General features: G+C 49.4%; 5 protein-coding genes across 9 annotated transcripts in view; 3 read left to right on the forward strand and 2 right to left on the reverse strand.

Annotated features, from left to right (window-relative positions):
- Positions 1 to 16,515: 16,515 nt before the first annotated feature.
- TAL1 (TAL bHLH transcription factor 1, erythroid differentiation factor) lies at positions 16,516 to 28,293 on the reverse strand. The gene is made up of 6 exons (XM_064516179.1): positions 28,275 to 28,293; positions 26,456 to 26,580; positions 24,977 to 25,126; positions 23,334 to 23,762; positions 22,781 to 22,872; positions 16,516 to 17,996 (listed from the first exon to the last, which is right to left on the reverse strand). Coding segments are annotated over exons 3-6 (942 nt in total). The 5' UTR covers positions 24,979 to 25,126; positions 26,456 to 26,580; positions 28,275 to 28,293; the 3' UTR covers positions 16,516 to 17,577.
- Positions 28,294 to 30,481: 2,188 nt separating this feature from the next.
- On the reverse strand, positions 30,482 to 52,234 carry STIL (STIL centriolar assembly protein). Of its 3 annotated transcripts, none has more exons than XM_026104587.2 (16): positions 51,369 to 52,234; positions 49,033 to 49,140; positions 47,113 to 47,228; positions 46,784 to 46,971; positions 45,513 to 45,760; positions 44,633 to 44,716; positions 44,426 to 44,512; positions 42,609 to 42,756; positions 41,328 to 41,437; positions 40,401 to 40,515; positions 38,471 to 39,535; positions 36,971 to 37,136; positions 35,937 to 36,162; positions 33,836 to 34,028; positions 32,978 to 33,231; positions 30,482 to 32,013 (listed from the first exon to the last, which is right to left on the reverse strand). In XM_026104587.2, exons 1-16 carry the CDS (start codon positions 51,422 to 51,424, stop codon positions 31,185 to 31,187), a joined length of 3,993 nt encoding a protein of 1,330 aa, XP_025960372.2. In that variant the 5' UTR covers positions 51,425 to 52,234; the 3' UTR covers positions 30,482 to 31,184. The 3 variants fall into 3 exon arrangements, with proteins under 3 accessions (XP_025960372.2, XP_025960382.2, XP_064372250.1); XM_026104597.2 differs by lacking the exon at positions 51,369 to 52,234 and adding an exon at positions 50,413 to 50,536; XM_064516180.1 differs by lacking the exons at positions 47,113 to 47,228; positions 49,033 to 49,140; positions 51,369 to 52,234 and adding an exon at positions 46,401 to 46,470 and having other exon boundaries at positions 46,784 to 46,915.
- A 189-nt stretch (positions 52,235 to 52,423) lies between these two features.
- Positions 52,424 to 68,112, forward strand: CMPK1 (cytidine/uridine monophosphate kinase 1). Its single transcript, XM_026104485.2, has 6 exons — positions 52,424 to 52,696; positions 61,999 to 62,145; positions 63,044 to 63,196; positions 64,397 to 64,473; positions 64,559 to 64,655; positions 65,739 to 68,112. Exons 1-6 carry the CDS (start codon positions 52,622 to 52,624, stop codon positions 65,778 to 65,780), a joined length of 591 nt encoding a protein of 196 aa, XP_025960270.2. The 5' UTR covers positions 52,424 to 52,621; the 3' UTR covers positions 65,781 to 68,112.
- A 39,196-nt stretch (positions 68,113 to 107,308) lies between these two features.
- Positions 107,309 to 108,514, forward strand: FOXE3 (forkhead box E3). The gene has a single exon (XM_026104475.2). The coding sequence runs from the start codon at positions 107,309 to 107,311 to the stop codon at positions 108,512 to 108,514; it is 1,206 nt and encodes a 401-aa protein (XP_025960260.2).
- Positions 108,515 to 125,919: 17,405 nt separating this feature from the next.
- FOXD2 (forkhead box D2) overlaps positions 125,920 to 140,353 on the forward strand; it is a 25,265-nt gene continuing 10,831 nt past the window's right edge. For all 3 annotated transcript variants that reach the window (XM_064516181.1, XM_064516182.1, XM_064516183.1), the window contains exon 1: positions 125,920 to 127,861. In XM_064516181.1, coding sequence (XP_064372251.1) covers positions 126,390 to 127,709 — 1,320 coding nt within the window. In that variant the 5' untranslated portion in view covers positions 125,920 to 126,389 and the 3' untranslated portion in view covers positions 127,710 to 127,861. The remainder of the gene's footprint in view (positions 127,862 to 140,353) is intronic.

Raw genomic sequence — 140,353 nt, forward strand, 5'->3', positions numbered from 1 at the left:
ATTCAAGCCACCAAACGCAGAGCACCCAGTCCCGCCACCACCCTTGGAAAACAAAACAACACAAAACAGTGCCTGAGACACCAAGAAAAACCCATATCTACCCCAGGACATCTCTGCCAGGCTCCCCCCAGCGCCAGGGGACCCTGGAGATGCCTGGCTGACTTTCAAAGAGCAGGGATATCCCCAGCAGCCCGCCCGCCAGCCACGTTTCTTGGGGCATGTGGTGGGGACGTGATGGGCCAGACCAGAGATGAACGCAGGGCTGCCAAGACGTACAGTAATAATTTGCCCTCCGATCCATGATTTTATAAATCTCACCATGGCAATGTGCAGCCTAGGACCAGCAGAGAAGAGAAGCTGCAAGTTCCCACTGCAGTGCCCTGAGAAATCTCACTGTCCCTCACATTTTGGCCTTCAGCTTCATGCAGCCATGGTGAGACAAAGCCTTGCAGGCCCATTTTACAGGTGAGGGAAACTGAGGCACAGAAAGGGGAAAGTCACCCCTGCAGTTGGGCAATTAGTCAAAGTGCAACTGGAGCCAAATTCAGTTCAGTTCTCTCCCAAGGACTCATAGAAGCAGCTGCCCATATAGCAGGTCTTGTACAAAACCAGGTCTTAATATCTCAGCATTTATGTTGATGTGCTCCAAAAAATGGCATTTTTTTCCTAAGAAATGTCTTTTTTAGCTAAAATTAGCATTTGCTCAAATGCATTTCTGAATCTAAAAGGTGTTTTGGGGTGATACGGCTCAAAACACAGATGCTGGTTCCTTTTAGAAAAGCTTTGTGGAGCTCTGTGTTTTTATGGAGGTTGTTTTTCGTTCTCCTTCACTTCCTTCCTTCCTTCCTTTTTCCTTCCTTCCTTCCCTCCTTCATCCTCTCCATCTCCTCCCCCTGCCTCAGAAAGAGTTATAAAAAATAAAGAAGGAAAAGAGATAAGAACAAGCCTGAAGAGCCCCTAAAGAAGAGATTATTTTTTCCTTAAAAATAATCTATGTTTAAACCACTGCTCAAAACAATTTTTGTTTGTTTCTTTTGACATTTTCCATAAAAAATAAATCTTCCCCCTACTTGCCCCAGAATTCCCACACTTTGCATAGATACTGACTTTCAAACCTTCCCACACCGCACGCCAGCGCTGCGGTTCAGCCAGGAGATTCGCTCCCTTCCTGCGCACACATGGGGCAAAGAAAGAAACTAGTCTCTGCGTTTTATTACACATTTTACCAGACAATTGACGAGTCCCCCAGGGCAGATGCTAATTAGACACGTTTCTCTACAAAAGGCCTTTTTCCTCTGGAGCAGGCCTGGAATAACCCGCTGGAGGAAAGCCTTGGGAAGCCCTGCCGGCTGCAGATCGCCCGGGCAAGCCCGGTCGGGCGGCGCGGGGCAAGGGCGCACTCAAGGTGGCCATGGTCCTCGCTGCGGGAGCGCTGGGTGGGCCCTTTCGCAGCCTGGACTCCTCCGTGGGGTTAGCCAGGACTGCGCTTGGCAGGACACTCCTGCCATGCAATGTGTTAGTTATTTCAGAGGTGGGTTATTTAATTACAGACTAACCCGACCGCCATCGTTGCTGCCTGCAGGCACTGTCCGTTTTTTGCAAGGACAGCAAGGATCGTCCCCTGCCCCACACCAGCCCTGTCCTCTTGCCACCCGAAATGGCAGTGCCAGGGCTGTGCCCACATTTGCCCGTTGCTGGATCACCAAAACCATCCCAGCCTGGCACCCCGGGGCTCGCGTTGGGGCTGTGCCCATCACGGCTGGTCCCTGAGCCCTGGTGACATCCCCCCATGGGAGCAGCACCCAGCGGGACAGGGGACACCCAGCACACGTGCCAGGGCCTCTCTCCCATGGTGCACGATGCACAGGAGATGATGCTCCAAAAACAGGGGCTGCCCTCACGCCCTGGGGTGTCCCTGGGCCAAGGAGGTGTTTCTCCATGTGTCCATCCAGTCTGCACCATGCGCCTAAACCAAAGCCCCAGACACAGAGCGGTGACACGTGGAGATGCAATTTCAGGCAGATCCAAGGAGAGGAGAAAACAGAGGCGACCGCCTTTCAGATATGGCAATTTAGACTGGGTTTGAGGGCAGGCTGTTTTTCTAAAGCATGAAATCTTCCCAAAATCACTCTGGGAACAGACTCTGAGAGCTGGGATCCTGGAAGAGGGGCCAAGTGGTGCTCAGATCTATCACGGTAGAGCGAGGTACTGGCTTGCTGCTGGAGGAATTTGTTTCCAGTGCTATGTTAAAAAGAAAAAAAAATCACAAAAAAACTCTGAACTCCTTAATGAATCACTAGAGGGGCATTTTGTTAAACACAGCAATCAGTCAGACCATGTAGAAGCTGGCCAATATGCCACTGCAGATGCTCGGACCTTGTAAAACCTGGCTGACACCCCACCGCAGATGCTCGGAGGGTGGCACGACGCCCAGCAGCCGTTGTGTGCAGAGACATGCTGCCCAGCCCCGTGCTCCCCGTGGCATCAGTGAGGGTGGCCCCGCAGTGGGTTTCATCCTGGCCGCATGGGACATACTGGTGCTGCGTGGCCGGGGAGCAGGGTCACAAAGCCCCCGGACCGTGGCCAGCGCAGGGGCTTGTGTCTGGGACTGAGCTCCGACCCAAGGGCTGTGCTACTCAGTTCATTTTTCCTTGGGATCTGCTCAATAGCATCACTGTGGCCTGTGTGTATCTCCTGGGACACTCTGGCTACTTTTCTCACACTTCCTAGTTTTTAGGAGGCTCCCTCTTCTCTAGATAGGTGCTTATTCATACATAACTGGCAGATTTTGTCCCTCTTTGAGCTCTCTGCTCCTCTGTCTGCCTGGGTGAAACAGGCCAATGGATTTAACAGCTATTAACAGGGCTGACAGCACTTTCACATCAGCCACAGGCCTTACAGCCTTAAAAAAATGAGGCTAAGAAACCAACCACCTGATCTGTCCCATCTTGCCCTGGGCTGGGCAGGAATCAAACCAAATGTGTGCAAGTGACCGTAAAAACCCTGAAAGGAGAGAATTAAATCCTCCTGCCTCTGGTTTGGCCTTATGGCTGTGGGAAGAGCCGGCATTAATTAGTCACCTTTGGCTTTCTGGTCCGCTCGGAGGGCAGACTGCACTCCTAACGATTGCCGAGCACAAGGGAGGGTGCCTTGGCGCTGCTGGAGCGGCAGATAGACAGGAGCCCAGTACGCGAGGCGCAGAAAGGGAGAAGAGGGCTGAATTCTATCTGGATATTCCCTTCTGCCCAGCGCTATCAAACGCAATGAATAATTTACTATCCGATCATCTCTAATCTTTGTCCCGTAAAATCAGTAGCAAGCTGGGAGGGTTTTTGAAGCCTCCAGCTGCATTCGCTGATAAGACATGAGGCAGGAAAGATTGGAAGCCCATAAAAATGATAATCTCAGGCTTCAGTGTAACTTGGTGGAAGGGTTTTCTCCTGTCCTTTCATTAAGGATGGATTTCATGATCTTCCTTAAATAATAACAAGCCTTCTCATGAGGAATCTCCCGTCCAAAAACTGATTGCATCATCATTAGGAAATAGGAGGCCGATCAGCCGGAAAATAGTAGCTGGACCACAGGTTAGTGCAAGGGCCAAGTCCCTGCAGAGCAAACAGCATCTGTCATTACAGGATCAGAGGAAACTGGGTGATCAGAGGTAATTTCTGAATGCAGAGTGAAGCAGTAGGCATCAGGGCCACTATCCTGAGGTGAACCACCCTCCAACCCTTGCTGGCACTGGGCTAATTTGTCCCTCCTGTGAAAGATATTTGCCTGCTGAAGAAGGAAGGACTGGATCCTATGCTCTCCTCCCAGGGCCTGCCAGAGCCTTCACAATCCCTTTAAACTTTTTCCCAGTTATAATTCCCATCATGCCAGGTGGGAGTGAGGCCTGGCTGTGCTGGGGTGATGTCCCTGCCCCACACCAGGGCTATGCAGCCCAGGTTTAATCACAGGGCTCTTGGACCTTCCTGAAAGCCAACCACATTGCATCTGTTCGTGATCTGAAACCATGCTGCCCTCTCGCCCATGGGGAGGAAGGTGAGGGGGATCCCCCATTTTGGGGGGTCTCAGATGGTCGGGGCCAGGCTGGGTAATATCCAGCAACAGAGATGAAGAAGTAACAAGGCAGGGCTTTGTGGGGTGACTGTCCCCCAGCAGATGCCCTGGGGCCATGCCCTGCCCCATCCTAAACAGCATGGATGTCTTTTCCCTGGCTTGCAGGAGGGAAGCTTGCAGGTTGAGGAGATAGGCAGGGGTAAACCCCTTCCGTGGCCCATGCAGCCCAAAACTCATATGGAGACCTCCTAGAAGAGCTGGGGTAAAACCACCATGCCAAGCACCTGGCCAAAATCCTAAACGTGAACCCAGTCACCAAGCAAAGCCCTGTCTTCATAGTCCTGCACCTCCCTCGTATGAAGCGGAACATCACATTTCATTCAGTCTGGCTAGGTACAGATGGATCCCGATGGATACAGAAGATGGATGAACAGAGAGATCCCTGTTGCTGGTACACATCCTTTTGTGAGTGTGGCCATTATCTGGGAGAAGAATGGAAAGGGGAAAAAACCCCACCAGCTCATCGACCATTTACACATGAATCTCAACCAAGATGACCAAGAGGAGAGGGAAAGAGTTGACTGGATTAGTGGGGGGAATGGTTTCAGGAAATAATTATCCCAGATGCCAGAATAGGAGAAAATTAGAAGTGTAAACTATAATCAGATGTTAAGTTGCTTTTCTTCTGCTAATTGAAGTAATGTTTTCCCCACTATCCACCACTCTACCCCTTTCAGATGCAAATCCCTATCAAACATGGACTTACAATTACAAATTCATAGGCATCTTTCCCAGGAGCAGAAATTGCTTTGCCCTGTAACCTCTAAGATGAGGTCTTAATAGGAATTCACGAGCAGTCGCTGGTAAAGCTTCATTAGCCGGAGAGAATAGACAAGGGCAAGTTGCAGTGCTCCCTAACCACTCTAGGGAAAAATTAATTTAAATTACTTTGTAAAGTAACAAGGCCAGATAATGTGTTTCCTTCTTGGATTATTGTTTTCCAACACCCTAATGCGCTCGTAGATTAGGTTGCTTTGCCTGTCTTGATGGTGGTCCATACTGACTATGTTGCGATTTATGGAGAGCAGCATCCTTTGGAGAGAGAAATGCAGCCCCTTTGGCTAGAGTTGGATGCAGACAAGGTGAAGGAACATCTGTTCCTCATCATGTTTGGCTGGGGACATCTGCATTGCCTGGAGTCTGCTAGGGGCACTGAGGCAGGTAGCAACCATCTCCAGTAAAACTTCAACTGCCAAAAGGGAGGCCTTTCTACTGAAGATGACACTTCAGCTTTTCCCTGGTTGAAAACTGGTCCAATCCGGTGGAAAGAGTCTTGCTGTTTTGCTTCCTGGAGGCCAGATCCTGAGAGGTGCCGAGCTCTGGCTCCAAGGGCCGGACCAGCATGGGAGACCTCCACCAGAAACCCCAGCCCCCAGCACAGGTACTGGCCCCAGGCTGCTTCCTGAGCTACCACCAGCTAAAAACTAAAATGCACTGAAATGTGCTAAAAACTAAGCCTGCATCTCTGTGGCAGGCTGTGATTTCTAATCCCCTCTGAGACATTTGAAAGCCCTTGTCCCCCCCAAAAATTGACCTGTCTTCCACCAGCACCAGGCAGGCCTTTCGCCTGGAAGCTCTTTGTGCTGCAGGGCATGGGCTGGCTTCAAACCCTTCTTGCTGGGGTTGTAATTTTTTGTGTCTTTATGGAAATCTACAGTGACATGGAGTGCCAAGCAAAGTGACGTGGGAAGATCCAGCGATAAGCAGCTTGGCAGAGGGGAGCTGCTGGCTGTAATTCTTCGGAGCGCTCTGCTCTTTCAGCGGGACTTTGGTGGGCTGCTCTGCAGCCCAGGCGCAGCCAGAGCACCGCATTATTAACCTGAGAACTGTCGTGCAGAATAGGCCTGTCTGGCTAAATCGTCAGGGGACGCGGGGATAATTCAATAAAGAGACAAAGAGTTCAAAGGGCCTTTCGGCAACTGGAGAGCGACAAACGGGACTGATCATCTGAGCTGATTAAATAGGTTCACAACTGACCCAGGAGTCCTAGGAGACCAAACTGAAGCCTGGAAGATTTATGAGGAGCTACCTGAATTGGAGAGAGAATATATTTCTTTTATTCCTGGCTTCTGAACGGGTTCACTGTTGTTTTCAAAGCAGAGAGAGTGGGCTAGAGAGATACGCATTAAGATAGAGGGATAGATAGGTAGGTAGGTAGATAGAAAGATGGATGGACAGACTCACAACCTGTCTGATTATTTTTCTGTCTCCAGATACTCAGGGGAAGATAGCGGAGCCCTGTGGCACCAAGATCCATCTTCTGTGATTCTCTCATCCAAAACCACAAGGCTTAGAAATGGGATTATAACCCCCAAGTATGAGATTTTATGTTCTGCTCTCTCCTGTCAACCCAGCTCCTGCACTCACTTGTCGCTTTAATTTCTTTTATCCCAATCAGTAGCCCCTTTTCCTCCAAGCCCTGCCAAATTCTCGGCTCGGGCTGTGCTCCCTGGTGACGAGCCCTGTGTTTCGACAGCTCTGTGCATGATAAAGTCACCCTTGAATCCTGCCTGGTTTTGCTGTCAGGACCCAGCTGAACGGGTTCATAATGCTCCTGGAAAGCAGCAGGACTCAGTTCCCCGTGGGAAGGACACCCCTGTGTCCCCATGGGGCAGGCAAGAGCCAGATTTTGGTGTAACCCCAGCAAGGCCCTCTCCCTCCCCCCGGATGCCAGCGCTCAGCATCGCCTGAGGAAGACCTCCCGGGCAGGTGGTTTCTCCAGACCCCACAGCCTTTCAGGAGCGGTAGGAGGCCCTTGGCAGAGCTGAGGAGCACCCCGAAAGCAGGAAATTGGCCTGAGCATCCTTGAAATGCGGGATGCGAGCTGCCAGAGCACTGCCAGCTGGCACCGGCCCTATCCCTTTCCCTGATAGTCAGCAGAAGAAACACATCTTCAGATGGCATCTTGCTCCTCCTCCTTTCCAGCATCTGAGCTTTCGGATGGCATTCGAAGGGGAAAAATAACAGGGCCATCAGAAGCAAGCAAAACACATCTAATAACCTCCACTTCTTTTCAACGAGCTCCAGTTGTTGCTTTACAAGTGTACTCCAGCCCCAGCAAGTGCCAGACAAAAGCTCCCCTCTCCTCCTCCGTGTCTGTTAAACAGCCTTATTATTTCCGCAGCCCGCATCTGCTGGGTGGCAGGCGCGATTACCATAACACAGGGGCAGGATTTGGCCTGGCTGCTCCACTGTCGCTATTGCAACAGGCAAGAGCATTTGGCTGGTTGGAAAATAAAGCAAAAAAAAAATCAAGCAAAAAAAATCAAATGTGTGAAGTCACTTTTCTGGCTGCGGCCCAAACAAACAGATGTAGGTAAGAGAGGAGATGGGAAAAATCATGTCATCTTCTGCTTTGCCCAACCATGAAGGGGCTCCTGTTGTCAGGGAAGGAGGCGGGAGGGACACAGAAAGGCCGGAGGGATTTCATGCTAACCCAAGGTGCTGGGAGCGGTTCTCAGTGTACGGCGGAGCAGAGGGAGCTTTTGGGGGACCCCGGCCTGTGCCCGAAGGCTCGGAGGTTCCTCGCCCCAGAGAGGCTGCCGCAGCCGAGCTGAGCGCCGTGAGACGGGGGCAGCGCGTCAGGGCTCCCACGGGAGGGACGGGGAGAAAAGGGCTGAATAAAGCGGAGCAATGCCTTTGTGCTGCCGTGGCTGGGAACAGGCCTGCCCTTTAAACCGGCGCGTGAATAGATTTCAAGGACAGAAGTCGAAGACCCCTGAGAGATGCCTTTGCCTGGGATCGAAGGGAAGAGGCTGTTTCCAGGACTGGGAGAGCTATTAATTAGAAACAAGTAAACAGCGGGGCATGGTCACAGCCACCAGTGCTCCCACTTGGAAATGGGAGCCCTTGCAGGGTCTTCTCACGCCGAGATCTCCTGGGGTCTCCCTGCGAGACCCCACAGCCCGACCGGCCTGCCTGAGCAAGAGCAACCGCCCAAGACCTCTCCTATGTCTTTAAACCCCCCAAATATCAAATTCTGCAGGAAATAGCCAATAGGCTGGTTATACCATAATGACTGTCTGTCCATGGTAACCTCATGAGGCATTGGAGGGAAGATGAGCTTGGGTGGAGAGGAGAGGAGAGGAAAAAACCTTTAAAATATTTTATTTGGAAAATGTCAAGAAAACATTGAACCGTGTTAATAAATTTAATTTCCTTACACACAGACATCCCACACACTTTTTAACATACAGGTTTCGAGCAGCTCCTGCGGGAGGCAGGAGACGGGCGAGTTTGGACGGCGTGGAGGATGCGCGCCGGGTGCGCGGGCTGCGTGTGCAGCGCAGGGTCTGCACGCCATTGCCCTCTCCTGGGAAGAGGCAGGAATATGTAGCAGCGTTGCAAAGCCTGCATCGCCAGCCGGGTGTTCCACCCGCGGTGGCGGCGGTGTTTCTGGCGCAGGTAGAGGCATCCTGCCCGCGGCAGGGACAGGGAGCGCCGAGGGCCTGCCAGGGAGCCCGGCAAAGCCCCGGCGGCCTCGCCAGCCCGGCTGTGCTGCGATCGCAGGAAGCGCTTGTTCTGTGGTTACCTTTGATCTAAGAGTTATCTGCAAAAAGGGGTTCCCTGAGACCTGTTCAAAGGACCTGCTCGTCAAAAGCCGGCTGCGCTGGAAGCGAGAGCAGCCGCATTGGCTCGGATCTGCCTTACCGCGGCCGGAGCGAGCGCAGTGCAGGGCAAGGCTGTGGCGCCGGGGCACAGCGCGGGGCCCGCAAGCTCCCGCTGCAGGGCAGACCCGGGCACGTGGGGTGGAGTGGAGATGCCTCCATCGCTGGCGCAGCGTCACAGGCGCGTGCGGGACTGTATCCCGGCCCCGGTGCCTGCAAGCAGCAGATAGCTGGGTTGGGGCAGAACCGCGGGAGGGTGGCTCCACTCCGCAGGGACAGGACAGGCGGCTCGTCCACCCCGACGGTCTGGCAGAGATACGAGCAACGGGCGGCTCGGGCACGCTGGGGACGCTCAGCCATTGCTGCCGGATGGGAAAGCATCCAGGAAGAGCAGCCAGTACCTGTCCAAATGGTTCTGTGTCACCCAGCCTGGAAGGGCAGGGGAAAAACCAGCTCGGAGCTGGCTGGGACGTTGCAGAGAGCAGAGCAGGAGGGATTTCTGCACATAGAACCAAAAGCAAAACCAGCCAGCTGTTTCATATGGCTGCTGTTGGGGTTGGCAGGTCTCCCTCTCCCTGGTGCCGTGGCTCGTGCTGCAGTGGGCAGCCCCCCGGGACAGCTGTGACCCAGCGGCGAGCCCCGGGAGTGGGGCCATCACGGTGCAGGGCGTCTCACACCGGGGGGCTGCGGCTGCGATGGGTGTCCCAGATCGGGGCCTGGTTGCTGCTGCACGGCTGGAGCTGCTGTACAGCGCCTTGCACAGTGCAAACCACATCCCCAGAGGGGCTCCAGCTGCCAACATAACAGACCCCTTGGTGCGGCGCGTCCATTGCAGCAGGGTATTTTGCAGCAGAATGGCTCAGATCCACAAGCCTTGCTGAGTCCTATGCATGTCCCATGATGATCAGTGAACCCATGTCTTACAGAGGAGCCATAGCCACAGCTCGTTTCTGGCCCGTCACTCGCAGGCTGGGGACACCATGGTGCCAATTCGCCATGAACAGAGCCCTCCCAACCCTGAGCGGCAGCTTCCCATCCACAACATCTGTGTCAGCAAGCTGCTAACCTGCTCCAGCCGTCCCCAGGGGCAACCCGGTGCGGCTTTTCTCCCTCCTCCCAGCTCCTGTTCCAGCACTGTTCCCAGAGATGGAGACAGGGCTGGTGCTCGGAGAAGCGGTGCGCTGCTGCTGGATGGCTACGAGGTGCATGATCGGGAGGGCATGGGAATGTTTTATTTCGGCTCCAGCAGCACGCGGGGGGATATATTTCCGGCATCGCGTGAGTGAAATGCTCTGGAGCCGGGCTATCTGCTTTGCAGCATCTCTTGGTTCATGTGCTCTTCCGACATGCAGGGGGACCTTGCCACCGATTTTGGTGGCTTTGGACAACCCCAGGGGAGCAACGTGCTCTTTGTGGGCTCTCTGGCTGCAAGACTGTGCTGCGAGGGGCAGCAGATGGCAAAAGCAGGGCTCGGGGCACACGCTGGCCATGCGGCCCCATGAACACCTCCGTGACGTCCGAGGGGGTTTTGGCTAGTGCCCGGCCCTGGGAGCGCTGCAGACGGCGCAGGGAGAGCCCCTGGAGAGCCGCAGTCCGTCTGGCCGGTTTCCTGTCTCCGGAGCGGGGTGAGCAGGGCACACAGGCAGTGGCAGTGTGCAGCCCCGGGAGCCAGCTCCGAACGCGCAGCCTGCTAATCGCACGCGGTGCGGCCAAAGGGGTGCGGGCAGGTCCGACGCCGCGCCACCCTTGCTGCCCCACAACCTGGGCCTCAGCAGTGGGGCTGTGGGAGCCACCCATGCCGCTGGGACCCGGCCGCTCTTAGCCTCGCCGCACCTTGCCAGGGTGGTGCTGTCGGACATCCCGGGACAGCAACTGTGCCGTGGTCCCTTGGGATGCCCACGGGCATGGCGGGTGCTTCGTAGGGCTGCAGGCAATTCAGCTGGAGGAGTAATCGCTCCCCCAAAAGGGTTCCCAAAAGTAAAAAAAAACACGAAGCAAAAAACACGGAGCAGAGCGCGAGCAGCGCCTAGCAAATTCCTGCCTCCGCCACAGTTTTCCCTGCAGCCTCGGGCAAGCGCCTGGGCCTCTCCGAGCTGCTCCACAGCCACCTCCTCCCATCGTTCCCGCGGCAGCCAAGCAGCACCATGCCAATAGAAATCCCGCTTTCGTTTTCCAGCAGGCGCAAACCAAGGATCGCCGTTTTTTTCTGGCGTCTTTCTGCCAAGAGCGCTTCGCCGCCGGGGCCGCTCCCACCCTCCGCAGCCCCACTCGCCGCTGGCCAGGCACCGCTCCGGCCCCGGAGCAGCAGCCCTGGGCAGATCAAAGCGCCAGGGCAGGTTTAACTGCACTCCAGACGCTCCCTCCCATTTCCTGCTGGATTCCCGTCTCGCTGCCTTTCCCCGCATCAGCAAAACAGAGTGTAAAAATAGAGGCCGGGCTTCACCAAAACACAATAGTAAATTGTTCCCCGGAAAGGTCACCGGGGCGTCTTAGAATAGCTCCGAGCGCCGGGAAAAATAAATACCTCCGAGGGGAGACGGGTTTGCAAATGCCTGCCGGCGGCAGCCCGCCCCCCGCGTTCGCGTGACGGTTTCCGTGCCCGCTGCGAAACCCGGCTTTGCCCGGGGTCCCCCATCCTAAGCCCTCAGCCCCTCTCGTCTTCGAGCATCTCCCCGTCCCCCCGGGCTCTCTGCAGCCCTGGCTGGAGCTGCTGCCCTGCAAACATCCCCGTTGCTGCGCAGCCTCGGGGAAAAACAAGACTCAGGAAGAAAAGTTCTCCTTTTTCTCTTCCAAACTTCTCCTTTTTCACCCTTTGCCTCTGTGTGCCCATGCGCGGGGCAAGGACGGACGGGACCCGGCTCGGTGCACGGCCGGGGCTCATCTGCTGCCGCACCTGAGCCCATCTCCCCCGGGCCCTGCGCCGGCTGCCGCCTCTCTCCGGCAGTGGGAATATCGCGCAGGGCCCATAACTTGCCGGCCACAGGGGAGAGAAACATATTGAATAGCTCCAGCGAGCAATAAATTACTCGCTCCCCTCGTTGATGGGCCGTCACGATGAAGAGGTGAAGCTTTCTCATCGTTTGCGCGGGTGGGAATGTTTGGGTCCTGTGTGCTCAATGGTGTATTTTAATTAAATAATGTGGGAATCCCCATAAAAAAGCAGGTCCTTGCTCTTTTTTTTTCCTTTCTCAGGCACGGAGTGTCAGTTCAGACTGCCCTATAACATGATTTTTTCCAGAAACGCTGTGATTAAAACCAGATAATGAGGCTTGAAAATAAAAACTGCCCAAATTTGGGTGACTTTGTGTTTCTTGTTTCATTGTCTCCGAGTTACATGTCCCTCCCACCTTCTCTCTATTTTTTTTTTAAATTCATTTTTATCTAAATGCCACTTCCCCTCCTATCTCACTGCCTGATTTCGTCCATACCACAACCACCCAGCGAAAACATGATACTCTGGGAGAATTTCACAAAATGATGGGCTCTGCGGCAGGATATGACTGTTTTCCTTTCTGCAATGTTAAGGGGGATTTTCTGTAACACAGACCTTAAATTCTGTCCCTGTGCTGCTAGAAATGTCAGAAATGTCGGCAAACGGCATAGCTTTCAATGCACTTGCTGCAGGTTTTTGAGGAAACTCTTATTTGCCAGAAAATTTCCCGCAGTGTGAGAGAGGCCAAAATCCCCGTTGCCTTCAAGAATGGCGTGTGCAATCGGTTCGGTTCATCCAGCCCCGAAGCCGGGGCGAGATGAGCCCCAGGCTCACTGGCGGGTCCCTTCCTACCCGGAGAGGTGCCCGAGGGCAGCACTACCCGTGAAACCCAGCGTACGGCCACCCACCCCCTCTGCACTGGTTATTCCTGTGCGGTTAAGACTGGGACCCTAAGGTCCTGTTTTCCTGCTTTCCCCTGTGTTTTGTGTAAACGTCTGAAAAAAGACATTTTTTTTTTCCATATATTTGAATCCACAGAGTTCAAATAGATGGATGCAGTTTGTGGGAGAACACCAGGCGTTTTAGGAAACTATTTGGAGGCTTGCTGAAAAACGAATTGCATTTTCCGCCTGAAGACAAGAGTGGGAAGGGCTTTTAAAAATTACATAAGAAAAAAAAAGGCAGGGATGTTTGTTGGCTCGTGTGTCGGTGCCAAGCATCTGGGAGACCCCCCGCTGCAGAGAGGACCCCGGGCGCTCTGCTCCAGCCCCGTCGCCTGGGCCGGGGCGTTCAAGCCGTGGGTCAGGCTGGAAGGTCTCCTCCAGCGTCGGCTGCTTGGCCACCGTGGGGCCACCAGGAGCGGCTCTGGGGCCGCGTCCGAGGAGCACGTCCCAGCGCAGGAAGGTCTCCCTGCCAGCCCAGCCCCCTTCCCGTCCCCAGCAGCTCCTGCTCCCTCCCAGCCCAGCTGTTCTGCAACGCCTGGCCCTTGTCATTAAAAATACATGTGCAGGGAGTGATTTTAAACCCTCACCTTGACAGTTTGCTTCCTGAGCCAAACAGCGTGCTGCTGGCAAAGCCAACGTGACCGCGGAGGCCGTTTTCGTGTTAAGGAAGAAATGAGCGGAGGGGGGAGGTGGGAAGGGGAGTTTTCCTGGCGATGAAAGGGAGGGAGGGAGCCGGCAGGGAGGTGGGAAGGGGAGATAAACGGCCGGCGGGCTATCAGCGCCTTCCGGGAGGACGGCAGGACGGCGGGACGGGGGCTGAGCTGGCTGCGCGGCGGCGATCGGCCAACCTCGTGCAAACACGGCCCCGCGGACGCTGCTCGCAGGCCACCACGCTGTCCCCCCGCCCAGGCTGCGGGGGCTCGGGGCTCCGCGGCACTGTGTCCGGAGGCTCCATGTGCCCCCCGTGAAAGACCACATTTCACCCAGGAACGCTAGAAGCAAACGCGGGCTGCAGGGCTGACTGCCGATGGGTGGGTTGGTTTTGCAGGGCACAAGCTTTTTTGGGGGGAAGGTTTTAAAAATGTGAGGGATGCCCTCAAAGAGCTGGTTTAAAGAGCGAGTGCCTTAGAAAATCATCAAAATCAAGCCGAGAGTAAAGCTGTAGTGCAGTGCCGTCGGCCTGCCCCGCGCAGTGGGTAGGACCCAGGCCGGTATCAGCAGGGCTGTGCTGGGGCTACACACGCACACACCAACCCACATTTCCAATCCACCTCTTAGCCTGAAACATGCTCTGACTGCATGCTCAAGCAGTTTTTAAGGTGCTTGTCCACATAGCTGCAATGAGGACCTCTTTTTTAAAAAAGGCGTTATTGTCATTGCCTACTAAGTTGAGGCTGAGCGCAGCCTGGAGGCAGCATCTCCCCCCAGACCCGTCTGCCGGGGACGGCAGCACCGTCCGCCCGCGCGGACGCAGCGGAGGCCGAGGCGAGCGGGGCCTCCTCCGCCGTGGAGAGCGACGCCGGTTTGCAGCGCTGCCACGCAGCGGGAGGATTGCTTCACCGCGCTCCTTCCTTCCTGCCTCCTCGCGCTCCCTTCCTCCCGCTTCTTCTCTAAAATCCGAGCTGGGGGTAGAAAGCGCTGGACAAACGCTGCCGCCGGCCCCAGCCGGAGGCAGGACGGGGGCTGGCAGCAGTTTCATGCTCCCAGCTCTTTGCCGGCACCGGGGCCGGGTCCGCACGGAGGGCACAAGCGCTGATGGAGGCGACACGGGCACGAGCCCTGGCGCAGGCACCCTGCCACCCCCGGGGAGCGCGGCAACAAACGACAAAAACCTGTGATATCCACTAGATTTTTTTTTCTTCACTTAAAAAACAAACCAACCTTCCCACTCTGAGCTCTTGGGATTACTAAACCACCCCGCAAGCTTTTTGCTAGCTGCCTCGTGACTTTTGATGGCCAGATACAGGCCATCCTAGGGCTTCTGCCCCGCAAAGCACAGAAACGAGAGACCGAACTGCGGAGCAACGGGATGGGAGTGTGGAAGAAAGCAAGTGGAGGCTGCTTTGTAAAACTTTATTTAGAAATATCCTTGATATATTCATTATATATATATATTTATATATACACACACATTACAACAAATGTGTTTTCTAAATAGCACATCCACAGTGGGTCGAGAATCAGGGTACCAGGTTCGGTTACTTCATTTCTGCAGAAAAAATGCAGAAATCCAAGGGGAGGGTGGGAGAGAGAGGGACCGGGCTGAAAAAAGTCGTAAGAAGAGAATTCAATCACACGGTACGACATTGACCGAAAGTGCTGTTTCGAACAGAAACGGGGTGATGCTCCACACACCGAGACATAAAACAGGCAGGAGGAAAGATGGACAGAGGAAATGTACCATTCAAATCACAACTAAAGTACAACTATACATACCCCAGCGAGGCCTGCGGTGTGTCCTGCTAGGAGGCTACAAGCAGGGATGTGTGTGCGTGTGGGTGTTTGTGTGCGTGTTGGAAAGGTTGTACCATTTTGCTAACTTTTCAGCTACCAAAAAGAAAAAAAAAAGTAGGGAGTGAGGAATTTCTGAGCATCGGTGATTTTCCTTGCAATGGTTTCCCCATAAAGGGCTTAAAACCGAGAATACGGCTTTATTTGTGTGACAGCATCTCTCTCCCTCCCCAGGAGGACTGGCGCTTGCAAGCGGCCTCCGAGGGGACCCTCGCCAGGGGCAGCTCGGGGCTGTGCCCCACGAAACCCCTCTGCCTGCCAAAACCCCTCTGCCCTCCTCTCCTACCCCTCAGACCCAGACGAGCCCGTAACGAGCAGCCCAAAACGTGGGACCGGTAGCAGCCGCTCTCCTTCCTCAGCATCGCTCCGTCACCAGCCACCTCTGCCCTTGCCCAGCCCCACCAGGTAACCCCCCCTTATTAAAAGTCTCCGTGCACAAGCAGTCGTGACCTGGGAAGGATTTTTCCTCCTTTCCCCCAATTTAAGATCAGTGAAGCTTCCAGTTTCTGAGGATATGAGGGGGCAGCTGGAAACCCTTGTTAATGCTGGGATCCCTTCCCAGGCAGCACCTTGCACTCAGTGCGCCCTGCCGACAAAAGCCAGCCTCACACGTATTATTTACAAAGAGGAGAGAAGAGTTAAAAACAAGGGACAGAAATAACTAAACTCCGAAGTGAGACTGGATCTAGCTTGCAAATAGCAGGGCCTGAATTCTCGTGCACACACACGCACACACACACACACAAATCCTCCGCGTTTCCTTGTACCTCGGCATCTCTGAAAAGGAGTTAGCATGATGGAAAGCGTCCTCGCTCCGAGTACTTTTCCCTTACAAAGAATGGTTGGTTTTTTTTTTTTTTACTGTGACATGGTGGAGATTTCTTTGCCTTGAAATCTCTCCAGAGGGAATGGATGGGCCTGGGGCAATTGCTCTGTCAGTCCTTAGGCAACGAGGGCAGGATGCCGGTACCGCGCCTGGGACAGGCACAGGTGAAGTCCTCAGCTCACGTCAGTCAGCATCGTACTTGCAGCCAGTGGAACAGCACCAGTTTCTAGGGGTGGTGAAACTGCCTCCTGTCTTTGAGTTGTTTTGCTTCTCAAATGCCTTTCCGGAGGGCAGCAGCGGGTCAGAGGATTATTCCTCTTTTAGCATGATCGGGTTGATCACGGCCATCGATTTTGAAGCTATCTAAATTCTGGGGAACGGAGGGTAATCCCATCAGTGCTATTAGCATTTCACCCCAAGATTGCGAGAGGCTGTGGCCTCCTACCAGCCTCGGGCAGACAAGGATCCTCCTAACGCCTTATTTTGAATCCAGGGCCCGAAATCCAGCCTGTGAGAATTGGCAGAGGTGAACTATCACCATTTTCACACAATAAAACCAAAAGATCCAAAGCATACCATTAAAACCCTTTTATAACCCTATGTACACACACATCATTGTTACACCATTGATTTTGTCTTTTGTTGCTTTTTTAATTAAAAAAAAATAGTCCCCAGGTTCAAGGGAAGCTTCACTAGCAATTCTTTTCCTTATCAATTGTGAAATTCATCTTCCTTGAAAGAAGCTCTGGCCCTACAGAAGCCACGGGGAAAACTCTAGGTGACCGCTACAGGCCTCGGACCTCACCCGCCGCGTGTTATCAGCGCAATGATCAGGGACTCAGAGGGCGGTGGAGAGCAGAAAACACCTATGTACCTTTTCGTTCAGTGGATACTGCATGACGGTATTAAACAGAAGTAATCCCACGTCATAAATACAACACCCCAAACAATCCAAAGTTAGGTTTAAGAAAAAGTGAAGGAAAAGAAAAAAAGAAGAGAAAAAGAAAAGTCTTAATCCTTTTAATAGTTCTTTTGCTGAGGGCATTTTCCACCTCTTTAAAAAGGTACAGTCAAAAGCTCTCGGACAACATGAACATGTTGCCACAGCTTCTGCTCAGACAAGTTGCATATACTTCTTTGCCACAGGCTGGAGAAATGCTGTAGCACTGTCACATTTCAGCAGTCTCCAGTGCCACGTGCTGCTGGAAAGCATCGGTGGCCTCAGTTGGCAGTGAAAGAGGAGTTTCATGTTTCATGTCTCAGCTGGGTGACTATTCTGTTTAAAAAGTGACAATTGTCAAATGGTCTGAAAACCCTCTAAATGCTGGAGAGGTGTCAGCCAGGTTTCATTCCCCTCCTCAGAGTCATATTATGAGCAATATGTACAATGAAGATGACTTCAATGCTTTTCTTCTTTGTACGATCACGTACCTAAATGTCGAACATCAATCTGTTTTGGTCTTGTTCTCAGCCAACTCGCTGTCCTCTCAGTCCTGGGGCTGCGAGAACTCCAAGCCCGAGTCCCCGGGGCCTTCTGTAAATGCAGAGTCAGAAATTCCAAGTGTACAAATTCCAGTATCCACATACGTAGGTCTTCCTCCCCACTTTGTGCTTTAGGAGCAGTTTGGAAGGTCATCATCGCTGCGCATTGCCTTCTACAGGAAGAATGGAGTGATGCAGACTCCGTGTGTGCTTTGAATCTAGTGTTTCATGTTCTTCCGTGAAGCTGTCTGGGCTTGCTGCTCCATCTAAAGAACTTCCACAGCTAGAGTTAGGAGACAACATGTCCTGCAGGAGGTCTTCCTGGACTATCCCAGAGTCTTTGTTCACCTTGCCCCTTTGGTTTCCCTCTTCCTCCTGGTCGTTGAGCAGCTTGGCCAGGAAGTTGATATATTTCATAGCCAGGCGTAAAATCTCGTTCTTGCTCAGTTTCTTGTCGGGTGGGTGAGTTGGGATGAGCTTGCGAAGCTCTGCAAAGGCTCCGTTGACATTCTGCTGTCTCCACCTCTCCCGGCTATTGGTAAAAATGCGCCGAACCACTTTTGTGTGAGGACCTGTAATTGCAATGGTGCAGAATTAGGAGCAGTACTGAACAGGCCATTTATTACTGCACTGAACAGGTCACAGTTTCCCAAATTAACTGATTCATTTCAGTCACATAATTCATCACCAAGGCAGTGAAATAGGAGTTTACAGCTAACTGGAAGCTAACCTAAGGAGCTGAGATATCCATAGTTTCTGTTCAATCCAATGGGAGTGAAAAATTGGCTTCTGTCTTTACAGATCTCTGTTGAGAAGCTTAAATTTAGCCTTCCAAGAAGGAAGGCTTAGGCCATGATGCAAGAGCTAAAGCATAGGTAAAACCAGACGGACCCACACGGCACGCCTATTCTCTTTTTGGAGTGTCAGAATAACTCCTATTGTCATGAGCAAGACATTGTCTCTGTGCTAGGAGAGGGGGCATCTACCCATGAGCACTGTCGTATGGGAGCAGCAAGGCTGTAAATCACTATCAGGACTGCAGATCCGAAGGTCCATGGAAACCAGTCTATATAAGGATATCCTATCATAAGATGCTTTTCTTTTTACTGCGTCCTTTCCACCCTTGCCTCCATGAGGCTCTAAAAGTGGAAGGACACAGTAATTTCATGAAACTGTAGAAGACCAACCATGACAGAACCCACTGTAATATGAGAAGCATCACATACAATGAAAGACATCACAAAGTACGAAGCAAAGACATTCAAGTAACACATCAATGAATACACTAAAGGATAGGCTGGGATGTTCCCACTTGCACACGATCTCTCCCCTGCCACCCAGCCTCTGAAACACTTGCTCAACTACTCCATCCTGGGGGAAATAAGTCCCTGACTGTGCTCAGTTGTTTAAGCCGACAGCTGTTCCATCACCCAGTGGATCTAGCAAATGGGGCAGGGGGGAAGGGGCATTCAGCCGTGATTATTTTTATATTGCAAGATTCTTGGCTGTTTTGACTGCAGCAGAGCAGCTGAACAGATGTGATTTTTGAAACATCCTAGTAGGGCTGTCTCTTGACAGATCGCACCTGGCACGCCTGAGAAAAGGGAGCCTAACTTCACAGCTGACTGAACACCCGTCACACCTTCTCCCCTTCAGGGGAGACTGAACCCCTTAGTCCATCACACAAAATGCCCACTCTGCAGAGCATCTGCACAGGGACACACTTCCATGCAACCACGGTGACTACTGCAGCAGAACAAAGCTACCGGTTTCTGCAACCTGAAAGCAGCCAAACAGGTAGGGCATGCAGAGATGTCACCGCAGCATCTCCCACAGCCATGGTGCTTGTTTGCATTGGGAATCTTCCCTACCCACTCACCTAGGGGTGAAAAAAATCTGGGCAAAGAAATGAAACAGCCAAAGAAGTGGAAAATGGGGAGGGCTGAGATCCCCCCAGGTCCCTGCCCTGCAGGACAGGACCTCAGGGCACAGGTTGCATCCACCTGACCCTAAGAGAGGATCCTGCTTACTGCTCAGAGGAGAGGAAAAAGCCCATGTGTCTGTCAAGGCACTGGGGGAAAACACGTCCTTCCCAACCTCAAATGCTGTGATAAGTTCAGCCCTGCATGTGACAACGAGAACTGCCATAAAACGAAATAAATGAAAAATAGAAGCTGACAACTTTCCTTTTCTCTCCCTCCTTTCTTAGGAGGTGTTTAATGGCTAAGGGCTTCCTGGTCCCCTGGCACCCGAGGGCTTTGCAAGCATCTCCTCAGGTGTGCTCAGGTGGAGAAGAGCCACAGCCCAGACCACACAGGGCCCCCCAGGATAAGCCAGCGGGTATCAGAATGAGAAACTCATCTCAGACCTCTCAGATCCAGGTCTAATGCTCTAATAATGCCAACTTTCCACCCTCAGAGAGCATGTAATTGCCCTTTGAAAGAACGAACATGCACGGGCTCAGGGAAAGGGAAAGTTTCTCGCTCTGAATTTGTACAACTCGCTGTGCCCCAGGGCAAGGCAACGGGACTAACGGGGCTTCAGCTGCAGCAGGTTGCCTGGCAGGTTTCCCTTAGAAAACACGCTACAATCTGCTACAACGATGCAATACTTTCAACACTTAAACACTCCTTTCAGCTAAAAGAGAAGTCAGCCTTGAATCTAGAGGGAGATGTAGTTCAAATCCTTTTACCCATTTTTTGAAAGGGTATGAGAAAAAACTCAAGATATTGATAGTTTTCCAAAAATCTCAGGAGACTGATCCAGTCTTCACAGGCACAAACTATGCACTTCATTCGTTGGGAGTTAATGACTAAAAGGCATTCATAAATTTTGAAATCAGAAGAAAGACCTGTCTCTTTTTATCTGGGGGAACCTATAATATAAACTCTGGTACATAACACAAACTCTGACACTACTAAAATTTTTGTTTCCTGCATCAAAGTCAGTAACTGAACTAAAATATGTCTTTTAGACAGCGATGAGAGTCTGACCAAAATATTTCAAGCAATGGAGAAATTCAAAATGCTTCAAAGCTTATCTGTGTTATAACAGAAGACATTTTTTCCTCATAATGAAACTTGTTTCATAATTAATCCAAGCAATTGGCTGAAAAATTTTGCCTGGATTTTGTTCTGGCTGATTGATGCCTTTTTAAATTGTAAATAAAGATCCAAGGAAAACTAGCAAAAGGTTACCTTCCAAAGTTAATGAATATTTCTGCAGACACTTCTGTATATTATTGTGACTTAATTTATATCTATATTGTAAACTTATTCAGTAGAGCAAGCTTTTCCAAAAACAGATAAACAGTTGCCCAAATCATCACTCTTTTCCCTAAGGAGGGGTTTTCAGCCTGACTTCAGGGCTCGTTCTCGCTTTGGTGGAGGAGTTGCAGCATTTTTCCTCCTCTAGCCCCTTTGCCCAAAGGCTCCAGCACTATTTCTCCGGATGCAATGGAGCAGGAGGAGCAGGGGAGCAGCACAGGCAGCCGGTGCGAACAGGGTCCCCGGCGTGCAGCAGGAGCTGCTGTGATGCTGCTGGTGACATGCTGCCTGCTGAGAAACCACTGAGAGGTTTCCAGCCCACCAACAGACCCTTGAGTTATTGCTCTTTTCTTGGGTGCCCCCCACGGGGGCAGGCTGTCCCCATCCCCTGCTGCACCGAGCCCAGACGTGGGGAGCACCATCTCCTCTCTGCTGGGAGAGCACCAAACACGCTGCAAGACTCCCCCGCCTTCCTGCGTCTCCTGAGCACTACCCCGAGCACTAACTCTGCCTAGCCCCGAGCAGACCCGCAGGAGCTGAGGGGCTCCAGCGCACTGAGTTCGCTGCTCAGCAGCTCATGATCAGAGCAGACTGCGTAGATGCCTCGGCGCGGGACGCGCATCCCTGCAAATTGCTCTTTTTCAGGAGGCATCACCTATTCTCTCCCAAAATTTTCTGCCCGTTCTTGTGAATTCACATGACACAGGATCTACAGGATTGGGCCCAATCTATACACCTGATCTGTTACCTGGACAGCACATATCCAGCCATCTGCCTGACAGTTTGGTTACACATCACCTCTGTAAACCTTAACACCTAATTTAACAGCAGGTGAGTCTAAAGCTTTACTCGGACACCACGGTTTGGTAGACACCGCTGTGTTCTGGTTTCACAGCTTGAACTGTGATGTGGATCCAAACCGAGATAAGAAGACCTTACTGTACTATGTGTTGTACTTTCACACGGTGAGAGACAACCCCTGCCCCACGGTCTAAATAGACCAGACAGACAAAAGAAAGTGGGGACAGAAAGACTGATATACACAGAAAACGCAACGAGCTCATAATTTCATATTATATTATTTTAAAATGATGTGGATTATGATTTGATTTGACTTTAGATTTACTAGGTAGAAGGAAAGGGACAGCAAGGTAAAAGAGGGAATTGTTTGGCTCTTGGTGTGTGAAATACACCACTTAAAATTGCTAAAGGGAAAATGTTTCAATGGATCTTATTCGTATGGGCTGCTAAGGCTGCAAATAAATGTGTCAGTCTTCCACGTGCAAATTGTTCTTGCAGATCCCCATTTGCACGTGCAGCGCTTCCTCCTGCACGGAGACTCCTGCAGACTGAGCCGACTGCTTGGGAAAGGTAGCGGGATCCTATCCTGCCTTTTTACTGCCTTCTTTTATTTAAAATCATCTTTCCAGCCTGACAGGGATCTCCGGGGATCCCTAGCCCGGGCTCTCTGCTTGAACACCAAACTTGCCAGCGTCAGCTCCTGCTGCCGGGCTCTGGCACAAGACCGGCGCCCGCACAGGCTATTTCTGCTCGGCAGCTGCAGCACAGCGTTGATTATACCGAATCAAGCTTCAGACGAGCTAGCAAAGGTACCAGTCACAATCCAGCTTTGACCCTGCAGAGCTTAGCACAGCCTTATTCTTCTGCTTCGAGGCAATTTAAAGGCAGTTTGGATCTTGCCGCACAAGCCTGCGGTCTGCGTTATGGACGCCTCTTGGCTGAGAGGCTTTGCAAACACAGCATGTCGCTACAATGGCCCTGATTCAGCCTTTGCCCTTCGACAAAGACTTAAATTTAGTGGCTCCTTTAGGTTTAAACTCGAAGTAGTTTGCAGAGGAGAGATACAGCTACCCGTGCGCTGACCCGCTTTGCTCGGCGAGAGCAGATGCCGCAGCGCGGTGCCGGCCGGCGGCTCGGACGGGGCCGGGCTCTGCCACCCCGGAGCGGGGCGAGCTGCCGCCCCCCCGCCGGGACCCTCTGCTCCCGTTAGGAGCGGGGCTTCAGCCCCAGCGCGGCGCACCCCCCCCCCCCCGCCCCCAGCCCGGCGCGGCGCGGCAGGCAGCTCTCACCGTCGGTGATCTCCATCTCGTAGGGCGAGGGTCTCCTCTTGACGCGGTTGCCGCCGTACATGGAGAAGGAGTCCGGCTCCCCGAAGAAGCCGCTGCGGGCGAGAGGCGCGGGGCGGTGAGGGCGCGCCCGGCTCCGCGCCCGCGGGCGGCTCTGCCCGCCGACGAGGCCCCTCCGCGGCGCCTCCCCCGCCCCCGGCGCTCCCTCGCGGGTTAATGCGCGGACGCGGAGCTGAGAGCGCGCCCGGGGGCATCAAGCAGCTCCTGACGGCACCGCACTTACCCACAGCCCCTTTTCGCTCCTGCGCTACGTTTCGGTAGGGGATCGCGACGTAAGTGTTTAATATCCGCTCTACCTGCGGGTAATTCTTTCCTCCAGAAAGGAGAGCTGCTCGTTTGGCTTTGGGGCTTTTTTTGTTTGTTTTCCCTTCTTCTTTCGCCGGGCTAGAGGCATGCACCCCCGCGACCACCGAGACACGCAGGGCCCCGCGCAGGGAAAGGGCCCCCGCCCCGCCGAGCGCCCCGGACAGCGGCAGCCCGGCCCGAGCGCACGGACCTGTTGATGGTGGCCAGCGGCTGGCCCAGGTTGTAGAGCATGGCCCGGCCGGGGGGCTGCAGCGGCAGCGCGGGGGGGCTCAGCTGCACCATGCGGGCCTCGCAGGCGGCCTCGGCGGCGCGGCACGGCTCGGCGCCCGGCGCTCTCTGCATCGCCTCCGCCGGCGCCTCGCGGCCTTTTATGTCCAGGGAGCCCCCCCGGCGCACCAGCTCGATGACGGGCACGGCGGCGGCGGGGGGCCCGGGGGAGGGCCGGCCCGCCTCCTTGGCCGCCCCGTTGAGCAGCAGCTGGGGGTCTCCCGGCGCCTCCATCCCCCCGCGGCTGCTCTCCGGCTCGCTCGTGCTTTCCGCTTCCGACTCGTGCCGCCGGGGGGGCCGGGCATCGCGGGGGTCACTGGGGGGCGGCGGGGCGGGCGGCCTGTCCATCGTCCTGCGGAGAGAGGCGGCGGTGAGGGGCGGCCGAGCGCCGCCGCGGCGGGGGGAACCGCGCCGTGCCCCGCGCCGTCGGGGGCCGCGCCCGCGCCCCCGGGCCCCGCGGAGCCGGCAGGCGCCGTGACGTCACGGAACGCCAGGACCCCGCCGAGTTGTGACGTCACGGGACGCCCGCACCCCGCCGAGCCGTGACGTCACGGGACGCCCGCACCCCGCGGCCGGGCCGGGCCCGCGGAGCCGCTATGTGCGGGGCGCTGCGCTCACCGATGCCGCTCACGCAGCCGCCGCCGCCGCCGCGCCCGTCTGGGAAACGCGCACCCAGGGCGTGAAATTAGGCGGGCGCGTTACGACGGGGCGGGAGAAGGCTCGGCGCCGCGGTGGGGGGCAGCGCCGCCCGCTCGGAGCCTCCCGCTTTGTTCGGCGCCCGAGCAGAGCCCGCGGCTCCCCCCGGCTCCCCCCGCTGCGGCCCGGCCTGCGGGGACACGGCCGCCGGGAGCAGCCCGGCGCCGGCCACCCGCCCCCGGCACGCAGCCTCGGCTGGGCCCGCAGCACCGCCTCGCCTCCTATTTTTAGTGTTTCATTTATGCTTTTTTATTATTATTTGCCTTTTTCAAACAGCAAAATATACGTCAAGCCACTCTTTTGGGGGAGAGGGGGTTAAAACAATATATAGCTAAGTAAATCCCCCCCATGCATTACCTAATGCAGGAAGAAGGAAGAGGCCAGGCGCTTTGCACGGAGCAGCCTTTCATACGCGAGCGCACATGATTATTGTCTCCAGCGTCCCCCGCTCCCTTCTCAATCATAACGATTATTATCGGGACAAGGCACCTACCGCTGAAGGGACGGAGCGATATCGCGACTATTTCCACGTAATTTCTCCCGCCACCCCCCTCGTTCGGGTTTTTCCTATAAATAACGGGTTTCGCGGACCAGAAAGTTGGGACATTTCGGGTCTCATTCCTAACCTTCCTGCTGGTTTCGGTTAGGTAATTATTTTTCCCTCATTTCTGCCGGGCTGATCGAACCCGATCGTTGAACTGCGAGAGAAAACCAATTTTTTTCCATATCTCTCCATCTCTCGTGGAGGAAAAAAAAAAACAGGTCCAAAGCACGAGCTTTCTGCCTTCGCTCCAGCCCCCTCCCCGCCAGCCCGTCTAGAAAGCAGATCTAATTGACTATTCCGATATTGTATAGGAAGAGATTACTCACATGTGTCATATTTAAGTAGGGACACCGCAAGTCTCTCCTGTTTCAACAAAAGCGCTCTCAGTGTCAGGCTGAATTTACTCCTCCCACCTCGAGGTACTTACGACTTTACAGAGAGGAAGGACACCCGCATCGGGATAAAACTGCTAAATCCTGGGAGGAAGAGAAAAGGGGGGGGGGGGGGCAGGAGAGGGTGGATCTCTTGGGCCCGGGTTGCTGAACATCAGCGGCGAGCGGGGTGCGGGGGAGACGGGCGGGGAGGCCGCGGCGGCCGGAGCAGCCCCGAGCGCCGCCACACGCGTGGGCAGCGCGGGGGCAGACGGGGCCCCCCCGGGCCTCCGCTCCGGTTCGTCCCGTTACCCCGCCGTAGCGCGCCGCGGTGTAAAAAATTAAATTAAATTAAAAAATAAATAAATAAAATAAAAACCGCCCCGATCTTTAGGCCAATTTTTTTTTGGACATTTTCCTCGCCCGGTTGCCCCGGGGGAAATCCCCGCCGCGGCTGGCCATGGGGCTGCTTCGTGCCGAGCCGTTCTCGAGGAGCAGCGGCATTTCTCCCCCGCCGTGGAGCTGGGCAGAAAAATTAACGGTGCCGGGGGGGGGACCGGTGCCGGGCAGCGGCAGCGCCCGCGGCCGCCGAGGCCCCGCCAGCCCCCAACGCGGCTCCGCGGCGCTTTCGCTGCGCCCGCCGCCGGCCCCGGCCCTTCTCCTCGGCGGATCGACGGGGAGGGGAGCGCAGCCTCCCCCCGCCAAACGAAATCGCCAAAGGGGTGTTTTCCCCCTGCGTAAAAAACCGAAAAGATCCCCGTGGCGTCGCCTCCCGCCTTCGTTGTGTTTCATAACGAATAAAAAATAATAATAAAAGCGAAGAAGCGCCGTCTTTTTGCGTTCGTTCGGGGTTAATTGCGTTGAGAAAATGGGGGAGCATTAACTCCCCGCCCCGCTTGTTTCAGCTCTGCAAACGCCTTTTGTTTTCTAACCGCGGATCGGCAGGAAATTTCCACCCTAGAAACGCACCTCTCGTTCCGCGCCCTTTGTAGGGAAATCGCCCCAAACCGGAGCGGGGGGAGAGAGCGGTATCGGGGGGAGACCCCGCCTGGCAGAGCTAAACGGGCCCGGCCGGGCCCCCACGGGAAGGGCCGGGGCCAGCCGGGCCCGGCGGGCGCTTCGTCGCGGCTCCCCCGCGGCCGGGCCGAGCCCTGCTACCTCCAGCGCCGGGGGGGGCTAGGGGGGGCCCACCCCCACTTTCCCCAACGGGAAAGGTGTATTTGCCTCCTCACCCACCCCCATCAAAAAAGGGGGGGAAAAAAAAAGAAGGAAAAAAAAAGCAATCGCGGGGAAGACTTCGGATTCCCCCCCTAAATTTTACGTGGTGCAGAAGACCCCCGCACACCCCTCTCTGCCCCCCAAAATCCCCGAAAACGCCGCCCCCCCGCACCCCCAACCCCAGCCCGCCGCAGGGCCGGATTCCGCTCGACTCACCATTTGCTTTTCATTGGGAAAAGTGAGTGGAGCCATTTTGTGGCCTACGCATCACGGCTATATTTGTAGTAAGTGTTGGGTGGCTTCAGCTGGGTAGGCTCTAATTCCACATCACGTCCAGTTTCCTATTTAGTATGGAGAGCGGAACACTACTGCAATGTGGCCGAGAGAGATAAAACCCCAGCAGTGGCCCGCCTGCCCTGATAAGCTTCTAAACCCATTATTTATGAAATGATTCATTATTATTTGGCAATTTTATCGAAGGAAAGCGGAAAATTATTGCAGGGATATGCATAGGAATAACTCCGGAATGCATGCCTTCTAGCTTTTTATGTGTGTGTGCTTAGATGCTCTTAAAAAGACACTGCAAAAAAAAAAAAAAAAAAAAAAAGAGTAATAAAAAATTGCACTGTGGCTGCCCACATCTGAATAGCGATTCTTTATTTTAGTCCTCTTGGAGGTTATTATGCCCCTGCATTTTTTTTGATTAAATATGGAACACCTACTCCGTTCTTAATTAAATTTAATGAGCCAAAATAAATTGCTGGAGATGCTGAGAGAGAGGGAAGGGGTGTGGGCTGCTTTGGGACGAGAGGAGGTAAACAAAGCACAATCGAGAGGCGATGTTTTGGGAAGAGGGAGCCCCCTCCCCGGGCTCCCCCCCCCCACACACACGTGTGCTCGCTGTGGGGCTGCGCTGGGGCGAGCGCTGTGCCCGGGTCCCCCTGCCCGGCCGCGGAGGCGGCGGTGCCCGGGTGAGACGGGGCGGCCGTCGGGGGGCGGCCGCGAGGGGGCTGAGCCCCCGCCCTCGGGGAACCGGGTCGGGACGCGAGCGAGGGGCAGAGCCGCGTCGGGCCTGGAGGAGACGGGCCCAGGCAAAGGGGGCGAGGAAGGGCGCAAGGAGCCGCCCCGCAGCGCGGCCCGACCCGGCCCGGCGGCCTCGACGGGCGGAGGCTCCGCGTGGGGCCGCGGCAGGGCGCCCCGTCGGGCCGGGGCTCGGCGACGGGAGGCTCCTGCGCCTGGGGCGAGGGGAGAGACGGGGAGGGCGGCGGTGCCGCGGGGTGCGGGGGCACCTGCCGCTTGCGAGGCGGCCGGACGCTTCCAAACTCCCCGATGCTGCCGGGAGAGGAAGGGGCAGCGCCCGGGCTCTGCGCGGGCCCCCGGGCTCGGTGCCCGCTCTCCGCCAAAGATAAATCGGTCCAAAAGAGAGGGGCGGGGAGCGAAGGGGCGATTTTCGATCGCTTGGGGAAACATCCCGCCGGGGCAGCGAGACGTCAACGAAATTACTGAAGGAGACGGACGGGGAGGACAGGCCGGGGGCCGAGCACGTCGAGGGAAGCCCCTGGGTCCCCGCTGCGGGTCCGGGGGGCTGCGGCAGCCCCCGGGCCGGTGCGAGGGGAGCGGGCGCCTGCGCCCCGCTCCGGGCCGGGGGTCGCGTCCCTCTGCCCCCCCTCGCAGCGGGCGCCGGGCTGCGACCCTGTTTGTGGCCGGGGAGGGGGGACCGGATCGCACCTGCCGGGCGGCTCGGGGGAGGCGGCCGTGCCCGGGGCGCTGGGGTCGCTATTGTGTGCGCCGCCACCTGCGTGCGCTGCTGCGGGGGGAAATGCCGGAGCTGTTATTCTTCCTTTCACTCCTTCCCCTGACCCTCCCGCTCCGGCCGCGGCCGTGGGAGAGGCTCCCCAGCCCTCCCCGCTCGGCAGCCTCCCGACGGCGGCGGCGTGCGTGCGCCGGCGGGGCCGCGCGGGCCGGTCACGACGCGCCGGGGCCCGCCGTGCCTGCAGCCAGGAAACCCGAGCATTTTCGCCTCGGCCCCTCTCACCAACAGGAAGTGTCAAAGATAGAACAGCCGGCGCTGCGCCGGGGAGATTAGGAAGCCGAGCATCTTCTGCGCGCAGATAGCCGCGGCCGTGCCCGCCCCGCCGGCCCCCAGCGCGGCCCGGCCCCGCGGGTGGCGGCGAGTCCCGGGGAGGGCCCGGCCGCTCCGCCACCCTCCGCCGGGCAGGGCTGCCCCGCCGCCGACCCGGCCGGCCCCGGCCGGCTCCTCTCCGGCCAACGCGGGCGGGCGCGCCGCCTCCCAGCGCTTTCGCAAGCCCCAGGAGTAGCGCGCAGCGCCAAGGCGATACAGAGAAGCTCCAAACGGGCCCAAGACTTTTCAAGCAAGCCCTACAAATGTATTTTTTTCCTTTTGTTACAACGACAGCTAAAAAACCCCCAGGGAAACAAAACACCCCCTCCCAAAGCCTTATGGAGCTGCTCCCTCCACACATTCGCGTCTGGGTTTTGCCCCATTACCAGTGAGGCTCAGGTGGGCTCAGATTCTGTTTTCAATCCCTCCCATTTCTCTGAAAAAGGCAGCATCACACAGTCATCACTGAAGACAGCATAAATTATCTTACATGTATTTCGACTCCAGGCTGCAGTAAATGCTTTAGAGGAGAGAGAAGAAGAGAAGGAAAAAAAGCTAGACATTAAGTTACTGAAAACTGCACTATAGAAAGAAAAGTAGTTTTAGGGAGGATTGTGTTGTTGTTGTTCAGTAAATTAGTGTTTCACTTGCTCAGAGTTGACCATCCAGGATCATATAATTTGCGTAACTTAATATAACACCACACCCTTGTCCTGAGCTGTGTGCAAGTATTAAGGCTTTTGTTTCAAATTGTGTTTCTAGCCTTCAAGCATTTGAAGAAAGTCTTCAAAATATTAACCAATACAACTGTCATCTTCCTGTGTTTCCAGAGATTTTACAATAGGAAACAAAGAACAAAACCCTAAAACAATAGCTCAGAGGTACGAATTGCCTCATTCATCTCAGTGGAATGTTCAAAAACATTAACTGTTTTCTGACTACTTCAGCAGAAATAGCCTGCTTATGCAAGCAATAGCAAGCTTATGCCAGATCCATTAGAGATTTAGGGATTGAGAAAGGTTCTTTTTTTCCTCTCAGTGTGTGAAAAAAGTAGCACCTTTCCTGAAAGGAAACAAATATTCTTATTGATGGAACAGTCTGCTGTGGGAGGAAAAAGTTCTGACACAGCATGACAGCTTGAAGCGAGCTGCTGCCTTCCCCTCTCTGCTCTAAAATAACCAGCTGTTTATTTCACTCCTGATTCTTAATCCACAAAGTCTCACTGGGTGGTATATGCTGGAAAACACTCTTGCTTCATTGTAATAAATTAATTAGTAATTAGTATCCACTTAAACCATGAACTAGGCACTGACACTGCAATCCTTTGGACTTGAGCTGGAAAGGCCTGGGACTGTAACACGGGGCATTGTAATCTCTAGTCTAATACCCTCCGAGCAGGAGAGATGAGGTCAGCACCTTAGGCTGAACTTCTGTTGAGACAATGTCATCATTAAAATGCAAGCTGTGTTCAAACTGAAGTTAAGCTCAAACAGAGCATGTTGATGCACTATAGTCAGTGAGGAAACTAATGGCTCTACTATCTTTAAATTCTGTCTTTCCTAGTAATGAATGGTAGGCGTTGGAATAAATTGCAACTTCCAATGCCAATTTCTAGTCTCCAAGACCAAGAGGTCAGAACTAAAATATGTTGTCACACCACAGCAATACTTGCTGAGCTGCGTTGTCAGACAGTACTATCAAAAGCACGTAGAACTGTCAAAACCAGCACTGGAGGAGGTCAGTTTTCCATTACCAGCAGCATATAAAGTAACCTACATAGCATTATAATCTCAAAAATTTCTACTACACCTAAAAATTGAGCAAAAGTCAGTTTTAGCAGAAGTGGAATATTTAAACGATGCATAATTTAACAAATTGAGAAATATTACTATTACAGAATTATGAAAAAAGCCATTTCAGTAGCATACTATAGAGCTTTGATGACAGACTAATTTGTATGTTAATGCAGAACAAAGCAAATCAATTATTTTGCTTACCTCGCCACCCAACACCAGAACTCGAGAAGTTTGGCACCAGGTGACACGTTCTCACACTTCTAGCTAGCCATTCTAAACAATGACTAGGAAGTGGCAAGTGTCTTAAATAAAGGCTACATCAAATAACTAAAGTTATTTTTTAATGAAATCTTTGACCTTTATGATCAATATGTACTTTTTAAATAAATAGAAAACATTCATTCAAGAAAAAATTGCAAAAGTTATAAAAGTGCTAATTTTTCAAATTTCCTTACAAGATTTTTATGATATATACAGAATCTGTTACATGTGCCATCTTGTCCAAAACCAAAAAAATTTATGCAAAACAAGGCCATGGTTATATTTCCCTTCCCACCCCACACAAACCCCCACACATACTGTAATCCAATCTGAGCAAACTTCTAGAAATTAGTGCTTTAACTCTGTTACCTCCTGCTCTGCCACACATACTATCTATGGCTCACAGCTGGCATAAGCAAGTAAAAGTCAGTGTTTAACAAAAGTCAACAGAAGAGCATTTAAGTATCATTATTAAAAGTACATTAGAGCACATTTTCTGCTCAAGTTATTCCAAGTTGATTCACCTTTCAAATACTTAAACATGTTCAATTGTAAACAAAAGTGCACACATACTTCAATGCTGGCCAGCATCAACTAAAGCATTTAGTGGTAGCTGTCTCAGAAGTAGACCGAAAAGCTCAGCTTTGCAAGTTTTATTTGTTGCTACGAGTGACCTTTCAAAAAATAACTTAATCCTTGGTTTCCTGCAGTCTAAACAGGAATCCCTCTTACATTTGAAAGAGTGGTTACAAGTCTTAGGGGATGGTCAGAACAACTTTGGCAACTGCCTGAGTTGTTTCACATCAAGAATGGTGCCCACAGAATTTATGCTGTCTGAATGGTTTAATGTTTCAAGGGGTGGTGCATGTAGTTTTCCAGGGAAGACCTGAGTATCTCCTACATCTTTCCTGCCAGGTTGTTCAGTGAATTCGACCTTCCCAGGCAGCAATTTGGTTTTCAATTTTAAGTCCTTTAAAATCTGAATTGAGTTTTCATTTGATTTATCTGCTCTGGGAGGAAAAATTTCATTTGTAATGTTTCTAAATACAGGGCTGTTTAATTCTGGTAGAGAAGCATTATGAGTCACCTCTCTGCTGTGACTTTTTAGATGAACGGGAAGTCTTTCATCTGTTCTTTTGGAAAGTCCAGTCCAGCAGTTGTAGCCTTCCAACACACAGGTAAAGTTTTTGTCCAATGTGTTTTCACTCTTGACAGTGCAGGTATTGCTGCCTTGAACCTGAAGATCCTCTTCATCCTCACTACTGTCATTGCCCTGTATCAGTCCGTATCGCTTCATGTACTTCTTTGTTGCAAAAGACATATTGTTTGGTGAAATTAAGCTAAGACCCACCATGCTCTTGTCCATATTTGTATGCAAGACATCTTGGAAAGAAAAATCTGCAGGAGGATTTTGGCCTGAGTGACTGAGAGAAAGTCGAGATAGCTGATTTTCACTGAGATACTTGAGTGCTATAGCATTTGCTTCCATGCTCAGATCAGCTACATTAGGAGTTAAACCACACATGCTGACATTGGCAAATGACATATAATTTAGTCCAGGAACCACTGCTTCAGGATTTATGCATGCTAAGATGCTGGAAAAAAAAAAAAAAGGATCAAAAAAGTCAGTTTAGCACTATAGTGAAAGTATTATCCATTTCACAATCTAATTTAATGATTTCACTTTGCTATGTTGATTTCTCCTTCTTTCCAAAGGATATAGCTCAGACTGCTCAGTGCTCAGATCATACGTTCAGCATATACTAAAAAGCAGCCTCTAGCAAGTCACAACTCCAGTATCCAAACTCTGTTCTAGAGAACTAATGATATTTCCTTCTGATTCAATACTGACCACAACCCTAGTATCAAGAACCACCAGCCTCTGGCAGGTTTTAGAGCTTTTTTTTTTTTTTTTTTTTTTTTAAAAAAAAAAAAAAAAAAAAAAACAGGTTCAAGCTGTTGGTCTGTTCTACTCAGCAAACATTAACATTAGATGCCTTTGACCTTAAGACTCATTTACATGATACCATCCAACCCAACATTTATAACTAGATAAAAGATACAAGCCCAGTAACTGAGACCAAGATCATCATCCTTCTCCACCGCATGCTAATTCCACAATTTTCTACAGGGAACTGTGGAAACAATATCTGTTTCCAGAATCCCAAAAAGTTCTAGTTTTCGAAGGCATCCTTCAAATAAGAAAAATATCCATTCATACTCATTTGCTATCCTCATTTCTCATACACATTAGGTATTTAGTTCAAAGGCTGAAAGGACAAGCTCTGGTATATTGATGCCATCTAGTACATGCTCTACACTACAGTTAGTGAAGCCAAACTGCTGGTGCTCCTAGAGCTACCTGTGTTGTATTTAAACAAATCGAGTTTGCTAGCAGAACTCTCTGAAAGACATAACATGAGCTAGCATTTCAAATTTGTGCAGGAAATGCAGAGCTACCAAACATATATCCCCCTTGTTAGTAAACACAGCCTCTTGAAAAATCAACCTTGATCTTCGGTTGTATCTAGAAATTACTACTCAAAAGCAGTATTCTACCTGGCATTCTCCACTTTGTGAGTATTTATCTTCATTTCATTGGGTGATTCAATTGAGACTCCAAGATTCCGCAATTGCTTGAGTGTAGCACTAATCACACCCTCTTTATCCACCACATCCGTGTCAGACTTTGAGTCCCTTTCTCTTGCATCATCAATATCCTGATACTTAGGACCACCAGCATTAACAAACTCTGCTTTCACAGACAAACGATCTTGTTCTTCAGAGGACTTCAAGAGGTGGTTTACTTGGCCCTAGAGAAAAGGAGAGCAGGGGAAAAAAAGTCATGGACAAAAACATCAGGACATGCAGGAGTTATGTTAATCCAGAATCCTGTTTTATTCTTATAAAACCTACAATACAGCTAAATAGGTTAGTGTACTTTCACAGACAAGCCAAATTTGGATTGAATTCATATATATTTATGTACACTCAAGCACTGTAGTGAAATATTGAAATACCCTGCATTTCAAGCTTTCTGTAAGAGTTTGCTCTCAATTTAAAAATACGGCAAGCTGCTATTCAAGATAAAAGCATCTAAAATGTTGGGTACTACCATTTTAAAGGGCATTAGTTGGGCAAAATTATCCGGTGTGCTTAGTATTATCTCTAAATTACAGAATTATCTGCTAGGCAATAGACAAAACTCCATGTATGCACAGAGGAATAAAGTACACAATAACCATCTAAACCTTAAAAAGAGCCAAAAACTTAGCTCGAAGTACTTTTCTGTAGAGCGCAAAGTACACTTTTGAAAAATACATGCTGTTTTGAGTCATGCCAATACCACATCATAACTTCAGTATTGCTGTTGTGACTGTTGCATTCAGCTCAGAATACCAAATTTAAATGAATTACCAGTAAGTCCTGGTAAAGCTTCTGATCCTCTGATGGATGCTGGGGTAGCAAGGAGACAGGCAGCTCTGGGTTTTGCTCACTTGTTACCACTATATGGTTGCTCGCTCCCTCTGTTGGCTCCTTCTGTAAAGGCATGCTAATGCTTTCTTCTAACAATGAATTCCGGACAAGTGCTTGGGAAACATCCATATTTCTGGAAGAGAACATTGAGATAGCCAAGATATTTCCCTGAAATAGAATGCAAGAGGTATCACTATAGGTACTGTATCTTTTTATGCGGACCAGAGGAGGAGAAAAAAATAAGCCTTCAGAATAAGTTCTAACATTTCTTGGTTTGTCTTCTGCTTGATACTTTGAAAGAAGAAAATGACTGCAGAAAGGAGCCAAAGTGTTTTGAAAATATACAAAAGCCTGATTAGATTTTCAAAATATGATTTGAAAATAGTGTTGGCTTCTGTGCTGAATGAAGCTCTATGAGTTAATATTTTAAGACTAACCCCAGATGTTCAATAACTATTAATCTGCTTTAAAGTTTTCAGCATTTTTATTGACACTTAAAAACCTTTAGGAGTAATGTATTTTTCCATATGTTCTGAACCATGACTTACATTAATTCAAAAGTCATTTTTTACATGTGTTATCACTGCAGCATTTAAAGACACTAGCCAACTTCTCAAAGGCACTGTCACAAATATGCACATACATGATGCACACCGAGTACTGAGAACAAAGTCCAAGTTGAAATATTTCTCTAACAGATATGAAAGAGGAAATAAATCTGGAAGTCGAAGTTTTCACACAAAAATGGTAAATATTCCTGAGTTATAATGATGCTCTGCAATCCTTTTAGCTAGCTAGTATACCTATATTGTACGGTATATTGTATTCACTCGTGAGCTCAGACATGTCAAAAATATTAATATAGCAAAGAGATCCTTAGGTGTCCCTTCTTCCTCTTCCTGTCCCTCCTCAAAAGACAAGTGGAAGATAACGGAATTTCAGAACCTAAGTGATCAATTGCCTGTGTTCAAAGTGATAAGACTTAAATCGTGTGCCATACTAGATAGTCAAAGCAGGTTATCAACTGATAACCTACTTTTACTGCTACCCCAGCAATTACTCATCATTCCCAAAAATGCCCTCCTTAAAGAAATCTGAGTGGTACTCTACATTCTTACTATAAGATACTCAAAGACATTTTACACATGCATAAATTCAAGCTGAAAAAGAATCTTAAGATGGCATCTCTCTAAAATGAGATTGATTCAAATCAGTCTTTTGAAAATAACACTTATGGTTGCTGTATATATTTGCAGATAATACTGTAATCAAGGACTATGAATATTTAAGTGATAGCTTAATCATTAGCATCTTTCCCAAGATGATTACTTTAGAAACTTAAATTAACTGGAAGGGTATTCTCCCCGCTTTGGCTTTTTATATTCATAAAAAATATTAGCTCATTAAGCTCCAAATTGTTGAGCTATTCCCTGTGTAAAAATAACATCCTTATACAGAATTTAAAATATTTTTAAAATCACTTTTCAGATTAGATTGATTGCTGTGACATGAAGAATCTGTGTTTAAAAATAAGGAAGATAAAATCAACTAAGTTGGCACCTGCATTCAATATACAGATTCAAAGTGATTAGGTATGAAATGTACAGAAGTTCCAGGGATAGATATATAATCTTAAACCCTCACCTAAACCCCTCACAATTGAAAGGGTTCTGAACAGAGCCAGAGAAAAGTCACTGTATGAAAACAACTGACTACAGTAATGTCCTCTTTCTCCTCAGGATTTAAGGTAAGAAAGGGAATGCTGTCAGCATGGTATGTGCTTTCCCAAGGTAAAGGCTTTTGTCACCAACTGCTGCTGATTCAGTAGGTGAGCTAAGTGTGCATGACTGATGAAAACTCTGAAGGCAACTGTGTTCTGGTGAACTGTACAATTTGAGGCATAATTGAAAAAATTAAGGGAAAGAACACAATAACTGAAGTCAGGTGACCATTCATAATTCCTTAAAAATATGAAAAGGTAATTACTTAAGAAAGGCAGTTTAGCTTATTATATGAACACAACATATTTCTGGTTACTTACTGGAGTGTATTCTGATGAGTTCCTTCTTCAACAAGATGAATACTGTCTACAAAACTGGGCATGTCTACAACCTTTAAAGAAGAAGCAATACTTGTATTACTTGCATCTTGCTCAGCATTAATTGAAATGTTTATATCTTCCTTAGAAATTTCTGCATCTTTTTTTTTTCCTTGTGGTATGGGCTCTTCTTTTTTTTCAGAGGGTGTACTCCAAAATAAGCTAGCACCTAGAAGAGAGGAATTAGCGATTTACTATTTAGGAAAGTCATTATCGTCTCAGATACTTTGGCTTCCTCAAACTAGAGGAATCATTTCCTCACAATCAGTCTATTTTTGACCATTTTAAAAGTGATTTAAGGTTTAGAACAGCCAAGAGTTGCCAAAACAACATTCAAGTGCTAGTTTCTTCCAAAGCATGCATTTAGAAAATAACTGACTTAATTGAAGTATTTTATACTTGCATTTGGCCTTGATCCAGTTTGAAGAGAAAAATTCCTCTAGATTAACCATGTTTTCCAAAGGGTTAACAGAACCTGATACATCAATATGTAACCAGTCACCGCTGCATAACTTTCTAAAATTAAGGAGAATTCAGTCTGCCCCTCCCCCAAATAAATACATCATTATTTACAGAAAACGCATTATCAATAACACATTTAATAGAATATCAGATAGGATGGAAACTACCATTTTTGAAAATATTGTATTAATTACAAAAATAATTTGGGCTTTTTCCTTCAAATAAGTCACAATTTAAAAAACAAAACCTTCCTGAAGCTATTAGGAAAAAACTCTTCCAGCAACAGCAGTCACTGCCATTGCAGCCCAAAAGTCAAAAGCAGCTCCAGTCTAAACTTACAAACACTAGCTAAAAAACTTCTGAGACATTCCAGTTGTTTTTGGCACCTAGACACATGTTTGTGTTAAGCGTTTCTGCAAAACATTTCTTCCACATACAAAAAAACCCAACCAAACAAAAATACCCCAGCAACACCCAGAAAGTGATGCAAGTCTATTCTTAAAGAATGGTATTACCTGTGCTCACAGCAATGCTCACACTTTTTCTCGTGTGCAAACCCGGTGAGGACTGTGTTTCCATAGTAACAAATTCCACTCGCTTCTCAGGCTGCAGAGCATTGCTAGCTGTAGCTGCTTCAGAGGAACAAGCCTGATGAGCCTGAGCTTCCAATAAGCGTTGGATCTGTAACAGTCATCAGAATGGTATAATTTGTACAGTAAAATATAGTAAAGTATAATAGGCAACACTGAATTAAATTTGCCTCCTTTAAGATCTGGATTCAAATCCAGACTGCAATGCCACAGACGTCTGATAACATTCCAGTTCAGTAGTGCATGCAGCATGAATCAAAATATCAATTTTCATGTTGGCAAAGCTAGCAAATAAAAGGTTTTATGCATACTGGCAGAGGTGCACAAAGACAACTCTAAGCCTATTTGCACTACACTTGCTGAAAGTATTTTTTTCCACATACAAGGCCTATTGCTCACTTAAGAGACAAGCATTTTGTATGCCAACTGTCCTTACTCCGCGCTAGATCAACTTGGTTTTAATTAAAAAATTGAGGACTTAAAAATGATAGAATTATTTTGCCCAGGCAATCTTTACTCTGTCTGTATCTACCCTGTTCACCAATTAATTCACAATATTTCTCCACAGCACTGTAACAGTAAAGACTTACTGCATTTACACAATGAAGAGGAGGGGTTTCCCCCCCTCACTCACAACCCATGTTTTGAGAGCTTGATTTTACATACAGGAAATCTATTTATAGCATATTTCAGTTGCAATGTTCTAGTTTAAAGCAGGAAAAACGTACTTCAGGCAGTTGCACCAACTTTCCTATTCCTATCAGTCGTCACTGGCAACAAGGTTTAAATTCTGGATTTCAGCCCCAAATCATATCCTGTGAAATACAGGGCCAGCAGTGTAAAAGGTTACTATTTTGAATGAACTTAATCTGGTATTCAAATAGAACCTACTGGGACAACCAGAAACCAGTTTTCTAGCCCAGCAATAAATACCTGACAAATATTGAATACTCTGTCTTCAGCAGACTAGCAAGTTTTCTTAGAAATAGCCTTAAAAGCCCAGGAAGCTGCAGGCTTGAAGGTGGGCAAAGCAGCATGCGAGTACACACTGTGCCTTACCCATATACTTGCAATAATTCCAAAGCTTATGGCCCAAGTAATAAAGTTGGTTTTAGACAGAAATATAATCAACTTAGTTTACAGAATAGTCTGCTAAAATGGAAATAATCATGTTATAGAATTATAGCAAAAAATGCAAAAAACTAATTATCAAAGAGTCAAGTCATTTTCATTTGTTTTAAGGGACAATTATCAGAGTTAACCAGGACCCCCCAGACTGGTCCTGGTCTCGCAGGCTCTCTTGTCCCCAGAAGAATAGCTAACAGTTAGTTTTCTTAATTCCTCTATGAGGGGAGAGAGGGGAAGAATTTCAAAGCATATTTAATCACTAGGAGGGCAGAGGAGAAAGCAGCCATTTCAACAAACCTGAGCTTGAAGCAATTTTAGTTGTCTATCTTGTTCTGTAAGAACCCGGTAAGCATCTGGAGATAATCCCATCATTCCATTATCTGATGCTGTTTTAGAAGCAGGCATGTGTGTGCATGGTGAGTGTGCTGCACAAAACCGCAGGCTACAGGGGCTTGCACTTGAAGGAAGCCTTACTCCAGGCGATAAGCTATTATCAAGAGAACAGTTCCCTATTTTCCCATGATATCTCAAGCTTATAGGGCTACTTGTGGTATATCCTGTATTGCAGCAAATATTTGGACAAATGATATTTTGATGGAACGCTGCACATGGATTCCCTTGAGCCATCTCCGATTGGATTTCTGCTCCTTGTTTGGGGCTCATTTTTCCCATTTGTTGCCATGAATTTATTGGATTATATTGGACAGGACCAAGAAACTGACAATTGCATGCACTGGCTGGACAGCAGGATGGCACCTGAACAGGCACCTGCAGTTCTGATGGTCTTCTGCAGTTCTGTGATGAAAAAGCAGAGCTGTGGAAGAATGGTTGTGTAACAGAAGGAAGCTGCTTGGAACTGGATACTGAGGTTCTTTTAACAGGACACTCTTCCTGCTGTGCGACTCCATCAGGATTTAAGGCAAGTCTTTCTGATAGCCTCTTGGGATGATACACAGATGTATCTGGGGAAGGCCCGCTACAGGGGGTTGAAGGAGAAGAGGAAGAAGATCCAGAACTTTTTCTTGTTTGAGGACCAACTTTCCTACAGTGAGATTGTTGCTGTAGTTGAGCTTGCTTTCCCCTGGAAGCCTTTGAAGTTGGAATTTTCTGATTTGAGTGATTTGGTAGTTGCCTCAAAGAGGAATCTCCTGTATTAGCAGCAAAGTTTTGTTTGTCATCAGAGCACTGAGCAGGGTAATATGTAGATCCCAAAGAACATTTTTTTTTGATAGACTGATGTGGCACTGAGGGTAGACTTTTAGCATTTGAAGTGCCCACAGTTTTAGGCAACTGTCCTGATTCAATGAAGCTCCCATCCAAAACAAGGGAGAGTTCAGGAACTGAAGGAAAGATCCTAGTAACCTAGAGGGATGATGACAGAAGCAAGTTTTAAACCACTTGAATTCTGCCTTTCTGCTCTTCATATGCAGAATTTCCTAGCGTCTGTCAAATAAAATGTTTTCATTTAAAAATCAACAAAACTGCCCAATACCAGCTCTGAACTCATAACACATGGAATAATTTTCTAAAAGTTGGAGAAACCAGAACCATAAAAAAATCGCTGTAAGACCTCTAGGATCATCCTTAGAAGGCAAAATGACTTTCACACGAATAACAGCCATGCATACCCAACTAATGCTCTGCCCTCTGTTGTCCAGGAGGGTATTTCAGAGCATGGATTTTTCCCCTTCAGAAAGGGAACTACTTGCTCCTTGTTACTACTGTTTACCCAAATAGATAGCTGCACCTGCTAAGTCTCCAGTCAGTGTAGGTCTAGGAGGCTATGACAACTGGGGATTATCAAATATGCTTTGTTGCAGATAATTTTTTATGTTTAGATACACTCCAGTAAAACAGAGGCTAAACTAAAGGATGTTTTTTCTACCCAGAAACATGCAAGGGTGTTTCTGCCTCTTTCTTTGCCAAAGACACTGCAGCTTTTCTTTGTAACTGGTAGCAAGAGTCCCATGATAGAACCTACTATCTCTGTTCTCAAACATTAGCACATGTAAGAGTAAGATGTCTATATTGCTGGCTCAAAAGCAGGTTGACTAAGCAGGAGTTAGGATTTTGGGGTCCATTTCTTCAGTTTTGTTTTCTACCTGCTAACACTAACTTTTTACTTCTCAAATTTTATATTCTCCTACCTCCTTACACCTAGATAGCAAAATTTTTTCATCACATCTTAAGATCTGAGAAGCCTAGAGGAATTATTTACTTAAGTTACCTGTTGACTCACTGGATGAGGACTTGGAATTGGTCTGGGGGATAAATCCTCATCTTCTACACCAGAGTCATGATCACTTGCTGACAACTTACTGGGTGAAGAGCCTTGGGGAGGACTAAAAAGCAATACAAGTCAAAACAAAAACCTTTGCATGTCAGATTTGACAGCTGTAATATGAACCTTCACATTTTCTATCACAAAGTCTACAGTGTAGTAGCAGAACCATTTTTTGAAGAAGCAGTTATACATCTCTTTCATAGTTAGCCAGGGAGTGTCATATGGCAAACAGCTCTAAAGCCAAATAGTGAAAATTGAAATGCTCTTTTTAGGCAAAAAGATACTAACCTTACCTGCCAGCCTCCAAACATATACACCCTTCAAATATCAGTCTAACACTGAAGCACTGATTTATGTTACAAAGATAGAGAGTGCTAAGGTAAACATTGAGATACTGCTTAAAGGAGAATAGAGGCCATCTTATAGGCATATGCGCAAACTTGGTGGATAAGGCAGTTTCCAAAAAAACCCTTAGGTTTCAATCTACACCGGTCTCAGCTCTGAAAAAATCAAAGGAAAAGTGATTTTTAACCAACTTAAGCAGACTGCAATTAGAGATTTGCTTCAAAGGAAGGATCTCCCAGAAAGCTTCATGGAGTGAACTTAAGCTCCATCAGCAAAGTCTTCTTAGAAACATGCACTGCAGGAATTACAACCACCAAAAAAGAGTAGAACCCCTAGTAGTTTCTCTAGAAATTTGGTCAGCTTGATAATCTTAGTTGAAGAACATTAACTCTAGCAATAAACAAAAGCCCGTTCACAGATTTTCATGTCAGAGAAGATCACTGTAGTTGCAGCTAACCTGACACAGTGCACAGCAGAGGCCAAATACTTAATTTTTGGTGTATAAATGATATCAGAAAGATTTACCTTCTAATAGGCAGTTTCTTGCAGATCCTACTGAAGAACTCAGTTTCTGCATTTTGTTTCTCTGCACTCAACTCAAACTGGATAGGACTCTTGTCTGAAGGTTCAACATTCTGAAATGAAATTCTCTGTTTATGAAGCATGCAATATTCAGTTTTTGACTACTGAGCTACTACTCACAGAGGAATAGTTTTAAGAAAGCTTATATTTGATTTGTTGCCTGTCCTCTGCTTTCAATTCTCAATTCTTTCACCACTACATGGAGGCAGGCAACTTCCCTTCCTGCTTCACACTGCTCCCCCTGCTACCCCGTAAAGTTGTTGGCCTAATTATAACCATAAGCAGATGCTTCCTTGCTGTAACTGCTTAGTTACCTCTTCCACAAACCTTCACCATTATAGGAAATAGCAACTGTTCTACTTTACTGCTGCACACACCACAGCTGGGAAGGATTTGGAGACTATAGAAGCTCACCTCTGTTATTAAGAACCCTGTGATTCTCAGGAAGCTAAGCTGCACCTAGGTTACCTGGAGAAGGCAGTCCTGAACAGGATAAGGTGTTTCGGAAGGGAACATGAAGCAGAACAGCACAGGACACTACTCTAGCTGCTTCTCTACCAGAACACAGGAGCATATATTGAACAGACTATCAATTCAAATTCAGGTTCTGCCCAAGCTAGGAAGACATTGAAACAAACAGACATTCCCTAGAATTTCTCAAATGTTATGTGTCCTTCTCCGGCTCAGTATCAATGAAATGCTTTCAGAGAGTTACTTTGTGCAAAGATAAAATTGATCTTGCTTTGTTACAGTAGCACAGCAAGAGATCTGCAGATTAATAACCACCCAATTCCCTTTTGCATTCAGTTTCCAGGAAAGCACAACTACCTAGCTTTGCTCTCCAGAAATAGCCAGTAAGCACACAGTACAGCAGACTCACAAATACTATAAGAAATTAGAAGAATCAAATTTCTGCTGAGAAAACCAGAAGGTCACTAACAAAGAGTACTATCAAAGTTGGACACAGCACACTGCATTTTAAGAGACAAATTCTTAATGCTATTAGGAAAATAAGCAGTTGTAGACTTTGGATGTCATCCCTCAATTAGAGACAAACCCCGAATTTACAGTAATTGTTGCAAAAACCCTAGCTTTGTAGAGCTACATCATGTTCAAACACTGTAGTTTTGTTTGGGTCACACTAATGTAACTTCTTCTGTAAATACTTAAAATTTGAATTTTAATGTAAGCTATCACAATGCAGTAGGAAACCAAGCCACTTACTTTGAAGAGATGTACTGTTTCATTGCAAGTTAAGAGCTGAAACCCTAGTTCAGTCTGTCCGCTGCACGGAACGCACTCATAAAACTCTGGTTCCTTGTGTATCAATGAATAAAGCACAACAAGAAAACTCCCAGATTCTGAAAAAACCCTAAAATTAAAGAAAACAAAACCCACATATTTTTAAAAAATCTTTTTAAACCACCAGAAGGTGGTCCTTAGTTTCTGGATATATCAGGCACAACTATCACATAGTATAGCAAACTGGTGAGTCACCATTTGCATTTTGAATTGTACTGAGCTATAGAAAGAGCAGTTGACTCTGACTGCAGCCATATATAAGAATTAATGCAAAGTAGTGAAATAATGAGAACGATTTTTCTAGATCCTTTAGGATCACTTAGTACTTTCAATTCATTCCTGGAAGACTTCAATGATAGTATAGATAGACAAAAGCATCCATTTTTCTAGCAGATTGCCTAAAAATGATATTGTGATTTGACAATTCAACAGAAGTCATATCTTAAAGACACTTAGTGTTTCAGTTATCCTTATGTATTCGATGTTCTTCAATTTTAAAAGAAAACAAAAAGAAACATTTAGGAGAATTATACTGAAGTGTTCTCTATAGGTACAGAATAATGAGTAAAGGCACTCAATATTTAAAACAAGAAAAGATCAAGGACAATGAAAACAGCAACATGGATTTCCAGGAAAAGGTACTACTACTTTCAGAACAATTTTTCTTTTTATAGCACTTGTAATGCGCTTGTTTGTTAAGAATTCTATCTGTGATAGAGAAAGCAGTAAGAACAAGATGCTTGAAAAGCACATTCACATACAGCTTAAACTATTCTTACAATGTAAGATTAAAAATTTATGACACAGATTAAAGAGTCTGCACAGAGGTTAATTCTGTTTGCATGGTTCACTGAATCAGTCTAATCCACTTCCAAGATGGCATCAGTGAAAGTTAATGAGAGTCAAGCATCTAACTTGCCTATCTCAATCATATAATCTAATTGGGCCCTTATCTGCATTTTAGGGTAGTTAAATTCTTCAGGAAAAAAAATCTGTTCAGTAATTACAAACATGCCTTCAAATGTAGCTAACATTTATTTTATAATTTAAAAGCAAGCATGGTTGACCAGAAAAAATTTTAATATATCAGCATATGTGAAAATTTATCTGAAAAACAGTTTTAAACCACAGTTAAACACCAACTCCCTTACAGATTCCATACAAATAGAACCTTACAAGTGCTACAGGTGAAAAGATATAGAAAATGAAGAATTATTTACTAATATAACAAAGGTAAAATCACAAACTATATAAATATAATACTTAGCAAGTATTAACAAGACAACATTAGCTGCAAACCAATATACTTCATTGGTTAGATACCAACCAGGGAGAAAACCTCTGTCAAAGAAAGCACTCATGAGAAAAGTTCAAACCCCAAACCAATGCCCCCTCCCCTGCCTTCCCCCCCCATATAAACTGAGGTTTCCTGCTTGCTGATTCTTCTCATCAGAGTCACAGTATTTTAGTTTAAATACTAATACTACTCTCTTCAGTCTTTAGAACATTAGCACAGCTTTCTAACACTTTGTAGTTTTAGTTTGCAGAAAATTAGTGAGGGGGAGACGAAGACAGAAAGCACAATTAAAACAGATAATCCTATTTCCTGTATAACATGGGAATCACAGAATTCCCCCAAATATCCTTGAACAGAGCCAGTGTTGCATCAGGCATGTGCATGAGTTTGTGGGGGATACATTTAAGCAGTCAGTAGTTTGTTTTGTAGATCAGTCACTTGCCTTTCCTGAATTGAAGAGCTGAATAAATACCGCAAGCAACACGCCCAGACTTCAGGACTACAGATATGAGTAACTCCGCTCAGCCAACTAAAAGAAGAAATATCCAATTAGAGGGAGTTGCATTACCAAGCTTCCACTATGTACGCACTCAAATACAGCTCAAATCAATAGGTGCATTAAGCTAAAACTGCACAAACAGCCACTTACACTCCAACTAATGGTAGAGCATAAGCCTTGGGATCAGACTCAAGCAGCAAAAGTAGTTTTCGTGTCTGGTCCATAGTAAGGTAGCTGAAACAAAGCAGAAATTGTTTGGGTTTTTTGTAGTTTAGTATTTCAGAGATCAAACAGCTTTTTAGAAAAAACTGCAGGACAAATGCATTTTTAGAAAATACTGCAAGAAAAAAGTTTGTAAAAAATAAAATTCAGACCATTCCTCCATACTTACAGGAACTCTTCTGCTTTTCCGCAATTCCCTACATGTCAAAGCATTGTTATGTACATTTACTTAATACTCTGGTAGTCCCAATGAATCCAGAATTGAAGTAATGTTAAATTTGAAGAGTAACTTTCAGAAAGGGATTCACAAGGCCCATCTCCAAACAATGTTGTAGTTGAATGCTTAAAATTATTTAACTGATCTATACCTCAGTTCATTGTATTGGTAATCAGTTAGAATCAGGATTCTCCAACACCATCTTATAAGCATGATTAACACAGTAAGTTGTTTTTATTAGCATTCACCTGATTTTCATTTTAGGGACAGCACTGATGTTATTTAAAAAGCTGGATGCTTTTCAAAGTTATTTTGTTAGCTAGAAGTGTCTCAATGCCCCCCACCTGTCCCACATAGGAAGGTCCTTCTACTGATGTCAAAAGCAAGAGCTTCCGCTGAACAGTTCAAGATTTTTGCTCTATTCCATTTCCTGTTTATGTATTGATTTTTTCTAGGTATTAGAAATTATGCTCTTTTAATTTCAGTTTATTAACAAGCAAAGCACTAGTTGAGATCTCTACCTCTCTGGCTTTAAGAAATGCAATCAACTGGCACACAACTTTGATAATTTTAGCATCAACCTTTACTTACCCACATTTATAAGTCCCTTGAATTTGTGCAATATTCATAGGACTATTCAAGTTTCTTGCTAGGGCTGTGGGAATAATTGGGACAGACTTCATAGGGGTGTATTCCAAGATATTTGCTGCAGTAATAGAAGCCCAGTGAAAATTAAAATTTAGATTATCCAGGTTTTCTGTGAAAACAATGTGAGCTCTAACGGTGAGCAGTTTAGAAAGATCCAGTGAGTCTTTACTGCACAGACTGTGCTGCAGACCCTAAAAGTTGGGGAGGAAGAAAAAAAAAAAAAAAACAGTTAAACAGACTTGGCTTCATATCAGTACCACAACACAATTTGTATTACAGTGGAAACTTAAATCATCCATCATAGCTAGTATTGCAATAGGCACTGTATTAAAAAAATTAATCCACATCTCAAAAGTTGATAGCTATGCTGAATATAATGAGTAATAATGTAAAATATATCCAAAACTATTAAACTTTGCATATGTTAGCACTGCTTTATATTTGAAAATGTGAGGTTACTTAAATGGAAACTAATAAAGTAACAGGCAACTAGAAGGTTCAACGTGATGTGTTAAAACGTACCTGCGTTCAATAAATTTGTGTCTTAATGTGGGTGTATCATCATGAGAAAGCTTAGATGGCAAGTAAGACTCAATTTGTATTATAAAAATGCACACAACAATAACTACAGGTAAATGTTTACAGCAGTGGAAGCTGTATTTACTAGACTGTACATCTACAGAGTACAGAAGAGATATACACTTCAGCTATAGCTACTAGCCTACATGGATAAACATTTTCTTGCAAGTCGCTTGCCTAGCAATACTTTTTAGCAACTATTGTGCAAACACTGCAACTCCTTCATGATGCATTCAAAAGAAGAAAAAGTACCTTTTTCTTCTTTAAGTTTGTTGCTACCACAGTTGTGTTGTTCATTTTGGTGGTCAGACCAGCTGGAAAACTATGGTGAGAGAGCAAGGTCTTATCAAGAGTGTGATCCTTAAATATGTGAAAGTTACGGATTTTAATAGTTTCCAATAAGATCTTTCACAACAACCAAACAGCTCATTTCACGCAACTGGGTAAACAGTCTTCCTTTAGCCAACACCTCAAATCTACTACCTGAATTTGTTTTAAATTGATGTGTGTACATGTGTGTGTGCGGGGGGGGGGAGGGGGTGGTGGAGTGGCCACGGGGAATCAAACCCTGTGCACTGTCCAATCTCCTATCTGTAAGACAGTTTATTTAAGGGACCAGAAGTTGCCAGGCTTACCTTAAAAGCCAAACTGATATCTTCAGCACTATGCACTATAACATCATCTGAAGAAGGTCCCCAAGAATTAACTGTACATGGAATCAAAAAGTCTCCAGGAAGAGAAGCAGTTGGAATTTTGCCTGATCCACTAGCAACTTCTCGACCAGGATCAAAACGGTCTATTGTTACCGTTATGCCTTCCCCATCTGGAAAGAAAAAAATCATACCAAAATTCCTGTCTGACCAAACATAAAACATATTAGATAAAGACTAGTAACTCAGTCTACTTGATAAAGGCTTGCTAACCACCCAGTATTGTTTGTCTGCCTGATTTTTTGAAAAGTTACCTTCATCTACTGCAAGAGTCCCAAGCAAAAAACAGGAAAATAACTGCTTTTCACTCTGCTTAGCATGACGATAGGCAAGACGCAGGGTCTTCTCCATTACAGATAATTTTGGGTTTCTAAGAAGAGATAATGAGCAAGTTTAACACCCAAATTATTTACATTGTTTTTCTTTTTTTTACCAAAAAGTGTTTTATATATTGCAAGAACTTCCAGGCCTTTTATTGTCTTATAAAAATAAAATATACAGAAACAGTCCAAAGTGCTTCACAGCAGAAAGGGAAAAATTAACAACACTGTATAAAACTTCAATGGAATTTTATCTGGTGTCCCATGTATGTCCTTAATCATGCATTTTTAAGAAAAATGTATTTTAACTGGAGTGGCTACACAGAATGCACCGCATTCCAACAAGAACATTTTGGGTTGACTAGCTGAGCAAAGGGGAAATAATTCTTTCTATGAAGAATAAATAAGAAGAAGAGAGAAGAGCTTTTTCAGCTAAAGGGCAACATCATTACAAGAACAAATAGAGATTAACAACTAAGAATTATTTCAATATAAGCAGGAAGAAGTTGGAAACACTAAGATCAAAACATACAACATTTAAATAGTCTCCTAAATTAAAACAACAGAATGGTCAAAAAAAGCTTAACTAATTTTGACATGGAGTTTTTTTGTTTTAGCACAGTATCTAGTAGAGATGCTTAAAAGAGCAACGACTGGGCTCAATAACACATGAATGTACACCTGGAGAAAAATAGGTAATTTTTGGTAACATTTTTAAGTTAGTAAAAAATTAGTAGCTATGTTTGGAATCTAGTGCAGTTAATATACTGAGTTTATTTTAGGTTGATGTAGCTTATTGATTTTGGCTTTTAGAGAGGTCAAAGTTGAAAGAGTGAAGCTACTGGCCTATGTGAATACTGCAATGATGATTTAAATCCTGCCTGGTCAAGATTAACCAAGTGAAGTGCCTTCATAAAAATAAAAATTAATGATGACTATATTAGAACTGTCAGAGAGGATTATCAGGAAACATCCTCTAAGAAAGAACAAACTCAAATCACCAAGGCCTGAAAATTACATAACTGATCAGCAACAATGCCCATAGACTTTCACGCTGTGCCTTACTGTCAAAACTTGGGGGGTGGGTGGAAGAGGAATTCAGCACCAAGGGCTTAATTTCCATTCAAAGAACATTATGTGGCAAGGACATGCAGAGGCCCTTCAACTTTTATGTAAAATCTAAAGGCTACCCACCTCTCAGTCAGTACTGTCCATTGCTACAGTGATCAAATGTTTTATGTTCTTCCTCTACGCACAAGAATATTCACAGATGTGCTTTAATACCTATAGTAAGAATTTTACAACATCTATATATAAATTATCCCTAAGTAATAAGGATCAGTTTTTACTCTCCATTTGTTTTATAAGTCAGGGTTGGTATTCCTTGCCCTAGAAATTCACAAGTGCTTCAGATTTGCATCTAGATTCATTCCAAATAAAAGAAATGAGAACATTCAGTACTTAATCCAGATGTCTGAATCAAATAAAATATTTGAAGTTTTACTTGAAGCATGCTATTTGTATTCAATTGTCATAAACATTCTTGCTCGTAGACATAGAAAAGAAGGCTAAAGCAAACAAGTATTCATTCACTTTCATACCTTTCCATTTGGGAAGGGAACTGAAAGAAATTGTAAGTTACTTTGGCATGAGGCACCTCAAACCCAATTGTCTGTGATACACCACCAAAAGTGCAACCCTCAGATATTTCCAATTATAAGTCCTATATACTTATGAACACTTTGGCTGTTTCTTTTCCCTTTATGTCCCATACAAAAGATTCAAAAGAGAAAAATAAACTATGAATCAAAATTCTTGATTTAACCATTAGTTGCCTTAAAAAGTTATCTATACCTGTAATAGCTGATATGTGAACCAATGACATCTCCCATAGGGACTGGGTCCCAAAGTGCACACTTTGACAAAGGAAAACTGAAAGGGACCATCCTTCCTGGAACAAATCTGGGGAGAAGACAGTAAAGAGAAGAAAGGAAAATTGATTTAGCCTAACACCTTCATATAGTGTTCATCAAAACAGGCAAAGGAGTAAGCCAATAATAAAAACAAACAGGCTACATAAGGGTTTTTTCTATGTTTGTTTTTTTTAAGGCCCAAACAATGAAGCAGAAACTTGGCCCTATGAAGTTGTCAAGGATATGAAACACAAAGTCAGTATGGAACATTAATTTTCTACTGGACAGTTCCTTCACACAATTCTAGAAGACATATAGGCCAAAATACAAGCTTGCAAGATACTGCGCATGAAATGAAGCTGTTCTAAGTACATCTGAGGAAAGGATAATAACAGGATATGTCATTGGAAACCTCCATGGTACAGAGAAAAAGAAAATCTTGATTCAGCAAGCATAACACTAGGTCAGCTGCCAAACACCCTAGCAGTTCTACTCAGTATTAAGGTCAGTGTTCACTCCATTAAAGTTTTGAAGACTTTTAAAATAAAACATTGCTTTAAAGTCAAATAATGTAATGCACAAGTTGTGATCACACCTCAAACTGGTCTGAATAAATTAATCTGTAGTCACAAACTGATTTACACAAGCAGGATTTCACTTTAAAAGCTGTATTAACTTTAAAATACTGAACACTTGGCCAATATCCCACTACTGTTTAACAACGAGAACTTCCTTTGTAGGCATTTGAAGCTTCAAACTTTGCCAAGGTGTTTTCTTGGCATTTCCCCGAGTTCTCAGGAAAGGGCTTTCTCTGCATTCACGACTGCCCTGTAGGCAACTCACATATGTCTCGTATGTCTCCCAGGATAGTTAACAGATTCCCGCTAAAGGACAAATGCTCATCAAAACAGGTGCCCGATTTAGGCTTATGACAAGGGAAGTTTCTCCGGCTTTATGAGTGTTAAACAGGTTTATAAAGCCGCGCCGCTTCCACGAGATTTTCGCAAAGACACATCAGAAACAGTCAGGACCCAACAACGCGCGCTGCGCTCGCGGACAGGCGCGGAGCGCGAACCGAAGGGCTGGTCGCGATGCACCCTCGCCAGCAGCAGCACGGCGGCCCCTTCGCGGGCGGTTTCCGCCGCTGCGAGCCGCGGAGCGCGGGCTCCGTGCGGGGCGGCCCCTCCCCCACCGCGGCGTCGCAGGGGCCTGTCAGCGTGCCCCGAGGGAGGGGGCAAGCGCCAGGGACACCCCGTCCCGCAAGGCCTGACGACGGCCGCGCTCCCGGAGAGGAGGCACCGGGCACCGAACACCAGCTCACCTGCCGCTGCCGCCGCCGCCGCCGCCGCTCGGACGGCGGCTCAGCCCAGCCCGTCCCGCCCCACTCCGCTCCAGCGCCTTCCTCAGCCGAGCACTGACCCCGCGCCCCGCGCCGCCAACTCCTCCCAGCCAATGGGAAGGCGCAACTAGCAGCGTTCCCGCCTCCACCGCCCGCTTGCGCCCAATTGAAGCGCGGCGGCGACCCGCCCGCTCCACCAATCAAACTGCACCCCGGGGAACCAACCGCCAGCGCGCGCGCGCAGGGGATTTAAAAACGCAGCGTTCTTCTAAACGGTCAGCGGGAGGGCGGGGAGCGCGCAGGCGCAGAGCCGCGGCGTGGTTGCCATGGCAGCGCGGCGTGCCGCCGCCATGCCGGGCGCCGGCGGCGGGGCGGGAGCCGCCACCCGCGGCACTGCTGCCGGGCGCGGGCGGGGCGAAGCGGCAGGGGGAGGCTTCCCCTCACTCACGCCTTTGCTGGAGGCCACGGGGAGGGAGCTCATCCAGGCCACGCTCGCTCGCCTGCGCGGCGGGCTGCCCCAGCTCTCACGGCTCTGTGAAGCTCTCGTCAAACTACCGCAGTCCCAGCAGCTCTCGCCAAACCTTGGCGTGGGCCAGAGCTGCCCCACCTGTGCGGTCCTGCTGTGTTCGTTAGGCCCAGGTGCCCCTAGGGCCTCGCTGTTTCCAACCCAGCTATCCCTGTGCCCGAACGGTCCCGCAAAGCTGATACTTTGCCACACAAAACATATGGGTGGCTCAGCTGTGGTGAGCACCAGGATGTTTGCGCAGCCTGGGTAAACTTTACCCAGGTGCTTCCTTGTAGCTGCACCTGAGGCACGGTTGCTGCTGCTCCTACAGCAGGTTGCGGGGTGCTGGTTGGGACAGCAGTTCCTGCACGGAGGTGGTTTCCATGGCAGCAAGAAGGACGGCTGCTTTGCCCAAATCTCAGAAACCACGTACCGCTCCAGGCGAGTATCCGAGTATCCGCAGTGTTTCTCTCTTGCAGGAAAGGCCATGAAACCCAGGTCAGCTGGATCCACACCCCAACGTATGAAGTTCAACCAGAGTAAACAAGCCAATAAAAAGATGTAAATGTACAGTCCACACTCTGCCTTTCTGAGGTACCTGTGACTGATTAAATTTTAATCTAAAGTGGATTATTTAGCAACGTCAGCCACAGTAGTGCTTCGGGATCCATACACAACCCAGCATACAGCAGCAGGCACGTGGCCGTCCTGAAGAGAGAACGGTTTCCCCCTTACTGAACTTGCTGCTGTGCTTCAACCAGTGAAAGCTGCGGTTCATGCCGTACAGGCAGGGTATAGCTGTTGGCGAAGAGCAGATGTGGCACGGATAAGACTGACACTGGACAAGTGGTGCATGTGCATGGACCTGAACAGCAGTTTGATCATAGCCACACACTTGTTTTGTGCCCAACGGTCCAATTCCGTGTTTCTAATCATCGAAATCCTCATCTGAAGCTCCAGAAAAGAAGTCGGACTTTTAATCTGCTGTCATCTGCTCCAATCCACTTCCGCATGATCTCAGCCTCCAGCCTCACTCACCGCCTCTGCCCTCAGTCCGCTCTGCAGCTCCTATCGCCCAGCTGCGCTGGGACGGGCGCTGCCGACACCCTGTAGTGATCCAAGGCTGAGGGAGAAACCAGAGAGCCGCTCGGCTGGGGCGCTGCGCCCTTCAGATATGACGGGGTGAATCACACGGGGAACCGCGTAACGCACGTAAAAGTTAAGAGCAGTCCATTGACATCAGAGCGGGAGAGCAGAGCAGGACGGAGCAGTGCCAGCGCGCTGCTGCGCCCGCTGCGGTGCCGCTGCCTCCCGGTGCGCGGTGGCACTGCTCCGCCCTGCTCTGCTCTCCCGCTCTGATGTCAACGCGGCGCGTTGCACTGGAACAACAGCGCGGCGCGGAACCGGCGCCCGCCCGCGGGCCGGCGGCCCCGCCCCCCGCGGCCCCGCACGTGCCGCCGCCCCGCCCCGCCCGGCGCGCGGCGGAGCGAGAGTGTCGCGCGCCGCCGGGACCCGGAAGCACTTTCCCTGCGCGCGGACACCTCAGCAGCCGGTGCGCGGCTGCTCCGCCTCAGCCTCCGCCTCCGCCAGGGCCCCGGCGCCTGCCGCTGCCTCCCGGCCGCCCGCTGCCTCGCGCCCGCCGCCGCCGCGGTCCTGCTGCTGCTCCGCCGCCGCCTCCTGCTCCTCATGAAGCCCGTGGTCGTCTTCGTCCTCGGCGGGCCCGGCGCGGGCAAGGGGACGCAGTGCGCCCGCATCGTGGAGGTGAGGCGGCGGGGGGCGGCGCGGGGCATGCTGGGGCTTGTAGGCGCCCCGCGCGGGGGCCCGTCACGCGGCGGCTCTGAGCCCCCCTGAGCGGGGCGGGAGGAGGGGCCCCGCTCTGGGCAGGCTGAGCCGTCGGGCGGGCCGGCCGGTGCCCCGTGGTTCTGCCTGTCCTGCCGCTGCTTCCCCCAGCGCCCCGGATCCCCCGCCCGCGGGTCTGTGCGCGCTGCCACGGCGGCTCAGGCAGCGGGACACCCGCTCTGTGGCTCGGGCGTTGCAACAGAGCGGCCCTTAGCGGTAACGGTGAGGGAGCAGTGATTGCGGCGGTGTGCGGAGGGAGGGGAAGGCTGCGTCTTCTGGGAAGGCACTGAGTACTTGGAGGACAGTGAACGAGAGGCTGCTGTCGTGGGGCCTGTCTTGCGGTCTGCTCCCTGCGGGTGGCTCCTGCACGTGTGCACAGCCACGCAAGGGCGGCGGAACTGCCAGGTTGCACCCGCACGGGTTGGACTGTGGATTCTGTGGTCTGGGAGAGGATGCGAGCTCCTGTGTCCTAGCTGAGGATACACGGCTTGAACGATCATAGTATCAAGGTCGATTTCTTCTGCAGCCTGTCTCCTAAACATAAGAATCGATACAACAGACGTTGCCAGGAGTTGGTTTTCTGACCCAGTGTTACCCCTGTAAGTTGTGAAAATAAAATGTTAAAAAACAAACTAAAGTTTTGTTCTGTAATAGAATATACTAGAGGCCAAAATATAGTTTGACCTTATGAGATTAATCTCATCGTTTCTCTTCGGAGAGTCTAAAACAGATCATAGAGGGTAAGAAGAACTTCTGCTAGATTTTTCACATTTTCAGGTTTCCAGATACATTTTTATAGTATTTTGAGACAGAGCAAATACCTGAGAAAGAAGGTCAAATACATAGGTAGTGTAGAATACTTCTTAAAAAAAAAAAAGTCATATTTGCATTGTATCCTGTTGGATAATTGCAGAAATAATTAAGGCTGAATGCTTCCCAACGCGTGTGTGTTGGATTTGAAACTTTTTTTGTTTCTTTTCTTTTTTTTTTTCCCCTGAGCAGATGTGTATACTTTTCTCATTGAAAGCCTTGAAGGATCGAGGTTTATCCATGCCTCCACTTAGAGAAATGACTAAGAACTATAACAACACCCATGTTCCTGAAACTATAGATGGAAAAAAACCCGCAAGTCCTAGCGCAGGCACGTTCTGCATGTTCTGTTCTGGTGATGCCCTGGCGGTGCCACTGCAGTTTCTCCACGCTGCCATTACATCCCTGTCCCCACTATTGTACAACTTGGTTATGTAAATTTGGTCCAGACTGAAAAATGCCTTTATGACTCTGGCTCTGGAGGATTTTAACCTCAAATTATATACTCTCATTCAAACCACCTTATTCTTTAATTTAAATTGTGGGATGAAAGCTTCATAGCTGTCATAAAGCCATTTTGTTAAGGTCAAGTTGTGTCTGGTACGTAGCAAACAAATGAGTTTAAACTGTAGGGAAATTTTGTAGGTGTTCATTAAAGGCTTTCTCCAAACCATTGATGTAGCCTCAGGGCTAATATAATTGATAGCCTAATATAATTGGTTAAAGACTGCTTTCTTAGGAAGGATTCAAATGAGTCATTGCTACTTAAATTGTATTTGCAGCTAAAAATGAAGATTAAAAAAAAAAGTTAACTTTGCATGTAGTGTATTTATTTTATTTTGAAGCCTGGAAAGGGAAATCCAAGTAACAAATATAAGTTTGCTTTAATTTTGCTCTTCCTGTTCACTGTACATGAAGAAGTTCTCGAAGTCCCATGTTATGAGCTGACAGCAGCAAGCCTGTGGGACTACCAACCGTAGTGGTGAGCTTTTCTGCCCTCTTGGACTCTGCTTAGCAGATGCCGTCTAAGCTTGGAGAGAGAGGGTTGGAGGAAGTTGAAGAGAAAGTTGGTCTGATTGCAGCCTGGTGGAAAACATTTTCTCTAAGGGCGTGAACAGGGAAGCGTGGATGAAATGTAACTGAGGTTCTGGAGAGCAACACCTATGGTTTTTTTTTCCAAGCACACATCCTCAGCCTAGCCTCTTAAAAGCCCCCCAGAGAGCCCTAATGCATGCAATTGAATATCCTTTATGCAATCAGTGCTGCCTTTAGGTTGAAAGTGTGTTTTTGTTTGGATTTTAACCCCCCCCCCCATTGGCAGCTTGCCAGAGAGAAGGGTGAAGAAAAGGGGCTGTAGTTGAGTAATAATAAACCCCATTCATCCTCGTTGTAAATGGACTGATTTATATCAGTTTATGCTGGGAGTGAATCTGACCTGATATCTTGCTGTAAATCTTAAGTTTGTGCTCAACAAAATAAGTCAGTGCGAGCTATAAATACCTCTTGGTTACTGTACATATTAGAGATTTGGGACAGAGCACATCATGTTGCCTTTGCTCAGATGAGATCTTGTATGATTTTAGCTTAAAATGGTTTTGCTTAAAAACAAGGGTAACTGTAAGTGGTTTGTGGAATAAAGGAGGCATTATATGCTACCTTGGAACAGTTTTGCAAAGAAGTAATATAATTGTTTTTCTGACTACTTTTTAAATATCCAGAAAAGGGAGATGGCTAGGTGAAATAATGTATTTGCTAAGTACTAGCCCAAATCATATGAGCTTAATGTGTGTGTGCTGGAATTCTTAATTATGCAGAAGGCATGTGTTCATGCCACATTTGGACCAAAATGGAGGAGTGATTTGAGGGAACAAGATGTAATAAGCAGCAGAAATGGATATTGACACAGTATACAAAAGAGAGCAACAGGTAAGTTCTTTATTATCATAGATAAGGTTCGAAGAGACACTTGAACCAGACAAGTTTCCTCTGATACGAAGTGAAGATTTCTGCGTATGTTCCATAAACTCATGGAATTATCATCGGAATATGAATTTGGCATAATGGCTTTTCTGTGCTGATTCATCCTATTTAGAAAGAGATGAAAGTAGAATTCCTTCTGTAGTTCTCATTCTCACCATTTCAGTTCTCCAAATCACCAACTCTCCTGAAACCTTCTGCAATCGGATTATGTGGAGTTTGACATCATCTGAAACTGTTGCGTAGCTTGCTGTGTGAGCCAAAATATTTGAGCAGGTAGTTGGATGATGTCATCTGAATGCGGATTCTTGCAGTAACCTTCATGCTTTCCATGGTCCTACACCTATGTGTAGGACAAAGTGAATATGTTTTACTGCTCTTTGGTGAACTTAATTTTTTCCTTGAGTTTGCCATAGCTACTTTGTAAGTAAACTATATTCTCCCTCAAATCTGTACAAAGTATGCTTTCGTTAACTTCAATTTGAAATCTTAAGAACCTTTGCCTGAAATACAAAGCTCTTCAGAAAAAAGAATAACAACTAAATTATTTATCTTTATCCCAAACAAGATTTCAGGTGTGAGGCTTTTTTTGACAAGGTTATTCTGTAAGAATTTTGGTCATGAAAGATGTCGCTGTCTCTGTGTACCCAAGATGTAATTAATTTCCACCACAGCGCTCTGCTGTATATTTGTGTTGAAATTTAAACTAATCCCACAAGGTAGGATGCTGAGCCTTCTCCTTTTGCAAGAACATAAATCAGTATCCTAATGAAAGAGGAGTTAAGTTACATTGGGATAAATGGTAAGGAGATTTCCTAGAGTAAAGAAAACTAAGCAAAGAAGAACTCATTGTATCGAACACTTGTTTGAAAGTAGCAGTCATGTTAGGTTTTGCTGTCACTTGTTCATTGTCTGCTGAAAGACTCTGTGAGAAACAGAGTTAACTTTCTTGGGGAAAAAGTAAGTTTTTTATTAAACTGAACTTCTGCAATCTTTTCCAAGAACATCAAGTATCAGCAGTATGTTTAGCCTTAATTTCTCATAATTGTTTCATAAATTGAACTTAAAGCTGTTTTGAAACATGGTGAGTGTTTGTGGGTGTTCTTTAAGATTTATCCGTATATGCTTCCATTTTATAGCACACAGGCTTGCTTACTAGGCTTTAATTTTGGACTCTCCCAAATCTATTGGGTGACTTTCATTAACCTCAGTGTTCCTGAAACACTAGGGTGCTCTTTTTGCCTCCCTGACTACTATTACTGGGATTTCTTTTGTGTGGTTTGTTTTGTTAATGTTTTTTTGCAGAGGCAAGAACGTATTTCAAATGAAGAAAATGTTTTCTTTTTTTTTTCTTTGAATAAGCAGAAAGAAGGTCTATTATTACATTACAGCCTATAGCCCAAAGTTATTCTGCATTATAATTGCTAGTAAAAAGCTTTCTGTTTTGGTTTTTTTTTTTAAATATTGGTGCTACAGGCTGTACATCATTTTAATTTGTTCTTGATTGGTATATCTTGGAACTTGTAGCAAATTTCAGTTGTTTATTAAGGTTGCCCAACATATGACAAGTCAGAACTGGGGCAATAAAAGCCTATTGTATTTGTCTAAATCTTAAGCCCTTTGACTTTCATTTTCTGATTAACTATGATAAGCCAAGATAGGAGTCGAGGTCAAAGTAATAACTTGTTTCTCTTCCTTTTTCTTGGCTTCTGCTCACCGAAATAAATAAGTTTTAAACTGCATGTGTCGTGGATTGATGTATTGCTGGACCACAGGGGATTGAATCAGAAATAAACCTTTTGCCAAACAAAAACTGGCTATGTAAGGAGCTGCAGCAGCAGCTGCTTCACACCATTGAATTTCTCAGTGCAGTAAGAGAGGCTCAATAGGGTTGGCTCTGCCTTATTTGGGTATTGCACAACTATGACTCCTATTTTCATTTGTAGTCTTTATTAATCTACTTTATTTATGGTATTTATTCAAAGCAAAGCATTTCTGTCTGAGGTGCGGAAGTTGCAAATCGTGGCTGACAGAAGATAGATAGAAGTGGCTATGGTATAGAGTGAAGAGAGACATTCCAGGATGCTGCAGTCTCAGGTTTTGATTTGGAGATGTGGAGCATACGGATTACATTTCCCATTTTGCTGTGCTGGGTGGGAACTGATTTAACTGGCCGCTGTGTGAAGAATATGCAAGCTATGGTCTACCCTGCTTCATGGGGTACTGTTAAGTGCTGTTCTAAATAACATCTCTGTCATGGGATTGGTATAAACTTAAGCTTACCTTTCCACTCCACTATGGTTTTCGAAATCAAAGGAAAAAGATGTTTACAGTTGTGCTGAAAACAGCTGATTTTTCTTTTTCATGTGTAATTAGTTTTTGTAACAGACTGGGATTGTGGTTCTCCAGACAGAAACGGTCTTGGAAATAACAAGATTTACCTGTATAGTAGCAACTTACTAGTTTAATCTTTTTTTCCTTTTTATAGAAGAGCATTCCAGTCAGCTAGCATAGTGGAAAACACTCTCTGAGATATGTTTTAGAATAGGTATTTTTTTCCTCACAGGATCTAAAAATCTCTCCAGATCTTAGGCAATTTGGCATCCAAGTATCTTGAATTAAAAAGTCTATTTCGAGTGTTCCCTTCAACTGTCAGCAGGCATTATGAATCTATTATTTATATGCATCCTTAGAGAATTGGAGAAACTACTTTTTTGTTATCTGGAAGTCAGTCCTGCTCCCTTTGTGGTTTCAGAGGAGAAAAATTGGACAGTAGTTGCAATAAGTCACGTTCTGGGGATTGCATCAAGATGTGCTTGACTTTTTTGGAAAGTCGTGTTGACACAGTGCAAAATTCAGGAAGATGAGAGAGTATTTTGCCATGGTTATTGTTCAATAACATCACAATCTCTTTTACCAGCTCTTGGGGATGTTAAGATTTTGTCCACTCCAGGGCACTTGCTGAGGGTTTATCTCACCTAAGATGAAAGAAAACTATAAGGGCCCTCTACACATGGCTTGATTAAAACTGGCAAGAATAGGATGAGTACTGCATCTCCAAAGCCTTCTGTTTATAGACTAGGAGTCAAGCCTCTCTCCTTCGCCTATTTGCGGTGTTTAAACTGGCATGTTGTCGTTGCCTCTTATACTCATTAAACAGATATTTTGCCATCAAGCTCTCAAGGAGCAGTTTGTCTTTTCTTATAGCGTGGTTAATCCATTCTGAAAGTTACTCTAGAATACAATTTACTGTTATTTAAAACAACTCTATTTATACAACAGCACTTTAAAACGCTTCTATCTATTGCTTTCCTGCTCAGCCATTCAAAACTATTTTAGTTTGCTGTTGCAAAGGACAGAATTCCAAAGATTGTCTGACGCAATTTCTTTTTCATGCATGAAAAGGAAAATGCCAAGGAAAATTAAATGGTTTGGTAATCCTCTAAAACCGAAGGGATTATGTTTTCTTCCTATTTTCTCCTTTGTAGAAATTTAATGTTAAAAATATCATTCTTTAACTCCAGCAAGAAGAACTACGTGTTAATGTAGGGTTCAGCAGAATAAAGTTTCTTGCTTATAAAAAAGATTTACTCTGGTTTATGGCTCCTGTAGTTCATAGCTGAATATTTGGATTTGCAATTAAATAGGCATATCAAAATGCAATGCACACTTAAGCATAAGTACAGTGAGCTTGTAGAGGATGTCTGTAGAGTTTTTCTCTTCACAGTTATTTAGAGCAAAATCGTGCTTGCTTTTTTTTTTCCTTCAGCTGTGTACAGTTTTGGAGATTTAGGTAATTATATCCTTTCTTAAATTATGACTATGGCAGAACTAACTTTTCAGGCTTCTGTGGGTGGAATTGGAAAGTCACTGAAATGTTTTTAAACTCACTTAGTGGGTTGTGTAGTAATTCTGTTGTACTTACTCCCGTAGCCAAGTTTCTAAATCCCAAGCTCACAGCCACAGAAAGTATTTAGTCCCATTATTATGGTGCTCAGACTCCTTTTTTGAAATTTTTTGGGCTATTGCTGCAGCCAAGCTGATAACCCTGAAGTCTTTTGCTGCTGCTGTTGTTTTGTATTAAAACTTTGGCAATTACATATATGTATACTGTCTTGTATTCTTGGATGTATAGCTAGCTTAGTTAATCACCGATGAGATGTCTTTATTGCCTGTTTGCAGACTGTATTTGGTCAAGGAGCATGGTACTTTTGGATAGTTTTCTCATAGCATTAAATGAGCTGAGAAAATGATTTGTGCTCTGAAATTTCTATTTTAACAATGCATTTCTCTGTGGTATAAGTGTATTTTTTTTTTGCTCTGGGTATCTTTGTCATAGTTAAATGCCTGAGGGAAAAAAATGAAGTGTAATAATACTTTTGCTGATATTTCATATTAACAAAACTTTCAACTTTTTTTAGATATAGTTTGAGGTCAAAGAGGAAAAGAGTAACTGGTGTTTTGACTGTATACTGATATCAAATTGATATACTCAGATCTGTTCTCACTGCTCTGTTTCTCCTCACTGTACATTATATGATGTTGCACGGGACCAGCATAGGTCTTTACCTCCATCTGCCACGTCATCACTGTGAGATGATATTAGCCAGTCTCTGAGCATCCCCCAAGAGCTATCCTCTAATTCTGAGTTACGGTTTACGTATGTATCTGAACTACATACTGTGGGGAAAATGAAGGATTTACATATGGCTTTTTTTAATGCCAGCTGCTTGCATCTTGTATCTGGGAAACAAGCTGGAAACATGGGAACCGTATATTCTGAAATAACAAGAAAATTGTTAATTGTGGAATATTTGCATATTCAGCTTTAGCTGGGCTAGCAGGTTTGTTCACGCAGGCCCTGAAGAGGACATGAACTCTCGTCACTGGCCTCAGAGGAGGCAGATGTGGGAGTTGAACAGGAAACAGCAGCGGAGCTGATCCTGTCAAAGAGGGACAAAGAAGGACACGTCAGGATCCGTCTGACTGTTCTGATCCATGGGCTATGAAGTTACCCCTTGTCTCTCTTTCTTCCTTGTTTTGAGTGAATGCATGAAGAAGCTGAATTTTGAAGGTGCTGCCTTTTAGCAGTAAAGGGTCTGGGAATAGGTCCCAGGTTAAAAAAGTAAAAATAAAAAAAGCCTCTATATACTGAATTAATTTGGGTTATTAACTCAGTGAAGTTTAAAAAAAGTAAAGGAGAGAGGAGAGTTTACATATAGCCCAGTGCACAAATGAATGGACTGTGTTTGGTCTCTGGCCTAGAGTAAGTTGGAAGAAAACCTGCTGCCTGAAGAATGTGCTTGGCATATGTAGAGTGGGGTCCAAAGCACGGTTTGTGCAGCAACAGTGACATGTACAAGGTTATGGTATTTTAAAATTGAATAAAGGAACCCTGCACAACTTTGCTACTTTCATTTAAAATGCACATAGTGCTCATCACACGCAGACCTCTTTACTGCCCTTTCTCAGCCTCTTCTGAGACTTGTCATTAGTCCTTGTACCTCTTTGGTAAGTAAACAGCTGAGGCTGTAGTTTTAGTCACCCTCAGTAACCGAGAGAAATGATGCTGCTTATTAATGCCCTGTGTTATCTGTCTTGTGAGGCCGTGCAGCAGTTGGGATTAAAGTGCTAATATAGGTTAGTTTGCGTGCTCTGTAGTTTTATGGGCACTCATGTTCATCCAGTGCAAGGAGCTTGCACAGGGGCAAGAATGTGCAGCTGGATTTGGAAGGGTATGTGTGCAGGAGCGTTTTCTTAGCAGCGGTGGCTTATGCTAGTTCTAAGCGTCAGTGCAACTGCAACATTAGATGCAGAGTTAAGTGATTTGACCAAGGCGCAAGAGGAAGTTGGTGTCTGAACCACAACAAGAAAATACAGGTTTCTGACTCAGTGCTGTGCTAAAAGCATGCATTCAGCTCTGAAGAACCTGGAGTCGGCTCATGTGCTTTTCTTTAGTTAAAGCAGCTAATTAGTTAAAAGTACAAACCTGTCATGTTACCTTAGCAAGGAAAGGCACTGTCAAAACCTTTTCACTCAGTAAATCAAGCTTTACCCAGTAACTTATAACCACTTAAAAAATTGTAAGTAGTTGAACTGCTAGGATGGAATATAGCTTGTGTCAAGTCTGGCGGTTGTTAAATGTTTAATAACACAGCGTAGCATTCCAAGAAGCACCTGGGGGACTTTGAGACTGTCTCACTTTCAAAGGTGCTAAAATTACTTTTGAAAATGGGACATGAATGTCTGTAGCCAGATTCATCTTGACCATTTTCCCTGAGAATCTGTATCCTACTCAGCCTTTGTGCACTAGCAAGCTGATCTTCCATGTATGCTTCTGTTGTTAAGGAGGTAATGTGGCTGATACTGCTGACTAATGTAACTTTGCACATGTGTTTATTCAAGGAGTTTATGCCAGTTCATTTTGTGTGTTTCAGAAATATGGCTACACACACCTTTCTGCTGGTGACCTCCTTCGAGACGAACGAAAAAGGCCAGGCTCACAGTATGGAGAACTCATCGAGAACTACATTAAGGAGGGTGAAATTGTACCAGTTGAAATAACAATCAGCTTGTTGAAGAGGGTAAGGAAAGGGCTATTTCCTTGCTGATTCACTTTTGCAGATTAAGCAACGAAGGAGTGGGCTTGTTCTGAAAGTATTGCCCATTCTGCGATGCGAGTGAGATAAAATGACAGACACGTAGGTGCATATTACGTACTGTGCTTCTCTAAAAGTTACGCATGCTAATCACTGGCTGGAAAGCAACAGGTAGGTGATGACCTAGGTGATGCTTAGAGATCTATGAGAATGGATTTTTTTTTTAAGAGTTTTTCTAGGGAAATAAGCCAATGCACACACTCTTGTGCAGCTCTATATTTCTGATTTCCCTCCGCTAGCTTTTGAACCTGTTGGTCAGTTCAGTTATGTATGATTAAAGGCCAGAGGCCTTAAAAGTATTAAGTTTCTGTAAATTAATCAAACTGGACAGCCAATAAAGGGGAAGAGTGCCTGCTAATGTTCCCTCTGAAGGAATAGCTCAGCCTTTGTCCTTATTAGATGTCCAAAAAAACCACCAGAATAGTTCCCTTGAGACAGGAGGAACTTCTGTTGCTCATGGAACTATGTTTCTCTGAAGTTTTTTCTGTTAGACTTAACTCTAGACCAGGGACACTTTGGCTTTTTATTTTATAATAGCACATTCCAGTACCTTGAGGAACATAAACTTTTAAAGCTAAGTTTGTGTGTGTCATGAAATTTTTGAGCTTTGTAAAGTAATGAATTCAGTTTGAAAGAAGCCTGTATTAGTGCATCAGTGAAATAATTAGAATTCTTTGAGGATGACAGAAAAATATATTTTGTAAATTTGCAATAATTCCCTGATAAGTTTTCTAATTTACTGTTTGAACATTTTGGGGATAACTTAATAAGTAGAAAAATAGTTTTATGTGCAAGAGATCCTGAATTGAATTCTGTTCATCAGGCTATGGATCAAACAATGGCTGCCAATTCCCAGAAGAACAAGTTCTTGATTGATGGGTTTCCCAGAAATGAAGATAATCTTCAAGGCTGGAAAAAGACCATGGATGGAAAGGCGGATGTCTCTTTTGTTCTCTTTTTTGACTGTGACAATGAGGTAATGAATTTTGTTGTTCTGTAACTTCCTTACTTGCTATAGTGTGAGAATCATTCAAGAAGAACAATAAAACTGTGCCAAGTACTGAATTTTTTAGTGTTAATGGACTAGTGTAAGAGTAGAAGGAAGACTTGGGTCTGGGAGTTTCAAGGATTTTTGACAGCTTGTTTCAGCAGATGAAAAACTGCATGTTTTTGAAATAGCAGGTGACTAGCTACACTTGATACAATCTTGTACAAGTAAATTCTGTTCAACAACTACTTCAAACAGATGTATTCTTACAGTAATTATAAAAACTTTAATATATTTTTGAACAATTATTTGGTTAATTTTCAGAAAACATTATTCTATCTACTCTTAGTAACTGCTGTTTAGTGTGAAGTCAGTTCATTACCAATGTTAACTTCAGTTCTGAAGTGCTGGCAGCATAAGTCCTAATTTTTGTAGTAGTGAGCTCTGCTAGAATACCTAATAATCAACATTTTATTCAGCAAGTCATTAGATTACAAGGGCATTTTGACAGTGATACATTATATTCATTTAACAAGTGCCGTGATATCCTTTCTCTTTAATATGTCATTGCCCTTGAGGGACAGAAACTGATGCAAGAATCCCAACACCTTAAACTGACTTTCTTCCTCTTACCCTTTGCCCCAATTTCCTGAGTTCATTTGGCAGCTTTTAACTATAGTTACAGTTCTTCAGCTTTTATTTAGATATAATTTTTTGGATCTTAATTATAGCAGCATCAAGTAATATTGGGGGGGGGATTGTTTGTTTTCTCTTTCTCCTCTCAAGCATATATTAATAGTGTAATTTGACATACTGCTTTTTAGAAAGTCTGAACACATTCCTGAAAGTCAAGTGTTTGTCTTCTTTAAATGTCTCAAGCTGGACACCTAGTCACACCACAAAGCTTGAGATTTTGCTTCATTTCCTCTGACCCCAATCACATTTTTAGAGCCCCAGTTATTATAGCTGGTGAGCTATAAAGCTATCATCTATTTTCCCTGGAAGAATCTAGCTTTCTATATGAACTCAAAGTTATGTAAGTCAGATCTGTCCAGTATTTTATATATCAGGCTTATATAATTTTTTAAAAATCTGTTATTAGTTCAGGGGGTTTGTTTCATTTGTGTTTTTGAGGTTGCACGTTACATTTTTGCTTGTGATAATATTATTTATTTATTTATTTTGTAGATATGTATTGGCCGCTGTCTTGAAAGAGGGAAGAGCAGTGGTAGGAGTGATGATAATCGAGAGAGTCTGGAAAAGAGGTATCATATACAAAACTTTTCAGTTCTTTTCTACTTTTCTTTTTTATTATATAATGCTTTTCCCCTCCCCTTTACTTTCTCCCAGAATTCATACGTATCTGCAGTCTACTAAGCCTATAATAGACTTATATGAGAGAATGGGAAAAGTCAGAAAAGTGGATGCCTCTAAATCTGTTGATGAGGTAAGTATATAAGCCAAAAACCATGAAGATGATAGTAACATGGTACATGTTTTTTTGCATCCTTCTGAGATAGACACATGGTTATTGAAGCTAGTTAAACACTGATGTATTTTACAGAAGGAGGTTGTAGAAGTTCTGTTTGAATTCTTGAAGTACTGATTACAATAAGAATAGTTTTAATCAATTCTGCTTGGACACAAGATGGGCTAAGACAAATCTCAGTGATTCTGTGTTCAGTAAAATGTCCTGACTTTTTCAGTTTCAGGAGCTTTTGCTTTTCTGCTAGCATTTAATATTGCTTTTCTGTCCCAGTATCATCCCACCTAGTCTTAGGCTCCTTCATTTAGATGTCTTGGTTAAGTCTGTTATGCTACGTCCTCTTTGCTGAAGTCAGTAGAGAGAGGGAGTATTTCCAAGAAGCAATCTAGATTTCTGGGGTATGGCTTGTTATGTGGAAGGTGCATGTTTTCCTCCTGACTACACAGAGGGAGCATAAGCTGACTTTGCACACAGCCTAGACCCCTGATTTACATACAGATATGGGCGTGCTAAATTCAGCCTTGTTTTAAGAGTTAAAACAAGAAGAGTTTTTAGAAGCTTTTAGAAGACTAAACTTTTATTAGTAGTCATAGAAATTCTAGAAATTATGCTTCATGTTATGGCATATTTGTTGTTAACTTTTTTGTGTTTTGAAGTGATGTTTTGTTTGAAGAGAATGCACTGGAGTTTGCTTACATACCAACACATTAATGCAGGTAGACAGAAATGTAAGACATCTGAATATCTATTAGAATATTAGCAGTTCAGAGACAGAAAATCTGGATTTGATACCAACTCTGCTATTAAAAAATTATGAATACTCTAAAAAAAAAAGTGTGTATATATATTTGTCTCTATAATATATAATAATATATATGAAGTATATAATGTAATATATTCTAATATATATTTCATATATATAGACAGAAATATATATATATATTATATATAAAAATACTGTCAATTATTGTGTGTGCTGGTTTAACTTGACCTAACTGATAACCTAACATTTCATAAAATTAACTATCCTTTTTCTCTTTTTAGGTGTTTGAAAAAGTTGTACAAATTTTTGACAAAGAAGGCTAGTTCCCAGCTTGAAAGTTCACTTTAAACTTGTGCTTGAATCTTGCTTGATAGCTGCTACTGCAGTCTACTCTTTGTAATAGTTTTAAAAGTTCTTTCATTATTTTTCACGTATTCAATGAAGATTGGAAAAGCAGTTAATCACAAATGGATTTGTTTTTCTAAATAGGAAATCATTTCTCATGGCTATAGTCAACAAATTTAAGGGTTCTGCATTAATGTTAGTTCAGTTACTCACACAACAGGAATGCACATCGTCAAAACATCTCTCTGAAGAGACTACTTCTCCTGTCACGGTACTGTGCCTTTCATGGGCAGCCCTTATTCCTTTTGCCATACACTTTTTCTTTTTTTAGGATCAGGAAAACGGCAGCGTTAAGCAATGAGGGACCTGTGTGTCCTTGTTTGTTTTTCGGATGTTTGGACCAAATTTAGGAGACGCTTTTTTCCAAGTGTAATTTTGCCACTCATTTCTGAGTTACCCCCAAACCTGAATTCTGTGAATCAAACTACGTTTAGTATGAGAATCTGTTTTAGCAGTTATCACAAAACTATTTAATATGCTGTTCAGCAATAGGCATACAAAGTACTTCATAGAAAGTGGTGCTTTCTTATAATTCTGGGTTTAAACTGTCGTGTAAGTTCTTGAGTACCTGGATGGCATGGCCCTGGCCTTTTCCTTGTCTTTGTTTGCAAAAGCTTAAGAATATTGTTTCAAAGTCAGGCCAGTGTCTCTGTACTCATTTATTTGGGATGATAGTTACACTCTTAATTATAGCATGGTCTTTACAAGGTGGAACAACTCTTAAATAGTGTGTAATAAACAATCTTCTAATAGTTGTCTTTTGTAATCAGTGGAAGGGATTTTCTGTATTATTATTGAAGTACTGTGTTACTGAATACTTTAAAGTTTATTACCTGGAGAAATATTTTTATGGTTAAACTTGTGAATTTGTTTCCCTAAAATTGTATAATTTTAATAGCTGTTTGTTTGAAAGGGTATTGTAAATTATTGCACTTTTGTTAAGATGTGGTCAGCTGGGGGGGAAATATCTGCATTAAAAAAAAAAAAGTTGCATTTCCATAAACAGATCAGATTCTTCTTTACTGCATTCCCTTGAATAAGGGAAGTACAGTCAGCATCAATAATAGTTGGGATAAGCAGGTAACTAGTTGAAACAAACAGTTTTTTAAATGTTTGCACAGTTGTGGAGTAATTCTGCCTTCTGTTTAAAGTAATTTTTTTCTCCCCCATATGACTTCAATACACGTAGGTCTGTGGGGGCCAAATCATGCATTCCTTTCGTGCCCTAAGTTAAGTTTTCACTGAAGCAAACCCTAGAAGGTTTGAAGATGGGTATTTTAACTAATTTTAGTGATAGGATGGTTCTTGCTACATTAACTGACACTGTATTTGGTTTGTGATATGCTAATAGATGTTGTAAATTACAGGGAAATTCAATCTGGAAATCTTGGGATTCAGCTTTTCTTTAAAATCCTATTTAGAGAAAGTCAGCTTGAATTAAGTGTAGCTTCTGATTGCAATCAGGCATGTTGGTCCTCATCCTGCGGTCCCATCCATGTAGGGAGATTTGTATTTGCATGACTTCTCATTTCACTGAGCTTCTTAGGATTGTTGGACTGGGGAGGAGAGATGGATACAGAAGCAAAGAGAAAATGACCATATTTTTTTCCAGCACAGCAGTGGTACAATGTACTGAGCACAAATACCACGTTTACTACTACAGAAAATAAGGACCATGACTTCTTTTGTGAGTTTGGGAGGCTAATGCTTTCATCTTATGAATTTCCCCTTAAGGATCACGGAATTTAATTCCCATTGTATAAGTATACTGACATAGGGTAGGATCCAGTGAAACTACATTTTTGACATAAAGATTAAAATCAGGATTTTTCCAGAAAATCTTCAAACAGGATTCTCTACTCTACTTAGAGAGATATTTTCTTTTATTTCTAAGATACTGGATTTTTTTTACAAGTTTTGCTCAGGATAGATGATCTGTTTTCTCCTCATATACTTTTCTGTGTATTTAAGTGCTGAAACCAAAAAAAAAAAATTACTTTAGAGCAAGCTTTTGGAAAAAGTTTTTGGCAGTATCGAATTTGGAGTGGATTGTACTGTGTCTGTGCAAAGATTAGATTATTTTTGTCATTTTATTTATTGAAGATGCCATTAAATGTATTGCCAATTTTTCCAGTTGGACTTAATGATTGAAATGAAGATTAAAGGTAATACATCAATGTGTTGTACCCATTTCACAGCAGAACTGTACAAAGAATTTGAGAATATCCAATAAATTGTTTTGTGGCTTAATGCAAGTGCTTGGCCTACAGTTATGTCTGTCACAAGGGATATTTTTACATATACATAGGTAGACAGGGGTGGGTGTGCGTGGGTTTTTTTTTTTTTTTAATTTAAAAAGTGTGTGCATGTTCAGCTTCCGCCGTCAGAACTGAAGTCCCAAAGACTCTGCTAGGAACAGCATAAGATCAGGGAAATGTCTGTGGAAGTGCTTTTTCTTAACTATATAGCTTTGCCAAATTGTATTATTCTTATAGTTTTATATTGATAATTTATGTTTCACATCTATGAAAGAAAGGGGGCTTGGGAAGTGGACCAGGAAACACACTCCGATTGTGCAGCTACTGTTAGAGACACTTTTTTGTTTTGGGGGGTTTTTTTCCCCATACCTCCTTGCTCAATCATTTGCTGATTTCTTGGATGTCATTCTGTTGATATGCAGCACCTGCAATATGCTGTGCTGGGGACTGTGCTCTCAAAGGAGCTTTTCTTCCCTTTACTGTACTTTTCAGATGCATCAGCTGTGAACTTGCTTTTGGACATAGGTCATGATTCTGCTTCAAGAGGGAGAAAACTGTTTGGGATGTCAGTGGAAGCAGGGTTGGCACCATGTAACGGTCTGAAAATAAGCCTAATGATTTCTCAATTTCTTTTTTAAAAAGCCTTCGCATTTTGCTCTAAAGATTTGTCACAAAATTGGCTGTTCATTGACCTGTAAGTTTCCCGTAAACAAAATTTTGAACTTGAAACCTTATTCTGGAAAGAATTGCAATGATGGGAAAAGCAGGGAATTTTCCAGAGGTGTAGGTAACTTTCTGCTGATATAACTGCATAGACCAAAGATGTCTTTTAAAAATTTACTGAAACCGTACCCTGAGGACTTGGAGTCTCCTAGGGAGCTGACTTACAGGGACAAGACTGCAGTAGGAACCAGTTCAGCCTGCCCCAAAGCTAGCTTTCCCATTCCCACAAGTGGGAGACTTGAATTGAGCATCTCTGCCAAAAAGGTGCCAGTTTGATTGGGGGGGGGGTGGAATGGGAGAGGAGAGACATTATTGTGCAGAGCACCATAAGCCTGGAGTTGAGGATTGCCTCAGTGTAAGATACTCCTCACTAGCAACATCTGCCCTTAATAAGAAAAAGTTCATGAGGGGATTCCAAGATCCTGTGCAAAATGCTGTGTTTTACAACACTGGGAAGATCTGTGTGCTGCTACCCAAGCTGAACTGAAGAGAATGAGGAGAGGTAAATGGAAAAACCTCAGTTCAGACTGGTGCTGCCAACTGTTGTTATCTTGTTACAGTTAGAAAAGTTGCCCCTTAGTGCAACTTCAAATTTTGTTTGAGGTTCAGGACCAGTTCTGTCCCTACTATGATACAGATCTGTTGGAATCTGATGACTCAGTTGGCCTTCTGCTCAGCAGAAGCCAATGCCTAGCCCCTCGGTGAGGAGAGGTTCTTCCTTCAAGATGCAGTGCAGCAGCACTTAGAGACCAGTCACCTGAGGCTGTGTGCTTGACATAATCCAAAGATCCTGGGAGTAACAACTAATAATGAAAACCGCAAGACGATGCAAAGATGGTTCATCTAATCAGGTAATAAGGAGACAGTAACAAAAATAGTAAGACTTCTGATTTCTTAGGTTGATAGTTCTTGGGTGCCTTTCATCTGCGGGCCTTTACAAATTTTCCAGTGGAGATATGGGGTCATAGGTGAATTTAATCTTGCTACACTCAGCTATTTTTTATGGATTGTTTAGTTTAAGATGGTGTTTTTCCGCCTGTGGTCTGTAGAGTATTTCTGTTGGTAACAACAGATGCCTCCATGGAGTCCTCTAATCTGCTCGGCTAAAGTATTTTCTCTGTCGTCCTAGCTTTTTGCTTTTTAATGTCTTTCCTTACCTTTCCAAACTGCAGAAGCCTGTCAGAACAGGGAAGGGGTACTGTTACCAATTGGTATGTTCCTTGCAAAAGAAACATATTTTCTGAGTACCTTCAGCTGGAGCAATTGGAACCTACCCTGTTTCTGCCAGTGAATTTGATACCCTGTTTGTTACAAAATAGGCTTAAAGCACATTGTGTTAGTACTTGGGTGCTATTTTAACTATAGAAAATCTCCACGTACAACAGTAGTGCCTGTTGTCCTCTCTGTATGAGTGAGATCAGATGTGCATGTCTTGTTTCAGCACAGTGCTTAGCAGCAGTTGCATGAAAAATCACTGGACCACAGCATTGACCTGTTATGCTTTGATGGGAGCAAGTGAGATGATTGAGGGGGGAAAGATGCTTAAAGAAGCCCAGTCAATTCTGCCTCATAAATCAGACCAGCTTTAGACATATATCTGTTCTGCACAGCTATGATATTTGTATTTAGTCTAGCTCATTCTTTCATGGTTGTGCTGCATAGAAAGCACTCACTGCCTAGAAGCTGGCTGTATTCCCTCATCGTATCTGCCACCTTGAATTTCAGGGAGCTGTGGGAGCAGGAATTTGATTTCAGGTTAAAGCTCTACAAGCTAAACTCGGCAGAAGGAAGACAAATTCAGTCATGCTTGTGAAAAGCTAGGTGCACAGCTTATTCACTGTGGGCAGCAATGCCAGGCTGTTTTGTCATCCTGGTTTATAACTGTATTCAGACACCAAAGCAGAAATTTTCTTTCCCCTCAGATATTTGGCAGAAAGCTTGCTTTTGTCTAAAATGCTCCTTAAGCACTGTGTGAACCATTCAATCCTAAACCAAATACCAGTGAGTTGTGCTTTTTCTTTCTAATTTACAAATGGAAGGGTTTGGTTTATTTTCTTGTAATAGCTGCTGCAGTGAGACAACTCTTGGAAAATACAAGGCGCCATCCCAAAAGATATTGTCTGCTGTATACTTGAGAGCTTTTTAGCACAATGCAAGTGTTGTCTTTATGCTAGGAAATGACATGCTGCTGGGTTTCTGTGCAACTACCAGAGTAAATGTAGTGATATGTGGATGGTGCGTGTAATGGTCTTTCATACAGCAGATCTGCTTGCTCTGTATACACTAAGCTAAACTACTTGTGTTCAGCATGTACTTCCATTTAACACCATGAGATGTGAGAAGAGATTTTCAGATAATTCTCAGTTGTGTCAAATCTCAGCAGTAAAGCTTTATCTGTCTTGAAGGCCTTCAGAAACTACCATGATCTAACAAGACATGATTTGGAGGGTGTAATATATGATGGTCCTCTTTACTTTTTGAGCATAGAGCTATCTCTTCAGGTTGCTATCTTCTAAACCACATCCAGTTGAAGTCCCCAGCTGTGGTCACCAAATATCTTGAGGTCTGTGTTATGTTCTAACCCAATTACCTCTGTCCTTGCTTGAATACCTCCTGAGGTTTCATTTGGATGGGATGGAAATCATCGGTACCTTTTTTTTCCACGGGGAGGACTGACACAGTACAAAGTTAAACTGCCAGCTCCACCTTGCATTCCACACAGAGAGACTTCCTGTTAGAGGGAAATGCTCTGCTCTTTCATGCCATGAAATCCAGTGGTCAGTATCTCCAAAGTGATCAGATGTTAGAGAACTGCTGCAAGTGTTTATGCTTACTGTTGCTTGTTTGCCTTCAAATGCTGCTGCCCAAAACTCTGATGTTGATGGAAAACTGTTCAGTTTGCCCCCAGAGCCTGCCTGTCTTGTTTTTTTTTTTTTGTTGTTGTTGTTTTGTTTTGTTAAGTAACAAAGCTGAATGCTCCATATGGAAATGTTGCTGTGATGCTTTCTGGGAACTATAGCTGTTTCTATACTTAGATTCTTTCAAGGCCACGACTTCTGAATGGACTAAGTTTCCCAAGGTATAGTATCTCCCTACCCCGGGAGAGGAGACAGTAGCTGGACCATGGGAGGAGCCCCTGGGTGTAGAAGACAACAACGAGGTGAAACACTATGGGTGCATTTTTCAAATGAAGATACAATCAGCAGTCACATTTTTGATGGATAATCAGAAACCACATTTTTGATGGATAATCAGAAATGTCCCTGGAAAATAGAAACAGAGATGGTTTTATTGTATTTTTTCTATTTGAAATTTTCTGCAGAAAGTGCATTTGTTTGGCTGCTTATTTGTGACACAGAGCTCATGATTTTAAGTGCTATTCCTGAAGCAAGCATTGCATTTGGCTTACCGTGTGTGACTTCTTGTAAAAGTTCCCTGGGCTTTTGGATGCTGTTCTTGCCAGTGAGAGGAGATGGCTTCCAGCAGTAAACATCCCACAAAATTATGTATGTTCTTTAAGAAAAGTACCAAGATTTTCTGCTAATTGCAAAAATACATAATGGATGCCTTCAGCATCTGTTATTTATTCTATAACCAGCTTTCATCCAAAAGTGACCTTTAAACAAACATTAAGATTGGGTAGTTTAACTGTTTCAATGTGTCACACACATCTATGCCCTCCAGTTTAATTATGTTTGAAACACATACTTATATTTGACTTTTAGTGAGAGGGAAAGTTGTTTATGTCTCTAGCTTGTGGACGTTTGAAACCTGGAAAAGACGATGCTCTGTGCCAAACCTGAAAGCATGACTCGATCTTTTAGCTTCACTGTTTTTGGAAACAGACCCACGGTCTCTTAGAGGTATGGTTTTGCTCACATCGCAATTGCTTAAATCTACCACGAGGAGGGGTGCTAGGTTCATAGAGAATAGGAGGCAGATTAAAGGTGTCATCCACAGGCTGTAAAGGACTTTGCATATATTACAAAACATGATCTTTTTAAAAAGTCTTCTTTCTTTTTTTTATGGTCGGGTAGAGATTTGGAGGAAAAAAAAAAAAAGTCCTGATAAAGAAACAGATATTTTTGGATGGATTTTCATTTGAGAGAGATTTGCTATATTAGCAACTTGGCAACAATGAACATGTCATGCTCTTTTGTCAGTTTATTTGATTGCATCTAATGAAAGCAACTAGACAGAGCTAACTTAATTATCAGGGGTGTTCTGTACCACTGCCTTCATGATAGTTCAGGACGTGAATGACAAACCTAACTAGGCAACTTTTTGAGACTGGCTTGGGTGAAATGTTTCCCTTAGAAAAGGAGTCACGTACCTGGTACCATAGCTGAGTAGTATTCCTGGTGTCTCTCCATCCCAGAGCGCTCCAGAAGTGAGATCTGTCCTGGACTGGCAGATGGGAAGGAGTACAAAAAGTGAAGCCACTGAGAAAAGCAGGGTGGTAAGCGTCTGATTCCCTTCTGTGGGGGAATTCTAGACAAAAATGACTGACTACACAGATGAAACTTGAGTTTCATTGTTTGAGCTGTTGATTGATGGATTTCGGTGAAATCCTACAGTTGCCCTTTCATCATATATTCCTTCCAAGGGACTCTGATGGAAAAGTTTGGACTAGTTTACCCTTTCAGCCATGGCTTTACAGGTACTGCCTGGGAATCCCTCAGAAAGGAACAATAACAGACCCAAATTTGCTGCAAGACCTGCTTAGGACCTCAGTCTCAGGTAGTGGGAACAGCAGGAAGGCAGAATGGGATTGGCGTCTTGCCTGGTGGAGGGCAGAGGAGGCTGGAGATGCAGGCAGAATTGCATTGGCAAAGCGTTGTTCAGGGGCATGGCCAGTATTTATGAACGTGGGCCATGAGCAGGACCAAGACCAGGAGGAATCCCCTACACATGCTCAGCTGTGGTGACTTGCAGGACCATGTCTGAGAAGAAGAAGGCATCTCTTTCTGCAGCTTTGGAAGTAGGGGCAAGAGTGGAGTTAGCTTATGCTTTAATATATTGCAGAGTTTTAACACCTTGTTTTGCTTCCTGCAAAACCCTGTGCTAGACGGGATCTCAGGAGTGGCAGCAGATAAATTTATTTCCGCTAAGAATGGCTTGAGAGCTGCTGACCAACTTCTAGTCAGTCCAGTGCTGCATGTGTTTCAGGATTAACATGCCACAGGACCAGTTCTCCACCTCCTGTTCCAGTGACACCTTGGCCTAGTGTTACATTGGTCTTTCAGTACTGGCAGGCAGCAAAGAGCATCACTTTTGAGTACTAAGCATTAATGATTTGACAATCCTTTTGCAGTGGGTCTCCTATTCCTTTGTGCTTAAATGCATTCCTGCTCCCCATTCTTTAAGCAACCTGCTGCATCCTCTATTACAGATTGGGAAATTAATGTACAAAGGGACTGTGAAACTTCCCTCAAACACAACCCAGCTAAGTGGCAAAGTGAGAAGTATCCCTTGCTTGCAAAGGGCAGCTGCTCAGATTTAATCAAATTAGCTTCCAACTCAATGTAGTTAACAGGGCAAGGTCCCTTATGAAGGAAGGCTTACTGTGCTCCAGGAGAGCTTCATTACATCTGTTCTATGAATTGAGGGTGATTTACCACAAAGCTATTTTTCGCCATTAGGTCAGATTGTTGAACAAATTCTGTTTGTCCAAAATGTTTAGAGGAGCTATTTTTTTCTGGGAAACTCATGAATGTCATCTTTTTGGGGCAACTATTCATGGTGGAAGAGAAATGCCTCAAGATCAAGTTAACACAATTATAGGCATAGTCTGAGAACCAAAAGTAGTTTGAGTCCAGTCCCCCTCCCAAGGGATATGACATGTCTTGGTAGTTCTCTCCAACCTGCTAGTGTCTGTTGCCACTGCAGATGGAAATCTGGAAAATTATGCCTCAGATAAAATGTATTTTAAAAGTTAATAAGAACTGTAGCTGATTAAAATAAGGTACAAATGACCTTAATTTTTTTAAAAAAAGGTGATAACCTTCATTTTGAAAATTGGTTAAAAAGTCACACATCCATTGACTGACGGTGTGATGGAGCAGGGAGGTTCTGAATCCCTCTGGGAGAGCAGGTAACTTTCTGCTGTCTGAGCATGCAGCGGGTCACCACTGCAGCTACCAACAGTAGACAGAAGGAATATTAAGATGCTTAATCAGCTTGGTTGTCATTCTTCCATCATGAACAATTAATTAATTACTGCCTTGCATATCTTGCTGCACAGTCCCATAACAATACTAGATCTGGGGAAAAGAAATGGATAAAGGTGAGGAGGCGAGAGGGCCCCGATGTGGAAGTTTATGTGATCTTTTCTTTGCTGGGTCCCCTAGGATGCCTGGGTGTTACATCTGCCCACAGTAGCTCTTTCTAAGTTGATGGCTTTGAAACTGTATGTGGCCAAAAGGGCTTGCAGGATAGCAGAAAGGTAGCTGCTGATGTAAATGGAAAGATTTCCACACAGGTTATATGTGGCTGTTGGGAGGTGCTGAAGGGCAGAGAAGAGAAAAAGGATATGGTGAAAACCCACAGGTGACAGAGTCCCTAGCACAAATGCAAGGTACCACTAATGATCTACTAATTGGTCTAATTGGTTCCAGCAGGTAGAGAGTTAGCCCTGGGTCTCCCCCAGGTGCCCAGGGCTCTGTGGTGAGGATAGGGGCTTCCCAGCTGGGCTCTGGCTGATCTGTGAAATCTGTGCTGGTTGCAAAATGCAAATGGGAGCTCAGGGTGTCATGTCTGGGGAAGGGGATGCTGTTCTGCAGCCCGTGCTTTGGGATCCAGGGAAGGACTGGAGGTGAGGGCTCATTTGTCTCCGGTTTTAGCCATTACTGCTTTGGTTTGCTTGTGGAAACCCCTGGGCAAAGCTGCCACTGCTGGTTCCTCTGGACTCTCGGACCGTGGTTGTGCTGGGCCATGCAAGTGGAAGTTGCTGGGAGTATTTTTTTAGCTGTGCCAGGAACATGTGGCTGAGTTACTCCCTTGTATTTTGTAAGGCACAATCGAGTGTTGCTGGAGGCAGAGGGGGGACCTGCAGGTGGCAGCAGGAATGGGGCCACAAGCACAAAACTTTGGGACCCCCGGTATAGAGGTCTTGGCAGGCTGCAGGGCATCCTGGTGCTGCTCGTTGGTCCCTTTGCTCTGGCAAAACTGCGCATTAAATTCTCCAAAGCTCCTGAGTCACTAAAGAGTTCAGTGTTATTCCAGGGGACTTCAGTGCCACAAAGCCTGCGTGACTGGAAAGCCTGCCAGGCACTGAGAGAGCATGAAATTAGGTTAAAAATCAGTCGAAGCTCATATTTTTTCTTTGCTTTCCGATTTCTCTTATTCTCTTTGGTTTGCTTGTTTCTCTCCAGTAATCACAAGGATCAGGAAAGGGGTTTTTTTTGGTTTTTGTTTGTTTGTTGTTTTTTTATTTTTAAAGTAGGCTAAGGTTTCTGTCATCTCTAGTTTTTAGCAGCTTCATTTAAAGAAAAACCAACTCCCTCTGCACCCAGTACTGTAAATGTTTTAAGGATGCATTGCCAGTTCCGCTTGCTGTATGGTACTTGGAAAAACTTCACTTACAGTCCCTGTATTGCAGACATTAAGCTTAAACTGAGAAAATGAGCAAAGAACCAGAGGCAAAAGAGAAACAGAGAAGGTTAAATGAGTTGCCAAACACCTGCAGCAGGCCACTTATATCTCATTTGCTGGAGGACTCTGCTGTGCCAGACAAGCTGCCACATTTTAGCAGTCTGGTGGCAAACTCTGCATGTCATGGCTCAGCCCTGTCTGCAGATCAGTACATGTGTTGCTGAGGAGTATGTTTACTTGGTCTTTTTTCTGCTTGGTTTTAAGTCAGAACCAACTCTAATGAGCAAGCAACCTGGAAGAGTAAATACTGGGCTGTAGTGCAGGCAGTGGAGACAGGAAGGCCCCGGTCCCGTGTTGTCCCCTGCCTGCCGCAGTACCTAGTGCCAGCCCCAGACTCTGCTTCGTGCCAAGGTGTCTCCCCAGGGATCTTGTCTGCAAACCAGTGGTTGATGTTCAGGGTGCTACAGTGTATGATGTGCTTGTGATGCCATTATGGCCTTCATTGGTCAAAAAGATATTTTTAGTATCTGAGAAGCTTGACGGAAAGAAATATTGTTTGTAGTGGTATTGAGGTGTCCTGGGGGATCTGATGGCTCCCCACACTGCTGCCTGCTGTGCTCCTGTGCAGGGAAAGGCAAGTCCATTCCCCAGGAAACTCGCAATCCTGGCCTTGACTTTTTGTGCATTTAAGCATGTGATTGTGTGCGACGTGTGAACAGAGGTGAAGGGGCTGTTCATAGGCTTAAAATTAGGTGCCCAACAAATTATGCCTGTGACTGGCAGCTAAAGAGAGGAGGAAAGATGTGTTGCCCCTGCTCTTTGTGGCGGTGGGAGGAGAGGCTGCGAGCCCTTCTGGGGCGGGTGGGAGAGCGGCAGCGGCAGCCTGACCCCAGCGGGCAAGGCCTGGCCATGGGTCTGGCAGGCTGGGAGGCAGGATGCTGGCAGGGTGGAGGTGCTGGAGCGTGTGGTGTAGGGGTGTAGAGCTCGTCCGGGGGGCAGGTCTGTTAGCTGAACGTCCATGCAGATGTGGGTCTCCCTGACTGAGTCCTGCTTGCCTGGATTTCCCCCTTCCATAGAGATCCTGGCTGTCCCCAAAGGATTTTTTCTTATCCTTTAGATAAGAAAATAAAGGCATGTCATGAGGTGCCTGGAATGAACAAGTGGAATGAACGAGTCTTTCTGAAGGCGAATAGGGAGCTGCCTCCCGAGTCTGACCTTTGGGTGTGCATTGATGGGTACCGGCCACATGGATTTAGTCTGGATCCAATCCCCTCTCCTTCTGCCTTTCTCTACTGAAATGGGAGATGTCATCTTACTGTGCAGTCTCTTAAGTGGCATGAATGCCTGTTGTCTCTCTTGCTTAATAAAAAGAAAGTCTTCCCTGGGATGCTGCATGAGATCATTGCTCTGTTTTAAGGTGTGCTCTCACTCTTTAATATTTGCATGGTCTTCCCTGCTTTGTGATTCAGGCAAATGCATGTTCCCAATGAAAGGTTCATTTTAGTAAAAGTTAGGGGCATAGCAGGGTCTGTAGGTCTGTGAATAGGTCTGTTGTTGAGGTCATCATGGTCTCTTTATAAACGTCCTTGGGTAGGAAAGAGGGGAACGATGGGCACCTGGGATGTCTGCGGGCTGCCTTGCTCTGCGGATGAGAGAAGCTGTTGGCTGAGGTTGCCCCTTGTCTTGTGGGCAGGTGTGTGGCTGCAGGCTGGATGATGGTGAGATAGGCAGAAATCAGTTCCTTGCTGCTCTCTGATGGAAAGCACAACTGCGAAACTGCTTGAAATACACGTCTGAAGTAGAAAAAAACCCATCAGCAGCTGCTAGGAGGCTCTTGGGGATGGTCCAGCAATGACATGTTCACTGCTGGGCTCTGTACAGAGAGCAACAGTTTGATCTGATAGTAGGACATACATATCTCAGGTAAAATATAATTCCTCTGCAGGAAATGAAATAATTTTTTATAGCAGGCACCTTTCACTGATGAACTATGGTTTCTTCCTGGTTTTAGTCTCATTGTGGCCCACTTGACTGGGACTGGGAAGAGCTGTGATCCTTTCCAGGTCCTGACAGTTTCCCTGCCTGGGCCACCAAACAGCACCTATTCTGCAAATTGAAAAGAAGACAGCCCCCCTGGGCCTGCTAGGCTGCAAGGAAGCAACAATAGTAATTTTCCTTCATGCAAGAGCAAGCAATCGCTAAACAGGACTGCTGCATGCCCCAGTCCTTCCTGCTCTGCAACTGTCTGGGTCATCCCTGGGCAAGGGCTGGGACCTCCAGCTTGGAAGTGAGCAGAGACCAAGGTGGGAACCGTGACGGCCACCCTAAACTGAATAGTCACCAAATTGGAGCCCTTCAGCAAGTCACTGAGAACCAGATTGTGTCAGTCTCCTCAGGATCTAAAGACCTACTTTATTTACCGCTGTTGCTTCCAAATTCCATGCTTGGGTACTGGCTAGTAGGAACTGTTGCATGGTGTTTGCAGAGTATCATGTGTTGAGCTGCTGCCCGAGCTTTCTGTGCCCTGAGTAAGGAGCTGCGTCTGGCATGGACCAGTCTTACCCTCTCTCTGTCTGTGTTCCCTGCTGTGGGCTGAGCTCCCCGGCTGGCAGCCGCTTGCCCGCCAAACCTCGAGGCGTACTCTGGCTGCAGCGGCAGCCTGGGCATAGCCTTATTGCCAATACTCTTCCTGCTGCATGGGAAAGCCTCTGAAATGAGGGTCAGACAGGCATCTGGCAGCTGATGGGGATCTCCAGCGTAAACCCACTTGGTGTTTATGCCCCTTCCCCCCCCCCCCCCCCCCCCCAAATCTTTAAACTAATCAATCACAGGGCAGTGGTGGAGAAGAAAAGGCAAACAGGAAAGTTTATTGGAAGGGCAAATTTCAGAACGATCTGATGCCATGAGGGTAGCAGACGAATTGCTGGAGCGTGTGCGAAATGAATGGCACCAGCAGCGATATGGTCAGACTTTTGGTGAGAATGAGGAGCGGGGCAACTGTCTGGCTCCAGACAATACCTGGTTCAGAGAGGAAGAGATCTGCCAGCAATCGGTGCGTGAGGCTAATGAGAGGTGATCTTGGCAGGTCATTCAGAAAATTTGGTTTGCTGGCACAGGAAGGACATAATAGCCTTGGACTGATGTTATCTCACTGGCTGCGTGCAGTGGAGGAGGGAGCCAAACAAGGAGGCGAGTTGGGGCTGGAGCCTGGCTGTGAGACCTGCCCTGTAGTGGTGACGTCTGGTCGCTTGCTGGAGAGGGGGACACGCTCCGCTGGAGCCATCGGGCATTTGTCTGGCAGCGGGGGGAGCCTGGGGAGGTGCCCTAGAGAGGGACGTGCGAGGGATCAGCACCTGCGCTGAGCTGGCTTCAAATTGAGCATTTGCTTGACTGAAATCTTTCTGTTTCATGCTGACTCTGTTCTAGCTATGTGATCTCTAACACAGGACACAATAATTTTCAGGCCTGTTTCTAAAGAAAAATTGGAAGAGTTTTGATGTTGTTGGTACGTGAATCTCCCTCCTCGAGAATCAAATTTCAGCAAAATCTGTCATTTTAAGAAAAGCTTCAGGTTTGCTCATCTCTGTGCCTTTGATGCTTTGTTGGAGCTTAGCATGGGCCCTACCTAGAAGAGGAGGGAGGGCTCTAAACTGTTGTGCAGGGAGATGGTCCCAAATACTACAAGATTTAAGTACAAAACTTGTATCTCTGTGAGAATTAAATATCTGACTTTTTCTGAGCTGAGCCGAAGTGACTTTCCCAAGGGTATCCAGGTGTTCTACGGCAGAAAAGAGAAGGGACCCCAAATCTGCCAGGTAACAAACATGCATCTTTAACAAACCATCTTGTCTCCTCTTTAGTCCACTTTAATAGGCAACAGGCTCACAATACCTACTAACAGAAAATCTGCTAATCGGTATGTGTTTGTATTGGTTGGTTTAACACTAATTGGCGTATTTCTCGGGTAATAAAAAAGGAATTGGTTTATTATTTTCATGACATTCTTATTTTTAAATAGCAATTTCATGAATAGAATGAATGTGCTGAATAAACGCTCATTGCCTTTCATTGCAAAGAGATTACGTTTTGTTGCGCTTGCAGAAATGACTTTCTGTTGTCATGCATTGCATTTTAAAAGCAAAAAATAATACATAAAGAACCAAAAGCATCTTACTTGAATACGATGCCTATTTGGAAGGAAAAATCAGGTTTGGTTTTGTGCATGTAGTTCAATTTATTTTACATTAATTTGATCTTTTTTCAATGCAGGCTGATTAGTTCCACATGTTTTCCCCCAACGTTTGGCCAGTAAAACTGTTTGTCTGAATCATCAACTAGATAAATAATTGGCAACTTCAAGGACTCGGTCTCCTAAATCATTCTGCAGTTGCTTGTGGTCCTAGCATATCTTGGTTGCTTGTGCGTTTGAGGCAGTTGTAAAGTCTAATCTGGGTTTTCACTGGCCCCAGGAGACCAACAAACGGCAGATTACGGAGCCTCACGTCGGCTTGTCTTGGCACATCTGGTGGAAGAACGCAGCGAGCTGCTGGGGAATGCAAAATCGGGGCTGGTGTTTATAGCCGAGGCTGACGAGCCTCACCAAAACGGGCGTCCCAGCGCGCGCACCTGGCAGCCGCGTGGCCGCTCTGGCGAAGAGCTGACGGCCGAAGGAGGCAACGGGCGGCCGAGGAGCCTGCTCGCCGCTTTGCCGGCGTGACCCGCTGCGCAGTCGGCAGGCAGTCTGCCCCATGCCATCGTGGGGCTTGCGCTTCCCTGTGGGTTTCTTGCGGCTGGGGAGGCAGTGACCTACCCCACGGTGCTGCTGGGGGATGCCAGGCTGATCCTGAAATGGGCAACTGGGTCATCTTTGTCTTCCCCAAATGCATGTTGTTGATCCTAGGTCCAGCTGGCCTAAATTCAGTCTCCACCTGTGTGTCCTGCAAAGGAGCCCATGTGGTAGGAAATGAGAAGCACAGACATTTTTCTGTGTGACTGTGGCCCAAGACATCTTCCCCTTGGCTTGGGCTCAGCAATGTGCGCATATTTGGAGGTTTAACATAGGCATGTATCTGCTGCTTCATATGTGGTTGCCACCTGGTTTCTGAGAGGGACACAATTCCCTCTGCTTGAATAAGAGACAGAGAAGCTGGACATCAGCTCTCCTGTCCCATCTGGTTGCTTCTGCTTTGTTTTATTTTATTTTTTTTTTTAGGGGTGGTATTTGGGTCTGGCTGAAATTAAGATCCAAAGCAAAACCCCACTGTGGCTGGAGAAGTTGCACAGCTGTCCTGCAACTGTAAAGGGAGCTGAAGTGGGTGCTCTCTTACCTTGCTTGGGGTGTTGCATTGCTGTTCAAAACATAAGAAGGTGCCAAAAGCAGAATGAGAGACAGCTCAGCAGTGAACTCTGAGCTTGAGGACACTAGTATAAATCTGGAACAGACCCATCATCCTCAGACAGAGCCGGCTCCAGGCTTCTCAGCAGGGGAGGCACTACTTCTGCTAGTCTGGAAAAATAAAGCAGCCCAAATATGCCTCATGAGAAGTCCCGGAGCCTTAGCATGTCAAGGCACGTTTGGAGCAAGCCTGGCACCTTGGGTGAGGTGCTGGTGAGCCACGTGGTGATTGCTGGGGGCTGTGTGCGCAGGGGGAGCAGAGCTGCTCATCCCCTTCGGACGGCAATAAGGAGTTAAAGGTAAGAAAAGTTAAGTTAAAGGAGAACAAGGGCATTATGCCATGCTGGGAAAAAGGTCACATTAACATACTGCAGAGTGTGACAGTGACAGCCATGAAAGTTGAATTAGCTCATTGAGTTAAAGCTGAGTGAATCAGTATTTATGTGCGTGTCCTCATCAGGATTTGAGCCAGCTTTGCTTTTGTGGTGGCAATATTGGACATGGGCATCTGAAGTCCACTCAGGTCCCAGTTCTTGTTTTGCTGGTGCCTGGATCGGACTCTGAATTTAGACACCCAGACACCACAGCCCCAGCTATGCTGGGGAGGGGATTTAGATCTTGTGATGGGGGTGCTAAGAGGGAACCGTACCATAATCCTCCTACCTGATGCCTACGTTATCCCAGTTAATACAGTGAGGAGAAATTAGATGGGCACCTTCTCTCAGGGCCTAACCCCAGTGCCTCCCCTGTTTTCCCAGGGAGAGAATTGCTTGAGCAGCTGAGTGCTTTATTCTGATAGGATTTTCCTTCGCGTTTCTTAACATAATGTTGCTGTGTGAGAAACGGTTTCTGAAGAGATGAATGCAGTTTGTCTGTGTGGCATGCAAGATGGGGTGTCAGCACTGGGGGGAAGGGTGGTGGGTGCACCCCATGCCAGGGGAGCCTGGGGACTCCCAAGCACCTGTTAGCCTTTTGGTGCCAGGGGAGGGGAGCTCAGCGAGCCCCTTCGCTGATGGATGGGACCAGTGGGTGACTGTTTCCCATGCAACTGGTCAGCTCTGCTGCCCAGCCCACTGGGAGGGGGCAGCTGTGTCTCAGCCTCCTCCCTGGCCTTCCCCTCATACTTGACAGGCTTGCTTTTCCCTCTCCCTGCCCTCTCCGATGTTTGGATCTGGGTTCAGGTCTAGATTTTGCAGAGAGCAGCTTGTTTCCATGGCTTCTCAAGCCCTTGTCTTCCTGCTTGTCCAACCCAGGGAGGACTGGGCTGGTTCCTGATTTCGCCGGGGGCTGCAGAGTGCCTCTGTGTGCAGTGAAGATCTGATGGGGGAGAAGGGTGAAAGGAAGCAGGGCTGGAAGAAGCATTTTGGTGGTCAGTGCAACCAGCTGAGTTACGTGTTCATGTTTGTCAGTTGCCAGCGCATTGAGTATTTTGTACGGTTGTGGGATTTTAAGAGTCACAGTGCAGATTTTGTATATTTTGTTGTTTACTGAGATTTAAGTGTTGTTCTTAAAGAAAACTCACCCTTCAACTTACTGCGAGTATTTATGCCTTTTTAAATGAAAAGTGGAAACAAGCATCTGTAATCATTCTTCTCCTTCTAACAGCAACATCTGTAAAACCTTAAAGCTGGAAGGAGACAGGAACCAAGAGATTTATAACCCCCCACTGAAACTTTGGAACGACCTTATTTCCCGGCAATTAGCTTTGCTCAGAACATTTTTGTTTCCTATTAGAATCAATCTACTAACATTTACATTGATGTGTTTAATAGTTGTTGGCCATTTCCGAACTCGAGCAGGCGGCAAGGCAGGAGGAGAAGGGGGGAACATGCTCTTTAAACTGTGAGCACATTTGTGTTGCGTCGTGTGCTATGTTTGCTGATGATGGCAAACACATACATCGTGCTGTGCTCTAAGATGGAGAATGACATGTCCTGGAAGCTGGGGAATGTGTAGAAGGAACCAGTTTTTGGCCAAAGCTGCTGCAGCACTAGTGGATGAGGACTGGCTCCGTTGCCTTCGCCAGAGCATGAATCTTGTTCCAGCTGAAACGTGCAGGTGAAGATGGAGCTGCATCTACCTGTAGGTTGCTGAAGGAATGAGTGAGGGCGCTGATAGACAAGCAGCGTGGAGGCAGCGTGAGAGGTTACCACTGCCAAATCCAGGGACATGGAGGCAAGCTTGTGTCCAGCTCCGTCCCTGCAGTTCACAGCCTGGCAGACTCGAGCCAGCTGACCTCAGGAGCAGTTTAAGTTGAAAAGGTAGAGTTAAAAGTGGGTGGGAGGATCATTCCCCTCCTATAATGGATATGGATCTCTTGCCAGAGCAAGGAATTGGTGACAGCAGCTCCTGAGACCTTTCCTGGACAGTCTGGGAGAGAAAGCCTGTCAAAACCCTCAGCAAGAAGCAGATTTTTGCTTAAGGTTTGGGGGTCTGCGGGGTCAGTCTGTCCGTCTTTTTTTTTTTTTTTTTTTTTTTTCTTATGTTGAGAACATGACATAATGGGATGAAATTGAGAATCAGGAATTTTAGGATGAGTTGCAAAGTGAGGAAAGCTCAATGCTTGAACGCATTCATAACCCAGGCGGGAAAGCACCAGCAAATGCTGTGACAGTCTTGTCTTGTAGGAGCAAAAGAAATGCCTGTTCGCGCCTTGGCTTTGAGACCAGGAAGATAAATGTCATATCCAGATAAAGTCCTGGACAGATCTGAAAAAGATGAATGATTTAACTGTTGAAAAACACAGTTCTAGAGATGTTGAAAGAAAGTCAGATTTGAAAAACTGGCAATATTTAAGGACAGTGGTTTGTTTCTTTGTTTTGAAATGATCAACTTGCTTTGAGAATTGAAAGAAAAAAAAAGATTGTGGATGTATTTAACTGGCTGCGGGATGTCTCTGTAATGGACAGCATTAAGGAAAACGCTTTCTGGAGAAATGATACAGCCCTGAATGCAATGGATTGTCGCACTTGGCATTCTGTAGGGTGGTGGTGGTTTTTTTTTTTTTTTTTTTTTTTTTTTCTTCCCTATTTGCTTATTTGGTTTCTGGGATTTTCTTCATGAGATATCGCTTGGGAAGTTTGCTCCAGGATGGACAGCCAGCGGTATCATCTTGATTTTTGTTGGAGTATGTAGATGATTCATTTACTTTGGGCTGAAAAAAAGCATCCTCAGCCCCACTACTCTTCCAGCTATGCCACAATTGGCCATCTATGCTGTGCAGTTGTAACTGTTTTATAAGGCTGCACAGTTAACTGGATAACCAAAATGGTCCAGGTCAAAGCAAACAAATTGCATTTGAATGCATTTTGCATGGCATTGCATTTGAAATGGCCACTTTCTAACAAAACCTCAGAGATGCATCGCAGGTGAAGTGGGTCTTTTGACCACCTTGGAGAACAAAGCTGTGTGCCCCAAAGAGGAAGTAGTTACCTTTCCTCCATCCTGCCCTGGACACCTGGGCTAGGGAACAGCGCTGAGTTCGTGGCAGTGCTGGCGAGGCTGCTTCGTGCTGCATCCGTCTGGCAGGGCAGGAGGTTGGTAGAGATCTCTGCGGTACTGCACCAAGCCCACCTGCTCCAATATTCTCCATAGGTGACTGGAGCAAGGCAAGACAAGGCTGATACCAGCTTAAGGACTGTGACACCAAGAAAACCCCGAAAGCCTCCCCTGCGAGTGGGGACTTTGGGTCTTTGGGTGAAAACCGCCCTCTTGCTCTTTGCTACAGCCTTGCCGCAGTGCCTGCTGCAGAGGAAGGGTGCAGCCGTCCGTCATCAGCCTGCTTCGCTTCAGGCATTCCTGGCACAAGTCTCTTCAGGTTTGCCTCTTCTTTGTATATAGCCTAATAATTCCTCCTCTGGGAAGCTTATTTATCTTTCTTTTTCTTTTCATGGGACTGGGATGGCTCCCTGCTCCCCATCCTTCTCTCTTGACAGAAAGACTGAAAAAAATTCTCCTCCCCTTTAGCTGCAGAGAGACTCCTTGGCATGTGCCGTGCGGTTTTCCTACATGGACTACTCTGGATGATCCCTGCTCAGGCAGCTTCCTGCACAGGCAGGAGCATCGCATCCAAACACTGGCGAGATCAATGCTACAGCTCAAGGAAGACAAATGCTGTCCCAGTACAAAGTACTGGGAGGTTTAGGATAGCTGGGTTCTGCTGACTTTTTTTTTCCTCCTCTGAAAAGTATTGCATAGTTGGATACAGGGGACTTTCTCATACAGCTTGCCTGAATTTACATCTGGTTGCGCCTAGGATCAAAGAAATGATTCACCAGGAAAACCTAGGGAGTGCTACACCACTGTGCGGTGTCTGCAGGAAGCCGTGTGTGCATTACTCGTGCTACGGCCCCACAGAGTGGACCTGCACGTCCTGGATGCTCCAGTCCCTTGGCAGATGTTCAGACACCCAACGTGGAGCATTTCAATTGCTGTTTGGGTCTGCCAAACTGCTGTTGCTGCAGTTTTTGCGTGGGAAGTCTATGAACGTATGTGTCCAACAGCGACAGCTCTGGTCTCTGGCCTGGGCTGGCTTTCAGCTAGTGCCTTACAAGGGAGGTCCATCTTTTCTAACCTTATTTCTAATCTAATCTAACCATCCAGGTTGCCTGTACAGTCTGCAGGGAGAGGAGGCTTTGTTCAGAAGTTGAAATGACCTAGCTCTTGCGTTACGGTTAGGCCTGAAAGCAGACCAGATGCTTTCCAGACAAACATGGAAGCAGAGGTCCAGTTTTTATGCCTGTCTAACACCATCACATGCAACAGGCTTCCAGGATGATCAAGGGAACAGACTGATCATACAGCAGACACTTAAAGCACTTGCCTCCCCCAACCTTCCTGAGCAAAGGGTTTCTGTAAGTTGCCCAAAGTGCCTTAGGAAGGCTGAACACCAAGGAAGGAGGAGAGATGTTTAAGGCCAATGTTAGCTCCCCCCAAAAAGGGATAAACTGGTCACAGATTGATTCATGTTGCCAGTATGAAGGAGTTTTTAACCATTAGGAAAGTGAAGTGCTGAAACCAGCTAACATAGGAGCTAGTGGGAGGTGAAAACTCATATGAGTGTTATCATGGCTCTTGACTGTTTTTTGAAAAGGATGATCTGCCCTGAGAGGCCCTTTCCCATCTCTCTCCCTGTGGACTTATTTATGCAATATCCACCCCAGAGAGACTACTTCTACTGCCTTAAATAGACAGTGTTGTGCTTAAAGGTAACATAAAGAGAGTAATTTAATTAATATAACTAATACTACTCCCACCCAGTGCCTATCCAAGGATCTGCTGCCCCTCAGCACTTAATTTCTCCTCCAGTTTCGTTTCAGCACAGACACGATGACTGGGGACCTGTGATTGCTCTGCTGTGATGACAGTCCCTTCTGCACAAGCTCCCTGCAGCTCTCCGACTCCAGGGAGTGCTGTGGAGAGCTTTTCCCAAGGACCATGCCTGTACGTTCCCTTTTATCCCGCAGACCAGCGTGTTACTATCTGACATGTCGCTCGTACCACAAGAGCGGCTGGAGAGCAGAGCGAAGGCTGCCTGGACGCTCATGGGTCGTTGGGTTCAGTTCCAGCTCCTAGAGCTTCTGGCTGTCAGAGGTGCCTCAGATGGTTTGACAGGGCTTGTGGGAGAAAGAGAGGGGCAAACTGGGTTTCTGTGGTTAAGCAGCAGGGCTGATGGACCCTCACATCCTATCCTCATGGCCCTTCTGCTACCAAAAGTGGGTGTCCAGTGCATTTTAGCTGGACCTTGGCGCCATTCCTGCTGGCTCTGGTTCCTTTGGCCCATCTAATCCTGCCAGTTCCTCCTGCATCTGCCAGCCTGATCGTGTGCAATGGTAGCAACGTGCAGGGGCTGGTGGGATTTGAAGAAGGTGATCTATTTATTTCATGCACGGCACCAAGGATTCATCCTACATTACCAAGTTTTGCTCACAACCACCTTGAGGTGAAAGGTGCCCTGCCTTGTTCCCCACCCACTGGACAAAGTGGCTTTTCAGCAGTGGATTATTCTGGTAGAGATATCATAATTCAAAAGTGTGTGTTTTGACAGGAGGATGTTGCTATGTGCTTTTGGGGGTTCTTTTGTGCTGGGAACTGTCACACAATGTGTCAGAATGTCCCTTTTCTTTTTTTCTTGAAGGACAGGTTTCTTTTCATCTCCCAGCTGCAGGCAGGCTAAGCGCATGGAATTATTCAGGGTGAGGGATGTGTGCATGCACATGTTTATTTTTTATTTTTTTTAAGACAATGTTGTGGCGGCCAACAGCTAATCCGAAATTTGGGATACCTGACATTGTAATGAGAAAACAAACCTTCCTGCACTTAAAATGAATGACAGGCCAGATTTGGCCCCAGCAACCTTCAGAACTCGTTTGACCTTGTAACCAGACCTCCTAGGCTGACTGACAGCTTTTTACAGCCGAATTAGAGCTGAGCTGACCTTGTTTATCTGGGGATTCACCTGGGAGACAGCAGGCATGTCCAGGGATATTAAGTCTCAAGCTGAAAATGTTTGCTCAGGTATTAGGGAGAGAGTTAATTTAGACAGAAAACCTTCTCTGTGGCACCAGCTACTGCTCTGAGGGACAAAGCACCCATCGGCTGATGACAGTTCTTTTAGACTTTCTTTAGAAATCAGAGTTGTCTTGGAGTACAGCTGGAGTGGAGCTGTGCAGAGTCCTTGGATTCACTCTGAATTTCCTTTCATGTTTAATATTTCTTGGGTTTTGATAAAAAATAAGTCTAGCAGCTAGTGCCAGGAGAAGCGTGTGTTGGACAGTGCAAATTCAATTTTACTTTACCAGACGTGATGTATGTGAGCCAACAACTGTCGTAAGTAAAGGGTGGCAGGCTGTCCCTTTTTCGCCATACCCACTGAGTCCACCAAGACACTCTGCCCAATATGGGGATCCAGGAGGTAGATGGGGACGAACAACTCTTCTGCTCCTTCTGTGCAGGCCCGACTGACAGGACAAGCCCCCCAGGCTGGCACCCCGCCTCGGTAACCTGGAGCTGGCTTGGGCCCCAAGCAAGGAGCGTAAAGGGGGTCCCAGGGCAAGCCAGCAGCCAGCACTCTCACTACCCTGCCTGTACCCACGTGGCTGGAGCCCCAGCCCCTCGGACTCCAAGCCTGTCATGGTTATTGCTACGTTTACCCCCCTTCCTGCCAGAGGGGTTATTTTTGGCTTGTGGTTTTTTTTGTGTCACATTGCCCCTAGGTAACAACAAAGACGGTGGCTGTGGGGACAGCCCAGTGCCCCCAGGACCTGGAAGGTGCCGTGCGGAGGTCTCTCACCCCGACACCTCACCACAGGTGGGGCAGCCATGGGTCCCATGTGGGCTGTGTACATCTCAGGAGCCATGCAAGTGGCCAGCCAGGCAGAGGCAACAACCTACGGTAACGAGGGGTTGACATCAGCTGACCTGGCTCTGAGGGACTCTGCCTGAAGCAGGATCCCCCTGGATGTCACCCAGGGAATTAATTTATCTTAGCAGTTTAACTTCATCTGCTGTGCAGCTTGTTGCAGCCTCTAATTTACATACCCGCCTGTGCTTTCTAAAGGCCATGCAGTCTTCCTGGAGCATCTTTGGGGTCCAGGGGAAGAGCAGTCCAAGAGGATCCTGAATGCAGGAAGACCTTATGTTTTCTGTTTTTGTTTTCCTTTAGAGGCTTGTAGATAATTAACATCCCTCAATGTCTGTACTACTGCATGGGTGGTCCTAGCTGGATCCTATCCCCAGGGAAGACCTGAGTATTGCTGTTCTCAGAGGTTCAGAGCCACAGAGCAGCCTTGCTCCTGCAGAAGGCCTTGCTCTGGCAGATGTATTTACTGCTGATCTTCCCCAGACTTTCATCAGCTGGGTAAGACTGTTTGAATCTGTGCTGCTGCTCACTCTTTGTGGACCCTTGTGTCTTCAGCTCTGACACATGGTCGGCACCAGAGGGTTCATGGAAGATAGTTACTTCCATACGTCCCTGGGGAGGTGATTATTCTTATGCTTCAGTGTTTACGACAATGTGGTGGTCTGAGGGGGCTGGAAAATGCAAGTGAAAACATTGCAAACCATGTACTGGGCTTTCCCTGGCCTGTGCTATGGGTTGCCAAAGCCAATTCTCCTGTGAATTTTCATTCCTCTGGGAATCCTTCTTTCCTCTGGGATCCTTCTGAAAAACTCCTTTGCCTCCTTTGGAGCCATAATCACTTTTCAGAATTTAAAGTTTCTGAAGCAAGGTTCAAGTGCTGGGATCTGGACTGGGATCCAGCACACAGGGTCTGGTCTCTTGCTGGAGGGAGCTGGGCTCCCACGAGAGAGACAGAGGGTGGTTCTGGGGTTATGATGCAGGTGGGGATCAGAGACCAATTCTTGGTGGCAACGCGAATGTCCATGCTGTGAAACCTGTTGCAGGCAGAAGGCCTTCCCTGCTGTTGAGCGAAAGGCGTCATGTAGTTAATTCCTTCCCCCTTTCCCTGCTGAGCTGATGTTTTTCTGAACAGGGAGCGAGCAGTGGAGAATCCCACCCCGCACATGCTAACGGGTAGGAAAGGTGTCAAGTCCTACCCTTTTCAGATGGCAAGGGTGGAGAAATGATCTAGGAGTGCTGTCTGTCCATGTGTCCATGAAACTTCTCCCCAGTGAAGCAAAAAAAAAAGGGGGGGGGAGGGGAGAAGGGCTACCTTTATAATGGGAAAGATTTGCCTTTATTTTCTGAAGACGATGGTAGGGTGCAGATGACCAACCTCCCTTGGCTTTCAGGCCTGGGTGCAAAGCCAAGCCTGGCCTAGCCCTGCTGCATGCAGCTAGCTTTGCGGTCCCTGGCAGGGGGGAGGCCAGCCCAGCTCCCTTGCAGAGGGAGGGAGGCTTGGGATGCTGAAGGGCAAGACCTGCCTTCCTCTGGCCAGCTTATATTTTCATATGAATTTTGAGACCAGATGGGGCAATCTGAATTCCCTTAGTATAATCCTGATACAATGCAGACCAGAAAATTCAATTCAAATATCACACGTTGTGCTTAACAACAAAGTCTGCTGCTGCTCTGTGAGGAAATAACCAGCAAACAACCACAGAGTGTCCTGCATGAGAGCTGTCATGAGAGCCATGTGCCTTCCCACTGCTCTGCTTCTGCCTAGCTGGGGGTCTTAGGTCCCCAAGGAGATGCTCCTGAGGTCCCTGATGCCCGCACAGTCACAGGTGCTGCCCAGGTAGAGGAGGGAGGAAGGTGCAAATGGGAAGTTCCCAGGGAGCAGGAGGTGGTGCAGTCCATGCTGAGAAACAACTGCAGAAATAATAGCAAGAGGCAGCGTTTTGTCAAGGGTTTAAGCAAGAGGCCAAAGTCTTGGATATTTGTTTCTCTCCCTGACCCCATCCTGCTTTGCTTTCCTTCATGTCAGGGTCTGACGGCTCTCTAAAGGCGGTAAGTTCCCAAATGAAGGGGCAGGAAAGGGACAGGGACTCAGAAAGGATGCCCGTAAGAGTTAGTGTTCATCCACCCCTTTCTTCCTGGGAGCTGCTGGGAAACGTCAGCTGAAATTCTCTTCTGGACTTGTGGGTCCTTGGCACAGTGTGGGCAGCACTGTCAGATGTCCCAAGGCACTGCTCCGCTCTCACTCCTCCATAATCGAGCCAGCAAAGTGAGGAAGCAAGAAGCTGCTGGCAAGGTTGAGGGCTGGAAATCCGACTGCTGCAGCGTAAGGCCTCCCTGTGCTGGGGGAGGCTGGGATCCTGTGGCCAAACTATTTATTTAAGAAGAAAAATATTATCATTTCAGGCATTGGCAGCATTGGGTAATCAGCCATTGTATCAAAGATGTGGTTTTAATGCACTTTCCTCCACTTAAATGTTATTTGCCTTCTCCTTCAGGCAATTGAATTTAAGAAAACTCTGGTTACCCAGGTTTTGTTGAACAAATTTGCCCCTCTGCACACAGTTCCCAGGAGGAGCCAGCTCTGCAGAAACTCTGGGAGCTGTCACTTTGGTGCACCGCTGGGACGGGCTGAATGGATTACCCAACTCTGCATCGTCTGCTGTTTTATCTGCCTCAAAGCAGTGGGAAGCCAGGAATAAACCCCCGAGGTTCCTTTGAGCACTGCGATTTCTGGAGCCTGGAGTCAGATGACTGTTATTGTAGCTAAAGGTGTTTAACCCCAATTGATTTTGACAAGCCCTATTAGCAGATCCCCCAATTACTTATGGGGTTGTGAGAGGAAAGTTGTCAATTTAAGGCTCAGCGTGCTAACCCGAGCGCTGCTGACAGAACGCAACGGGTACCAAATTGGTTTCTGCAGCAGTCAATGGAAAAAATCCCCATCAATCTTCAGTGCCAAACTGACCCTTCCCTAGGACCTGCCAGCTAATCAGGGGTGTCAGGCTCTGCCCCGGGGAGCAACGGGCAGGAATCAGCCACTCCCATGGTGCTGCTTTAAGAGACAAGACACAGGAGGAGTCACGCCCCACAAAGTGCTGAGCATCCTCGGAGCAACCCTTGGTTGGGGTTAAAGCCCAAGTGGCTTATTCACAGGGGGGCCGGCTGCCTTCTGGCCCTGGGAAATCGCACGGTAGCAGGAGACTTGATGGAAAGCGGCAGAGGGTTCCTGGAAAATTGCCCAGGACAGGCTTAGAGTCATTTCTGCTCCCCTTCCAAACTGATCTGTCCTTCAGCTGGATACCAGCTGGTGGAGAAGGGAGATGAGGGTTTCTGGCACCAGCAGCTGACAGTGGCAGATCACAGGAGAAAAGCAAGGTTGTTCTGAAACTTTGCGTGCCCAGAGCCCATGTTTACCACCAATGTGACCGAATTAAGAGCCCCAGAGCCCCGCAGGCTGGAGCCCTTGCTGGGTAGACCAAGTAGCTGCCCAGAGACTTGTCTGGAAGCAGTATCGAGTGATGAGGTCCCTGGGGCTCACATCCCAAAGATGGTTGAGATCATTTGGAAATGAATAGGAGTTATGTGCCCAAGCAACCTCAGAGGATCTGGATATAACAACACTGGTGAAGTAAGTAATATAATTTTAATGAAGTGTTGTCTTGCTGTGTGGATGGAGGTAGGTGTTAGGCAGGTAGCAGCAGTCTGTTACAGCTCCTGAAGGAGAGAAATGTGGCTGTTGCCTGTGTAAATACAGTATTGGCTCAAAGTTGCTTTTGGGCAGCAAAACAAATAGCGTCTTGGAAGCCCTGCAACTTTCACACTTGCTTTTGTGCTTTTGTTGCTTAGTGATGGGAGTTACCCACTTGGGGGAAAACAAACAAACAACATCGTCTGTTTAGTTCTGGACTCACATGGGTTTTATTCTGTTCCAAATCCAGGCAGTGATTTACACTGCAGTGAGACTACAACAAGTCCTCGGGGATGTTTTGTAATGAACACCTTATGATACGCAAATATTTGAAATGCAACATTCACAAGTAATGTGCTAGACCAAGGAATGTCTACTCACATTTTTTTGCTAGCTGTTTGAAAAACTAATGAACTTAAGAATTTTGCAGAGACAGAAGTGTTGAATATATTGTTTATAACCAATTCACCCATCCCTAAGCTGGTGGACAGGTTTACGAGCCTTTTATTTAGAAGAGGGGAGACCCTAGTCAATGAGCAGTGTATTTATCGTTTCTTAATTATTTGACAGCAATCCATAACCATTTCTTCTTTTCTATTATGGGTACATCTGCGTTGAGTTTGCTCACTTCCCATGTAGTGTCTCTAAAAACAGTTTTTGCTTTCAAAACTGCTCAAATTCTTCCAAATAAAGGGTCATACTTAAATGGAAAATATTTCTTTCAGATTATTATTTTTTTAAGACACAGTTCCTTGCCATGTTTTGAGTTATTAAAACTTTTTATTCTTATTGCAGCACTTTTAGCTCAGCCTCCAGGAGAAACTCGAGCACTGGAGGAGGACGCTGGGATGATTCTGGCCACTGATTTGCTGTGTAACCTTGGTCAAGTCACCTAATGCCCAAAGGTAAGAGGCCCTTTATTCTGATTTTTTGTGGGTTATTAGTCATCTGAAAACATGGCTTTGGTCTCTCTGCCTGTCCATGAGCTATGAGTAAAGGTAACGTTCAGGTCAGGGAGCTGCGTTGCCCCAGCCCCACCTGCCAGGCTGCTCCACGCCTTGGTGGGCCCGAGCCCGACTAAAGGGACTGGCCTGTTTCATTTCAATGCTGAGCTCGCTGACCCTGTTGAGGGTCTGAGAGGACCCAGGGGTGTCCTGTGGAAGGGATCACCACCATCGTTCCTCCCTCCACTAATGCCAAATGCAGAACGGGAGGCTTTGAAAGAAAGGAGAGAAAAGCTGTAGTCCATTCACCACCACGCTTGGCTCGTGGCACCAGGAGGTCCAGCAGCCCCCGGGCGTTTGCTTCTCGCCATAGGCGCAGAAGTTACTCCTCCTTTCCCAAGCACTTGGCTGATCTCTGGACTCCTGATTCCAGCAGGACCAGTGTGAGGGGAGCAGGGCTTTGCATGCGCTCGCTGCCAAGCAGGCAACGGACACGCGAGACAGCAGCGCGGCCAGGGAGCCATTTATCAGGTGTTTGGTAACATCCCCTTGACTTCCCGGGGGCTCAGCGCCAGTCTGAATCTGGCCCTTAAAGTGACCTGCAAAGCTGCGTCTGAAGTGTATCTATTTTTCCACCCCGTTGTTGTGATATTTAGGAGAATTCCGATATTGATGAGAAAACTCCCGGCGCTGAGTGGGGAAGGCCACAGGCCAGAAACAAATTACTTTCCCACTAGGGAAAGGTCATCTGTGAAATTTCATGGACAGCTCTCCCACTCTCTAAATGCCCCCTTCCCCCGGCCTTTGTGTGTGTGTGTGTGTGTGCATGTGTGTGTGTGTGCAATTGCGTGTCAGATCAAGTGCACTCAGAATGCAAGCAGGGTTTGATACAAGGAGAGTGAAATGAGATAATCCATGTTTTCATCATTCGTAGGCCTCTCTTTTCACAGGCCGTGGGCCGTACTTTATTAGGCTGAGCAGCTCTGGGCCTGCAAGAAAGACGAGGCCTTTCTCATCAGTATGAGAATAGTGCAGTGAATGGATTCCAAGTGTTTACTCAGCATTTGTCTAGTGGTTTATCAAAGGAATGAGGAGGAGGTGCCGACAGATCTTTTGTCCCGCTGATGTGTTATGACAATGTTCCATGAATATGCAGAATGGCAGAAGGGATTAGAGCCAGTACAATTCCCCTCGGGCATTTTTTTTCTTTTTTTTTTTTTTTTTGCCTGGGATGTTCAGAGGTTTAAGGGTGACCTGTTCACAGTCAGGGCACTAAACATCAGATTTTCCTGCAGATAGGGGTGTAAAAATCCCACACTTGTCCAAAGCTGTTAGCATCTGACTCGAAGACTGGGCTGTCTTAGTCACTGGCTGCTCTCTATAATAAAGTTTCAACTGACAGGAACTGCCTGGCTGAAAGCTTTGTTTTTTGGGAGATGTGGACAGATACAGGGACATAATTAAAACCTGAGTCAATCAGTGACACATGAAACCCAGGCCAATGGTGATGTGGCTGTTGCTTTCTGGTCTCCCATTTTGGTGTAGGTTGGCAGCGGTACCTTGCAGTATCTTCGTGCTGCTTCCTGCAATCCCAGTCCAGGGCTGGCTTGACTTTAGGTGTCATTCATTAAATAGTACTGACATCAGGGCACTGACGGTCTTAGCGCTCAGTGCGTTGTTTTGGCTGTACAGGCTAAGCAGTTGACCTTTGCAACACACCTTTGAGGCAGGTGATTAATGTCATCTTTCTCAATATGGGGAGACTGCAGCAGAGAGGGGAGACTAGGCACATCACTTCACAAAGCCAGAGCTCTGGGACTCAATCCAAGCCCTCCTGGCTCTTGTGTATCTGGTCCTTCCTCTCCAGGTTGCACTGCTGTGCTATCAAATGAGCAATGACCAGCAGCGGTCAACCCATCTTTCCAGAGGCTGGAAATAGTCTGGAGCTAAAGTTCAACTACACAAAAAAACCCACAAAGATGTCCCATCTGAAAAATTATCCTCTAATAGCTTCCTAAATGCCACAGGATCTTTTCTGTCCTCCTCCTCAAACAGCTTGCAGGAGCATTCCCCACATACACGAGGGGAATGATAACTTCATGTCCTACACGGGTCTTATAGTGGGAAGAAGGGTGTGGGACATGCTCAGCACTAGTCTGATTCTCCTTCCATCCAAGTGAACAGATCAAAGAGATTTGACAGCTGAGAGCTGTCAAAACCACATAAAATCTCTCCAACCCCACCCAGAAAGATGAAAGCAGCTTGAAGCCTCTTACATCCTTGCTATATGTGGGTAAACTGTCTAGGGCCTTTCTGGTATGTCCCGAACAGGTTGCCCAGAGAGGCTGTGGAGTCTCCATCCTTGGAGATATCGTGGACAGGGTTGTAGGCAGCCTGCTCCAGGTGACCCTGCCTGAGCAAGGGGGTTGGACTAGATGATCTCCAGAAGTCCCTTTCACCCTCAACCATTCTGTGGGATACCTGCCTGCCTTTCAGCTCAGGCTTTTGGTTGCTCTGTGGAGTATCTGAAGGATGTAATTGCTGAGTTGTCTCAGATGAGAAGTGGGATGTATTCTGCCCTAATCAGGCTCATGTGAATCATCCTGGCTGCGAAGACCGCAGAGCCTGCTGTGGGGATGTCCAGCAGAGGCAGCTGCAAGGGGGAAGGAAGTGCTGTCAGCTCCTCCTTTGCGGACCTGCTTGTGTGGCAGTGCCACAGGGGCGGCTCTTGAGCATGGAGAGCAGCTGCCAAAGGCGACAGGTAGCTCTGAGCAATCACCAGGCAGAGAACGGGCAGTGCTGCCCTGAGGAGGTGGCACGGGGCTGCCCAGCTCCTGCCCCACCGCAGCAAGTGGTGCACAGGTATCTGGACTGGGTCCCATGCAGAGCATCCCATAGCCGGCTTAGGCCAGTGAGATCATTGCCACTGGATCTTCCCAGGATGGGCAGGAATGGGGAGTTTTCTTCACAAGTATCAGCTCAAATGAGGTGTGAGAGCCCTCCTGGGGTGTGGGGTCTCTGTTTCCATCTGCAGCAAGTGTCAGTTTGCAGAACATGGTTCTTATTGGGCGCAGAATTGCTGAATTTGTAATTGAGTGTATGCAGGGGAAATAGCAAAGGGAGAGGCAGAGCCCTTTTGCAAGTCTGGCACCAACCACACGGAGGCACTGCCTGCTGTTGTGGCATGTTTCGGCTGCTCTCTGGAAGCAACAAAAGCAATGAGCAGGTTAATAAATTTTGATCCAATTATCCCAAACCCAGCTTCCAACTGATGGCCCCATAAGAGCAGTTGGTATTGGCTCCGGTGCCTGCTGTGCCAGTTCTCTTTCCTTGCCCGCTGATGGACGGCACGTGCTGCTCTTTCTCTCTCCAAGGTGGGCATCAGTTGGCCTCAGCTTTGGGGGAGAAGTGACAGCCTCTCTCTAGAGGCCAGCAGCCATTCCCCAGCCAGGCACTGCTATCTCCGCCGTGGGATCTGACCAGCAGCAAAGCGTGTTCCTGGCAGCATAGACGCAAACCACCTTGGGTTTGCGGCTCAGGCCAACCAAATCCTTGAGACTGGCTTAAAAGGAAATGGGGCATTTTTCCCTTTCTGTCAGCTTTTACCACCACCAATAATACCAAATCTTTTTTTGCCCTCTGTGGTGTGCATGATGGGTCACTGTTTTCACCTTTTCCTTTGCAATCAGGACTCCTCAGCCATGGTGTAAGCAAAAAACAATGAAATCTGAATAAATCCTTCCTACTCTGAGAAACTTGTGATGAAAGCACTAAGGTTGGCAGCCCTGGGAAATAAGCCATCTTGTCTCCCACAAGACGCTTACAACAAGGACACCTGATGGTTGAGGTGGTCCTCCATCCTCTTTTGCCCGTTTTTGTCCACTGGGATTTTGCTAACTGCTGGAGGCTGCAGTTTTCTGACACCCTTTTGCTTAGGGGCAGAGTAAACAGTGGAAGAACAACAGTACTGCAGCTGCCAGCCCCTGGATTTTGTTGCTCTACAAGGCAAAATCATTAAGACCTGTTTGCAACAATCTAATTCTGCTGCTGAAGCTACTGAACTGTCCAGTAGGTGCTAGAGTGCTGCTGGCTGCTTGCCGTCGTTTCTCCCAACCCTTTCAGCCCTGTTGTTAAATAAAAGTCTCAAATACCTCAGTGTCAATGTACTGTTGACCTTGGTCTCAAGAAAGTTCTTCTGGCTTCCACTCTGCCCTGAACCTCATGCCTCTTTGGACTGTTTTTTGTTGCTATTGATTTTTTTTAACTATGACAGGATGCAGGTGCCCAGCTCCCATTGTTTGGACAGGAATTGGGTACCTAAATTGCTTTTACAAACCTGGCCCAGACTCTTTATACTGGAATAACAGTGGTAAGACCTTGCCTCTTTGTTTGCACCCACTCCCAGTCTAGCTCCTTGGTTCCTGTGTGTCTCCCCGTGCCTCAGTTTCCCCCACTGCATGGTGGGGGACAAGTTTATGCTCTTTTAGGCCTTCAAGATCTTAGGTCTTTCAAGATATCCTGTGCCTACTGAGAAAGACATAAGGCAGTAACATCTGTGCAAAGTTTGTTTGTGTTTTCCAAGCTCAATGGAAAGAAAATGGACAATACTCAATCATCCGAGTATATGCCAAAGAAGAATATGAATTGTTGGGAAAGGAAAAGAAAAGGGAGCAACTGATGCTCAGTTTTGTCTCCTGACTTCTCTTGGAGTTGCAGAAATCTGTATCAAGCCTGCCCCTATTACCTCCTGGAGACCGTCAACTGCTGTTTTCTAGCTGGTGATTTCATGCCATTTCCAAGAGTTTTTCTTCCTCTTAACCTTAGCACCAGTGTACAAATCCATATTCTCCTCCTCTCTCCCAGTCTGGGTCCCATCAAGACCCATCACAAAGCTTTCCTGAAGGCATTTCATTCATCATCTCTTCTGCAAGGACAAACCATCTGCTTGGTCATCCCTGGGAAAGAAAACCCTTGCTCCTCCTTGCACCTCAAGTTTCTGGTCTCGGCTGGCCTGCTGTCCTTCGCAGCTGGCCTCCTCACTGCTGAGCTCTCTCCTCTCAAGACAGGCAGCACTGCCCACACTGGCCTAGCTGGTCTGCAGAAGTGCATGAGATGTCTACTTGAGGACCACACACCAAACAGATGAATGAATGTCAGCTTTCATGTATTTGGGGGGAAAATGGGAAAGAAGGTGAGTCGGGTACCAAAGACTTGGCTATAGTGAAAAGAAAAGACTTTGTGCTGTTTTACTATGGGTTTTTCATTCAGGAAACACTACCACAGAGTCTGTTATTTGCCCATTCCTATTCCACAGCTAAATGACAAGGGTTCAGAGGAAACTTAACCCGTGTGGTTAAACCATCAGCTCAGTCCTATAGAATCAGGCTAAAAACGTATTTCATGCAAGGGAAAACTAGGCGCATGAAAAATATTCAGAGTGACTCAAACAACATGATGTATAGTGGGAAAAGCTTCCAGAGATGCTAATTAAATGCATCTGTAAACAACAACATTATTATGTCTCTTGGTTCCATCATAGGATGTTTGAACTCTGGTCCTGATTATGCCACTGGCTTGCTGCTTTACTCCAGATGAGTCAGTCCTTTGTGCTCCACTTGCTATCCCCATTTGGAAAAGGGGGAAATAATTGCTGACCTTTCTCCAAGGACATATTATATTGGATGTTCTAAATGAAGGGTGTTTAAGGTTGACATCACGTGGTCTCTGATCTGTGCTTATGGGCCCTCCTTGAAGCTGAGATCTGGCCTGGGCTGAGCTCTCTTCCAGACCAAGCTTGTAAGGGAAGTCAATGTCCTTTTCTGCATCCATGCTGTTGGGTAACCAGGATCCAAGCCAGGTTTCAAGTTCAAAACCATCCAGCTCCCACATCGTTTGTATACAAGGTTGCACTTCCAGTTGGAGCTGGCCTTACCTCCAAACTTCTTTTCACAGATGGACTCTGAGACAGCTTCAGTTTTCTTCACTAGTAAAAGCTTGTGCTCCTCCAGAAAAGCATCGTAATGCCAGTCCATCACTCTAGTCCAGGCTATGATGTGGCTTAAAGCTGGCAACATGATCAGAGAACAAGAAGGACTGGGAGTGCTTTGGACCTCTCTTAAGTCCACATTTTCTTGAGTATGCCTTGGGACTGGCCTGGGTGCTAACCCTGTGTGACCCAATAGGGTTTCCTGCCATGAGATGGGCAAATCAGCAGCATGTGTTGTAATGTCTGGGCTGGGGTTTCTGAGCAGAGAAACTGGGTTTCAGGACAGCCCTGGGACCTGCAGGCATGTAGACAGAAAGCCAAGAGAAAGAGGTATGAGAGCCACTTGGAGCCCAAGCAGATGCCAAGGCCCTCCAGAGCTCACACACCTTGGGAGGGGAGGTGCAAGTGCTGTGTTCATGGGATCCGGCCTCCCGAGTTAATAGGACTGGACCAAAAAAGCTGCTGACTGGTGTCGACTATTTCTCATCCAAACAGAAACAATTCAGCAAAGCCCAAATCTTGACTAGCTATGGTCCAACTCTACTTGTGTCCACCACTGCCCTCTCAACTGGGGTACCACTGGGGTAGGAATAGCAGTGATGCCGAGTAGCCCTCCAGAGTGACTATTCCAGAGTGAGCAGTGATGGATGAGCAGCAAATATATTTCCAGGGCACACACGGCTCTGACGAAAACAGATGAGGATCTGGAAGCTGCTGCTAGCTGCTTACCTGCACTAAAACTGCTGTGACATGGAGGTTCCCATCTCAGCTTGAGGACCCCAGGGTGCACAGCACTTCAAAGTGGCATGTGGAAAGGAGTTTGCTGAATGTCTGTGAACCTCAAAAATAAGGAAACATCTGGGCTGATTCCCTCGGCCCTAGTAGCACCAGGCAGAGAAGATTTTGGCTAGGAGGAGTGTGAGACAAAACTGATTCACGCTTGTCTGGTCTGCGTTGGGTCTGAATCATCTCTCTTGCTTTATCATGAGGCAATGATGTGATAAACACTGGCCTGTTGTGGCTGGAGACCCTTTTCCTACATCACCTGCTCTTGGAAGACATTGGAAGAAATTTTAGTTACCAGTCATCTACGGAGTGAGGCAGACAAGGTCTTTACAACTTGGCTGAGCACAGGAATGTGCTTTCTGGGTAGGAAGCTAGGAAGAGACCAGGCCTTCCTCCTGCCCCTGGAGAGCAGAAGGTAGATGTCATACTCCTGAACTTGTTTCTTCTCTTGGCAGGGCTTTTGGATGCTTGGCTGAGGCACTGTGCTCGGCTGTCAGCCCCTGACTCCCCATCAGGGCTCATGGGGTTGGGGAAGCTAAGGGGCTTTGTGGCAGGGGATCTCTGCTCTTTTTCCCACCGAACACCTCCAGCTCCAGGAGCGTTCCCAGCCCTGCTCAGCTCCTCCATCCCCACCATCTTGGGAGCCCAAACGTCCTACTCAGCTTTGGCTACTTGGTCCCACTAGCTCGCAAGCAGTCCTGTACCTCCAGCTAAGATTTGTGCTCAGCCTGTACAACCAGGAGGGGATTGACAGAGGTGCCTGGCTAGGTGGAGAGATTAAAGACCCTTTGTTTCAAAAGCATTTAAGCAGTAGGGGATGGTGGGGGAGAAGCCCGGCTGCAGGCAGATTGGATTGAAGGTACAAGACAGAGAAAAATTTTCCGTGACAGCAGAGTGCTCCTCGCCTAAGGGGAGGGAAAAGGCCATTATGTTCTGAGTGAATGAAATTGCTCCTGGCAGGAGCATTAAACAGAGGGAAAAAAAGAGAACAGGTAGGCAGCTAGCAAGGTGGGATTTTAATCATCTGCTTGGACTTGCAGCTAATCGATCAGGCAGTTATAGAGGAGTAATAAATGGATGAGAAAGAGGGAAAAAATTGCAGTGAAAGCCTTGCCTTGGAGCTCTAGTCTGCAGTGGTCTGGGGCATTTAGGCATCAGTCCCCTGATTTCCCTGGAAAGTGCAAGCCTTGGTGGGTTTGGGTGGCTGGATGGAGCTGTGATGTAGACAGGGTCTGTACAGTGAAACTGCTTCTTTCTTTTACCTGACAGCTAGCTGGATGACTAGGGGAGCGGCATGACTGGGGGCAGAGGTAGGGTTTTCTGAACTGGGGACGCCTTGGGTTAATGTGTGGGGTCAGGGAGAAGGAAATAACCTGGGGAGTACAAAAAACAGGAAAATGCCAGTTTTCCCTTAAGGAGGATCTAATCCTTGCTGCTGGCTCACCTCCCAATGAACCCTGGAGCCAGGGACCTGACTGCCTCTTTACATGGTGAAAACAACAAAATTGCTGGGGAGACTCCATGAACGAGCCTCATAGCATGACCTGCAGGGCACTGCACTTTAATCACCTGCCTCAGATCCTCTGAAGAAACTCAGAAATCTGGTCAATGGGCATCAACACTGTGTTGCAGAGGGACAATTTATAGGGAACAGAGCTGGAGGTGGCTGGAAAACAAGGAGACCCAGTCTCCTTTGGAGGAACTGTTCTTGCAGGGTTGGTCCTCGCTAACTTTGTGCAATGGTTTTGTCCACTATCTCCAGCTGCTGCACAGGCTGAATCCTGCTGGTGAGGGGAAGGATGGGCTACTCTGAGGTCAGGCTTTGGCCGTTGTTACAGGATGGTCAAGGATGTGCCCTGCTCTGAGCAGCTTCTTGTTAGGTCAGGTTTGCCAGGAGATGTTCTTTGGGACCTGGGCTGTGCTTGTGGTACAATGATCATAATGGCCCCTTTGGGTTTTTAGAGTATTTGCATTGCTTTTTGTAAATAAATATTTACATATTCCTTACACAGCCCCCCAGTTGACCAAGTTTTGCTCTTTTCAGTATGTTGAAGCTGCTGGGCAGCATTGCTGAGCCACCCAGGAAAGGCACTGGCTCGACCTGTCCTTTGGGCTTGGCCTTTTTGAAGTCTTGGGTTTGGGCTATGAGGAATAGAGCTGGGGCAGAAACAGTTTTTTGTTCCAGGAAAGGAGAAAATTAAATACCTATCCTCCCCAAATTTTCAGGCTTCTCTTGAACAAGGAAGCACCAAACAAAATTCATAGAAGCTAAGTCTCCAAAACTCCAAAGTTTTGCCCCTAAATCATGGTTCTCAGTAGTTCAAGTCCCTTAAGGTTCCTTTTTTTTCTGCTTTGCCCTTAAGTTTAAATATATAGATTTTAATCTTAAGAATATAATTTTTGGTAAACAGATAACAAAAGAAGAAAGTTTGTTTCTCCTATCCCCTTTATCTCCTTGTGATTAAAAGAAAACTTCACAATTTTTAAATCAAAGTTAAATTTGGGCAGAAAATCTTGACCAGTTGTAATGAAAAAAAATCCTCACAAAGATAAGGATGGTGTGCAATTGCTTTCTTTCGGAATCTTTCCCTGCTGTTCCTCAGCCTGGTGAATGCTGCTTTACCAATCCTTTTTGCGAAAAATGCCCAGGCAAAAATTAATTACCTACAAATACATTAATGACTCAAAGAGTTGATTCATAAGAAGCAAACTCACTCTCTTTAGTTACTTGCTTCCTGGGTCTGGAAGAAATACGATAGCTCAGTAGATGTGCTTAGTTGTGACATCTTTGATGTCACGCTGTCATTTCCAGGTGTCCCAAACTGCTTTTTTCCACAGCTGCTGCTCCTGATCCTGTAGTTGAGTAGCGTGGTGCCTTGATTCCCACACGTGTGCTACCTGGGGCTGCACACCCTCAGAGCCAGCCCTCCTGCCTTGCCCCCCAATGCTGCTTTCCATCACCCGTTCCTCCTCTAAGAGGTGGCATCCCTCACGGGGATGCTGAAGCAGCATATCTCCGAGGGTGCACAACCCTGTTTCTCTGGAGCGACAGCCCTCTGGAGCCCCCTTGCTCTGCTTGGTGCCGTGTCAGCTGGGGTCCACCCCCACGCCCCCAGGGATCCCACTGCTGTGCCACGAGACCGAGCGGTGCCAGGCAGCATCACATGGCCTCATCGGACCCTCCTGGGTTGCCCCACGGTAGCCAGGGGAGGATCTGGGGTACCCAGAAATGCTCTCACTGGCCCAGTTCTGCATCAGGGCTGGGCTATGGTCCTAGCTTGCAATATCTGTGCCACATAAATGATGGATTGGCCACTCTTGATCTAAGGGTTAGAGAAAATGGGTGTTAGAGAAGGAGACACAACTCTTTTCATCCTCTCCTGGTACAAACAAGGACGATATCCTCCCATCCCAAAAGAAACGTCTTCTCAGATGGATTATGATCAAGTAATGGATATTTGTGCTCGGTTAACAGTACAAAGACTGGTGCTCCCTCTGTCTTTGCTATTTCTCGCACACACAAGTGGTTTTCAAACTGTTGTTCACAGCCACTTGCAGGCGCACAAAAGGTGACTGGGAGAAGCAAGTTCACCTGTGCTTTGCGGCGACCTGTGTGTGTGACATTTCTAAAGGGTATGCAGTTTTAGTGCGAAATGGTTGGGGGTCCAGAGGTAGAAAAGCAGTTGAAATTGCTCTGTGTACTCTATTAGGATGAAGTGATGCAGAAGGCAGCAGATACTGGCAAAAATTATGCATACTTAGCAAATGTGATTTATTCCCTCTTCACCGCTTCATTTTAAAGAGAGACACAGATCACATTATTTTGCTAGCCGTCTTTATTATCATCTTCCAGCCTTCTTATAGAAGATCATGGCAGAAAGAGCACCTTGACTGATAAAGCATATGTGGGAATTGGCACCTGTCTTGTCTGGCTTTCCTTATTCAACAGTAAAACTCAGCTTGCTTCCTGCCTGCGTCCTCCTGCCCGCCTCCGTCCTGCTGTTTTCTCCGTCTGCCAAAACTAGTTTGACATCTGGGTCCTAACCCTGCAAAGCTGAGGCAATTTGAATGGTCCCATCAGTTTTAAAGTAAGTACTCACCAGCTGGAATCTCAGCCAGCCTGAGGCAGAGCCAGCGCTTCTCCCACCATACATAAAATTACATGAGATCAGGGCCTTGGACTATAAACACTTCACGCAGTTGGGTCTTTCTATCCCGTTGTCCACTGGCAACCTGTCTTCCTTTGGTAGATGTGATCTCAGGTTCAGGTAGCTCCAGACAGAGCGATACTGTTGGGTTTCTGTTTCCAACTCCTTTTCTGATGTCTATATCAATAAAAAAAAGGAGAAAATGAGTGATAAGCGAGGGTTTTTTTGATATGTGTTTGTGGGGTTGAATGAGAAAAGCAGTTCCTCCTTCCCACCCAGTAACCCTTCTCCCCCACAAACCGATTCTTGCTGGATCAGAATACATAAAAATCGTTGGCTCTGTCGGAAAATCACACCAGCCAGTGCCTGCAGAGCAGGTTTCTGCCTCCTCCCAGTAGCTTCATTTTCTTTCTGCTTCACTGAGTGGTTTTCAGTGCTGATTCCCTTCACCTTTGTGGGGTCTGTCCTGCCCCTGTCTCCAGCAACTGGAAAAGTCAGATCCTCTAACTGGAATAAAGTAGCCAATATTCAGATACCCACTCAATTTAAACACACACCCCATGAGATAAATGACTCTTCACTCCTTTTCCCCTCAGTTCTGCCAAGTGAACGGTTCCTGCCATGCTCTTAATTTGCTTTCCTTCCTGAAGAAGAGCTGCGTCTTCTGCTTTATGTAAGCCAAAATAATCAACGGAGAAATGCACCTTCCTCTAAAAATCAGCTAGTGTTTGTGATGAACTCCTGGCTGTGTTTCACCCTTTATCACCTTGCTATCTGTGCTCCAGCCAACATCTAATGTCCCAGTGCCCCTCTGTTGTTTATCCTCATTTGGCAGAAGGGAAAATGAGGCAGTTTACCCAAACACTCCTGGCTGGTCTGTGGGAGACCAAGACTGGACCCAGCACAGCTCTGTTAGACCCACACTTCTCTGCCTGTGCCCTAAAGACACCAGAAAATGAACCACAAGTGCCTGCAGGAAAAATAAGAACAAAAACATACACGCAGATGCAAGTGAGGAAATTTTTATCTGGACTGTAAATAAAACCGGTGGGAAATGGTTAAAGGAAAGGGATGGAGAATCTTTTCCAAAAGGCTGTGTGGCTTTTTGGTTCGAAACAGAAAGGAGGAGGATGAGACAACCTGGACCAGATATCTAATCGTGTCCGTGGAAAAGGGCTTTCATCCAGCTTTGCTATTGGAAATAGTTTCAATCAAGTGACAGAGTTGATGGCTGTGATTTTTATTCCTGTCGGGAAAAGTGGAATCATCTGCTACCACATTCACAGTGTGACATTCCCACCTATCTCATTAGGTTCAGGGTAGGGGCATGTGGCTCCATATAAAAGGTACTGCCTGGATTTAGAAGTCCTCCCAGCTTGTCTAAGCCACCTTAATGCGCTGGCTTCCCTACCTGCTCGGGGCTGCCCTCTCCGCAGGCAGGCGTCACGCTTACCGGCAGTGCTCAGCAGCAACGGAAGAGGATGAGGTGAAAGCCCTCGGCTTTTCTGGTGGAGCAGAAAAGCAGCCGGGAGGCCCACCAGTCCTGGTGCCAGCCTCGGGGGGCTGCCATGCTGCCCAGCTGGCTCGGGGCACTGAGATTTCCAACAGCGACCTGAGGAGAGCAAAGGGTTTTCTCTGAAACCCAGTAGGGCTTTCCTAGTGCGGTGTCCTCCTCCCGCCTCGGCCGTGGGGTCAGTCCCTCTGCAGCGGCGCTGAGTCCCCTTCCCCCCGGCAGCCCCAAAATGCCATCCCTGCCCCGCATCCCTTGCGCGCCCAGTGGGGAGGTACCTGTGGGCAGCCCACATCTGGTTTCCTTCTGCAGGGGGTCCCGCCAGGCTGCAAATAACTACACCCATGGGTCGGTTTGGCCAGAGGAACCCCCGCTCTTCCCGGCTGCTCCGTCCCTCCTGCTACCTGACGGGCTGTGTCTGTGCAATTTTCCCAGGGAAAAAGAAAACGAAATCAGAGCCCTGTGGGGGCCCCGGGAGAACCTTACCTGTTTTTCTGTTGGAGGCTGGGTGGGGGGTGAAACTCACCCTGGTTTGGCTGGTGAAATTTGCTTTCTTTTCTCCTCGGAGGAAAAATGACTTTAAAAAAAAGAGAGATACAGCGAATGGCCAGACTCGTTTGGGAGTGGAGCCGGCCGCCGTGCTAGCACCCCCCGGGACCTCCCCCCCGGGAGGCCCCCCCCCCCCCAGGGGGGTTCGCTGCAAAATAAAGCCCAAAAGAGAGCATGGGGATGTACCCTTGGGAGTGAGGACACCCTCCCCGAGGGCCTCATCCCCCCCGGCGCGGCCCCCGGGAGAGCCCCGGCCGGCGGGGGGAGAGGGGCCGGGGTGGGCCGGGTGGGCCGGGCCGCCGCCCCCCTCGGGGGGAGCCGGGCGCCCTATATATTGCCGAGCAGCGCCGGGCCGACCTCCCCGTCGCCGGGAGCTGCCGCGGCTTCTGCCCCCCTCCCCTTCCCCTCCCTCTCCCCCCCTTCCCCTCCCCTGGGGGGGTCTTTCTCCCGCTGGCACACCCCACCCCCCCCTCCGAGGAGGAGGAGGAGGAAGGCGCGGGCCGTCTATGAACGCGGCCGGCTTCCCCTTCTTGCGAGGCATGTGCACGCTGCCGGCGGGCGGCGCGGCCCCCAGCCCCCCCGCCGCCGCCAGCCCCGGCTCCCCCGGGCGGCCCCGGGCGTCGCCGCCCGCCGCCGAGGCGCTGCCGGTGAAGCCGGAGCCGCGCGGCGGCAGCGGGACCCCCCCGCCGCCGCCGCCGCCGCCGCCGCCGCCGCCGCTCGAGGAGCCGCCGCCCGCCGCCGGGGGCCGCCGGAGGAAGCGGCCGGTGCAGCGGGGCAAGCCGCCCTACTCCTACATCGCCCTCATCGCCATGGCCATCGCCAACGCCGCCGAGAGGAAGCTCACGCTGGGCGGCATCTACAAGTTCATCACCGAGCGCTTCCCCTTCTACCGCGAGAACCCCAAGAAGTGGCAGAACAGCATCCGCCACAACCTCACCCTCAACGACTGCTTCGTCAAGATCCCCCGCGAGCCCGGCCACCCCGGCAAGGGCAACTACTGGACGCTGGATCCGGCCGCCGAGGACATGTTCGACAACGGGAGCTTCCTGCGCCGCCGCAAGCGCTTCAAGCGCACCGACATCACCACCTACCCCGGCTACATGCAGAACTCCAGCGCCTTCACCCCGCCGCCCGCCGGCCGCCCCGCGGCGCCCGCCGCCCCTTACCCCAACGCCCTCTGCTCGCCCGGCTACGGCCCCCAGCTCTCCGGCGCCGTCTTCCACCCGTACGCGGCCGGCGCGCCGCCGGCGGCCCCCTCGCAGCACCCCAGGATGTTCAGCATCGACAGCCTCATCAGCGGGCAGCAGGCGCTGCAGCCCTCGCCGCCCTCCGAGCTGGGCCCCCCGGCGTTGGCCCTGGCCGGCGCCGAGCTGGCGCCCGCCTGCTCCGTGGGCAGCTCCGAGCCGCCGTGTTTCCAGGCGCAGCCCGTCAGCCCCGGCTTGCTGGCCAGGGCCGGCCCCAACGGCCTGGCCTACCCCTACGCCGCCTCGCCGCCCCACCTGCCCGTGGCGCAGGGTGGCTACTCGCCCGGCAGCCCCCAGCTCTACGGGGCTCCCAGCAGACTGGCGCTGCCGGCCATGCGGCCCGCGGCCTGCGCCGAGCACGGCGAGCAGCTCCTGGGGCTCTCCGCCTCGCCCCTCGGCCAGTTCGGCTCCGGCAACGCCTACATGCGGCAGCCCAGCTTCCCCGCCGGCCTGGAGCGCTACCTGTGACCGGGTGCCCCACGGCTCCCGCCGGACACATGGACGTCTCCCCTCTTTGACCTCCTCTCCTTCGTGGCTGGGTTTTAACCGGAGACAACACCATTTCTTTTTGGCCTCCCTCTGCCCCGGCTGCTCCCGGGGCGGCACTTCCCGGTGTGCCGGGGCTGCCGTCCGCTGCCGGTGCGCTGGGCCCGGCACAGGGCGCCCCAGGGCGAGCCGCGGCGCCCGGGAGGTAGGTGCGAGCCGTGGCGCCCGGGGACCCAGGCAGCAAGAAATGTCCCACAAGCGGGGTTCCTCCTCTCTTCTCTGGGTTCCTCACCTCTCGCTGGAATGATAGTTACCAAAAAAAACAGAAAAACGAAACAAAAAACCACCCCAAAAGACAAACCCAATTCACTGGGTTTTGAATGAGTATTTAAGATGGTTATCCTTTCCCTTCCCTGTAGGAGATAATCCAACTACTTCTTTTTACTACTTTTAAAAATAACTTTCATTGTTAGAAAGGTTTTTTTAAAATAAACTCTTCCTTTCCATGTGCTCAGTGCTGCCATTCCTCTGGCTCCAGCCGGACCCTGGAAAGAGGAAAAGGACCCGTTTTCTGACTGGCGGAAGACAGACCCGTGCTGCTGTTGTAACGCTGCCACTCATCTTACGTTCTTCAGCGACACTTTTTAAAGATGTCTATTTTACTTTTCTTCTTTTTTCCTTTTTTTAAGCTGATAGTAACTAACTCCTGCCTGGTTGTGCAAAGGTTACAAGAAGCTCTCCATCACCTGGGACCTGCCAGGGCTGCCCTAGGCAGCGTTCGCCCTCTGCGGCTCTGGTCGGGCTTGGCCGTTCTCGCCTGCAGAGCAGGGGACGCGCGTCTCCCTTCAGGGGAATCCCTTGCAGGTGACGTTCTGACTTACTGTATCAAATTAGGTGGTCGTAACTTTTCCTCCTAGCAAAAAAAATCAATTAAAAATCCAACCTGTTCACTAGCCAGTCTGGTAATCTTTATTTATAGGACTCTCCAGCCAGACTGTCCAGCCAGACTGGAAGGCAGAATTCCCTGTTGCTAGTTTAGCTTTTTGTTTGTTTAAACACCCTCCAGGTAAAAGTGACAGGACAGGATTTCTCTCCTGTTACTCAAGGGCTTCATGTGAAGCAGACTAGTTTCCTGTAGTCACTGTTGCACCTTCCTCCTGCTTAAGGAGGACTTTGATGCCAGGTGACATTTGGTGCAGAATCGAGCATCTAATGCCTCAGCTGCTGCCTGTGATTGAAGCCGTGCGTGCAGGGATGTGCAGGCGGGCGCCCAGGCAGGCGCCTTCTCCCGCATCTCAGGAGCTCTCATCGGTGGCTTTTTCTTCTTCTGTTCCACGTGCTTTGTAGAAATCAAGGGTGGGTTTACTGTGGATGGGAGGGAGAAAGACCCTTTTATGCTCTCAGCCTCCTTAAGATGGGGACTTGCTCTGTCTCTAAAAACTAACCCGCCTCTGGGCTGCTGCCCCTGGCCCTTTGGAGTCCCATCGCAAGGGTGTCTGGCTCCGGCTCCCACGGCTTCACCTTCTCAGCTCTCTCACCGCTCCCAGCTATGGTGCCTGCACTCTTCCCTCGGCAATAGCCCTGCTTGGAAAGGGCTGTCTGGATCGGACACACTTTCTGACTCTCAAACCATTGAGCTTTTTCGTTTGTTTGTTTTTCAACTGAAAAAGAAAAAAAAAAGTACCTGCTAAAATTCTTGTGCTCTTTATAGGAGATAGAGCCATATCCATGGAAATATATTTTGTATCTAATGAAAGTTTGCAAAGTGCCATTCTTGTATATGACATACTATCTGTATAGATGGACTGGGGGGGGGGGATGCTGGAACACATGAAATAATTATTTACAAGGACAGTTCACAGAACAGACTCCTGTCAGTAGTTCACTTTCATTTCCAGGGCTCGATCCTGCAATCCCTTTGCATACAGAAGAACTTTTGGAGTCTTGCTGGGTGCTGGGCTGGGACATTGGTTTGCACGGCGAGTGGGAGGCTTTTGGGGGAGTGGAAGCTAAGTGAGGGTGTAAAAGCAAAATGAAGTTGGGTGAAGGGGGTCTGCAAGCTGTGCTGTAGTTTTCTGGGCTTGGCTAAGGGAAATATGGGATCCAAAAGTGCTGTTTGAAGAGAGGATCACCTGCAGCAAATGTCTGCCCCCATGGCAAGCACGGGAAAGAGACCCCCTGAGCTGGGGTGCTGAGTCCCTTTACTTCCAGTCACCCAGGAGCAGGATGGAGCCTCGCAGGAGGGGGAAGCGTCTGAAAGGGCTTTTCCAGTTCTTGGCACCTCTGGGCTTAGCTCAAGTGCTGGTGGAGCCAGTGGGGCTCAGGTGTCTGGGGGCTGGGCTGTCACATGCAGGGATCTCTCAACCGCTTGCTCCTCCCGCCGCGGAGCCGGGCCGGAGGATGGAGCGTGGGGCACTGGCTCTGCTGTGGTCTGCAGGAGGCCTGTCCCAGCACCCAGCCTGCGTGAGCCCTGGTGTTTCCTCCCCTAAGCAGGGGTCTCCTCAGCCAAGGTAACCAGCCACGGGCTTGGGCCTGAAGCAAGAGCCAGCACAGCTGAGAGGACACCAGCCTGGGCGGTCAGGACAGATCCTGGCAGGCAGCGTACAGCTGCATGTCTCTAGGGACCCATATCTCCCTGTCTGCCAGACAGTCCCAGCCCAGAGCCTCCTGCGAGCGGCATTAAGCCACCCATAGATGCGGGCCTTACACTGCCGAAGGAGCTGGAAAGCACAGGGAACAAATGCCTTTTTTTCTTTTTCCTATAGATATTAATCCTCCCATGCACAAGACTCTGGCACTTGTATTGTGGTTGTCATTAAACTAATGCCTTAAGAGTGTCTTCCTGGTTAACTTAATGTATCCCAACTAGGCTTTTAAGCTTTCGTTTCAAAGCTTTGTTTACAGTTAGGGTGAATCTAGCAAATGAGTAGGATTAAAGTGTCATGTAAAGCATGAACCTTGCTGGGGCAGAGTAGCTTTAAGCTTTGTAAAGTTTATACGTGTGCCCTTCATCTGTTTTAGTGTCTTTTGAATGTCCCTGATCACTGAATAAGAGGGATTTGAATGAAACAGGAGTAATTATCACCCAGTTTTCAGTTGTGAAACCAAGTCTCCTTTGAAATCCTCCCTTCTTTATTCAGCAATATCCAAGGAATTTAGATAATATTAAGTAATGACACTCATAACTAACCTGATCTCACTCACAAAAAAGCCAGAGGCAAAACTTTCTTTGCTCTCCGAGACTGGAATGAGCAACAGTCCCTCAGAGCAACCAGGAGGGGTCCTGTGGCCGTTACGCGGAGAGAAGAGCCCCCCAGCCTGAACCCAGCGGAGGCAGAGGGAGTTTTGCAGCAGCGAGGAGCTGATCCCAAGCATGCCAAGGATATTTGCCTAGTGGTTTGGGCTACCCCTGAGACAGTCTGACTTGTCAGAAAATGGCCTTTGAAAATCAAGCTGAATTCAAATGTCTCAGACTGGACATTCAGAAACAAATAACCAGAATGAGCTGCCACTTTGAAAGAGATACCTTTCTCTAGGAAATACTAGCTGCCTAGGGAGGATTGGCTGAGCTGCCGCCTGTGTCTGCGTTTGACAGCGTTCTGCGTGTTTGGTGCATGTACCAAATTCCTATTGCTTCCCTACAGGTTAAAACAAGTAACAAGAAATGCTCTTTCTGGCTTACATTCACAAGCTATAAATAGAGTTTTCCGTTCACTTACAAACAAACACAACATGAGCTGAAGGTCTGGTAGAAGCGCATTTCCGCAAGAACCTCTGCCAGCCCCTCTGGTAAGGCCGGGTTTTGCCTGGATGCTGCCAGTCCTTCACTGGCGGTCCCAGCCCTGGAAATTTTATTCCCTAACCCGGTGTCACTGTGTGCGGCGCTTTGCGAGCGCGTTGCGAGGGGCTGCTGGGCGCTGCCCTGCCCGGGCCCGCACTGCCGCCCAGCGGAGAGCCCCGGGCAGCGCGGGGGGCGCGGGGGACGCTGCCGGCCGGGAGCGCCCGGGGCCCGGAGCGCGGCGCTTCCTCAGCCTAAAGCACCGCCCGGGCTCTGCCGCCCCCAAACGCAAGCGGGCTGGCTGCGTCTTGTGGCGTCCCGTGAGCAAGCTCGTCCCCACGATGTCCCCTAAGAGCCAGGAACACGGGATGCAGGGATCTGTCGTGCTTGGACTGAACCCTAGAGCCGACGTGGGTGCCTTCAGGGTGGCAGCAGCAGCAAGCTCACAAAGGCACCGAGAGCTCAGGAAACAACATCCAGAGACGCTCTCAGGGTGATGCGCCACCGATTTTAATTCTTTCTTCTGAAACTTGCAGGACGAGGCACACTTAGGAGCATGCAGCCAGGTGATAGGCTGGCAATCTGGCCTTTGGGATGTCTTTCCTGCTCACACAGTGCACAGCTGCATGGTGAAAGGCAGGACGTCATGAAGACTTGGGGTACAGGCTCAGTCAAAAGGGGTTTAGACTCATTCAGGGAAGGTCATTATTAAACATCATGGGCTGCATGCAACCTCCGGGCTGGGAAATCCCTAAAACATTGACCATCAAAGCTGGAAAGATTTGGGAGGGGAAGGATTTCTCTATATATACCCTGTCTCTTTTGCCCATTTCCTAGGCACCCACTGCAGGCCATTGCTGGAGACAGGATACTGCCGCAGTCCAGTCGTTCTGCTGTAGGACTTTCTAGTGCAAAAACAGGCAACAGAAGTGGAAGTGCAGCAATAACCTGGATCCCAGGCTGAAGACAAGCAGGCAGTTATGGAGCAGCACTTGTCTGCAGCAGCCAGCCCTGTTGGCAGACTGGCTGTGCTGCCCAGTCCCCATCAGTGTTTAGTTACACTTGTGTTTGAAATGTGATGCTTAGTGTACGTGAATGGCAGAGGGGGCCTGGCCCTGGGAAGCACCTGGTAAGCAAGGCCATGCTTAGGTTGCAAAGTGACAGAGCCCGGGCACTGATAGCATAACACCAGCAAGCTCTCAGGAGAATGTCCAAGGTCCACTTATTTCAGTCTTTGTGCAGGGACTGCTGAAGTGGTTGCACTGAAATGGTTGTTTTTATGCACACATTGAAACAACTCTGCCAACCCCAAAGCCAACAAACAGTCCTAGCTCATGGCACCTTGGGATGCTCTGGGAAGGATGAATAGACCTGAGCCAGTTATGTACCTGCCTTGGAAAAGTTCAACTGTTCACTTGGCCTCTGCTGAGCAGCATTGGGCGGCACTCATTTTACGCCTGGAAGGCTTTGCCCCTTTGGGGCATGCAGCTGCACGGGTTACCCCAGGAATGGGAGCCTGGGAAGAGGATGCATATGATGCCTGTGGAGAATGGGCCCAACCATCTCAGACATTTTGAGTGCTTCCTTCATCCAGCCTCGCCATGTGTCCTCTGCTCCCAGCAGCCCCCACACCCTGTGACCCCATTGCTGCCCCACTTCTGCTGACATCCTTCTTGTTCTGTGATCCAGTTGTGTCTGACCCTCCTGCATGTCCTTCACGGTTCGCACATGCCCTCTTCCATCGCGTTGCAACCAGGACTCATTTTGACTTTCATGAGCCATCACAACTCTTTCCTTCCTTTAGCCAACTTTCCTCAGGCACCATAGACATATTCTACTTGATTTTAAAACTCCTTTAGCTAACCAGGTGTTACAGCAAGTGAATCTCAAAGAGCACAAAATCATCCAAGCACATTTCCACTGGCCATCTTGTTTTCTGTTCAGAGCAGTCCATGGGTTTCACCAGTGCAGATCAGGCCAACCCATGTCTATGGTTAGATCATTTTCAGATATTTCTTTCTTTAAAGAAAAAAGACTGAGTAATGCTAAGGGGACTCTGCTGCACCACACTGCTCTGTTCAAAAAGACACTTCACATGGAGAAGTAACTTCTCAGAGCAGCCTGTTTGTCTGGCACTCATCCACAGCAGAGATGCATTCACTGGTGGGAAAACAGAGGGCTGCTGACCCAGTCTCATCATCTGGAGTCCCTACCCTTGGGAAATTACAAGTTTCACCATCCCAGAACTGCTCAAAGACACAATTAGGGAACATTTTGCTGCCAGACCCCAAATGTATTCCAGTCCAGCTACATATTCCCTACATTGTACAGAGATGGTAAAACCAACCACTTGGCCAAGGTGCTTACTGCAAATCACCATTAAAGTGATGCAAGCAAAATATGGTTTTGCATGGAGAAAATGATCTTCTGCTCTTAATGGCATGATCCCTTCTCTTGCAGGCACAAGCAGAGCAGTCTTCGGGCACTGAGCTCCAGTTCAGGCAGGAGGTCAGAGCCTCTCATCATCCCTGATTTTCTCCATCACCCAAACCACATCAGTGAGCCACCAAACCTGCTTCGTGCTTTCTTGTGCCTTTGCCAACAGTGTCAGTCCAGAGCTGCAGCGCCAGTGCTGGAGCCTACCGAAGGAAATGCCGACGATTTGGGTGACTGAAGGTGAGGGACTTGGTGCTGCCAGTGAGACTTCTGCTGGAGGAAGCACAAGCCCAGGTCAACCAGCCATCCCTACCTGTAGCACCCACGAGGTGGCAGCCAGGTAATGCATCCCCAGCATCCCCCAACACCGCCTTCGGCTCTTCTGCCAGCAAAAGCCCAGACCCCACGAAACGCAGATCAGCTCCAAGGAGAGTTTTACTCCTCACAGGGCATTTATTGTTGTTTTCCGCAGTGTTGATTTAAGTGCATATCCATTTTCCCCCAGCTCAAACCCCTTTCTCTCTAGGCTGTCTGCTGCTTGGATTCTCCCTTAGCTGATGCTCGCCCTCTAAGTATAATTGCAATACAAAGTAGTTTCAGAATAGCATGCAATAGTGGCTAATTATTTGGAACAATTATACATAACAAAGACAGAATCACGCAGCAAGAGGGCTTAATTGTCTGGCCAAGCATGAAATAGCACAGGATTATCACTAAAAGGGGAGGGGAGGGAAAGGAGCAGAATTGCCCCATAGAATAGCCAAGAATCTAGGCTGTTTGGGAAGGCAAAGTTTACTGAAGAACTTGAAAATTCCTCTTTGAAGCATCTTCTGAAATGCCAGAGAAGACATGAAAAGGATAATGACCCAGAATATGGGCTTAACACACAAATCCCTGCACTGACAGACTCCAGGCCTACAGACGCTTAAGCACATGCTTAAATTTTAAGCACATGAATAGTCCCCTTTGACGGCTCACGTGCTTAGAGTTAAGCCCAGGCATAAGCGTTTGTAGGATCGGAGCCCAGATTTTTATTACAACTAGACTCCTCTCAGCAATGACAGGAAATAGAAGACCTATACAGAATACAAGTTTCTAGCACAGAGCCCTGAATCTCTTCACTTCGTGTGAACAGCAGGCACCTGCAAGATGAAGCACCTTACAGGCCTGCAAGGACACTCATGCTCCCTATGGAGGAGCACAGAGAATAACTCTTGCCCAGGCTGGGGGGAGAAGTTTGGATGATTTGCCAGTGTGGTCTCCTTAACACAGGTTAGGAGTCAGTCCTGAGGGCCTGCAGGTGTGGAGAAGTAGGCAAGGCAGGTGCAAAATACAAATGGGATCTCTTTTCAAAGTTAAAAGGCCATACAAACAGTGCTGGGGACAAACCTTGCTTAGGAGTACCAGAGAGTAGCTCTTAGGGAGTTGCTGAAGTAGTGGGGAAAAAAAGTGGGAATAATCTTTGGGGGTTTTTTTTTAAGCAAAAAAAAAAAAAAAGTGAAGAAAGTGAAAAATATCTGGCAGAACATGAGCAAGCTAAAACAATAGCAGCTCCTCTCCAAATGTTCTTTTTGTAAGTATGCACCCATTTTTTCTCCATACTATTTCTCTCCTGTGAGACTTTCCCTGCTCTTCTTCATTCCCTCATATCTTTTGCTGATTTGCAAATATGGGTGAGCAGTGAGCAGCTATGCTGCATCTAGAGTGGCCATGCTGGAGAGGATTTTTTTTCTGCTTCTCAGACCAGTAAGCTTTTTAGAGTTGGTTATTTCTCCTTCCCCATTTGTCTGTGTAAGAAAAGTGTCTGCTTGTGGTTGAGCTCTGCCAGGTATCTGGTGGCGTCAGGAGCTCCAGGTATGTCTTTGGTGAAGCTATCTACCTTGGTGGTGGTTGTGTCCTTACAGATCTTTTGCTGGAAAGTGCTTCTGAGCGCTTGTGCCTTCTTTGTGTCTCTCTGTCCTGTGTCTTTTGCCAGTGGAACAGTAAGTAGTTGTGCCTGCAGGGATCTCCAAGCTCTCTGCAGTTCCCTGGAGGCAGGCAGGAATACTAAGTTTCATCAGATGGACTCTGTAAAATCTAAAGACCTTCTTATAAGGTACCTCAAGTAATTGTGTCTCTCCAGCCAGATGACATGACTTTTAAAAATGTTGCTTGTGTTCTTTCCTTTGACATCTTTCCTTACCCCCTGCAGACTCTACCTTCCAATTCCAAAAGACACTTCCCATCTCCTGAATCCTCTGAGAGCTCCTTATGGCAATTGTGGAGAGCTGCTATCCTGAAAGGGGGGTGGGGGAACTTATTGCTTAGGGTAGCATCTCTGAGGCTTCTTCCTCCCCCTGGCAAAACTTCCCATTTTTGCAGGAGTGCTACCTGCTGGGTGGTAGCACTTGTCCCTATGCTTGGATCTGGGCTACCGGCCTTCAATTATTTTTTCAGGGACTTGTTTTTATTAACGAGACAAGAACTTTGTGTTGGTGACTGTGGCCATGCTGTTACCTGTCAGAGTGGTAGGAGGAGGGAAAGAAGGAACTGTGGGATGTGGGGGCCAGAGGCATTGATGGATGGAGTGACTGCAGGGGTTGTGTGCAATCTATGTGTACCTGCTGCCCCCATATGCTGTGTGTCCCAGGTCCCAGACCTACAGGTGCCTGAAGGTTTGGGTGAGGGGGTGATGTCTGCTCCTTTCCCCAGCTGCCAGGGAATGATGGCAGCTGTGTATGAGGGCAGACCCAGCCTGCTCCATGTCCAGCCTGGGAAGTTAGTGGTAAAGGAGATTTTTCTTCTCTAAGGAGATTTTTCCTTATGGAAAATGGGTGAACATGTGGATCTCCCTCACAGGAGGACAGAGCTCCACTTGCATCTCTGGGCCAGCCCTAGGAAAGGTCTACCAGCCCCTTTTGAGCTGTATGTAGTGCGCACGGAGCCTCTCTCCCCATGGAGGATCTGTGTCCTGCAAGGCAGGATCTTCTGGTCTGGGAGGTGGCCCTGCTGCTGCCGCCTCTGTTACTTTGGCTGGGTCTTCCCCTAAGGCTCAGGCATTGGCACCTATAGGTGACAGCTGCTAGCAGCCACTGGAGGCCATAATGTGATATATACAGTCTTCATTGCTTTCTTAAGGCAGACATGGTGGAAAGCGTGTGATACAGAAAGATCTGCATCGCCTCTCCTTGTTCGCATCACAGTGCCCATGCTGGGAGTCACGGCAGCTGTTTCCGACAGTGCCTGTGTAGGGAGACAGGTCGGAGCACAGCCAGCGAGGGCTGCAATGGCCTGGGAGCACTTGCAGCCTCCAGGGCTTGGGGCTTCCCAAGCCGGGGTGACATCTCAGTGCATCACCAGCCAGCCATGATGGGCCTGCACTGCAGCCCTGAGTGGCAGGGCATGGATGGAGGGTTTGCTTTGGAGCCAGAGGTTAATTATTATTTATTGGATAATTTTCAGCTGCCAGTCCTGGTAATAAAGGGGATTTCCTCTAGATGGCATGCTTATCTCTGAGCTGGGAGGGAAGGCCCTGCCAGCCTGCTGCCGAGAAGCACAATCCAGCACGTGTGAGGGTGCAGAGGGGGGGTGGGGGGGAGGCTCCTGGGGTTAGCCTGTGGATGTATTTGGAGCTGGGAATAGAAAGCAACAGTGCATTCATCAACCTGTACTTCTGCCCAGCTGGAACATTGCAAGTGCTGAATTGCCCTGAGTGACCTACAGATATGTCTTCATGGGAGCAGATTACTTATCCCAACACCTTATTACACAATTAACCCTTAGCATCTATAATTTCCAAAGCCAGGCATATAATAATTAAAAAAAATTTCAAGATAAGCATTGATGGGATCTGCCTAGCTTGGCAATGCTGAGTATCTGTCCTGTTAAAATCAGGTCCTTCCAAGTAATGTAAAGCCCAGTGTGGAAATTCAGCCATCCCTTTAGCAAGTCTTGGTGTCATTTCTTCTGTATGAGCAGCTCAGAATGTGTGTGTGCGCATGCATGTCTTCAACACCCCCAGAGCAGCAGGATTAATGTTAGTCTGTGCACTGACAGGCTTTCCCTCTCTGGTCCTCTGTGTCTTCGGGCAGCAGTTTCTTCCAGCAGCTAACAGAAAGGAGCAGAGAAAGCTCATCCTGGTCTAGAGCTGCTGGGGCTGGGGTTTTTGAATGTCCCTCTAACCCACTGTGCACTGCAGAGCACTCACTTTATAAAATGGAGAACTGTCGCTTGCAGCCATGCTGACACTGACGCTGCCATGAAGTTAGCCTGGGATGTGCTAAGGTTGTGTGTCCTGTGAGTGCAAAGCAGAGATTAGTTCTGGGTCCTGGATCCAAAGGAAGGATCTGCCAGGGTGTGGAAGCACCTGTGCCAGTCTGCGATGAAGCAGTGGATGAATCTTTGCTTGCACCTGTGTGCTGCAGGACACTGGAGCTGCAGAAATTCAGCCCCAAACTACAACATTATTTCCTGGTTTGATATTTTTGCTATTTGACCCAATGAAATCCTAGTAATCTCTTGTCCACCCGCCTGCCCATCCCCTTTTCTGCCTGGCTGTCCTTCATTGGCTGTGGTTGATCCCGGGATGAGGCAGGGCTATCCCAGTAGGGCCTAGTGCCACCCCTGCAGGCTCCTCCCGTGGTGCTGAGCTGGGGGACCCCATGTCTTTGAGATTCCAGAGTTGCTTTGTGCTCCAGGAAAAAACAGGAGCTATTAAAACCCTGACAGCAGAGCCAAAGGGCCAGATCTAGCAGTGGCATCCTGACTGTGCCCTCTCAGACAGTTGATCGGACTGGTGCGAGTGACTCAATCTTACTGGGGCTTCCAGAAGTGTCTCAGTTGAGCTGCATGCCCTGGACCTGGGGCAGGGTTTGAGCCAGAGCTCCCCAGACATTGAAACCAGTCCCTGGGGAACTGCTTGCAGGGTGTTGTACAGAGTTAGCCAAAAAGCTGAGGCAGTGGATGATTTACTAGTCTCTGAAGTCATTGCGTTATAAAAATTCTTAAGACAAAGCTCGAAGTGGTCATTTCACTGTGTCAGAGGAAGGCCAAAGTCAAAGATGAGGTATCTGAGGCCCCACCAGGTGTTTCTCCAGGGTGAAGGGGGTCTTGGCAAAGCGCTGCATATGGTCAGCTACAAGGGACAGGGGTGAAGGTGTTTGGCTCTGCCTCTGCTCCTCTGCATGGCCTTGGGTAAGACATCTACCCCCCACCCACCCCTGCCCTGATGTTAGGTAGCAAGCCTTTCTTCTCTGTTTATTCAGTTTCTTCCCAGCATGAGAAAATTCCCATGCTGTATTAGCATTACAGCCTCTAGCTGACTGAAGTTCAGTCTCATTTGAGGTCAACAAGCCAAAAATATCTACAAACCTGTTTGGGAGGCAGATCTGCAGATATCGGCATGTATATGCAGGGCTGATCTTCACAGGCTTACAGAAGATTCACTCCAAACTGTCCCCTGTCTGGGGACTGCTCAATACTTCCAGGCTCAAAGAACCCTATCCTCAGCCATTTATTACATCAAAAAAAAAAAAAACCCAGTCAAATGCTTTTTTCCCCTCCCAACCAAACCAAGTTTTAGTAATTTTCCATCTTCTCTGTAATTTCCTTCTTTGAAGGCTTTCTCTCCGTATTGCTCCTGGCCTCCAAATTAGGGGTCCTCAGCTGGTGTTTATGGCTGAAGTGGGCCTTTGCGAGCTCAGTGCATCAGGTGGGTGCTCGGGTTGCTTAATTCCTGGCTGCAGCAAACTCGGCAGCAGGAATGTTCTGGGCATGTGTTCGGCATGATCAAATGTGAACATGAAAAACCTGGCCTCAAAAACCTCATCACAAGTTTCTACCTCTTTGTGAATCTGGCCACTTATTTAGGTTCCCTCACTGGGGCACCCACTCTTGGAAAATCTGATTCCCTCCCACATAGATCCTTTCCCCCCTCCCCAAAACTTTTATCCCTCTTATTTTCAGGGGATTTGGGGAAGAATGAAGTGATTTAGCAGACTTGTTTTCACAGGGATATTTTTCCTTGTGTGGTAGGCACAGTTACCAGGCTGTTCTGCACACGCTGCCATGTGCCAGAACGTAATTGGCTTCCACATGCGTAGGCCTTTGGCTAATGTGTTTTTTATGGCAACCAGGAGGGCTGGATTTGGTGAGTCTCAAAAGAGCACCTGGGGCTTTATGGTTTGAAATCACTGTGTTCCTTTGAGTCATGTAAGTGTGTGTGTATCCATCTCTTCACATCAGATTGCCGAGAAACAGTACAAAAAGCTTATACCAAGCCAAGGTTACTCAGCTGAGTATTAAGCTTCATATGAGCTTGCCTGGTGGGCTTCAAGTCCATGTGGAATGGGATCAGTTATGAATGGAGGGCACCAGGCAAAGTTTTTTGAACTCTGAAACCAAAACCAAGCTCCTAAACTTGGATCACAGCACCTAAATAAGTAAGGGGGTGGGGAGGGGTGTGGGGGAGGGGGGTGGGAAGAGGGCAGGAGAGCAGGGAAGATGAGGAGATTTGCTCTCCAGGGCACATGGGAATTTTTGAAAATCTGAGAAAAGATTCTCTTGAAATCCAGGGCTCTTTTGGAGTGGATTTTGGGTCACCCATATTTGAAAATGAGTCAAGTGAAACTGAAGTGTCCAATATCCAAGCACTGTGGGAATGAGTATAGGCACTTGGCTCCAATGACCTACAAATAGGAAATTTTACAGATATTGAAGCGTGTGGCACCCACCATCCCTGCCTGTCTCCCTGTGCTGGGAGCTCCTGGCGAGCAGGCTGCAGGCTGAGGTGTGACTTTTTTGGAAGCTGGGCAATACGGGGCTGAAAAAAAGGTTGAACTGCAGGGAGCACTAAAGGTCTGAGCCTTGGATATGGAAAGAAGAGAAATAATATCAAAGGAAATCACATAAGTGGAAAAAGAGCCCCCTGGGGCAGCCCGGGCAGCAGCAGGTCTGTCTTGTTCATGTTTTCAGAAAAGCTAGAGGTCAGCCAAGCTTGATAACGAGGTAATACAGAAAAATCCATCACTGAGCCTTGGGGGACTTGTAGATGCGGTTCTCATCAGAATAAACGAATTTGGATGCTGCTCGGCAGAGGAAGCATGAACGATTATGTATTGCAAAGCCAACAGATCATCTGCAGGGACCCGGGAGCAAGGTCGGCTAAGCCAGAGCTAAACCAGCCTGCGCTCGGCAGCGCCCGGAGCTGCCGCCCGGCCCGGAGAGCCGGGGGGGGGGGGGGAACTCGCGTGGGGAAGGGTCCCGCTGCCAGAGGGAGCCGCAATGCAATAAGCACTGACCCAACACGCCTCGACCCAAAGCTATGTTAAAGCAGGCAGGAGAAACGGGGGAAAGTCCATTTAAAGGGAGAGAGAGGAGGGGAAAAAAAGGGGAGGGGGGAGAAGCCAAGCCGATCGGCTGATGGTCACTTTTTTTTTTTCCCCCCACCGCTGAGACATTTTTGATAGCCTTTCCACCCCGTCAGCTCTCAGGCACAGGCGCTTTTGATAGAAAAATTTAACGTCAAATGTAAAGCAGAAACGAATTAAAACGGGAGATGGGAAAAGAGGCTATCTGCAATGAAATTTATCGGACAGAAGAACAGGAAAAATTAAACCTGCCTAGGGAAAATGCTTCCCTCACACCCTTTTGCAGCTGGGAACAGCGGGACGATAACAAGACAGTCTTTTCAGATAGATCGATAGGGTTTCTGTTGCAATGGACGGCATCGCTTCTTCCCCCAGCGTACAAATCCTTAATTAAAAATAACCCTTCAAATCCTGTGTGTGTGTGTGTATATATATATGCATATGTTTAAGGTCCGGGAGTACAGCCGTGAACATGTGTGTATGTGTATATACGTGTCTGCCATCCGACCATCTGTTTTATTTCAGTCCAGGGTTTCCCTTTTCTAAATCATTTCAGGCCGGTTGTACTTTAGGTACTTTTTCTCGTTTTGATTTGTTTCTGCAGCCGATCTTGCGTGACAAAACCGAAGCTAATATCGACTCAACTGACAGAAGCCGCTCGCAGATGCCGAGACAGGGAGCCTCTCGCTGTCATTTCCTTTCGGGCCGTCCCCGGCCTTAAAGGCGACGATATTTTGCCTTTAAGCGCGCAGGGAGTCGGGGCTGAGCGGGACGCGCTATTTCCAGACCGCAGCCGCAGGGCTGCGCGTTACTGAGGGGGGCAGGAGCGGTGCAGGGACCCCCGGGGTGCCCGGCTCGCCCCCCGGCCCCGGCCCCGGCGCTGCGCTGCCTGCGCGCCGCGATGCTGCGGCTCCCGGGCGCTGCGCTTCCCTCCGCCCTCGCCGCCCGGGTGGGGAGAGAGACAACGCGCTGCTCCCGGCAGTTCCCTTCTGCCGTGAAATACACAAAGTGGAAATTCAATCGCCCGTTGTGTGTGTGGTCGAAATCTCTGGCAGCTGCTTCGGAATTTTTTATGACACTTTCGTTTATGTAGGGGAGGCATAACTATTATTTTACTTAATAAAAGTGGAAATCGGCTTGGGTTTTTTTCCCTCCCCTCTCCTCCTCGCTCTCTTCCATTTGTTCTTCCCATCGCCTTTCCAAGGAGCTCATTAACGGGGGGTTTAAACAAAGTGGGTAGGAAAGAGGTAGCGTCTCCACAGCATTTCGCTGTTTTAGTTGAGAGAATGAATATACATTATGTATACATACGAGAGAGAGATAAACGCGTATATGTTCCAAACGCGCGTTATGAGGATTAAATGAGTATAAAAGTGAAACAACTCGGAGAAGTTCCCCCAGCCCTGCCAGGGACACACACCCGCAGGCAGATTCCCCACCTTCATGAGAAATCCTTAGGGCAATTATTCACGTGTTTCTCCCCCGTTAAGAGAAATCCTCCCCGATGGCCGCGCTGTCAAACAGCGAGGAGGATGCGACCGAGTCAGCGCGGAGGAGCTGGCTGTTTCCTATCTGCTCAAACGTGAAAAGTGCAGGCAAAACGCCTGGCGCTCGGTCCTGCCCTTTCTTCGGGATCTCCCTGATGGTGGCGAGCCCTGTGTACCAAGTCGTTAGGATTTGAATAATTGTGATCGGTATTTGGAAGCGGGGCCGTGCAGCTGTTTGGCCTGGCTCCCCGGTATTAGTGCTGGAGATTTTATCACCAAATGCTCGCACCTGTTAACAGCAGCGACTCGCAATTCATCACTGCAGATTCTCACACTGCTGAATGGGGCCTGGGGTTGGGATCCGCCCCCCGGCCCCGAATTCCGAGGGTGGAAATTCCAGTTGTTTGCTATTAAAAAAGGAAAAGGAGGAGGGAATTTCCCCCCTCCCCTCACAGCTTCCACCTTCAGCGGCTTTCCCTTACCTGGGCGAGGCGAAGCGACCCCCCACCCCGCTCCCCCCGCCCCGCTGCATGGGCAGAGGCCGCTGGGGGGGACTCGAGCTCGCCGACCTCCCGCCTCCTCCCGCCAGCGCGCCCACCTGGGGGGCAGCAGCGGGGGCAGGGAAGGTGGCCGGGTCGGGTTTCCCTTTCGGAACCGGGGAGCTGCGCTCGGGACGGGGCGGGAGGTCGGGCTCCTCCTTACGAGCCCGGTCGCGCTGCTCCTTTGCAAATGCTCCGGCCGGGGAAGCGCAAGCCCCAGCCGCCGCCGTGCCCGCACCCGCCCGCCCGCACGCACGCACGGACGGACGGACGGACGCCTCCCCCCGGGCACGGCGGGGCACCCGAAGGACCTCTCTCACGTACCCTCTGCACCATCCCCTTCCTTCCCAGGCGTCGTCTCCGCAGGGAGGGAGAGACCCCCGTGAAAGCAGCAAAGCTCCGTTTTTGCAGAGCCGCTAAAGGAAAAACGCGTGCGAGCGTGGCTCGGCCGGGTTTGCGGCAGAGACAGGGACAACAGGCTGCGAGAGGGACCCGCAAGGCGAGGGGTGGGCGGCTCTGGCAGCGCCCCTGCCCCCAGCCCCACGCCGGGGCGGCCGCACCGGTGTCGCCGCGGGAAGGGGCCGCCGGGGCCGCGGGACGCCCCTCTGCGCCCCGGGAACCCCCCCCCCCGGGCCGCAGCCCCCGGGAAGGGGGGAGCCCGCAGCCCAGCAAGGGGCTCCCGAGGAGCCAAGGGGGCCGGGGGGGCGCTGCCAGCGGCCGCGGAGACGCTGAGCCTCGGCACGAGTGTTGGTAGGAAAAAAGGCGAAGGCTTTCCCGAGGCGCCGGCCGGGCCGGTGAGCTGTTGCTTTCAGGACCTTACACTGCGGAGACGGACGAGCTTCCCCTGCCCGGGCTCCCGGAGAGCGCCTGGGCCGGCGGGACGCGACGGGGATGGGCGACCCCGCGCAGCGGTACCCGGGCCGGGAGCGGTGCTCGGAGGCCGCCCAGCCCCCGGGGCAGAGCTTCGCTTTGGTGGATTTTTAAAGCAGAGAGAGATTTCTCCGTACGCTGGTTCCTCGCTTTCTGCCCGGCACCTGCCGGGCAGCAGCATCCCTCCCCCGGGGGCGTGAGTGCGGGAGCTCGCGGGAGAGGTGGGTTTCCGAGCAGGGTGCTACGGGCTCGGTGACGTGCCGGTGACGTGCCGGTGACGTGAGGACGCGCGGAGAAGGGGAGCGGGGATCCCCAAATTCACACGCCCCCCTCGTCGGGCGGCCCGTGAGAGCCCAGCTGGGGGAGAGAGGGCCCGCGCCGCGCCCGCAGCTCCCGGCCGGGCTGCTCGGCCCCGAGCCCCGGGCTGGGCAGCCCCCGCGGGGAGATGGGGGCCCTCGGCCGCCCCGTCCTGCCCGGCAGCTCCGGCGGCGGGGAGCGAGGGGGCGGCAGACCCTCTCCGCGGGCTGAGTTTGCAGGCGGCCCTGAGAGCTCCGGCCCCGCGAGTTGCCTTAGCGGGGAGGGCAGGGGGGCTGGGGACCTCTGTCCAGCGCCGATCCCCCTTCCCGGCCCTGCCGCACCGCGGGCCCGGGGCCGGCTCCGTGCAGCCGCAGCCGGGAGCATGCCGGCGAGGGCCGAGGCCCCGGGGGCGCAGGCAGCGCCTTTCCTCGAAAGCATCCCCGCCGCCTCCGCAGGCGGGCCGGGCAGGCAGGCCGCGCCGCCGCGGTGACGGGCACCGCGCAGGCGGGAGCCGCGCTGCCGGGGAGCCGAGCCCGGAGCCCCGAGCCGCGCCGGGCCGGGCAGCCCCTCGCTGCGCCCCGCTCGGGCTGCGCCCGGGGCGACACGTGATGCCGGGGCTGCGGTATAAAGGCCTGGGGAGCGCTCGCAGGAGACGCAGAGTGGGAGCGTTTCCACCGGGTCCCGGCTCGGGGAGGGGTGGGGAGGGGGGAGCCGCCTTCCCAGCCTCTGCCCTCCCCCCTCCCTCTTCCCCACGCCCCTCCCTCCCCCCCAGCCCTGCCAAGGAGCCGCCGCACCCCGCTTTTTATTATTATCCTTATTCTTATTTATTATTTCGGCTTCCAAGCTCCCTGCCCAGCCCCCGAGCGCCCCGTCCCTCCTCCGCCGCCCCGCGCCCCCCCGCCGCCCCTCCCCGCGCAGCCACCACCCCGCAGCCCGGCCGCGGCCCCGCCAGCAGCGGCGAGCAGAGCGGGGCGCGCAGCGGCGGCGCCGGGGCGCCGAGTCCCAGCGGCGGCCGCAGCCCTCCGGCGCGGCCCCGGGACCATCCCGGGCGCCGCCGCTAGGTGGGGGGGGGAGCCCGGCCCCGGCCGCCCCGGCCGCACAACAATGACTTTGGGCAGCAGCGGCGGCGGCGGCTGCGGGATCATGTCCGAGCGCTCCGCGGAGGAAGAGCCGCTCTCCGAGGTGGAGGACGCGGATATCGACGTGGTGGGCCCGCCCCAGGACGGGGGCAAGTACAGCGAGGAGGAGGAGGACGACGAGGAGGAGGAGGACGACGAGGAGGACGAGGAGGACGGCGGCGACCCGCTGGGGCTCGCCCTGCCGCGGAGCGGGGCGGCCCAGGCGCGCATGGGGGGGTCCCCGGAGCGGCTCTCCCCCGCCGGCGGCTCGGAGCCGGCCTGCGCCCGCGGTGCCGCGCCCGGGGACAAGGCGGCGGCGGGCGGCGGCGGCGGCGGGAAGAACCCGCTGGTGAAGCCGCCCTACTCGTACATCGCCCTCATCACCATGGCCATCCTGCAGAGCCCCAAGAAGCGGCTGACGCTGAGCGAGATCTGCGAGTTCATCAGCGGGCGCTTCCCCTACTACCGGGAGAAGTTCCCCGCCTGGCAGAACAGCATCCGCCACAACCTCTCGCTCAACGACTGCTTCGTCAAGATCCCCCGGGAGCCCGGCAACCCCGGCAAGGGCAACTACTGGACGCTGGACCCCGAGTCCGCCGACATGTTCGACAACGGGAGCTTCCTGCGCCGGAGGAAGCGCTTCAAGCGGCAGCAGCAGCTGCACCCGCCGCACCCCGAGCTGCTGCTGCGCGCCGGGGCCGCCGACCCCGCCGCCTTCCTGCCCGGCTTCGCCTACGGACCCTACGGCTACAACTACGGCCTGCAGCTCCCGGGCTACCACCACCACCACCACCACCACCCCGGCGGCGGCGGCGCCGCGGGCGCCTTCCCCTTCCAGGCTCCGCACTGCCCGTTACCGGCTCCGCCGCCTCCCGCCGCCTCGGTCTTCTCCGCCGCCTCGGGGCTGCCCTCCTTCCTGGGCGGCGAGCTGAACTGCAGGAAGTCCTTCTACCACCCCCAGCTGAGCCCCACCGCCCTGCCCGCCGCCCTGCTCCAGACCCTCAAGCCGGACCCCTCGCCCGGCGGCGGCGGCGGCGGCGGCAGCGGCAACCCCTCCCGGCCCTCTTTTTCCATAGACAACATCATCGGGGGGGCCGTGCCCCCGCCGCCCAGCACCCACCCCAGCGCCGCGCCCGCCGCGCCCTTCCCCGCCGGCCAGGCTGCACCGCCGGCGCCGGTGCTGGCCGTGCTGAGCCCGGCGCTGGCCCCGCCGCACCCCCCGGGCAGCCTGGCGCACGAGCCGCTCCTGCCGCCCGCCCAGAACTTTGCCAGTAAAATCACAAACCTTAGCAGCTGTCATTTTTAAAGTGTGCGGGGGGGGGGGGGGGGGAGAAGGGGGGGAGAGGCTCGCACCAAACGGTCCCTTCCCAGCTCTCCCCGCTCCTCCAAAATCGTCTTCTCCCCTTTCCTCTCCCCGGTCTCCCCCCTTCCCCCCAAACCTCCTCCTGTTGTGTTAAGGTAGGAAATATTTCCTCTTTTTTTTTAACTTTATTTCTGTGGCATCCAGATCTGTTTGTGTCTCTTTGCTCGGAAAAATCGGGAGGGAGGGAGGGAGGGGGGAAAGAATAACAATATTTCATCCCACAAGCGCCAAAGCGTATTTATAAAGTGGCCGTAATATAAGATGGGACCTGGGCGAGCTGTTTTAACACACGGCATCTTGCAGGGGTTGGTAAGAAAGAAACGGTCCTGCGATGTGAAACATTTTCTTTGAGAGCGGCACATATTCCGCGGGTGTCCCGCAAACGGGCTCGGGGACTCGCGAGGGGAGTTTCAAATGTTTCAAATGGTCGAGACGAGCCCACATTCGTTCCTGCAAATTTCCCTCCCCGGCGGTTTTGCCATGTGTGTCTGTCTCTCCCCTTCTCTCAAAGAAAATGTTTTAATGGCTCGATCTTATTTTTAGTTTCTTTGAAGCTTTGGGTTTGGTTTTAAAAGGCACTGTTTAGGGTTTCTTTATTTTTAAGAAGAAAAAAGTCGGTGAAACTCAGGACTGTGGTTTATTTTTTTTTCAATGAGACATTGAAATGCACGTTTAAAAAAAAAATCTGATCCGTCAGGAAGTTTGGAGAATTCCCATACTGGTTTTTTGATCCCCGTTTTCCCACCCCTTCCATGCGTGGGTTTTTTGGTGTATTGGTAATTATTTGTATATAGATTATTCGGGAGCTAATGAGCGGAGTCCAGTTAACTCTTCACTGGTTGTGCATCCGTCATATCTATTTTATTGAGAGAATCTGTGAATAATTTGATGTGGAAAAGGCAACAGAATTTTGTCCACCGTTGGTGTAAATTAATAAATGTTTGTGACCTGGTTAAAAAAATAATAATAATCCCAATCGTTCTTTGCTACGTCCTTTGTCACGCTGAGAGCCCAGAGCCCTGCTCGGGCCTCGGCGAAGCGAGTGGCTCCAACCCTCGGATTTGCCAAATTCAGCAAGTCGCGGGGTTTCGCTGCCTACAAGCGCCAGCGCCGGGGCTCCGGCTGCTGCTCCGGGGCCGGACGGGGCATCGGCGCTGCCTCGGCCGCCCCCTCGCCGGGCTGTGCGGGGGGTCCCCGCTTTGGGTTCCCTCTCGACGGTCGGCGAGGGAAAGGACCTCCCGGCTTTTTTCCGCTTTTTCGGTGTTGTTTCTGTTTTCTTTTTTTTTCGGTTATTTTTGTTCCCCCCTTCCCTGAAAACTGCCTGTTTCCGTGCCGTGGCCGGGGGAGGTGGGGGCCAGGAGAAAGGTTATCCCTTCTCCCCCCGCTCCGCGGCCCTTTATTTTGTTTGGAAAAGTTGACACATGAGAAAATAAGTTGGAGGATTCTCCCCCCCCCCCGCCCCCCCGTACACACTTCCCCCTTGGGCCTGCAGCATTTGAATGACCAAATGAAACTTGATCTCCGCCTAAATTTTGCAACAACTTACAAAGTAAATAAACATCTTTAAGCGCTCCCTTCTCCTCCAAGTCCCCCCCCCCCTTATTTACAGGGACCAAACGTGGCTATTTTGTTTGTTTGTTGAAAGCGACCCTGATCGCGAGAACCGAGGTCTTTCTGCCAAGCCAGTGAGCGAGTTGAAGGGGCAGGAGGGGAAGGAGAAGCAGAAATACTGAAAAATCAGAGACGGGCAGAGAGGGACCGAGCCGGTCCCTCGGCGAGTGCTGCATTGTGCGCAGGGGCGGCGGGGCCCGCCGGGGCCGGGCCGGCACCGGGCAGTGTGAGCTGGGAGGCGACCAGCGTTTCTTTTCTCTTTTTCCCCCTTTTTCTCTGTCCCCCTGTCTGTGCCACCTCGAACCTCCGCGCGGTTTGTTGATGTTGTTCCTGAACGTGCCGCCTTCCCGCAGCGAGCGGTCTCACATCTCTGCTTCACACACATTTGCTTTTGAAAAGCGATCTTCGTGTCCGGCACTTGGTTGTCTCCCTTTCATGTCCAGCTCCTACAAAAGGGGCTACAAGACTCGACATGGGAGAAAAGAGGAGGCCAATGAATCTATTTTCCAGATTGCCAAGCACATGGTTGGAAATTGAAGGGGCTTTTGTAGCATTTCCCCTTCCTCCCTCCCTCCCGGCTCCTTTTCTTTTGCTGTGTGCAAATTGTTCAATTGCTCTGGCAGGGGTGTTCCTGACAAGCTCATTACTAGAAGGTGCCAGACCCCTCCTCTCCCTCTCCCCCGAAGTCTTTGATGAAGTTAAAATGCGCTGATAGCTGCTCTCGGCTATCTTTGTTCAGCCTCTTTAATAACCGAGCCTGCTTTGAGGAGACGGGCTCCGCGGGAAGAAAGCGATGTGCACTGAGGCTGGGTGGTTGCTGTGTGGCTGGAGGGGGGGCCCGTTATTTTAATATAAAGTAGCGATTTTTTTTCTGCTTTGTTTGTTTGCTAAGTGCGTGCGGGAGAAAAAATAAGCCAAGAGCGAGCGGATCGGATAAGAAGTAGCTGGCGGTGCCCGTGGGCAGGACACGGCGCGTCTCGCCCTCCCCGAGCCGCCGGGTGCAGTAGCTGCTTTGCAGGGGGGGTCTCCAAGTTGGTGGTCTCGCGTTTTGGAAGGGGGGGGGGTTTCTCTGCAGGGCACCGGTGTTTCCCCGGAGAGACTCTCTCCCCCACAGGCGAGGGAGGGCTGGTGCTTTCTGGGGCCGGGACACCTTCCCCGGCTCGCTGCTCCCTGTCTCGCCTTGCGAAGCCGCTGCGGGCTGGCGAGCCGCGATCGCCGGCCGGGGCTGAAGCCGAGACAACTGCGGAGCGGGGTTATTTTTCCCCCTTCACTGGGAGCCGCAGCAGAGCCCGTGGGAAACACGGCGTGTGTGTGCCGGGCGGGCTGCCGGGTGCCGGGGCCGCCGGCCGAGCAGCTCGGCTCGGCGCTCCCGGGGCCTGCGGCGACCTGCCCGCGACAGCCCGCCGCAGCGCCGCTGCTTTGGGGCGAGAGAGCCCCGAGCAGGGCAAGGACAGGCGCTAGTTTTAACGGTATTTTTTCCCACTCCCTTTCCCTAAATTTCCTCTAAGCACGAGCTCTCTCCACGTCCCCCCCTCCCCCGGATGAAAATCACGCTGTCTGCAAAATCTGCGCTGCTTGCGGAGCCGCCGGGGGCCGGGGCTGAGGAGCGGCTCTTCCCCGGGCTCCGGGGAAAGGCCCTGGAAAACGGCTCTCTCCGGCCCCCCGGAGCCGGGGGGCGATGGGGGGAGCCCGGCACAGCTCCTCTCGGTTGCTGCGAAGTGTTGCCGCTGCGAGGCAGGGCGGATAATGGCCTCTAATGACGGGGCTGGCCGGCTCCGCGGCCCCGATCTTCACGGGACATTATTTTTAAGCGTTCAGCGAGGATCATTTTTCACGCCTCGCTGCCTAAAGGAGGGTTTTATTTATTTATTGGGGGAGGCGTGGAGGACACCAGCAATAACTGATCACTGAAAGGAAAATAATTAGCTGCTGGAGTCCCTGCTTCGGAGTCCCCGGCCAAAAAGGCGACCTGGCATTTCCTTTCCCTCTTCCCCGTAGAATCGCGGGCGAATTCGCCTGTTCTCTGTCGTTGCTTTTCGTGGCTGTTTTGCAGCGCAAACCCTGCGCAAAGCCCAGCCGGGGGCGGCCCTGCACCCGCTGCGGGGCCCGATCCTCGGTGGCAGGTTTAGGGTTTTCTCCTCTCCCTTTGGCGCCGGGGTTTCTCTCGGTTGCGGTTTCCGAGGTGCTGGAGGCAGTCTGGGTTTCACCGCCTCGCCTGCCTTGCTCATGCATCTGTGGAACTGAATTATTTCTAATTTGTTTTCCCCTACTCCTTTCTCCGTGTCAGCTGAAGGGTTTGCAGCAAAACCGCGATACTCTGTGCAGGTTTATTCCGCGGCAATTTTCCCCGTGTGTCCAGACCGGGAAGACGGGGCTAGGCACCGTCACCGGGCGCAGGTATCCTCTGTTTATTGGGGCAGGATGAAACGATCCTGCCCAGGAATACCTCCGTCGGGACGGCAGTGGGGGCAATTTCTTTCTGTCCTTCCGTTTAACTAAGCCCTCGCTAAGCGAAGCGCATCCCCCGAGGAGGGCAGCGGTCGCCCCTGCGCTCCTGCCCGCCGCGGTGGGGACTCGGGGCCGCCGGCCCGGCCCGGCTCCCCCTGCACGGCCCGCTCGGCCCTTCCCTCCGGTCTCCTCCCCTGGAAGGTTCTGGTTTCCATTACTGCCGATTTGGAGAATTAGGAAAGGTCAAGATCTTACTCCCTTCCCCAGTAGCTTTTTGGTTTTCGCTTTCTAGTTCAGTTGAGCCCTGATCAAAAATAAATCAGCCTGGATTATAGAAATCACCTTTGAACAACAAGAGCATCTTTCCCAATATCTCAGCTCTTCCTCCAGGCCTTGGCCTAGCCAATTCCCTGCAACTGCAGAGAAACTCCGGTTTTCACGGTGGATTTAAGATTTAATAATAACGCCCAGTCTCTGTGTGCCCCAGTGCCCCCATCTGAAAACACTTTCTTGCCTTGCAGCTTTGGAAAATAACTGTCCACTAGTGTCTTCTTTCCCTCCCGGTCTCCCTTCCGTTTCTCTCCTCTCCCAGGTCCGAAAGTAGAGCAACGAAGTTTCTGAAAAATTCGTTTTCCGAAAGAGGGAGGGCGGGGGGAGCTGTCGCAGCCGAATCGGCCGCAGGAAAATTGCCCTGAAAATTAAGTTCTCGCTTTTGAAATACTCCTCGAAATGTCTGCGGTAGGTTGAGCCCCGCTGCCATTTCCCCTCCGCGTCTCTGGTGGGCGAGGACAGGGGACGGGGGGCAGCGGGCTGCCGCGGCGGGCGGCGCGGAGGTGTCCCGGGAGGGGGCTGGGGGGGGGACCTGCGCCCCGGGCTGGCGGCACCCGCGGCCGGAGAGGTGCCCGCGCTTCCATTTCGATGTCTAATGCCCCACGGCTCCTTCTCTCTCTGTTCTTTATTTCTTGCTTGCTTGATTTCTCTTTTCTTCTCTCTTTCTTTCTCTCTTTCTGTTTCTTTCTCTCTTTCTCTCTCTCTTTCTCTCTCTTTTCTTCGCTTTCTTTTTTCTTTCCTTTACTCTTTCTCTCTCTTTCGCTCTGTCACTCTCTTCCTCTCTTTCTTTCTCTCTCTCCCCCTCTTTCTCTTTTTTCCCTTCTCTCTTCATTTCTTTCTCCCTTTATTTCTCTCTTCTCTCTCTTCTTCACTTCTTTCCTTCTTACTCTCTCTCTCACTCGCTTTCCGGCTCTCTAGTCCAACCCGCTTAATTTCGGGCTCGTCCAGGTCCGGTTTACCGCTCTCTTCAGGAGGATTTCAGCTCCGTCCGCCCCCCGACGGACCCCGGGATCGCTCCCGCGGCTGGGCAGCGGCTGGGCAGCCCTGGGCGCGGGTTGCTGCCCGGCCGCAGCGAGGCTACCTGCCCTCCTCGGAGCCGCCCGCCCGCAGCGGGACCGCCCGGGCGCCCAGCGCGGCTGCCGCGGGCCGGACCGGGCGCTCGGAGCGGCGGCGGCCGCCGGCCCCGCTGCCCGGCCGCAGCGGCGGCTCCACGTCGGGGCCCAAAGCCGAGGGCAGCGAAGCGGCCGACCGGCGCCCCGGGGAGCGGAGCCCCTGCCCGGCGCGGCTCGCTGGCCGTCTCGCCTCTCCTCCCCCATTTCACCGGCTCGCTCGCTCGTTTGCCGGGGCGGGGGGGGGAGGGACGGCCACCGGCGGAGCCCCCGGGCCGGATGCGGTGCCCGGCCGCGGCGCGGGGCTGCCGGGGCTGCCGGGGCCTCGTCCCTACGCCCGGCGGCTGCGAGCCGTGCTCGGCCCGCTCCTGTGCGACCGGCGGGGACCGGGCCGTGCGGGCTCTGCTCCGGGCCGCCGGGCAGGCTGAGACCTGCAGCCGCCTTCCTGCAGCCCTGGGGGCCCCTTCCCCGCTCCTCCTGCGCCTTTTCACATCTCATTATCGCATAAAGCGCACCTCGGTGCCCCAAGCCGGTCACTGCAACAGGTGACACCGCAGTCAGGGACTGGCACACAGCTCTCCCGGGAGCGCTTTCCAGCTCTTCCTCCTCATTTAAATGCCAATGCTAATGGCTCCTGCTAATGCTCCTCGGACGGTCCCGCGGGGCAGCGCCGGGGATGCGCCGCTCGTAGCGGTGCCCGCCGCCGCCCGGGACCGGCTCCCGGCCCGGGGCAGGTCGGGGCCAGGGCAGCTCCCCCGGCGCCACGCAGCCCGTAGCCCGGCTCCGCCGGCCTTGCCCAGCGCAGTCTGCGCCGTGCCTCGCTTTCCCGGTGCCCTGTTTTCGTCCGGGCTGCTGGGGTCCCGTCCCTTTGGGATCCAGACAAATATAAATATATATATATGTACAAAATATATATAAGCATGCTGGTATGTATGTATATGTATATACACACACGTATGTGTATGTATATATACATAGCAAATACTAGACGTTCATCTTCGTGTGTCAAGGCAAGTCTCGTAAAACTTAATGACAATCTGCGAGGGAGATTTTTCTCCCCGGGAAAGGCCGGATGGAGCCGAAAACGGGTGTAATGAGTTTGTGTGTCAGTTCCTACAGGGGAGGTCGCGTATCGGTGCATGGGGATTTTTCTAATTACTCGAGTGTCGTTTTTTCTCTCCCTTCCCCGATCCCTTCCAGATAATGAGGGTCGGTCTCCGAGTCAGAGGGAGGCAGGAGAAGGGCTTTTCGGGAGAGTCGCTGTCCGTTTCGATCAGATTTCGATTTCCCGGCGATAACTTGTGTTTTAACCGAAGTAGCGTTCCTCATTCGTTATGAACGGGGAACTGAAACGGGTTAAAACAACACGGTCGATCCCTTTCATTCCCGCAAAATGCCCAGAAATTCCTCATTTTCCTGCAGACGGAGGCGAGCGGAGATTCCTCGCAAACTTCATTTAACTTGAATGAACCCCCCCATTTCCCCGCGAAAATCACTTATCAGTAGCGAGGGGCTTGCGCTGGGTCCCATGGAAACGCCATGGGATATTTTTTTTTTCCCCTGGACGAAACTACCCGGGGAGAGAAGGGGTCGGACCCCCGGGGGAGGCTATACCCGGCTCCCCGCATCCTTCCCGGGGAACCGCTGCCTGTTTCATGCGGATCCTAGGAAACGACTGGCCTTTTTCGATCTGGTTTCAGCGCGGGGAGCTGGGGGGGTGGCCGGCTTTCCGACGCCCGGCCCGCCCGCAGCCCCCAGCCCCCGGGCTGCCAGGGCCCCCTCCGGGCGTGCGGGTCCTGCCCCGGCGCCCCTTCCTCCCTGCCGCCTCCCGCTCGCACCCGCCCCGCCGCTGCCCCACCCTGCCCTACGGCGGGGGGTGTGGGGTGTGTGTGGGGGGGCACATTCCCATTTCGCCCTCCTCGCCGCCCCGAATAGGGGCCTGGACGGGAGCGAGGGGCAAATGCCCCGGTGTGGGCAAGGCCACAAGGTTTGGGGATGCCCCTGAGCGGACCCCACACCCCGCGCCTGGGCACGGGGCGGCAGCCGTGGGGAGAGACCCCCAGACGTGCCGGGGCAGGGGGCACGGGGGGGTCGGGGCCCACCGCGCCGTCTCTTTAAATTCTCACAAAGCAGGTGGAGGAGGAAAAACTTTCAAAATATCAGGGTGCAGCCAGAAGGGCCCCCCTCGCCTCGGACTGGCCAAACCCTCTCCGCTTTTCCTCCAGCGTCCCGGCAGGTCCCTGCCTGGCTGCCTGGCAAATTGGGGATGGAGATGTTGAATATTTCGCTAGGGTAAGACTGGCTTTCACCTCGCAGCCTCGCTTGGCCGGTACAGGGGTGTGTGTGAAGCATTTCCTCCGCGCTACATCTGTTGTGAATCTGCGGCGTTCCTCCGAGCTCGTCCGCCTTTTCCCAGGACAGAAACGTGGCCGCAAAGAGAGGCAACAAAAGGAGCGGGCAGGGCCGGGGGCGAGAGCCGGGGCCGCCCCGCCGCTGCTGCGGGCCCGGGAGCGCTTGGGGCCGGCCCGGCGGGCAGCGCCGAGCACCCACGGCCGGGTCGGGGGGCGGCGGGGGCCCTTGAGCCTCCTCGCTAGGCTAAAGGCGAGAGAGACCTCCCAGGGAGGCTTTCTCAGGGCGATGGCTCCCAAACTCAGCTCCCCACGGCTGGAAACTGGAGGTTTCACTGGGGTTGTTTTTAAAATGCCTTTTCCTCTCTTTCTCTGTCTTTTTTCTTTCTTTTCCTTTTTTTCGGTTTAATCGCTTCTCTTGCAAAACCCGAATCCGCTGTCACCTAACGCGGATCCCGGCACCGAAATCCACGTCTCCTCTGTGACTTACAACCCAAATCCCAGTCCCATGACCTTTCTCCCCCTCCGCCCCCCCCCCCCCGAGTCCCCCCACCCTTGGTCATGTGGGACACGAGTAAATTTATCCACCCTGGTGGAAAGGCCTCCCCTCTGCAGTTGCTCCGGAGAAGCCCGACACGTTTCACACGGACGATTATTTCGTTTTCCCACCTTGCCCTCTTCCTCCCTTCTTCTTTTTAATTCGGGTTTAATTTCTTTCTTTTTTTTTTCCTCCTGCCGCACAGCCCCCGTCTCCTCTCGGGCATGCTCCTACTCCTTGTAGCTCTTTCAACAAACCCTGCCACGAGCAGCACTTCAGAGGGAGGTTTCTGACGGCTCTCGAGCTCAGGAGCTCGTCAAAAGGGCATTTCTGGCCTCCCGGGAGCTCCGGTGAGCCGAGCCCCCCTCCTCCTCCGGGCTCCCCTCGCCGCCCCACCGCTCAGCCGCCCTCGGGCCCCGTGCGGGCAGCGTCGCTGCTCCTGCCCTGCGCCGGGGCCGGGCACCGCGGCGGAGTCGGAGCGCGGCTGGCCAAGGGCTTGCGCTGGTTTCACACCCGACCGTGAATTCAAAGTCGCCATCACCGTTATTTTAAGGACGAATCGGAGGAAGGGAGCTTCCCGTGCCCGCCTGGCCGGAGCTGCGCGGGGGTCCCGGGGCCGCAGCCAGGCGAGGCCCCTGCCCGGGGTCAGTGCGCAGGGTGCCGTTTCGCGCAGGGACGGGAAGGGGCGGGGGGGCACAGCCCCTGCTCCCCCAGGGCACCGTCGTGCCCGGGCGCCGCTGCGGGGGCTCCGTGTCGGGCGGGGCACGGAGACCCCCGAGCTCCGCGGGGCGGCCAGGGCACCGCGGCGGTGTCCCCGTCTGTCCCGTGGCTCCAGGTGGCCCTGGCCCGCGGCAGCTCCTGTGGAGGGACCGGTCCCCCGGATCCCCTCGGGAAGCAGCGCCTGGCGAAGCCCGCACCATCGCTCTGCCCGCTCCCCCCCGCCCCCCCCCAAGGGCGTTTTGCAGCCGCAGCCGGAGGTGGGAAAAGTGCAGCCGGGCTGCGGAGAGGGGCCGCCACCCCCACGGAAAGGAGCGTGGCACCGGGGACAGGGAGCGACCGCTCCTCCCGCGGGCAGCAGCGCGGCGGAGGCAGCTCCGGGACTCATCCAGCCCTGGGGGAGGCCGAGGGCAAGCGATGTCCCCCGACCCCGCGTCCCCCGAGAGCCGGGCTCCGCCGCGCCCTCCCGCAGCGCCCCGGCCGCTTCCCCCGCCCGCGACGGGCGCCCCGAGGGGGGCCCCGGCCGCCTGCCTGGCCCGGGGCGCCTGGCGGCTCCCCCGGCAGCCCCCTCTGCCCACGCCGCCAGCTCTGCCGTCGGGCCGGCTGCAGAAAGCTCCTCCGGCTCGGGAGGAGGCGGCTCGGGGTGGGTTTTCGCCGAACCCCCTTTTTGCTCGAGCAGCCGCGGGCACCCCCCTGGGATCCGGCCAAAGCCCGTATTGCAACGTGCGGGGAGGGGGGGGGGGGGGAGCCACGGCCAGAAAATAAAATAGCTACAGGAGCAATAAGGGTAATAATGAAAGGATGGCTCGCTGCTCTCGCTGCCGGCGGTCGGCAGAGGTAGGCTGCCGCAGGGTTACCGGCATCCCCAAATCGCTCCCTCTAATCCGTGCACGCTGCACGGAGGTGAGATTTACCCCTAAACCCAGGGCAGGTGTCAGGCACACTTTAGTGGAGGAAAGGAAACTGCAAATCTGAGTGGATCTGTCCAGTCTTTCCCTTCCGTCCTGCTCGGCAAATTCCCGTCCAGGGGCTCCTGGGAGCGTTTCTCGCGAAGGAGAAGAGTTTGATAGAAACGACTCCCTTCCCAGCCCCGCTCGGTTCGCGGAGATCGGAAAATATATTCGAGAGTGCGTCGCTGAGATCTTTGAGAGCCTAATTTCAGACGCTGCTATGCGGCTGCCAGGGACGAAAGACGAGAAGTACATTCTCCTATATGCAAAACACACATATTAGGGCCACCCGCCAGATCCAGTTGATATTATAGCTACTATTCTCAGAATTTTCCTTTTGCTTTTGCACGCTATTCTTTGGTCGTGCTACGTTTTATGCACCCGGGATAGAACAGATGGGAAATATTCAGAGAGAGGGAATGGTGTCTTGTGATGATAGGAAACACTGCTCCTCCTTTAAACGTCTTTTCTCGCCCCGATTTCGAAATTGGAAAAATCGGCGTAGCAGCGCCGATGAGAAATAATCGTGGTGAATCAATCGGAAACGAACGTTTCCCTGAAATCGAAGCTGCCAAAAGTCGCTTTTCCGTGCGCGGCCGGGCCGGGAGGGGGTTCTCGCTCCCGAACCCGCAGGTGCCTCGGCGGGAGGCTTTTATAAGCGACGGATTTGTACCGTTTGCGCCCGCTCGCCGAAAGCGACGGGCATCGGAGTGCCAGGCGCACGGATCAGGCCCTCGCTCGTTTGCAGTCCCAGGCTCGGGGCGTTTGCACCCGCCCGCGGCGCGCGGGAAACCCCAACTCCCCCGCAGCCCCCGGGGAAATGGACGAGCGCGTGCCAGTTTCCGCGGGAGCGGGGGAGCGCGGTGGACACGGCGACCGGCTTCGCCCCGCTTCGTTTTGTTCGATCTCTTTTCCCCTTCTGTTGCTTTTTTTCTTGGGAAGATTTAAAGAAACCAAAAAACGACTGTTTGCGAACGGGGCGCGTCTGCTCACTGTCCTTGTTTTCGTGACTGCCTGGCCCTACCTGCCCGCGATGGGGACCGGGCGGCCAGGAAGGTGCGTGATTTCGCCGGGCTGCTGCTGCTTTTCCGAGCGAGGACGGGAGAGCGGAGCGCTCCGGGCAGCGCCGCGCTTCCCCCTGCTCCTCCTGCCGCCTCGGCAGAGGCAGAGGAGCGAGCCTGTGCGCCGGGGAGCGGGGGGCGGCGGCTGGCTCTACTTTAATGTCATTATAGTTGCCGTGGCAACCCATTGGATCACTCCTCGTGGAGTGAACCTTGCGACAATGGTTGGCTTTAGAGAAATCAGTAAATGTGCAACGGAGGGACACAGCTACATTACCGCCAACAACAGCGGGGATTTAACATGTGACCCTTCCAATTATCCTGACGATACCTCGGTGCAGCTGCCTCCGCGGCGCGGCGGAGCCGCTGCCGCTGGGGGCGTTTGGGGAGGGGGCGCGGTGCGCTCGAGGCTCGGCCCCGGGGGGCTTCGCCCGCGGACGGCGGCGCGGCGGGGACGGAGCCGCCGCCCGGCCGCGGAGCCCGGGGGTGGCCGGGGATGCGGGGGGACCCCTGCGCACCTCGGCACCGGCCTGGGGGCGGGAGCCTTGGAGGGGGGGTTGTGCGGGGTCGGAGGGGCTCTGCGGGGCTGCGGAATGAGGACCTGCTTTTGGGGGCGTCAGGGATCCCCCCCCCAAACCCGCCCCGCAGGGCACACAGCGTCGGCGGCACATCTGTGGCATGGATACAGGGAGGAACCAACAACCCCCCCATTTTTTTTTTTTTTGAAGCCTTAAAATATGGTTCAGAGAATTACAAGTAATCAGAGCTGCGGGGGTCAGCAGTGCAAACTTTTTAAGACTAATGTTTATTTAGAAAAGTGAGTGGTGTCTGTGTTGCTTTTCTAGTGCCCCGGCACAAAAGTCCTAATGGCTTTTGCAGACTTTCCATAACAAACTCCTGCGCACGGCGTAGGGACCACCGCGGGAAGTAACCCCAAACCTTGCTCGCCAACAGCCCGCTTTCAAGGGAGGCGCTGGGACAGGGTAGGGTCTCTTGCAAACTCCCTCCTTGCTGCCCCCCGTCGCCTTTCCATGAATCAGTGACAAATTTTGCTGGACCTCCCCCCTCTCCCCGCAATTTTCGCATCGTATTCGCGTTTGTTTGATGTAACTCGACCCTGCCACGATACTCGGGAGGCGAACTCGGAGGATGGGGCTCTGGCCCTTCTCCGGGGCCGGGCAGGAGGGAGGCTGTGCGGACCGAGGGCGAGGGCGAGGGCGGGCCGGGCCCCCTCGCTCCGCGGGCCGGGGCGCCGGCAGCGCCGAGCACCGCGGCCGCCGCCGGCGGAGCCCGCAGCTTCCCCGGCTCGTGGCGCCGGTTCCCCGCCGGAGCCGCTCAGCCCCAGCCGGCTGCGAGCCTGAAGGCGCCCCGGGGGTTCAGGCGGGCTGGAAACCTCGCTGGGGGAGCCGGGGAGGGGCGGCAGCAGGCGGGCAGGGCTGGCCGCTGCCCTGCGAGGGAGGCGCCGCGGGGAGCCC

This window comes from Dromaius novaehollandiae, chromosome 8 (assembly GCF_036370855.1).
Source record: "Dromaius novaehollandiae isolate bDroNov1 chromosome 8, bDroNov1.hap1, whole genome shotgun sequence".
Classification (NCBI taxonomy): Eukaryota; Metazoa; Chordata; class Aves; order Casuariiformes; family Dromaiidae; genus Dromaius; species Dromaius novaehollandiae.

Excerpts from the sequence above, each read along its gene's own strand:
- FOXE3 (XM_026104475.2), top strand. The coding sequence starts at position 107,309 with ATGAACGCGGCCGGCTTCCCCTTCTTGCGAGGCATGTGCACGCTGCCG.
- STIL (XM_026104587.2), bottom strand. The coding sequence starts at position 51,424 with ATGGCCTTTCCTGCAAGAGAGAAACACTGCGGATACTCGGATACTCGC. Across the intron at positions 44,513-44,632 it reads GCTCTACCATTAGTTGGAGT|TTGGCTGAGCGGAGTTACTC; the intron begins GTAAGTGGCTGT and ends TTCTTCTTTTAG. Across the intron at positions 33,232-33,835 it reads AGCTTTACCAGGACTTACTG|GGCCAAGTAAACCACCTCTT; the intron begins GTAATTCATTTA and ends CCTTTTCTCTAG.
- CMPK1 (XM_026104485.2), top strand. The coding sequence starts at position 52,622 with ATGAAGCCCGTGGTCGTCTTCGTCCTCGGCGGGCCCGGCGCGGGCAAG. Across the intron at positions 63,197-64,396 it reads TTTTTGACTGTGACAATGAG|ATATGTATTGGCCGCTGTCT; the intron begins GTAATGAATTTT and ends TTTATTTTGTAG. Across the intron at positions 64,474-64,558 it reads CGAGAGAGTCTGGAAAAGAG|AATTCATACGTATCTGCAGT; the intron begins GTATCATATACA and ends ACTTTCTCCCAG.
- TAL1 (XM_064516179.1), bottom strand. Across the intron at positions 22,873-23,333 it reads CCGCTGGCCACCATCAACAG|CGGCTTCTTCGGGGAGCCGG; the intron begins GTCCGTGCGCTC and ends TCTCGCCCGCAG. Across the intron at positions 17,997-22,780 it reads CGAGATGGAGATCACCGACG|GTCCTCACACAAAAGTGGTT; the intron begins GTGAGAGCTGCC and ends TTGCAATTACAG.